Raw genomic sequence first — 144179 nt, 5'->3', positions numbered from 1 at the left:
GAGTTGGTATCCAGCAGGTTCTGACAAGTTCTAGAGAACTGGTAGCAGAAATTTTGAGTAGTTCGGAGAACCAGCAAACACCACCTCTCACTGGAGATTTTACAGTATCCTTCCCCTGCCACGCCCACCAAGCCACAACCACAGAACCAGTAGTAAAAAAAAAAAAATTGAATCCCACCACTGGGAGAACCTATACCATATCAGACAAGTCACTGTCTAGTCTCTTCTTCTTAATGGAGCACCCACGAATTCTGAAAGCAAGCTGTTCCACTGGTTAACTGTCCTTATTGTTAGGAAGTTTCTCTTTGATTCCAGGTTGTTTCTATCTTTGATTAGTTTCTTGTCTTGCCCTTTGGTGCTTTGGAGAATAAAATTCCTTGTCCAACCTTGAATTGACCCTCAATTCCATTTGTAGCAAAATGTATGTTTTTACTAAAGGCAAGTGGTTACAGTGTAGGAAAAGCCAGATTTGAAAATTCCTCTGTTAAGCCAATATTTTTCCCTCCTCAAGGCCCCTCCCCTTTGGTCAGTCATCTTGCTACTGTCCAATAAAGTTCAAATTAGTTGTTTTGGTAACAACTGGTGCCTCTTTGGTGGACATTCGCTTTCTCTTTCCATGCCTGTGTCCTTGGGTTGTTCAACCATTGCCTCTGGTTGGCACTTCTGGTTCTTGTCATCCTCCCCACCCTGTATCCTCCTTTGCCCCCTCCTCACATTTTATAGCAGGCTGCCATCAAAGCAAAGCAGAGCCGAAGCGGTGTGACGGCAGGTATAACAGATGGGAGTTTCCATTTGTTCATTGATAGGTATCAGATTGTTATGTTGTTATGAAAAATAAAATGTTGCATTACCCTGACCCTTGACTGGATATAACAGGACTATTCTAAAATATCAAGATCTCAATGAGGTTTTTTCTTCTTCTTCATTTTCCTTTCAATTTCTTTACCCTTCTGTGTAATAGCTTTACACTGTACAGTACATCTAGAAACTGGGACTGAGTTTTAAAATTGGTTATTTGTAAGTCACTTAAAAAACCATTGAAGAAAGGATGAAAAAACGGTATAGAAATGGGAGCGATCTAATGGCACCATTCCGTTGTTTTCAAAAGAAGCGGAAGATGAATGAAGAATCTTTAAGCTGCATTAACAAAAGAATGAGTCCCGAGTTTGCTATGGCAAGACACTTCCATTTTTACTGAGAAGACAGCTACGCCAGAGAATTTAAAAGAAGGTAAAGGGGAGTAGTCTCATAACAAATACATTATAAAGATAAAATCCACTGGAGTTCATTTTAACAACACCCCAAATCCCCCAGATTTCTATTATGGGCGAGAGCTTTTTAACTTCAGATTCCCGCGGTTTTGTCTGGCTTCACTTTTCAAGTTATTTCTCGGGTGTTATAACCAAATATTTTGCTTCCCAGGGAGGCAGTTGGATTTAAAAAAAGGAACCAGCAAGCTTGCTGTGTCTATTGTCCAGAACTAAACAGACAAATATATCAAAGTATCTCTTGATGACCCTATCAGTGAGAATACTTAATGCTATTATGCAAATGCTTTCTTTGGCTAAATGAGGAGAAGCAGGAAGCAGTTGTAAAAGTGTTCTCAGAGCAACAAGGTATTCAGATTAAATTTAAAAGGGAAAGCCAGCTGAGTCAATACGACATGGAATCTACTGTTGGAAGAAATGTCCATCTGGGTTCAGTTCCAAGGGGAAAGAAAGACACTGGAAACATGGAGGCTGCTTGAAAGATGGTTTAATGTTGAAGCAGAACCACCAACCAGGGGCAATTTCTGAATGGCTTTGCCCTGAAGGATCATCCCATCATCTTGGAGTTGAGGTTTTTGGCCTTGTAGATGAGCGAGCTAGCATGAAAATATCTGCTGGGGGGAAGGAAGCTGGGGCCGAGTTTCTGTCTTTAGAAACATGTTTCTCCTTTAGGGAAAATATAACACTCGCCTTCTTAATGCTCCCTAGAATATTTCACTCTTCTACTGTAGGAGAGGGGTGGGTGCTAACTTTCTACACTATTCTGTTTAAGAAGTCAGAATTTTAAAGAAGATTTATTACATACATCTATTTATGCGGCAGTATTTATGTACATACCATGAGAGACTAGTGGTGGGATTCAAAAATGTTTACGACCGGTTCTGTGGATGTGGCTTGGTGAGCATGGCTTGGTGGACATGGCTGGGGAAGGATACTGCAAAATCCCATTCCCACCCCACCCACTAACCTCGTTTCCAGTTCTGTTCTCCTGTGCAGGGCAACAAAAGGAGACCCAGCCCATCAGCTGGGACTCGGGAGGCAGAGAATAGATGGGGGTGGGGCCAGCCAGAGATGGTATTTGCCGGGTCTCTGAACTCAAAATTTCCCAGAACTGGTCAGAACCTGCTGAATATCCCCTCTGGGAGAAATCCTTTCAGTTTGGCAAGGTTCTGTTTAATTTTACAATAAGTATTATGCTTATATTCCGGGTAGTGCTTTTTTGTCTGGGCTATGTTGAAGGGTTAATATTTAGCACTATTTGCAGGTTTATGACCAATCCTTTCATTTATGATCTTTGCAGTCTGTAAAGCAAAGGAAAGCTGAAGTAGGATCATAAGCACGGTTGCAATTTCATTTAGTGACTGCTTCAATTAACAACTGAGATGTCTGTCCCAATTGTGGATGCTAAATGAGCAAATGTACATGTATGTTTACATGGGGGCAAAATACATCTGCTCAGCTAATCTGTGGTTCATTGGAGTAGACAGCTTTTTTAGATCTTAACATAGTTTTAATTGCATCAGTTTTTTTTTTTTTTTAAATGAGAGATTCATTCCTTATCCACATTTTTAGTAAAACACAGAGAGAAGGAGAGTGGGAAAAAAGAAAGAATATGTTTAGGAAGACTTAAATTCTGTGGATGCGTAGTTTATTTGGTGAGTGAAATCATTTCCAACAACAAAATGTGTTTAATTTATGCCTCAATCTTCCCCCTTTCAGAGAAGTCAAAGAGTCCTTTGGAATAGATAAGATGGCCATTAAAGGAGACACTTAATTCTGCAACGGTTTGCATTATCTTCCATTTGTAACCCTCTGGTGATTTTACACGGTGGCATTTTTTCTCCCTTCCATCTGGATGCAGCTAAGAAGAAGCCATATGGCTTCTAGTCTGGCATCACTCTTTTTCTAGTTCTCCCAGAAAGGCATTGGATGAGACTGAAGCACAAGATGGCCTCCTCCTGGGAGCATCAAAGGGAGAAGAAAAATGCCTTCCTGACCTCGATGTATCTTCTCATGTCCACCTGCCTACGCTCAGGATTTAGGATGAGGCAACAGGGACATGCATCTGCAGTACAAATAAAAATGAGCAGTGAAAAAAATATGTCATCCATTAAATACTATAACATGCAGGGGTGGGATTCAAACTTTTTAACAACTGGTTCTGTGGGCGTGACTAGGTGGGCGTGGCTAGGTGGGTGTGGCCGTGTGACTGGGTAAGTGTGACTTTTTTTTTTGTAGCAAATCCCCACCCCCCATTTTGGGGCCTCCTGGGCCTCAGGGAAGCCTTCCGGGACGTGTTTTTGCTCCCAGGAAGGCAAAAAACAGAGCGCGGGGGGGGGGCAGCTCCTCACCCCCCCACCCCCATATGCCCCTTTTTGCCTCCTGGGCCTCAGGGAAGCCTCCTGGGCAAAGCAGTAAGACATCAAGGGGGATCCCGGCACAGCTGATCATCGGAAAAGCTGATCGTTGGGAGGGGGAAAAAAAGAAAATACCTTAAGGAGTGACTGGGTGGGGGAGAACGCAGTCAGCGATGTTGGGCATGTGCATGATGTCGCGCATGCACTATAAAGACCGACTGAGAGGGAAGGGGCAGGTGGCGAGGGGCGGGGTCAGCTGGGGGCATGATTTGCTGGTTCTCCAAACTGTGCAAAATCACAACAACCGGTTCTATAGAACCAGTCCAAACTGGTAGAATCACACCCTTGCATCCATGTCCAGAAGAAAGATGGTTCTGTATTTAAGATGATCACTTCAGAGAAAGAATAGGTAGAGGAAAAAATGTTAATAAAAGCCAAATGTAATTCTTATCTGTGATAGCCATTGTATAGGAGTATGTGCCTGTGTATATGTGCATTTATTATATGCAACAGAAGTCACAGGAAAAAGGACTCAAACTGTAATAATCAGCTACAACTTTCACTGTTGCATTTTTTTTAAAAAATGTGATTGCATTGTGGTTTTATCATTGTGATTTTATTTTTTTTAACTATAAGTTGATCAATTGTTATGTACAACATGCAATGAATTGCCCAATTAAGTTAACCCATTCAGAAAATTAACCGATTTCCATCGGTGTGCACTAGCCATTCTGTCCCACACACACTTCATTTACTTGCAGGAAAACAGAAAAGTACATACATACATAGACTCACAAATATTCATTCGCACTTCTTCCACAAATAACATACAAAAGCAAAAAAAAAGCAAGCATGTAGTTTGGGCCTTTAGAATTCATTCCTTATTCTGGATTATGTGACAAAGAGGGAGGCAGTTTAGAAAGAAGTATATATAGTATAGTTAACAGCATTCTTTCTAACCTACGTCATGTTGGCTGGAGGATTCTGGAGTTGAAGTCCATACTTCCAAGTGAAAAACAGCTCTGAGAAAGTAGAAAGGATTTGTGAAGGTATATGGGGAAAACCTTGGGAGACGGGCAAAGAGAGGATGGGGGTGTCAAACTGGCATCCCATGGGCCAGATATCTCACGTGCAGGCCATGCCCACCCCAGCTCTGTGAAAGGAAAAAAGTTGTGATGCATCACATGACGGCAATGTTACGTGGCAAGTTTGACACCCATGTTCTAGGGAATGATCAAATAAGGGAAGATATAGCTCATAGCTATGTGAGCCTAAGGCTCAGAAGGAACCATCCCTAGTCTCTTGGGAGACAGAAGGAGATTTGTACTTTCAGACTTTCAAGATTCTGTTAATATAGTCTTACAATAAAGTAGAATTAGCATATTTGGTCATATTTCTTGTCTGGTCTACCTGGTAAGGCTGCCAATATGAAAAAGACAAACTTTCAGCCCCTTGTTGTCCTTAAAAAGGAGGGGAGACTAAAAAGCTGGAGATTGAGAGAGGCGGGGGGTAAAAAGGTTAGATTTGACAAGGAAGGAAGGGAAAAAGTGAAGGGAAGTTATAAAGGCTTAAAACAAGATGTTAATAAACAATTTTTTTTCAGAGATAAAGGGTAAAACATAATCTAAAAAGAGATTCTGCAAAAGTACACAAGACTGTATTTTAGTATTTGTATTTGAAATATGTGTTAATAGAATACTGTAGGGAATGTGTAATTAATGTGTAATTAGTTTAATTAACTAATTTGTTATGGAACATTATTTTTAATATACTATAAGATCATTATGTTTTATATTTTAAAATGTTATGTAGAATGTACTAAGCAGAATCAGAATAGAAACTATGTATTATTATAAGTGTTAAATTTAGGGGGAAAATAGAAAGATGTCATACTTCAACCAGTCACTACAGGAAAAAGTTTGTGTTAAAGAGAAAGATAAATGGATAATTGAAAAAGAACGGACAAAAGATACAAGTATAATGATTTAAATTGAGATTAAATAAATAAAATAGAATTAAGAGAGTGAAAAGAGGGGAGAAGATATATGGAAAATATAGAATTTTAAATAAGATATGAAATAGTATATAAGGTGAGCATGAATTTGATTTATGTCTGTACAAAAAGTTATAACCGGGTTAAGCCGCTTTCTAAAAAGAAGTTTTATGTTTTTATGTTATGTGTTTTGTTAGTTTATGTTTGTTTATTGAGGAGTAATGATGTTGGATAAGAACATATGAAATAGTAATAATATGAAATATAGTAATATGAAATACATGAAAGTATAAGTTTAATGAATAAAATTGAACAGAAATAAAGGAAGAAACAGTGAGAAGTTGGAAAACAGTAATAAGATATGAAGTTGAATATATAAGATGCATATTAAATTGTGTGTGGAAACGTGATAATTTAGAACTATGTCGTACTTAAATGAGATGTCTTATTTGTTTTGTTAAGCAGTTTTTAGAAAAGATGTTCTATGTTCTTATGTCTTATGTTTTGTTTGTCTGTGTATTCTCTTTGAAAATTAATAAAATTTGTTAAAAAAAAAAAAGTTTTGGACAAGCTTTCAAGATTTTGACAATAGGCCCTGCAACAATAAAGTAGCATTTTTGGTGTCTCTTTCTTGCTTCATTTTGAAAGCCTGAGAGCAACCATTCTTATGTTTGCATTCTTAGATTATTCTCTGCATTCCTCTGAAACCGGGCGGGGGGGCGGACTTGTATCCACCAAAGAAAACTTCACAGCAAAATGACAGGGTTATGCTACAACAGGAAATCCAAAACAAAAGAATGATAACCTTAGAACAGTGACGGCTAACCTTTTCCACGTTGCATGCTAAAAGCGTGTGTGTTCGTATGCCTATACCCATGATGAAATGCGCATGTGACTCCTCCCGCCCCCTGTGCATGCACACACGCCCCCCTGCATGCACACTGCATCCTGTGTGCATGCACATGCAAGCCCCCCACATCATACACCTCTGTGCATGCACACACAGCCCGCCACATGCCGCATGCTTCTGCACATGCACGCACATCTTCCAGGCACGCCTCACCTCCATGCATGCGTGGTAGATACCCAACAATCATCTGGCTGGTGGGGGGCACACGCATGTGCAGTGGGGCTCTTCCGGGTGACCTCTCTTCCCGCACACGTGCCATAGGTTCGCCATCACAGCCTTAGAATATTTAAAGTCTGCTATACGTTATGTTCTCCTTTTGTTTTCAACTTCTAGACTAATAGATCAAAACTCTTTTTTACAAACTCTGTTCTGGACTTGGTTGATGTGGAGGCATTTTTCCCAGACAAGTCTACCTGCAAGGAGAGCATTTATTTTAAATCACTCTACATTAGTTGCAAATGGAAAATATTCCTAGCTCACTGGCTAGGAAATATCCATACTCAATGGAAAGATACACATTTGTCAGTCGCTCCACTGTTATAATTTAGTCTCTGGAATTCCACCAATAAGTGATCTTGAACTTTTTAAAATTGCAACCAGGAAGAAAACTTACTTTTGCAAAGCTTCTCGAGAAACACAGGGAGATGCCATCTGTCTAAATGCTGCATCACTAACATGATTGTGAGTAAAATAGTTCCAAATCTCTGAGTTGTGGAATTCCAATGGCAGGAATGCAGGAAAAGGCAACATTAATACATTTTGGTAAGGAGAGATTTCAGCGAACAGGTTGAATCCTAATCATGTCCCATGATTCATTCCCCTGGCAGTTCCAATCCACACATTTAAGATCAACCGATCTAGAATGTGTCAAAGTCATTCCCAGCGGACTTTCTTACTACGAGAGGAGAGGCTGCTTCCTTGTGAGTAGCCTCGTCAACCTCCTCTGTGCTTCTCGTTATTCTGCTTTCACATCCACAGATCCGGCAGCGGTGACAATTGTTCCTTAATGGAGGCAGCCTGCTTTTCAGAGCTAATCTTCAGCAGTTGTGCCTCCTCTTCTTTTGCTTACATAGACAGGTGTCCATCCAATTGATCAATTCCCTTGATGTCCTGGGACTGCATCCTTATCAGCCACTGGGCTCTCTGGGTGCTCCGGGAGACACAGGGTACTCCTGTCTGATGGCCCTGATCCTGGCTTATATCCTCTTTGTTGGATCTGGTGACCATCCAGGGCATCACACCTTTATAGCTTATGATTGAGATATTCAAAAAGACATTCTTTCCCATCTGTATCTTTGCATAAAGTACTGTCTTCATAGACCCCTTTTACAGGACCCTGTCATTTGAAGTTATGTAGTTTTAGGTTTTTAAAATTGATTTTAACTTCTCATAGGAAGTCCAGAGAATTTCCTGATGAATTATCATTCAAATTATTAAAACAATCATCCAGTGACTTTAAAAAAAAATCAACAGGGCTGAAATATTTTGCTATGTGTGTAACTGGATAATGGATGCAAATCACCAGATGCTTTAAAATTAGGAAATTCCCTTTTTTCTTCCTTTTTTTTTTCAAGATAACCACAGGCTAGATAACGCTCTACTGTGTGATCTTTGGCTGATATGCAATAGATCAGTTAAAGGGCTTTTGATAGCTAAATCAACACAATATTTTTCTCCTGTCCTCAATTATACTTTTGAGATGAACAAACCTTGGCATAATTAGCTATTCATATGGAAGGAACAGACATTCAGTATTCCAGCTAGATAACCTGTGATTGATCAGGTAATTGTTTCCCTGATATATCTTTTCCTAAAAGAGAGGGTGGCAAATCTGCCTGCTCAAAGAAACTGACAGGAAGTTGGAAATTGCTCCCATGGGTGGCAAAAAAAAAATCAATGAGAGCAATTTCCAACTTCGTGTCAGTTTCCTTGTGGAAAACAATAGTAGGCATTGGAATTTTTCCTTTCCTTTCCTTTCCTTTCCTTTCCTTTCCTTTCCTTTCCTTTCCTTTCCTTTCCCTTCCTGTCCCCTCCCTCCCTCTCTTCCTCCCAAGACAGTATCTATCTGTGGCTAGTAAAGAAACAAATTAGCACAAACCTGAAATCTGCCTGCTCCTCTATTCATCTACTAAAGGTAAAGTTATAACCCGTGGTGGGATTCCAACATTTTTATTCCGGTTCTGTGGGCATGGTTGATGGGCGTGGTGTGGCTAGGTGGGCGTGGCTAGGTGGACATGGCAGGGGAAGGATACTGCAAAATCTCCATTCCCTCCCCACCCCACTAACCTGCTTTCCAGCTCTGTTCTCCTGTGCAGGGCAACAAAAGAAAACCCAGCCAATCCGGTGGGACTCGGGAGGCAGAGAATAGACAAGTCAGAGGTGGCATTTCCTGGTTCTCCAAACTACTCAAAATTTCCGCTACCGGTTCTCCAGAACTGGTCAGAACCTGCTGAATCCCACCTCTGGTTATAAGACACAATATATCCCTAGCTAGGATTTCCACAATAAATTCCTGTAAGGTTCTCTTGGCATCAATGACAGGAGGTTGGAGGATTTAGGATTGGTTCTTAGAACCTCACGGATTGGAAAGAATAAGCTTCAATAAAACAGTTGGGCTAGAAACTGTGAAAAATAATTATTTAAATTTCAGGGACTGAATTTTTTAAAATATTCTTCTGAAAAGATGATCAGATTAGGGGTTATTAGTCCCTCCACCAAGGATTTTAGCCCAGCTCTAAGAAAAATAGGCTGTGATGTAGATTTTCCTTCTTAAGATGGAGAAATGCAGAACTTAACAAATCGTGTCATGAGAGTTAGGTAACTATGCAACCATGCTTTAATGAGAAATTCTTTTATTAAACCAGGGAAGCTAAATTTCCAAATATAAAAAGAAGGGTCTTGGTTAAAAAAAAGAAAAGGTAATATATGATAGTCAAAAGAAAACATGCAGTGTTGCAAATAAAATCATTATAGCAAGTGTAAGTAAATGTATTTAAGAAAATTTGCTTGAAAACGATGTTGGATTTCAGGCTATAATCTGAATTCACTACAGAAAAGAGAGAGGAAGCTCTCATTTCCTTTCTTCTTATTTTTTTTCTCAAAATGATCGTCACAATTTTATAGTACACAGAAGATAGTGAAAACCAGCTGCTTGGGAAAACGGACTATTGTTTTGTCATCCAGCAAGTAAATCAGAAAATTACTAGTTCCATAAAAGTGTCATTAAAATTTTGAAACTGAATATTAATGGTATTAACTAGGTTTCTTTTATGACTCCCTCATCACCTAACTGATGAGAACTCTAAGGTGCCCCACTGCAAGCTTCCCTCCACATAGATGTAGTTGTATTACCAAGTTATGCTAAGTTAAATATCTTCGATAGTCTTGAGATTTTAAATTTTGCAATAATGGACAACATATGCAGCTTAAAATTGAATTGTTCGGTTCTTGGTGCTCTCTGGTAATAAGGCCACAGACTAAGTAACATCAACAGGGCAGAGTGGAGTGAACCATGGGTTTTCCTCAGGGGGGAGCTTCAAAAATTTTAGCAATGGGTTACCTGCCTGGTTGCTGGGTGGGCGTGGCCATGTTGGGTGTGGCCTAGTCGGCCTCCTGCACCACGAAGGGGGGAGCGTTTTTACCCTTCCCAGCTGGAAACGGGCCCATTACTAACCTTCCTGAACGTCCAGGAGGCCCGTTTTTCAACCTCCCCAAGCCTCCATGTGCACCTTGCACTTACCTGCATCTAAAACGTGCCCTGTGGGGTCTCCGGGGAGGGGAGGGGAGGGGTGGGATGGGCAGGGCAAGCCAGGAGTGGGATTTGGGGGTTCTCTGAACCTCACAGAATCTTAGCTAGGGGTTCTCCCAAACCCAAAGCAGCCCACCCCTGGTTTTTCTCCCAAATGTCACTTCTCGATGCACCTAGCATGATAATGAAACACCTGTGAGAAGAAAACAAACTCAGAGATCACCAGGAATCTTTTGAAATCATACCTGCAGGATAAATGCACCAAAATTCAAGGAAGCTTCTATGCCAAGAAATCTCCAATACATCCAGTAACTTTCTCTCTTATTCAAGAAATTGTATTGCGAAATGTGATGACCCAGAGTGGGATACAAAAGCAACAAAGTCCCCCAAAACAGGTGAAGTCCCTTTAATTCCTTCAGCTTGACTTCAAAGCTCCAATTATCATTGACTGGAGAAAAAACTCCCCCACAAACAGTTGCGAAATGGAAGACATGCTGTTCAAACTCAAAATACATATAAATTATAAATAGAAAAAACAACGCAAGCCACACTGAAGCAATTAATGAGATAAGGCAGGATAAGGGCTTGAAGAGGTCCCCAGATATCGAAATACACACACTGGGAAGGATGCCAGAACTCAGATAAGAACCGAAAGACTAGAATTATTTCACGCTTTGCTTCCAGCACTGGGCCACGCACAGTTTGTCCTTTTAAACAGTCCTCACAGCTACAGTCCATGAAGGGGATTAGGGCCCTTTCCTCCCCCATAGACCACACCGTTCACGTTTCTCCCTTATCCGCTCCTCCCTGCATGGCCTAGGATGAAGACGGGATGGGCCTGGGTTTTCCTCTGAATGCCCAGCCAACCTGTGCCCTTTCCCAGTTTCCTCCACAACCTCTGGAGCCACACTCCCACTCCCTGTCAGCTCTTCCTCCTCTCCCTCTGAGTCAGATTCTAAGAGGGGCATGACATGAATTGCTGATGACAGTGAGTCTGCATAGAGAGGAAAGTAGGTTCATGTCAGTGTTAGCAGGAATGTTATCAGGAACTATGTCCAGTTGGCCTTGGCAAGTTGGTTGTGTCAAGTTGGCCGCAGCAAATTGGCCATGGTTAGTTGTCCTAGACCTATACTCAAGTAAGCATATTAAAACATGGCTGCTATAGCATTTGCTATGTGCCTAAAACATTCTGCAAGCATGATCACCACAGACTCTCTTTAGTAGGTTTTCTTGAGAAGAAAGCAGAGGTAGGATTCTACCAGTCTGCACCTATTTGCTAGAATCAGTTGTTAACATTCTAAGCAGTATGGAGAACCGGTTGTTAGAAGAAATTCCTGGCCTAATCCTGTAAAGAAGGCAGGAAGGAAACATTCTGGTGTTGCTTACAGAAACTGTCTCTCTGTTAACCCTTATTACATTCTTGGCAGGACTAGACTTTCTGTCTCAGGGACATCTCTGGAGTTTTTTTCTCCTCCCTTGCTGGTACTTTGCTTGTATGGAGTGACCATTCAAAGTTATAATGGGACTGAAAAAAGTGACTTATGACCATTTTTCACACTTATGACTGTTGCAGCATCCCCACAGTCACGAGAGGCCAGGCGAGGAGATGCATGCCTCGATGTGAGTGAAATTGAGTTGGCCATGCCCAGCCAATAACATGACCACCAAGCCACGTCCACCCAGTCACATGATCACCAAGCCACACCTACCACTTAAGCCACTCCCAAAGAATCGGTTGTTAAAACGTTTGAATCCCACCCCTGGAAGAAAGGGATGGCAGTTATAAGAATTTTGGTGAATTAATTATTTTCTGTTACCTAACCCATATATCCACAGAGTAAATTAGCACGTATTCATTTATTTTTTAACTTCTTTTCTATGCATCAGAGTAATAGCAAGTATTCCATCTTTTGAAAATATTATCACATAAAAAGATCCACAGGATAAATGTCATCTTGTGAATTCTTCCCTGTTAAGAAACTTAGATATAACAATCCAAGAGCAGTTTTAGAAAGAAACTTAGATACAGTGCTGTGAGGGGATTCTTTTGAGAATTGGTACAAAGAAACTGTTCTTTTCTTCTCTGTAGTATATATATATATATATATATAAAACTACTCATTTCCTGACCTCTACTTAAATATTTATCACTAAGGCAGGGTTACACCACTGTACTTAAGGATTTCAATGGCTATACTGAATAGGACATACTGTTTGCAGTCTCCTTCTGACTGTGATTATGTTTTGTGTTGAACTGAGATTTTAATTGTGAATTTAAAATGGTTTTACAGGGTGTCCTTGCTTAATGACCACAATTGGATCTGAAATCTAATTTGTTCAGCAAGGCAGTCATTAAGCAAGATGCCCATAGGACTGCTTCCTTCAAAAACTGAAATCATGATATTCCTGATTGTGGTTGTTAAACAAACTCCCGGATAAAACAAAATGGCTGCCTGCTGAAGGATTTCAGCGCTACATGGAGCTGAAATCATTCCACCAGTCAACCTTTTGCTCTCAAAGAGCTTCCTACCAGTTTGATTTCAGTTCTGTGAAAAGCTGAAATCCTCCTGGCAGGCAGCCCTTTTTTCTCAAAAGCTCCTGCAGCTCACTGAAGGATCTAAACTCCTCACTGAAGGATTTAAATCTTTAGCAGGCTGCAGGAACAGAACTGAAATCTTCAGTTTTCATCTTCAATTTCCCCTTTCCCTCCTATTCATGATGTTTTGTGACAGTCAGAAGTGCTTTACATAGTTTGTGCATGCTACAATTGCATAAAGCACCATTTCCAAAACCATTTAACCAGTTATTAAATATTAGCTGTATTGTTGTTTTTAGATATATTTTTACTACTGTTCTTGTTTTTCATAGTTGTGAGCTGCCGAGAGTCATATATATAAGATGCGCTGCTACCATATAACAAATGATCGACTGACTGAATAAAGTTATATTGAATTATACTATACTTACACTTAAGTATTTATACTAATGTCTGTGTGTATGTCAGTGTGTTTGTATAATTCCCAGAACAGTCTAGTGAACATTCTGTTTTCCTTTGAACTGCCTTTGTACCTAAAGTAGAATTTATAGTTTCCTGGTTTCAAGCCTGATGCTTTAACTATGACACCAAACTGGCTCTCAGCCAAGTCTTTAGCCATTTTCAAGTTAGTTGACGTTAATTCTTGTTCTGAACTGCTGCCAAAGTGTTGGCTTTGCAGTTGCTCACTCTGTGCTGGGTTGGGAAAAGAAAGGTGCTTTTTTTCCCTAGCTGCTGGCTGGCTATATTCTCAGTGTTTCAGAGCTACTGGACTCTAATTCTCCTGCTGCTGGTTTCTTGACATTCAGTCCTACCCTTCATTCAGCATCAGTTGCCTGCAGAGTTTGGCTGAAAATTCTTCCTCGCTGCTCTGCCAGATAATACAAATCTTCCTTTCTAAGCATGAACATTTTGATGCTCTCAGCATTTTCCTTTTATAATTGGAAACCAAATGTGGTCCAGTGCCTTTGAGACTGTCTTAAATGCCTAAGGGAAAAAACACAAGGAAGAGCTCATAAATAAACAAACCAACAAACCAACACTGGCTACTGCTTAAATTACACAGTTTTTCAATGTGAAGGAAATAATACGACCAAAATGTGCTGTTGATAAAATATTTTTATTTAATGGAACTCTTCATCCTTCTTGTTTCTGGGGTGTATATCTGTTTTTCCTATTGATTCTTCATTGCTTAGTTTTGAAAGCGGGCGGGTGATTTTTCTCTTTGCCATAATATTAATTTGGCACTTCTACTAAGAGTTTGAAATAAAATATTTAATTTTGAAAGAGCTATCATTTTAAACAATCACATTTCAAACCAGAATATTTAAGTATTTTTCATTTCTTTTTTTTATTTTTTCCACATTGGGATTAAATTATTATAACAATACTTGGTTATCAATTATTTTTAATAGTATTGGTTCTTACATATTTGAAGGATTGCCTTTCAGTAGGTACATTTGAAACACTAGCGATAGTATTTCATAGTATGGAAGAACATGACTTGAAATTTTGAAAAATATCTGTTAACTTTGATACTTTTGCAATTCCTGCCAATTCTATTTTAACATATTGATTGAATCCAGAGATTGGCAACAAAAATGATGCAAGGTCTGAGGGACAAAACATATCAGGAGAGGTTGAAAAAACTGAATATGTACAGCCTGCAGGACAGAAAAGGGAGGCATGATTGAACTTTTAAATATATCATAGCATGGGTGTGAATCAGAGGTGGTATTCAGCGGGTTCTGACCAGTTCTGGAGAACCGGTAGCGGAAATTTTGAGTAGTTTGGAGAATCGGCAATACCGCCTCTGACTGGAGATTTTACAGTATCCTACCCCCTGCCATGCCCACCAAGCCACGCCCACAGAACCGGTAGTAAAAAAAAATTGAATTCCACTACTGGTATGAATAAGGAAGGTGGTATTTTGAATATTAAGCAAAAATCAAGAACACAGGGACATAACTTCAAGCTGACGGGAGGGAAGTTGAAAAATAATGTTAGAAAGTTTTACTTCAGAGAAAGAGTACTGGAAGCTTGGAACCAACTTCCAGCTGAGGTAACGGGTCATTCATCAGTAACTGAATTTAAACATGCTTGGGATAAACACATGTCCATCATCCAACTAAAATAAAATAATAAAAAATAATAATATATACATAAAAAGAAAAAAAAAACCCTCAAAAGGGCAGTTTTGATGGACCACCAGGTCTTTTCCTGCTGTCATTTTTCTGTGTTTCTATACATTCTCCTGCCTTGGGTAGGGTAGTCTAGAAGACCTTCAAGAACTCTTCCAATCTTACGATTCTATAAGTTACCAAATTTAAATATTTTATTCTTACTATTTCTACAAAACCGGGTTAGGAAAAGTGAAACCCCTCCCCCGCCCCACTATCTAATTCTCTATTGTTTGTTTGTTTGTTATCTTACCATAGGATAACTCTGGGTGGCTTACAGTTACATATACCGTTAAAACATAAAAAGACATTAAATTCAAGGACACATGGGGAAGGCGGGGCGGAGTGGGGGGGGGGGAAGGTGGGATCTGCTATTAATCAACCACCTCCATTGCGCTGGGCCCCCAAGTTGAGTGGCACAGCCACGTCTTTAGGCCTTATGAAAAGATAGGGTTGGGGACAACTTCACATGGAGTGTGTGTGTGTGGGGGGGAACACAAGATCTTTTTGGCCTATATTCCCATCCTTACACACACATGCACACACACACTATCCTCCAATTCCATTTACACCACATGTGAATTGAGATGCTCTATCTGGAGCAAGTTTGGTGGTGTTACATTCAGCTCTTTCCCAACTTGCACTTTCTATGATATTTTGCCATTCCCTGTGTTAAGTCAGCTCTCTTAAAGTCTAAGACCCTAGTTTGGTGTTGTTTAATTACTTGTGACTGCATTATGTTGAATTTCAATATGACGTGTCACGTGATGGTCATATGGTCTTTTGCTTTTCTGCCTGTGCGGTTTTCTTTTTGTTCATGTCTTTAGTATTTAGTTTTTTTCATTGTTTCCCATATGTCCTGAATTGGGGTTTTTTTTCTAGGATTTCCAGCCATGAAATCATTCCTAGACTCTTAGTTTGTTGAAGTGTAAATACGTTATAAATGTATATTTACACTGCTTCCAGCTAGAAAGGAGAATATTATTCTAGCCTAGGAGAACATTATGCATCAAGAATCAGACTAAGTTTTGTTGATGGAAATAATGAAAAGTGAGATCATAATGACTCATGATGTTTCTGTAAGTGTAAGGAAAATAATCATTGCAGAAATGTTGACAATCTGATACTTCCCATAAGTTTCCATCACTTATAAAGGATTCTAAGACCATCTGCAGAACTGCTAAAATCTTATAAGATCTTGCAAAACAACTGTAACGTTGCTACATGAGATGAAAATTGCAGAAAATCACTGAATTCTGTCATCCCCCTGATATTTTGGTTTTTTTGTTTGGGTGTAATTTTCCCAAAAGTGTAAGTTTTGGGGGATGAGAGGTGTCCTAAAACCTTGGAGTGCAAGGTTTCCTACAAAGCAGGGCCTTATTTTGTGACATGATTTATGACTGGGGATCAGATACCTAAATACATACAGTTTCTTTAAAAAAAGGAAATATAGAAAAGAAGCCTAAGGATCTTTAGGTGGGAAAAAAAGCGAAGAAATAGCATCCAAAGTTTATTTATTTATTCAGTCTGTATTGCCATCCATCTGAAACAAATGATTCTTAGCAGCAAACCATCATGAAATCATTTAAACAACTTAAAAACAGAATACAGGGGAAAAAATACATAGAGCAACCAGAAGATAATTTAATCCATCATTGTTAACATCAATGGGGCCTTCACAAACTCAGGACTGAAGACACAGAACCAGGTCCTCAAGGTCTTCTGAAAGACCAACAGGATCAGGATAATTCTAATCTCAGGAGGGAGGATGTTCCAGAGGGGAGGGGCTATGTGCCCCACCCTACAGCTTCCAGATACTCTGTCAGCCTTTCCAAAGTACACCAGACAGTGCATAACAACTGATCCCCCTGCAAAAGCTACTCCGTATGCCTGGCGTATTCAATAATCCAATCAGCCAACTGCCAGGTCCTGGAAAGACGATGGTCCAGCCAAGGTGACTTCCAGGCACCACCTGAAATTCCATCCGAAGCCTAACAAGAGAGACAAATTGTGTGGCAAAAAGCAGTAGCAACTAAGCTCAGTAGACCAAAACCCCACATTTGCAGAATCCTTAGTCCATAGACCACCTACCTGCTGCCACATACTAAAAGTGACTACCGTTGGAACCGGTTCCCCACGCATCTGGTCTTAGTCAGTGGTGGGATTAAAATTTGTTTACTACCAGTTCTGTAAAATCTCCATTCCCACCCCACTCCTGGGGGAAGTTTATTGCAAAATCCCCATTCCCACCCCACTAACCTGCTTTCCAGCTCCGTTCTCCTGTGCAGGGCAACCAAAGAAGACCCAGCCAATCAGCTGGGACTCAATGGGAGGCAGAGAATAGATGGGGGAAGAGCCAGTCAGAGGTGGTATTTGCCAGTTCTCTGAGCTATTCAAATTTTCCACTACTGGTTTTCCAGAACTGGTCAGAACCTGGTGAATACCACCTCTGGTCTCAGTGCCAGTTGAATAGCAGAGTGGTCCTGAGGATGGTGCAATGATCAAAAAGCACAAATGGCAGGGTTTATTACAAAGTCAGAAGTGTACAACAGAAGAGAACAGTCATTATTTGTAATAATTGAAAGTTGTAGATGGAACAAACTAAGGGCCTTTCCCTGTTACAGAGAGGAATTATTATTATTTAACCAGAGGTGGTATTCAGCAGGTTCTGACCAGGTCTGGAGAACCAGTAGCAGAAATCTTGAGTAGTTCAGAGAACCGGCCAATATCACCTCTGACCAGATGCAGCTGACCTGTTTTTCAAGAGGCACAGAACAAGCATTCTGTGGTGTTTTTTCCTACATTTTCTTATATCTGGTGGGAATTTAAAATTCTAAGTGCACACCCTGAGTCCTTCACAAGATGGATCCTATGGAGAGGAGCTTACCATTCTCTTAAATGTCCATCGTATTGGTCATGGCCAGTGAAAAACCAACAATCACCTTGAATGAATGGAAACTGATGATCCAGCTCTCTATTCTCCATATTGCTTTAGATTCCCCCAGCTTAACTTGTTCAATATTGGGTGGGTGGGTGGATGGGAAGATCATAGCTCCTCTATTTCTAGGCTCATCTGCGTAGAAAAGAAATGAGAAAAATTAAAAAAAAGAGGAAAGTTGGCAAGTGGTATGGAACCTTACACCGATTAACTCAGTGAGTGCAATTGAATGACACAGAGATTGTGAAGTTTAATCTACTGGATAAATATATACCCCCCAATTTGAGATACAAAGAGTGGGATCTTTCCTTTCACTCTCTACTCTTTCCCTTGATGCTCTAAATGAAATTACCTTCATTAATGAAACCATATGTTTTCCAGTATCCCAGACCTCCTCAGGAACTTCAGGAAATGTCTGATGGACTTTAATAAGCTGGAGGAGATAGAAAGGAGTCCATTACCAAGTTTCTCCAGGGATACCTTAGTCCACCATCAAGTGGAATCAAGTGGCATCTCCCTGCCCCTTTGTCCCAGGAGAGAGATTATATCTAGAACAAGGTGGGCACCCAAAGCTTGCAATCCATACTATTTTAGCTTTGCTACCTATATTGATCCTAGGCTGATGGTTTCCACAGTAGCGAAGCTGGTTCAAGACATGAGAAACATCTCCAGCCGTGTGACTCAAAGTTCTGTGGAATAGACCAAGAAAGAACACCTTTGCTTGTTTCTTTGAATCAAGAATCTCATTGCCAAAGCACATGCGTATGCCATTTATAGTAAATTCTTCTCTAGACTTCTGGAGCCATCTTCTCCCTCTTACATTCCCCACACATGCTAAATCTCAATTCCTTTGGAAGGAGGAAAATTTGGGATGGCATTTCTATCCAAGAATTCAAGGTCATTGTAAGCACTTCTTTCTTGTCTGCAATTGTGGCCTTGGAACTTTACAGTTACTGTAGGTTGGCATCTTCGTGAAGAGATCCCTGCGTGAGGAAAAACTGCATGAGGAAAAACTGTAACAAGCCAATATTCTCACAATACTTGATCCCAGTCCTCAGAAACACTCCCACACTTATTGTTCAGTTGGGACATTTAACAGGAGCTTTAACTCTTGATTCTCTGAATGTTTGCAATGGCCAAGTGTACCTTCAGGCTCTTCCCAGGACTTCTATGCCTTCAAAATAAAAAGGGGGTGCTTTGAGGTGGGAGGCTGCTGAAGAAGGCCTCTGAGCATGAGACCAAAGACCTGCTCCATCAGCTTCTCCACCTGCAAGGAAACACAGAGATGATGTGCACTTTTCTGGAATGCCTGGGAGTATTGCTGAAGATGGTATCTCTGGAACGTCCTCATTTTTTCCTCTCCATGAATGCCGTCCACGGGAAGCCATAGACGTCCAAGAGCTTAATTTCCACAGGTAGGTCCATGGCTGGTGGGACCTCACTGTAGGGGCAAAAGAAGGAAAAGGTATCAGTGGCCAGCTGGGTCAAGCACTCGATTCTAGTGACTAGAAGGCATGGAAAGTTCCTCTTTTCTGTTATAAGGAAAACCTTTCCTTTGATTTGGCTGCCCCAGCAGAAAGTGTCCAAAATGGCAATGAGCCTAACTGAAGCTTCTGGCTAGGGTTCAAGAGCAACCGGTTATATGTGGAGTCTGTGCAGTAGTCAAGCTGCAAGTTGACCAGGGCAGGATTGATTGTCTGAAAGGCCCCCAGACCTAGTAGAGGGCACAACTGGTATACCACATGAAGCTGTGCCTTTAACTTTTTTTCTTTTGTTTTCTATTGTCCCCCTTCTTACCCTCTAAGCATTACAAGCAGATTTTTCTCTACTCACGACAAAAGAAACAAGAGGTTGACCTGATCTCATATAATGTTAGCAGGGCAGCTAGGCCCACAGTGAAGCAGCTAAACTGGTTGTCCTCCAATAGATTCTGGCAGGAAGCAAGAGCGGAGAGAAGCAAAGAATTGAGGGTCAACCAGGCTGCTCCAGCCCTTTCTCTTTGTCCCAGCCCCTTTTGAATGGCTATTATGCTTGTCTCCCAAAGGAAAATTACTCCCAGGTTAAGAACCCTTTGCACGGCCCTGTTTTTGAAAGTTTCGTTCTGTTTCTCTAGCGGACTAAACTGTCTGAAAATAAAGGGGTAGCTTCTTCTCCCCCTCTAATGCTACTTTCTCTCCATCCTCCTTTGCTTGCTCCCAGTTACCACTTTTCTCCCACTTACTTACCACGACTCCAGGGCTACATAGAGGTTTGACTCCAGGGAACTGGGACTGAAAGAGATGGAATGCAGGCCCTGAATGATGCTTGGTCTTGCTGCAAAGCAAAATAGTGTTGGAAACTTATACATATATATCTATAACTTTGGCTGTATAGCCCTACAGATCAAATATAGCGTACAGTCACCATGGGCCTTGCTGCTTAAATGTTTAACTGTTAGAGAGAACTCTCCTCAGAACAAAAGGTCATAGAGTATAGCCATAGATGCAAACTTATGAACACTGCCTCCTACTGGTTGCTGTAGTTGTTGCAAAAAACCACCACCCCCCCAATAAAAAAAACCCCACAAAAAAAAAAAAAAAAAAAAAACCAAAAAAAAAAAAAAAAAAAAAAAAAAAAAAAAAAAAAAAAAAAAAAAAAAAAAAAAAAAAAAAAAAAAAAAAAAAAAAAAAAAAAAAAAAAAAAAATTTATATAAAAAAAAAAAAAAAAAAAAAAAAAAAAAAAAAAAAAAACAAAAAAAACAAAAACAAAAAAAAAAAAAAAAACAAAAAAAAAAAAAAAAACCACAAAAAAAAAAAAAAAAAAAAAAAACAAACCAAAAACAAAAAAACAAAAACCAAAAAAAAAAAAAAAAAAAAAAAAAAAAAAAAAAAAAAAAAAAAAAAAAAAAAAAAAAAACACCCCCAAAAAAAAAAAAAAAAAAAAAAAAACAAAAAAAAAAAGACAAAAAAAAATACAAGCAAACTACAAGTAGCCCTCGCTTTATGATCACAATTGAGCCCCAAATTTATGTCCTTAAGTGAGACATCTGTGATGTCAATTTTGCCCGATTTTGCACCCTTTCTTGCCACATTTGTTAAGGGAATCACTTCAGCTGTTAATTTAGTAACAGGGTTGTTGAGTGAAGTTGGTTTTCCCGTTGACATTGATTGATTGAATTTATATTGCTGCCTATTAGGCCATGGTGATTCAAGATGGCTTACAGAATGTAAAACCATATTCAAAATAAAAAAACAATAAAAACTAACAAAAAGAATCAAATAAATTAATAAAGTACAGTAAAACAAAATATGAAAAAAAATCTCCCCGAACTCCCTCCCTGCCCCAACAACAGCAGATCACATGAGCCATTTGATGGGCTGCATCCCGCTCTGGGCTCCCCAGGCCCGCTGGCAGAATCAGGTCTACAGTGCCTTCCGGAAGAGTATTAGAGAGGGGGCCATTCTAATCTCTGGGGGAATGATGTTCCGGAGAGAGGGAGCCATCACAGAGAAGGCCCTTCTTCTGGGTCCCACCAGGTATATCTCCCTCAGGGATGGGACCTGCAGCATTCCCTGTCTCCCTGCTCTAATGGGTCAGGTAGATGTGACCGGCAAGAGACGTTCCCTCAGATAACCTGGTCCCAAGCCATGAAGGGCTTTAAAGGTGACAACCAGCTCCTTGAATTGCACCCGGAAGCAAATCGGCAACCAATGCAGCTCCCGCAGGAGAGACATTGCTCGTCAGAAGGTCACAAAAGGTGACCACATGACTCCAGGACACTGCAACCGTCATAAATATAAGTCGGTTGTCAAGCCTCTGAATTTTGATCACGTGACCATGGGGATGCTGCAACGGTCATAAGTGTGAAAAATGGTCATAAGTCACTTTTTACGGTGCTGTTGTAACCTTAATGGTCACTAAATGAACTGTTGGAAGTCAAGGACTACTTGTATTCCAACCAAGAGTTAGATTGTAAGGCTGTGTAGAGTGTTTTGCCCTGAGTTGTCTCTAGTGGTCTCTTTTTCAGAGAGAAGTTTGAAAACTTTCTGAGACTCTCTCTGTCCTGAGGAATCTTTTGCACCATATATTGTGTTTGGGCAAAAGGGACTGTGATTCAGACATGAGGTCCAAACCCAGCTATAGCAAACTCTATGCTCATAGAAGGTCTATTTTTGAAGCTGCCTCTGTATTCCACTCATGGACTTCTTGCCAAAGCTTTTGGCCAGTGGTGGGATTAATTTTTTTTTACTACTGGTTCTGTGGGAGTGGCTTGATGGGTGTGGCATGGCTTGGCAGGCATGGCAGGGGAAGGATACTGCAAAATCCCATTCCCACCTTACCCCACTAACCTGCTTTCCAGCTCCGTTCTCCTGTGCAGGGCAACCAAAGAAGACCCAGCCGATCAGCTGGGACTCAATGGGAGGCTGAGAAGAGATGGGGGCAGGGCCAGTCAGAGGTGGTATTTGCTGGTTCTCCAAACTACTCAAAATTTCCACTACCAGTTCTCCAGAACTGGTCAGAACCTGCTGAATACCACTTCTGGTCACCACAATACAAAAACCATGTTGAGATCCTAGAATATGTGCAGAGAAGAGCAACAAAGATGATAAAGGTTCTGGAGGCTAAATTGTAGAATGAATTGTTGATGGAATCAGGTATGTCTGTCCTATTGAAGAGAAGGACTAGCAGCTGTCTTGTAGTGTATGTAGGTAAAAATAAATGTGGTCACATCAATAATAGTATATGTAGGTGGGTGGGTAGGTAAGTAGTTTGGTAGGTAGATAGACATTTACTTATTTTTCATATTTACTTGCAGCCCATCTTGTGGTTCAGGTGACTCTAAACGGAGGGGATTGAGCAAAGCACCAGAGGGAAGGACAAAATGTAATGGGTGGAAGCTTGTTAAAGAGTGATCCAACCTAGAAGTAAGGAAAAATTTCTGGACAATGAGAATAATTAATCAATGGAACGGTTTACTTCCTGTAGTTGTGGGTGCTTCAATGCTGAAGGTTTTCAAAAATAGACTGGAAAACCCCTGTAGTCCATTCTAGCATATGATTATATGATGCTGAGTTTAAGGACAGAATGAGAGAGGGGTGTGTTTGAGAAATTCAGACATCATTTCTCATAGAGCAGATCAAGGCTGAAAAAAACAAACCAATCTTGTATTCATAGAACAGATTTTGCCATGGCAAAATATTATATAGCTTAATGATGCTGAACTCCACTGGAGCAGTGTTAACCGAATTAGATGGGGACCTATTTGTAACTTAATCTCTCCCTTACTATTGAGCGGCTTATTATTGTGGAAGTTTTTCAAAAACTCTCGGATTTGTGGGTCTGTTTTGCTTATAGAATCCTAGGTACACCAGTCAAGATTTTGGAGAAGAGATTCCTTCTATCAAAGCTGCGTATCCTTTTTTTTTTTCTAAACCTGAAATGTAGCTTTTGGGTCAGCCTCGGCTCTGCCGCTCCCGCCTGGTCTTTCCGGGTCGGTCAAGTTGGCTTGGCTGTTCCTTCTGGGAGAGGCTTCTTGTTGGTGTTCCGCTGCCGGTCCCCTTCTGCCGAAGTTGTCTGCCGGTAAGTAGTGTTGGTTTATTTTCTGGCCTGCTGGTGTTGGGTGGGGGTGTTTGGTTTGTTGTTGTGTTGCTGGGGGGTTTTCCCTTCCCCTTTGTTTAATGTTTTGTGGTTCTCAGTATATTATCTATTTTTATAAAGACTTTTGGAAGGGGGAAAAAAAAGCATTTGGCTTTTCGATTTATTCACCCCCTGTTTATTATTTTGTGGACTATAGTGTCCCCAGACTACCAATTGGGAACCATGGTTTTATAGCTGAGAAGCAGATGTTGAAAGTACAAGATAACATTTAAACTTCTGTAAACTCAAATATTATCCTATTTCAGACACATTATGCAGTTTGCTCTTATGCATAATGTGTCTGAAGTAAGATAATATTTGAGTCTACAGAAGTTTAAATCGTTTATCTTAAACGGTCAACATCTGCTTCTCAGCTATAAAGCCATGATTCCCAACTGGTAGTCTGGGGACATTATAATCCACAAAATAATAAACTGGGTGAGTAAATAGAAATAAATCGACAAAATTATTGCAGATAGTCTCTGATCAAGGCTGTCCCTATCTTTAAAAAACTGCCAAAATTTTGAAGGTCATAACAATTTTGGTAGCAAACCCCAAATCCCATAAGATCTTGAACTGGTAGATATATTCATTTTGGATTTTGCAATCTGAGACCAGTTATACATGCCGTGGTGCCTGTATTTACTGCACTACCATCATATGACTTATGGGATGGTTTTTGAAACAATTTCCTCTTATTTCTAACATTCTTAATCTTGAGCCCATTTAAATTATGTTGCAGAACTTGATTTCTTTTCATTCTTTCTTTAGCCCCCTCACAAAATCCTTCAAAATTTTAACTTTTTTATAAAATGCAAAAAAGAAAAAAGAAAAGAAAAGCAGAAACAGAAACAGAGACAGAGAAAAAATTGTCTGGTGCTGAGGTCCAAAAAGAGCAAGAAGGGACATAGCATTATATCTAATAAAGAAATTGAGAATAATCACATGAGACAAACAAGAGATTTATTTTAAAAAAATTGCAGAAATGAAGGCAAACTTTAGACACCATAAGAAGAAAAAGATGACATCATAATAGGACAAGAAAAGAAAAGGATGACTGGAGAAAGAAGACAGACGACAACAGATATGTAAAAATACGTCTAGGTTCCACTGCTGCATTTATAAATAAAGCCATTTATTATAAAATATTAATCTCCAATGCTTCTTCACTGAGTAGCTTATCTGAGAAGTCCACTAAACAATAAGTATCGGAGCTTGCTATATTCCAGCACATGTAACATTTGTTTATTTTTATCTGAAGAAAAAAATTGGAAAGTTTAAAACAGCTGAATTATTGGTTGGAGTGCTTATTCATATCAGCCTCATTCCTCAACGGAGTTTTCTGCTGAGGAATTAAGGTTTTTCATCCCCCAAAGTAGAAGACTGGCATTTCAGTTCCAGATCTATGCAATTAATAACTAAGCATCAACTAAGAAAGTAACATTAATATTGTTGTGATGTTTATTTTGTACTTCTTGCTTCCAACAACTCCACTAGTGGATTAGGAAAGAGCGATGACTATTTTTCTGTATGATTATCTCTACAGAGACTAAGGTCCTATATTTGCTCTAATACAGTAGATGCTTTTCTTCCCACTGCTAAGATTCTTGCTCTTCTCTTTCTTCACTGTCCTTTTATCTTGTTGTCTTAGAGACAACAGAAAAGTAAGGTAAAAATTATAGTAGTTTTCCTGCTAATATTCCCAGTGAAAAACTGATACAACAAAAGCTAATGGAAAGTGCTGAAATGAAAATGAACATTTCATTGAACATTACATTGAAATTGAAAGAAAAAGAAGACTCTGAATATTTCTTAATTTGGAATAAATGAATAAATTGGATAACAAACAGAAATAAGAAATAACATAGAAAATTAATTTGTAAGAGACCTTAAGAAAATGAATGATAAATATGTAGAATATACAAGAATATAAGAATAAGAATTATGAATTAAAGTACTAATCAATGTTAAATAAATGTAAATGTAATGTGTTAAGTCATATAAGATAAGAACTTATATAGATGTCAAAAATGCTGTTGAAATCATGATGTTTTGAGTTGTAATAATGGAAACTTAACAAAAACATATTTTTTTCAAAAAAAATTATAGTAGTTTTCTGCATTCGGTGTAGCACAAATTTCTGAATACGGAAAAAAACATGCACACTTTTATATTCCCCAGGGAGTCTGTTTTTATTTGATTGCTGATTCCATGCCATTTTAATCTCTCTTTGCTTCAATTACAGGTGGTCTTACAACCATCGATTGAATGACCTTTGAAGTTACAACAGCACTGACAAAAGTAAATTATGACCATTTCTCACACTTAACAGATAACAGATAATCAGAGTTGGAAGGGACCTTGTAGGTCATCTAGTCCAACTCCCCACCCAAGCAGAGACCCTACACCATTTCTGACAAATGGCAGTCCAATCTCTTCTTGAAAGTCTCAAGTGATGGCGCTCCAACAACTTCCAAGGGCAAAGCTGTTCATTTGGTTGATTGTTCTCATTGTCAGAAAGTTTTTCCTTATTTCCAGGTTGAATCTCTCCTTGTTCAGTTTCCATCCATTATTCCTTGTCTGGCCTACAGGTGCTTTAGAAAATAATTGACCCCTTCCTCCTCTCTGTGGCAGCCCCTCAAATATTAGAAGACTGCTGTCATGTCTCCCCTGGTCCTTTTCTTCCCTAGACTAGCCAGGCCCAGTTCTTGCAACTGTTTTTCATATGTTTTAGCCTCCAGTCCCCTAATCATCCTGGTTGCTCTTATGGCTTATGACTGTTGCTGCATGCCCGTAGTCAAATGATCACAATTCAGATAGTTGGCAACTGGTTCATATTTATGACAGAGGCAGTGCTCCGACAGTGGGGAAAGCAAAGTCAACGAGGAAGCCAGATCCCCTAACAACCACGTTATTAGCTTAACAACTATGGCAAGAAAGGTCATAAAATGGGTCAAAACTCACTTAACAACTATCTTACTTAGCAATAGAAAGTTTGAACTCAGTTGGGGTCATATGTTGAGGACTATATGTAGGGGTTGTTTTTTTTGTAGTTCAATCTTTTTCCTCAACAATTCTGTTGATGTTAAAATTCATTTTAACTGTCAAATTAAGTTAATTGGGCAGACCTGATCCAGTTAGAACTGTATGGTGTAGAAGGAGTGGATGGTATGCTATACATTCAGATTTAGCAGGCTTTCATGAATAACGAAATCTTTTATAACTTATTCCCACTAAACTGAACTTACTTAAAGTTGGGGGGGAGGATTTGGTGATATACCCAACTCTCATCCATTAACAAAGTAGGTAGAAATGTGTTCATTTACACAGCCATTTTTGCTTCTTTTAGCAAACTTTCATGCCTTTCAACAAACCAATACTTCCCACGATCTTTTTAACAGCTGTCAACTCATAAAACATTTTGTGTACACATTTTATAGTTGACAACAGAAAGAAGTGGTGGGGGAGTTTCAAAGAGCAGGCAACAGGGTAAATCGAAACTACATTCCATTTATATTTTCTTCTAGGAGTGATTAGATGGCTCAAGCTTCTGCCTCACAAAAACCTAATTGGAGAGCATGATTGATGACTGTTGGCTGTGGACATGTTTCGTTGGATGATACACCCAGAGGGGTGGGGGCAGGGGTGGGATTCTACAGGTTCGCACCTATTCTCTAGAACTGGTTGTTAACTTTCTAAACAGTTCGGAGAACCAGTTGTTGGAAGAAATCTCCTTTTGTTTTTTTCTACCCTTCTTACATTCTTGGCAGTATGCCTAGACTTACTGTCTCCAAAGGAGGTTTTTCTTTTCTTTGCTGGTACTTTCTTAAAGGGGAAGGGTTGTTTTAAGCTTTTTACACTGCTGTTGAGAGGAAATACTCCCCTGTTGGAGTTAGCACTTTGAAGAAATAATTGAATAATGAAGCAGATCTGCCGGAAAGAAGCTTTTAATGACAAGGAACCAAGATGAGGGACATTCAGCAAGGCTTCTTGGCTAGCTAGAAAGATTGACATTCAAACGTGAGTTTACATTCCCTTTCTGAGTTTTGATCTAAAACTGGTGACCATTCAAAGTTACAATGGCGCTGAAAAAAGTGACTTATGACCATTTTTCACATTTGCGACCACTGCAGTGTCCCCACTGTCATGAGAGGCCAGGCGGGGAGAAGTGCCCCTTGATGTGAGTGTTGTTGAGTTGGCCATGTTCACCTAGTCACATGATCAGCAAGCCAAGCCCACCAACTAAGCCACACCCACAGAACGAGTTGTTAAAAAAATTGAATCCCACCCCTGGGTTGGGGGAAAGGCAGGATCAAGGGTGACAGTGAATTATGTATCTCACAGTTGGCTGCACCCAGATTAGTACCGGACGTAGAATGTTACCTTCAAATAAATCCCCTTTAGTTTTGGGACTGTGGCTCAAGGCTCATGATTTAATTGGAGTAACTGCCAGAACCCTGACAACAGCATTTGCATTCTGAAAAATCTCTATTCATTTTTGCTGCCCATTAAACAAAGTTACAAAAAATATTTTACTTGCTGTAGAGTTTGTTGCTGTTTATATGTATCTTCCCCCGCCCTGTCAAATATAACTCTCCTGATCTTGGAGATACTCATTTTCAGATCACACTTCTTGTGCAGGCCAATATTTGCCGCTTATCAGTTCAATTAGCAGCTAACAATATAACATCATTTTAGTCCAAAAGCACAGGAACTGTCACTTCCCCAGTCAATAGGCCTCAAACATCACCACAAGCATATCTTATACATTTATACACAAATATCATAACAATCAAAAGGATTTTGTGTCTCTTACTAGTACTTCTGTTCACCACTGAACCATTTGCTAAGCAATCCTTTTCTTCACACGCGTATCTTTCTTCCATTTTATCCTGCTTTTTATTGTAGTCAGTAACCAACCTTCAGGTCCATAATCATGCAAAAATATTTCATAATTGAAGCCTATTGCTACAATACATTTTCTCACATCCATTAAAAATACTGATGGAAAAGAATAAACAAATAAAAAGAGGCATTTTGTGTTTTGGCAAAAATAAATGTGGTCACATCAATAATAGTTCTATTCATACATCAGAAATGTGGGATGCCCATGATGGGAGCATTGTAACTGATCCTTATTTACTCCCAATGTGGCTGCAGAGATGCCAACTTTCCTGCACACATCCATGCTTTTGTGTCTATGATGATTCTCAGTCATCCAGGTTAATGTTGTGCCAAAGGTGCTTTTCAAAAGGCAATTGGATTTTCTTGGTTTTTTTCTCCCTTGAAGATGTTTCGCTTCTCATCCAAGAAGCTTGTAGGATGAGAAGCGAAACGTCTCCAAGGAAAAAAATAAGGAAGTCCTTGGGGACATTCATGCTTTTAACACAAACATTTGTACCAGAGAAACCATCTGGATATAACCAGCTTCCCTTTTGAGTTAAGATCCTGAATGTTAGGGAAACCAACTCAGGCACAAATTATGACCCAGATCTGGATTTCACCGATATCAACCTGAATACAGCTATAGTTGGGATAGCTTCTCTCTTACTGGGGGAAAAATCTCTCTCTCTAATATGATGTTAGGAAACCGACAAATTGTATTGAATAATTCATATCTGCAATGCTGGAAGAAAGTTTTTGGATTAATGTGGAACCAAACCGCAGATGGGCAAATGTGTTTTTCTTCAGGTACAGATTTAATGCTAGGCTGTGCTACGAATGCTGTGCTAGAATGAAGAAATAAACAAATGATGGCTTTCTCATTTTTGGAAATGGAAAACCCAGCTGTCTAATTAACTGTTATTGGAAATGAACGGAGCTTGATTTGAACCGTGATGTTCTTCATCATTGGTTATTATGCCTTTATTTTTTAAGACGCATTTGTGGAAGCTAATGACCCAGTAGCTAGCAAGTATTCCGTAGGGAGCAATTTCTTTAGCATGGAGTGTTTCTTCTTCTTCTGAGGAACAACAGTGTTGGAACAGAACTACTCTGGGCCAATAAGAATTGGATAGATTGTGTTTACAGTGCTTCTATAGGAAAGATTTCAGCATGGCTCAGATGTCATTTGCTGGAATTAAGTTCACTAGAGAAACTAAACCTGGTGCCATAGAGCAACAAATATGATTGTCATTTTTCGAAAAGGATGGTGGAAAGGAATTGAATGTTCCCCCGTGTGTTATTGCTCTCTCTCTCTCACACACACATATACACATTCAGCCACATCGATCTTTTTTTTCCAGCTATCACCTGCAAACTCCAATGCTCCATCACAATTAGATCAGTTCTGCTTTGTCAGCTTATTTTGAAAGATGGCATAAGGAAATTAATTAGTGATGTGAATCATAAAACTGTCAGATCACGGCTATGTTAGATAGTAGATGGGGGTGAAGAAACCCTCTCTTGGACAAATATATTATGTGTCAATATTCCAACTGATGAACCCAACCAAAACAGGCACGGCTGAGATGATCCAATCTCAGAATACAAAATTTTATTGAGTACTGCATTTTAGCACTGAGGAGGGCAAAATCAGATCTAGCTAATTCCTGAGCAAATCCACATAATTAAAGTAGAGGATTCCCACCCACCCACCCACCCACCCATTAGTGCAGGTCACATTATGCAATTGAATGTCACTGTATTGTTATGAGAAAAAGTCTTTGGTTTTGGCAGACACCTGCTAAAGTGTCCTTGGCTCTCAAGGTTTGTCTTCTTGATGTCTGGAGTCTACATTCCACTTTACCCTTCCCTCGCCACTGGTTCATTGGCAAGCTGAGAATCGATAGTAGTTAGAACAGCAAAAGTATGCTTCAAACTCGACACTATGATATATATACCAGCACGTTCTTCATGTATCTGTTTAAAGGTTTGTTCCTCTTTATTTCCATATTATGGCACTATGCTGGCATTGAAAAGCAATACTGGAAGAGTCACTGTAAAACTAAAAATAATAACATTTGCCTCATTCCCTATTCATATTGCATCCTTAAATGTGTTCTTCTGAATTATTTCAGGATCATCTGAAAACAAGTACTATTAACAAGAACAATTGGCTCATATGTAAATGATGGTCAGCTGGACACCTAGATCCAGTTACTCACAGTTACTACTATTGAGCCAGGTATTGCATATTCTGTATCAATGCATTTGGTATTTCCTGCCTAAATGCAGGATTTTACTTTTTTCACTACTGAACTTCATCTCGTTGGATAGGGACTAATGCTCAAGTCTGCCAAGATCCTTCTGAATCTTGAGTCTATCTTCCAAAATGTTAGTAAGCTTTATGTTATCTGCAAATTTGATTAGATGTTTTCACTAAAAGATTTGCCCCTCCCTTGTCCAGAATGGTATAAGGCCATGATAGCGAACCTATGGCACGCATGTTGGAAATGACATGCAGAGTCACTTCTGCTGGCACGTGAGAGGTTGCCTGGAAGAGCCCCACTGCTCATGTGTGTGCACTACCTGCCCAACAGCTTATTGTCGGGTATCTGGTGCGCATGCGCGGGGGGCATGGGAGACGCGTGCACATGCGCAGAAACACACAGGGTGTGCAGGGGGTCTCACTTGCATGTGCAGAGATGTGTGGGGTGCATGGGGGTATCACATGTGCATGCGCAGGGGGCGTGCCCCCCCCCCACACATTGCCTTCCAATTTTCAGCATGGGAGCTGAAAAAGTTTAGTCACCACTGGCATAAGGTCTTCTGCTCAAGGAGGGATTGGACTAGAAGACCTCCAAGATCCATTCGAACCCTATGATTCTATTGTGAAAGAACTCTTAAAAAGAAGGCCTTCAGGATTCAGCTGCAAGGTCAGGTCACAGGATTCTCAATGGCCATTGTCCACTGATTTCATCATGGATGAGGCAGCCAATCTGGCATGATTTGGGTAGGCATCAAGGGGGATCTTCACCCTTGCCCTGGCTTTCAAATTGGGCATCAGCTGCTGGCCTAGAGTAGGTGATGTAGGATGACTATTGCAGGATATTATTTGGTCACTGGGGTCAAAGGTTTATTCTTCCAAGCTTTTGGGCTTCTACTGGAGCCCATCATGAGGGAACTTCTCTTTCTCCAGAATATGTGGGCTGTTCTACATGTTGCTCTTATATAGTTCCTGGTTGTCTGTGGCTTTTAGTTGTTAATTAGGATGGTAATAGCTGGCTATGAAGTCATTAATTATTGTTTCCTTCTCTCTCGGTGCCCTAGACTCCTAGGTACCTGATAGGCTGGGGGAAATCAACACTTCTATTGACTTGCCAGGCGTCAATAATTTTTCTGGCTGTTTTTGTCCCTGCTCAGCCAACAACAACAGTAGCTGTAAAATTGAATGCATGTCCCTTTTCATTATAACGTGAGGCTACCAATGAGTTCAGATTTCCTTGTCTAACTGCTGGCTCATGTTCTCACAATCTTGTGGTTAGCTTCCTCTCCATCTGTCTCACGTATTTGCAGGGGAAATCCATGCAAGGAATCTGGCAAATTACATGTAAAGTTTCTCTCACCTCCAAATGATCATTGTAGTGCATGATTTGTCCTTGCTTGGCAGTCTTTCTGTGATGGGTGATGTCCACTTGAAGATCACGGAAGTTCTATCCTTCTGAAATGTTTTGTAATATATGGCAGGGTGTGCCATGTGGTTAGTTTTGTTCCTTCCTTCTTCCTTTCTCTCTCCAGCATATTATGCAGGAATCTTGTGATAAGCACTTGTGAATACCTATTCTGATTAAATTGTTCATGCAGGTACTTGCTCTCCAGTTGTTTTGCTTGCTGGGAACTAAGTGTGTTCTCATCCTGCTATATACTGTTCTGATGCAACCATTTTTATGTGACAGTGGATGGTTAGTGTTGAAATTCAGAATGTGTGAGTGTTGGTAACCTTGTGATATATCTGGTTTCTAGGCTTCCATCTTCCCATCTGTCGATAAGCACATCTAAAGACAGCAATTGTTTAGCTGTTTCTTCCTCCAATGTGAACACACACACACACACCCCAAGGTCAAACAAAACCCTGATGTAGCCCTCAATTAAATCGAGTTTGACACCCCTACGGTAGGGTATGAAAGTTTTCCAGAGCATTTCTTCTGATGACAACAAATGTGTCATCCACATAGTGGCACCGAAATTTAGGTGTGTAGCTTTGAAATGTGTCCTAATTCATGTAGGATTGTTTTTGCAATGACTCCTGATATTACTCCTGATGAGTATTGTCCTTCAAGCAAACTTATGCATGTTAAGGTTGTTGAACAAGCCACTGAACAATATCATTTTTGTGCCATTTTGTGGCAGGCCTCTTAAACTAGATCTGCCAAAACTGGATTGCGAAATGAATAAATAAATAAAAATCAAGATTATCATAAAATGGTAATGAAGAGTTATCGCTTTCTGCTTCTCTTTGCTGCCACTTATTGGTAATCTGGATTTTTCCTTGAGGAAACTGGTAATGTTAACCAAAGCAGTGTTGCTCTGATAAATTTTTTCCCTCACCTGGTATATCCTAAACCAGTTTTCTATAAAGCAAGAACAAAAGATCATTTCATAATTGCAGTACTATACACAGGATGGGATTTATGATGGTTTGTTTACATTAGCACTCAATCCAAATCTCTATAGAAGTTATTTGGCAAGCAGATCAGGCTTAACTATTAATGTCATTCTACAGTCAAGGATAGCATTTCCCCAATTCAGTTAGAATATTGAGTTTGAAAGCCACTCTCTTTTGTGCTTCCATTGCTGGAAAAAATATCAGAGGAAGAAATATATTTACCTGTTTAAAACAAACATCAGTGCAATATACTTTAATTTATGTTGCACTAATTGCATTATTCAATTGGCTCCTTGATAGACCAATTAGATTGAATATTCCTTCTTTATTTCTCTGTGCCTATGGTAAAAGCTCTTAAATAAAGTTCAGACTTCAGTGAATAAAAGGATTGGTCCAAATGTTGCTCACTTGATTTAAGGATTTTATTTTGCTTTTTAGAACCCATCCTTATGACATGTTATTCTTCCCAGATACATAGATATCCAAGTATAAAATACATCTAAATGAATGGCATATGTGCGTTTTAACCTCTTGAACAGTGCATCTGGACATAATCATGAAAGTGTCCTTTATTTTAAAGAAAAATAAAATTTCATTTTACATACAGTATATTAATTTTTTTTCTGTGTTTCATTCATTCATTTGATTCCTAAGTGGCATACAAGAAGCATAAGCTCTTTTGCTTAGATTAATATATGCATATGCTTTTTCGTTTAGGTCAACTAAATGACTATTATTAGTTGATTTGTTAAATATTGAATTTACATATTCGAGAATGATTAAAGTCTAACTGGGTCCAATGGAATTTACTCCTAATTAAGTAAATACACAGTATAGGATTACAGCCTACTGTAGTAGTAGTCTTGCCTACTTCCTTTCTCTTTTTCCTCTTTCCATATTCTCTAAATTTACTGGGAAGAGTTCAGAATCTTCAGCAGCAAATATAGTGAGTATAGGGACAAAATGAAATAGGAAAACTCTCTGGTAAGAGTCTATTAATGTAATGTCAGATTAAAATTATAACCCACAGATATGCAACTTGCAGTTCAGAACAAAATAATGGAATAATAGAGTTGGAAGGCAGCTTCAAGGTTTTCTAATCCAAACCTCTGTTCAAGTAAGAGACCTTATACCACTTCAGACCAATGTTTGATCTCCTTTTAAAAACGGCCAGTGTTTTTAATTTGTGGGATTCCTCCTCCTTCAAAACTTTAAAATTATGATCTAAAAATTTAACAAGATTTTTTGTGATGTCACTTTACAGTAAATTGACAGGAGGGTTGGGATTTTTATTTTTATTTTGCAGCAACATTGATCTGTTAAAACGATTTTAAAAAATCAATAGCAAGTCTGGGAGTCATTTCAGGATTACACAGTGTCAGTTACAACCTGGAAAGAATGCTTTGCCAGCAGCTAAACAACTGATAAAATTAAAAACTTCTTGGAAAGATGTTTTCTCCTTCCTGTGGATCTACCTTGCCAGAAGAATGCATTGTGCACATTACTATCCTTTGGTTCTTCAGTTGGTTCTGTTGACTGTTAACCAAACTCAGAAATGACCTGCTGTAGGTGAGGGTAATAAGTATGAGTCTAGATGCTGTGCAAAGATAAAAAGAGAATTCAATGGAGCCTGCCCTCATCTTTTCCTTCTAAAATACTCTATACCCATAATGGAGAACCTATGGCACGCGTGCGGGCACGCGAACCCCATTTGTGCAGGCATGCGAGCCCCAGCCAAATTTCCTGCACTGGGCATGCACGCGCCTTCCAGCTGATTTTCGGCCCGTTTGAGGCCATTTTCACCCTCCTGGAGGCTCGAAAGAAACCTCTGCAGCCACGGAAGCCCGAAAAATGGGCCTTCTGAAAATATCAGAAGTGACTAAATGGGCCCATTTTCAGCCTCCAGAGGCTCCAGAGGCTTCCCTCGAGCCTCCGTGAGGGCAAAAACGGCCTTAAACAGGCCGAAAATCAGCAGGGAGGCATGTGCGTGTGCAGTGCAGGTAAGGGGGTGGGGTAGGAGTGTTGTACATGCATGCACAGGGGGCGGGGCACATTGCCTTGTGGATGCCAGCACGCATGTGCGTGCACTATTGTAGCATGCATGCTTTCGGCACATCACAACAAAAAGGTTCACCATCACTGCTTTATACCAAAATATCTAGCTTTATATGGTCAAGTAGAGAAGTAACTAAGGAGTCAAGGAACAAAGGAAAGTTTCCTTGAGGTGCTAACTTCTGGGTGCAGGAGATTATATCTTGTGGGTGGCATAGGTTTAGTTTAAAAGATAATTAAAGTGCTGAGAGGGAAAATCTAAACCAGGGGGTCAAACTCGCGGCCCGTGGGTGTCATGTGCTGGCCATGCCCGGTTTAGCAAAGGGGGAAAAAGTCATGACACATCATGTGACACCTTGATAACCCAGGCTTGACACCCATGATCTAAGCTAAAGGAAGATAGGAGTACAGTAGTTGAAAAGAAAGATGGATAGTGAGCAAGAGAAATTAGATATATCTTTCATAATTGCCATGCAGACAGGGAAGCAATGGCACAGGCCAAAAAGGTTTGCAGAATATACGATCACAAGTGACTTCAGAGCAGTGGAGGAGAAGACTAACAAAACACCTCTGTCTTAACTCAAATAAATATTTCATATATTGTTATTTCCATATTACAATATTACATATTATCACTTGGGAAGTGGCCAAAGCATAAATTTATGTTTTGCCCATCCTTTTCTAAAAACGTTATCAATATTTTCACTGCTTCAGCAGGTGATTCCTTTTTTTATTTAAATTAATTTTTATTTTATTTTTAATACAATCATTCCATCTTCAGTTGAACAGGGTTTTGTCTGGGTAAAACATCTTTGTCAAATAATCAAAGTTACAACATCCTTCATTACATATTAATTCTGCAACATTTAACATAGTAATGTCCACCTATCGATTATTCAATATTAACATAGTAATAGTCAACATGTTAGTCATCATATTAACTTATCTCTTTTAACGTATCGTCTTTATTTTGTTTCCCTATTTCTAACTTCCATTTTTATTATTTAACCATTGATAGAATAAATCCCATACTATAAAACATTCAGTTTGCTCTTTCTCCTTAATTGCCAGTGCTAATCTATTCATTTCCACACATTCTAGTATTTCCTAATCACATTCTCATCTGTAGGTATCTCTTCTCTCTTCCAATTTTGTGCAGATACAATTCTGGCAGCAGTTAATATATGAATAAATAAATACGCATTTTCCTACTGTATCAAATCAGCAGGTGATTCCTATAATATTTTATACAGACAGTCCTCGACTTATAACAGTTCATTTAATGACTGTTCATAATTACAACAGCACTGAAAAAAGTGAGCTGTGACCATTTTTCACACTTACAACCATTGCAGCATCCCCATTTACATTCATATGCTTAACAGCTAAACAATTACTACCAACCTGCCTTCAGTCGAGGACCTGTATACTGCACGAGTCAAAAAGAGGGCTGTGAAAATATTTACGGACCCCTCACATCCCAGACATAAACAGTTTCAACTCCTTCCCTCAAAACGACACTATAGAACACTGCACACCAGAACAACTAGACACAAGGACAGTTTTTCCCCGAATGCCATCACTCTGCTAAACAAATAATTCCCTCAACACTGTCCAACTATTTACAAAGTCTGCACTACTATTACTGTTAATCTTCTCATCACTCCTTATCACCCATCGCCTCCCACTTGTGACTGTATGACTGAAACTTTGTTGCTTGTATCCGTACGATTTATATTGCCTGTTTCCTAGTATGATTTGATTGCTTATTGTACTCTATGACTATTATTAAGTGTTGTACCTTATGATTCTTGATGAATGTATCTTTTCTTTTATATACACTGAGAGCATTTGCACCAAGGCAAATTCCTTGTGTGTTCAACCACACTTAGCCAATAAAGAATTCTATTCTATTCTATTCTATTCTATTCTATTCTATTCTATTCTATTCTATTCTATTCTATTCTATATTTATGATAGTTGCAGTGTCCCAGGGTCATCTGATCCCCTTTTTGACTTTCTGACAAGCAAATTTAATTGAACAACTGCAGTGATTCACTTAACAAATGTGGCACAAAAAGTTGTAAAATGGGGTTGCAAAACTCACTTAACAAATTTCTCTCTTAGCAACTTAAATTTTGGGCTCAGTCATATATTGAGGACTACCTCTATTCAATTGATTGACTCCAGGCAGCCAAAAAGCTTTAATACTTTAAAAACTTTAATATCTGCATTATAATAAAAATGTAATAGTTCTCTTACAATGCAGTGTCATAAGTGTACCCAAAAGTATATCTTACAAAATTTAATGGAGCTGATTCAATGGTGCAGGATTGCATTCATAAGTTGGACAAATTCAAGCATTAGGCAAAAGGAAGCATCTCTGCTGATAGATTTTTGGTATATATTGATGTTGTTGTCCCCAGTTTGGGTCTGAGCCTGGTGCCAAAGATAATGATAGATGCCAGACACGAGGTGCAGGTTTTCTGATTGCTTTTTATTGGAGTACTCCAAGGAAAAGGGTTCCTGAACAAAATGCCAAGAGCTAAGAACAAAGGATTGAGCAAGTTTCATACATTTTCACTAAAGAAGAAGGTAGGACAAAGTGAGATAATAAGAAATACCATCTAATAAACATTTTAGTAATAATTCTACAATTTGTTCCCTATTTCTAAGCCTTGGCTAATGAATGCCCTAGGAGTTATCTAATACACATTTGATTTGCTACAGGCTATCTCTATCCCTAACTGTTAACTGAGGCCTGCAAGTTGGCTAACCCGTGTTACTTTTATCAGCTTTCCAATTAGCCAGGATTGTTACAAGATTTACACATGCCTATCTCCTGTGGATAAGCATTCTTTGTTCTTGCCAGACAAGGCTCCACAATTACAGGCTTCCTGGTTTACTTTGAAGTGTGCGCCATGACCTGGCTTTATTTTAGCAGATGGCCCATCAGTGGCATCTTATCAAATGTTTTTTTTTATTATATATTTTTCCATAATTGGTTGGTCACTTTAAGGATCAGACTGGTTTTATCAACTCTCTAGCTATTAAGAAATAAAATGTCTGCAAAACCTAAAAAATATTTCTACATTTAACGAGAGAGCCTATCAGAACAAACTTCGCCTGCTTAAACAATCTCGTATTTTTAAAAAATTAAACTGCCTTAATTTGTTTCACATGAATGGAAATAGGCCTGATTAAAAAAAAGCCTATCATCTTGAACCTCATAACAGAAATTGAAAATACGTTTCCTAAAACCGTACAAATGTGATATGTCAATTTGTGCTTAGGGTGTTTTTAATCAACACAGAAAAATGACTTAAGGCCTTTGAAATCCTTGTGCATATATTGCTCATTAAACATTAATTTGGTTCAGTACATTGTTGTTTTGGCATATATGAATGCAAAATGTGCTTTCATATCTATTGCCTCTTTCCACAGCTATTGTCTTGATTGTAAGGAAACAGGATTCTCAGAAGAAAATAGATGCTAAAAAGTTTTGAAATTATTCCTGTAGCTGTAAAGATGTAGGTGGGCCTTTCAGTGCAGATGACAATTTGATGCCATCAAGCATCAAATCTAGTTTCATACAAACTCAGTTAGGGACATCACCACTGAAAACTTCAGAATATTTTGCAATATTGCACACCTGATAAAAATGCTGATTGTATTTTTTACATTGTTCCAAGGTGAATTGGATAGGATAGGATAGGATAGGATAGGATAGGATGGGATGGGATGGGATGGAACAGAATGGAATAGAATAACAAAATACTTTATTTCTGTTAAGACAGAAAACAAGCATTTTTTTCTCTGAAGCTGTTCTATGACAAACGTTATCAGGACAGTTCACAAAAATGGATAATAACAACATGCAGTAAATGAACGCAAATGATAGGAAAATACGGGACAATTAAAACATGGATTTTAATTTGAGATAGATATTTTTCAGCTGGCACTGAAGAATTATAAAAATGATCCCAAACAAGCCTCTCTTGAAAGAGTGATTTACTTAATGTTTACCTTCCTCACTTTATTTCAAAGGCGCATAGAACAGGATAATCTGCTGAACAGCAGGCAATGCAAAAACAGCTTGAATGTGAAACTCAATAGATGCTATAAGAAGCTACCTTGCAAAGCTTGCTCTGCATAGCATATTAATAAATTTATGACTATTTTTGATGAAATGAAGTAGATTTATATATAGCTCTATATTGTGTAGAATATTATAGAATATAAGAAGAGTCCAATAGGCTACCTCTGCTTCTATGACATTCCTCCTCAATATCTTCCCATAAGGGATGCTCAGATTGGTCAGGTGGCCATGGACACAAATGGTGCTTCTGTGACTCTAATCTTGGAAATATGGGATTATCTCAAAGCAAGGAAGTTGGGCCTCTTAAGCTCTCCCGGGAGCTAATGTGTCTCACTAAAATACCAATTTCTCTTGTTTCTTGCCATTAAGACTCCTTGAATCCATGCGTTGGCTGGATTGTGCATTCTCCCAAGCCACACCTGAGGCTTTTCAAGATTGGGGAATGCAGACAAATAAGCCCCTGGCATCTCAAGCAAAATATGTGCCAACCTTAAATAATAAAGTTACCATATGTTTCTTTGCTTCTTGCTTGTAGAAATGGAAAACTCCAGCAACGCCTCTTAAATATGTAGAGATGACTGTCTCTCTTGAAACTAGGGAGTTGCAATCAACAAAGGTAGCATTTTGGACATGATGGGAAGGACCCTACCTGTCAACTAATCTGATGTAACAGAAGTTTTGTTGTTTTCTCTGAGCGGAAAAATAGGAAAACTAGACAAGCCCAAGCAGTTGAAATATTATAGCATGAGTCATGGTAATCTCCATGCCTATCACATAGTGTAGCATACACAATTCTTAGAACCTGCTGTTACAGATGTCATCTAGCAAAAATGATTCTAAGAATATCTGAAGGCAGCAGCTCTTCTTAAGAGAGCAAAATATTAGCAAACATAAATGGCCTTTGTTAATATGATATCACACTCTCACAAATCTACCCCCCATGTCTCAAGAAATATTAATAATTAGTTTTGTCAACTGTGATCCAAACTTCCAGACCCAGCTACAGTAATGAGAAGTCATACATTTTTTAACAAGTGATCCTAGTGCCATTCAATAATGTTTTCTATGAAGGTATTTTAACATGGTTGGAAAAATATACATTTGAGTCTGGAAGGTTCTCAAAGAAGTCTGCAGAAAGCAGGATATAGGCAAACATATAGATATTATGTTAGAAAAATGGCCTCCCTTTTAGTGATGGCAACCAAAATTAATACATTCAAGAAATATGGCAGTACTAAATCACCATTAGGCTTTGATTTCATTCATACAGCAATATTTGTTATTAGAATTAGAATTCTTTTTATTGGCCAAGTGTGATTGGACACACAAGGAATTTGTCTTGGTGCATATGCCCTCAATATACATTAAAGAAAAGATACATTCGTCAAGAATCATAAGGGACAACACTTAATAATAGTCATAGGGTACAATAAGCAATCAAATCATACTAGGAAACAGTCAATATAAATTGTAAGGATACAAGCGACAAAGTTACAGTCGTACATTATATATGTTATATATAGCAACCCACAAAGAAAGAACCTTCTTAAGTATTTGAGTTGAATGACATACACTGCATCCAACCTGACAGCCTTAATTAAATCTCACTCATTATTTATACTGTATATATTAGAATCTTTAAATTGTTATTAAAAAGATCAGAAGACTGGCATCACAAAAGAAATGAGCATTACAACCTGTTCTATGAAAGATCTATAACACTCTGATGAAAGTTCTTTAAAAAGTGTTCATTTTCACAATATCCTCTAACAACAGATCTGTGGGATACAGGGAATGCTTCTTCCTCAGCAAGAACGCAAATAATAATACTTACTTTTTTTTTTAGTTTAAAAGGCTCCAGTAAAGCCTACGAACATCAGTTCTTAAGAACTGCAATCAAAAGGATTGTTGAAGTGGGAGGAAGAGCGTTTCTGTTCTCCTGGGTGGCAGGCGTGCAAGGACAAAGGAGCCCCTGATAATCTTCTCTCAATAGAACCAGGCAAGTATTTCTCCCTCAGCTGCACCCATTTAGCATGACAGCTGCCAGAGGTCAGGGAATTGTTAGAAAGAACCTTACAGAAACCTCCTATCACTTAAGATCGAGGTGTTCTTGCTGACTTCTATTGCTCCTTCCAGTGCAGCCTGCAATAATGGTTAGTAAAATTAATAATAGCCAATGTAAGTCAATTTCTACTCTAGTGGTTTGGCAAATATTTTGTTGATGAGATTATTAGAAAAGAGTGCAGTACTGCAAATTCACTTTCTGCCACCCCAACTGGCAACGTACATCATTGCAATAATGTGGCAAAGTGCATCTTTTATCAGTTTCACATCACAATTCTAATTCTCCCATTTTTAGAAGCTTTTCAGACACCATATTGTAGGAAACCGTTACTTCCAATGTTTTGCCTCAGTCCTTTGGCTGCTGTGTTGATTGCTTGTTTATCTTCTTGTCAGAGCCAGCTGCCTGGCCCTGTCTGATAATAAACTGAAGGGTGGATTTTGTGCCGCTATCAAATTTTAGCTTCCTTGAAACACTATATATCAGCATCTGCCTGCTCTATTTTGCTTGAAAGCCACAAAGAAAATACATCTGTATGTAGATTACTCTGGTTTGGATAAATTATTGTTCGACTTGGAACCTGGCCATGTTTGGCTTTGAATATGTTGACTTTCAGACAAAAATTTGTCACCGAAAATATCCTTTGTATTAAATACACCAAAGGGAAGTTGTATTTTCTAAGTAGAACATAGAATTATCATATGGTTAGAGGGGACCTCAAAGATTTTCTAGTCCAGCCTCCTGCCTAAGGCAGGAAATCATACACCATCTTGGTCAAATGGTTAGTCTACTTTTGAAAACCTCCAGTGATGAAGCACTCACAACTTCTAGGTTGTATCTTTCTTTAACAAGCTTCCACCCATGGCTTCTTGCCCTGCCCTCTTTGTGCTTCGACAATAAGCAAATCTTCTCTTCTTTGTGATAGTCCCTCAAATACTGGAAGGCAGTTATCATGCCCCATAATCCTTCTCTTTGGTAGGCTAAATGTACTATTCTCTGTCAATTGTTCATCGTACAATTTAGCGTCTAGCCTCTTTATCATGTCTAAGTGCAGTGGCCAGCCAGTTGCAAATCCATCTGATGGTAGTTCTATCTATCCTACATTGTTCTATCTTACCAAGAAATAGGTTATGATCTACTTTGTCAAATGCCTTACTGGAGTCCAAGTATACAATGTCCATGGCATTTTACAGGTCCAGTAATTTACTCAATTTTTTCAAAGAAGGCAATAAGGTTTGTCTGGTATGATCTGTTTTTAACAAACCCATGCTGGCTTCTAGAAATTACCTTGTTTATTTCTAGGTACTCACAAATCCTCCATTTGATTATCTCTGATATTTCAATCTTTCTTGAAAGATTGCATTCAGTGGCTCTGATATTATGTCTGCCCGCTCCTTCAGAACCCTGGAATGTAAACCATCTGTTGCAAGTGATTTGTACTTGTCCAGAGTGGCTAGGCATTTGCTTACTAAATCCTTACCTAGTTTGACTTCTATTTCTGTTCTATCTCCCCCAGTGCTGCTTTTGATAACTTGGACTATTTCTTCCTTTTGTGTAAAAACAGATGCAAAGAAGAAATTCAGCAGTTCTGCTTTCTCCTTGCTTCTCATTACCTTCTTGCCATCTGCTCCCACTACTGGACCTATTGTTTCTTTAACTTTTTGTTTCTTACATGTTGAAAGAAACTTTTAAAATTAATTTTGTTATTAGTTACCAGTCTCAGTGGGTTCTGGCCCTTAGCTTTCCGGATTCCATCCTTGCAGATTTGGGCTATTTGCTGGTATTCTGTTTTAGTTCTTTCCATTTTTTTAATGTGACATTTTTGTCCCTCAATTGATCAGAGAGGTCTTGTCTGCTGTCTTTTGTTTTTCTTCCTCTGTTGTACTGTTTTTGTTTGGGCCTTCATTATCTCATTTTCAAGCGCCTTGTACTGCTTTTCGTTTTAGAACTAGTCTGACTTGGTTTTGTTACCTGGTTACATTATAATGAATTCAAGAATGACATGGTTACTCTCCCCCCAAATTCCTCTATCTTCTACTGCCTCAACCATTTTATCTGTATTGGTAAGAATGAAGTCCAGTATAGTTGAACCTTTATTTCCCTCCTCTATCTTTTGTATGATAAAGTTATAAGGTAGGCACATCAAGAACCTGTTTGATCTTCCACTTGTTACAGAGTTTGTTTCCTAGTTGATGTCAGAGTAGTTAGGGTAGTTAAAGTCCCCATTAATACAGTGGTCTTTGTTCTGCACACATCAGCTAAACCAGAGGTGTGAAACTCAATTTCATTGGGGGCCACATCAGAGTTGTGTTTGACCTCAAGTGGCACGGCCAGATCATTGTCACTTGTGTCAGGGGCACCCGTGGTAGCCCAGGCAGGGCTGGGGGGATCCATTGTCCACCCGGGCTCTGTTTTTGGCTGCTCTCTGCCAGTGAAAATGGAGCCCAAGAGGGCCACATGTGCTCCTCCTGAGCTCTGTTTTCTCTGGCAGAGGCACCATGGGCCAGTCCTTCACTGTTTCCAAGGCAGCCCTGTGGGCCAGATCTAAGCACCTCGTGGGATGGATGTGGGCCGCAGGCTTTGAGTTTGACACCCCTGAGCTAAATTATTAACAAAGAATTCATATATCTCCTCTCATTGGTTGGGTGGCCTATAATATACACCCATAGCAAAGTCATTTCTTTTTCTTCTAACATTTACCCAAGTATTTCCAAGAAGACTTCGACCCCTTGTATTGCGTATTCTACGTTTCCCAAGTACATTTTAAAATGTGGTGTTAAACGTGCCGTGTTCATTTAGAGAAAGATTGGCTAGAAATTTCTTTTGAACAAATCTCATAGAAGCAGATAAGGGCTGCCACAGAAAACCTGACAGTTATTTCTGGAGAATGTATTTCTTAAAATGTAAAACGTATTAACTTTCTAATTAGAAAAATACATGATTTTGCTTTCTGGGAGTCTCAGAAGTATATTGCATACTCTGCTCTGTATAAGTTGACTTAGTTGTTGATATTTTTCTCTTGCCACCTTGTCAAATTACATTTTTTTATAGTTGACTGTAAACATACATTCACATATTTATAAAATGCATGAAGTCTTTTCCCATTTGAAGCATAACTAACAGGTCACTGCACAACTGCCAAAATTGCTCTGTGATAGGGAGGCCATGTTATTGCTTCATTGAGATGCTGTGTTCCAGTGACAACTTTCCCTGAAGAGGCTGATGGACATCTATTGTTCAGCCTAAAAACACAGGAATCCAAAGAAACCTGGCCATTTTACTGTTGGGAAGCGTGAGCCACACTGTTTTGTGAATTGCCTTCAGAAGCCTTCACTCCAAAGATCACTGAAGCAAAGGCTCTTTTTCAGAATTTTGCACAGCTCCAATAATTCAGCTATGCTAAGTGACCTGAAAGCTACCATGTTTCTAAAAAAAAAAAAAAGTCAAAAATGAAGATAAAAGATTCAGAAGGATCATAATAGTGCAATGGACCCTATCTAATCAGATGCAGTTCAGCAGTGAGAAAAGTAAGATCCTGCACTTAGGCAGGAAAAACCAAATGCAGTTACAGAATAGGCCAGTGGTGACTAAGCTTTTGGTGCTCCTGTGCCGAAAACTGTGCAGCACCCATGTGCTCGCATGCCAGCACCTAGAAGGCAATGTGCATGCCACCCCACACCTCCTGCACATGTGTGCATGATTCCTCCCCTCGCTGCTCCCTTACCTGCACTGCGCGCCTCCCAGCTGATTTTTGACCACTTTGAGGCCTTTTTCGGCCTCCCAGAGGCTCAAGGGAAGCCACTGCAGCCTTTGGAGGCTGAAAAATGGGCCCATTGCATCACTTCCGGTATTTCCGGAAATACAGGAAATGATGAAACTGGCCTGTTTTTCAGCCTGCAAAGGCTGCAGAGGCTTCCCTCAAGCCTCTGGGAGGCTAAAAAAGGCCTCAAACGGGCCAAAAATTAGCTGTGAGGTGCACGCATGTGCAGTGCAGGTAAGTTTGTCTTGGGCTCGCCTGCCCGTACAAATGGCTCTGCGTGCCACCTGTGGCATGCGTGCCATAGGTTCGCCATCATGGGAATAGGCAGTACCTGGCTCAATAGTGGTAACTGTGAAAGGGATCTTGGTGTCTTAGTGTATCACCACTTAAATATGAGTCAGCAGTATGCTGCCAAAAAACAAATCCTAATGCAATCCTATGCTGCATCAATAGAGGGATAGCATCAAGTTCATGAGAAGTAATAGTAGTGCCTGTACTGCACTAGTGAGGCCAAAGCACTGAACTGCATCCAGTTGCCACAATACAAAAAAGATACTGAGTCCCTAGAAAGAGTGCAGAGAAGAGCAACAAAGATGATAAGGGATCTGAAGGCTAAACAGTTCAATGAATGATTAAGGGACCTAGGTATGTCTAGCCCAGGGGTCTGCAACTTTAAACATTCAAAGAGCCATTTGGACCCATTTCCCAAAGAAAACACCAGGAGCCTCAAAGCCTGGGTAGGTGTGGCCAACTCAACATCACTCCCACCTGGACACATGACCCACCCCTGCCACGCCTACCCAGGTTTTGTGGCTCCCAGTGTTTTCTGTGGGAAATGGGTCTCTCTTCCTCCCTCCCTCCCTCTCATTTCTGTTTAATGTGTTTTACCTTCTCAGGCCAGGCCAGGCATGACTGGGAAGGAAAGCAAGGGGCGGAGCCAGCCAGTGGTGGTGTAGCAGTGGGAAAATTACACATAAAGCACTTTTGTATTTGGCAGGGGTCCCCCAGTTCCCCAAGGACAATGTTGTGTAAAACCTCAAGGTTTCTGCACCAAGGAACTAACCATATTACAGTAAACGAGGGTGGATATGGAAAATAACAGATGGTGTAAGATAAAATGAGTAATTATATGTACTTCTCTTTTCTTGGTATATATGTTATTCTCCTTTGTTGGTATAGTTTAATACTTTTAATGCCCCGGGCTAAGCTGAGGTCATGACATGTATAAAAGTGACGCCTCAGGAAGAGCCAGGGGTTCAGAATTTGCCATTCTAATGCTCTGAACCTTGTGCACAAATAAAAACCTGTATTCTCCAACCTTTCGTGGTCTTGTGTCCTGATTTGGAAAGAGGATCTGCTGCAACAGTGGGATCACCCAACAGGGAGCCACAATAGAAGGCCCAAAGAGCCCCATGCAGTTCCAGAGTCATGGGTTGCTGACACCCGGTTTAGCCTAACAAAGAGAAGGATTAGGGCTGACATTATAGCTGTTTTCTAGCATATTTTAGGCAGTCACAGAGAAGCGGGGTTGATTATTCCCCAAAGTGCCTGAAGGCGGAACAAGAAGGAACAGTGGAAGCTCATCAACGAGAGACCCTACCAGCAACTAAGGATAAATTCAACTAACAGTGAGAGCAATTAACTAATGGAATAGCTTACCTCCCAGAGTTGTGGGAGCTTTTCAAGAAAAGATTGGATATCCATTTGTCCAGGATGATATAAGGATTCCTGCTTTGAGCAGGGAGTTAGACGAGAACACTTCCAAGGTCATTTTCCAACTCCTATAATTTTATGATTTATATGACTGTTAGTATTCTGGTATCCTATATAACAGGGATGGACTAAGACAGAAAAGCTTTTGCGGAACCAGAAGACCACATTTGAGCCAATAGCAATACAGTGAGACTGGAATTCCCTCCCCCCTTGAGTTTTTCCTCTTTGTTGTGCGGTTTTTGTATTCACACATCCTTCCTCAAAATAACCGATCGAAGGAAATTTCATGGTTGCAGGAAAAGGATTTCATGGACTTCATGTAAGAGCAGGGGGCTAAGGGTAACTGAGCCACTTGACAAAACTTTTGAAAAAGCTTGTTGCTGCGAGGCATATCACTGAGAAATGGATGATACTTCAGAGTTGAACTTCTGCCTGCCTCTGGTCTGTATGAAGCTCTTACATAGCAAGACATCTTAAAGCGGGTCAGAGTGTTTGCTTGTTTGTCTGTCTGAACACTGTGTGTCAGGCCTGTCAAACTCACAGCCCATGGGCCAGATGTGTCACGTGCTGGCCACACCCATGCCCAGTTTAGAAAAGGGGGTGGAAGTCCTGATACGTCACGTGACGTCTCTATGACGACGTGAGTTTGACACCCCTTCTGTATATCGTCGACTTGATTTACTTTATCTGAGACTCTAATCTTTACCATCAGACTGATTTTGGACTATGTCCCTGAAAAGACTTCAACTTCGTTGGGGTGTGGGGTTTTTTTTTTTTTTTTTTTGAGTCTCCAGCTATGACCCAGGACTTTGTAAGGAGTCTTTCCTCAACTGGTTGCCCTGGCCTATATGGGACAAGAATCTTAATACTAACATTTTCTGTTTTGGGTTAAGGGAAGATAATGTCAGAGTATATTCATGAATTGGAATAGAGCTTGGTCACAAGGTCAGCCAATGAATAGGCACAGCAACTAAGTCAGTCAATGAGGACTGATTGGAAACTGAAACTAGAAGTAGCCTAGGCGTGGCTCTATATTAAGCTCTGCAGCTCTGTGAAGCTCTGAGTCTGTCTATTGAAAATGAAACCGCTTCTCTCCTCTTGCTTGCCTGCTGAACTAAAGTAAAAGAGAAACTAACTTGCTTGCTGCTGAAGTTGAGGTACTTGCAACGTGTTTCTGTTTCAGTTTGCTCAATGTTGAAGAAATCTACAACTGGCATTGTAAAAAATTTTACTTGAAGAAGTAAAATTTACTCTTCTGGCACTGAATTTACACTGCAAAACTCTGAATAGATAATATATGACTTATAGCAGGGGTCGCCAACCTTTTGGAGCTCAGGGACCACCAAACTCATAATTTTAAATCCCAGGGACCACTAATATGAATTTTGACTAACGGTGGCTTGCTGACATTGGTGGGAGAGAGAGAGAGAGATCTGATCTAACCTCTCTCTCTCTCTCTCCCTCCCTCCCTCTCTCTCTCTCTCACACACACACACACACAGAGGCAGGTGTGGAATTCAAATTTTTTAATGACCAGTTCTGTGGGTGTGGCCTAATTTGTGGGCGTGGCTTGGCCATGTGACTGGCTGGGCAAGGCTCGTATGTAAATATTATAAATATTTATATAAATATTCAATTTTTTATAAAAAAGAGCAACTTTTACCCAAAATCAGGCAAAGCAGGCAGGCAGATTGAGTTGCTCACAGAATCACAGATTCATTCAGAGATCTGTGAGATCGACTACCTGAGCCTGTCACATAAAATTTGCTTGCAAGCAAACCCATAAAATTTGCTAGCAAGAAAACTCACAAAATTAACTCACAACACACCATGTATGTAAATATTGAATTTTTTTTATCAAAATCATATAAGCCAAGTTTGGCATGTCATCTAACGAGTAGTTGTTTTGTCATGAAGACTGTTATTGTGTTTGACATGTATTAGCAAACCTATCCTCATGCAAAAGATACATTCAGTGATAGTGGTTCATATGAAACTAAACGATGGTCTTAACTTTGGAGTGAATCCAACAGGGGTGTCCATAGGATATGGGGAAAAAGTCCAGATGGTTGCTGTGATAATAAGATCAAACATTTGCCAGGCTTCTTTATATATCTCAGTGTGCTCTGCGCATAAAAAAAAAAACAGATAGAAAAAAGACATAACCCCTGGATACCACACAAGATATGAGAGCCAATAACCCCAGAAGATATTTGCCTCACTGTAGTCGTATCTGAAGCACCTTGAATTTTGGGTTTCCACTCCTGAGAAAATTATAATGTAGTAGATTATAGACATGCATTTGTTATTTATTTTTCTTAATTATCACAATTATTATCAATAATAGTAACAATAAAAATAGCATTATCTTATTGATATAGTATTGAATATTTTCTATTATTCATGACCATCAATATTCAATTAATTTATTTGACAAAATAAATAGTACAGAACATTACCTTCTTCCATAGAGGGAGGGACGGGCTCTTTCGTTCTCCCCCACCCTCTGTGTGTATGTAGATTTAGCAAGCACATTTCCCACATCAAGCCAGAAGAGAGATTAAGCAATCAGGAGACAATTAAAGCCAATTTAGAACAATTTTGCAGCTGTGAAAGGGAGACCTTTTTGTTATAAGGATTTTGAACTTATGTCATATGTAATGAGAAGCTTGTGACTAAGAAAGGAATTAAGAAAAAAAACTACAGAGAAATACTAAAAATAGACATGTTTTCCCATTTTTAATTTATCACATGGTAAAATATTACTGTTTTAAAAAAAATGCAGCTAGGCATTTTAGTCATACATTTTCATTCCATCAGTCACCCAAACACAATAAAATACTCTGTTCACAGAAAGGCAATGCAGTTAAATATAATTGAACACTCTTTATCAATCAAATTCCAATAGAACATATTAAACACTTGAATTAGACACACTTAAACCCACCAAAACGAATGGACTTAATGCATCTGAATAGGATTGTGGCCACTTTGTCTAGTTAAAGAATAATGGGCTGCAAATATGTTGTGTACCCGCAAATCTTTCTGTGTCTTTTATTATATGGGTGCTTAAACATGCCGAACCAAACATATGATAGTGGTAACATTTAAATAAAAGATCTACTTAGCAGAGGAGTATTTCCATAGAAACATTCACTTAGCTAACAGCTTACTTCCATGTGGATTATAGACATATTTATGAACTCTTTTTCATTCTTGGCAATTTCATTTCAGTTGTAATTATCACATGCAAATTTCAGTGGTAATATGCAATACTGACAACTGAACCTTCACAGCTGAGTTTTTCAACCCACCGATTAAGGCAAACTATATTCTTTTTCTATTGTTGCCTATCATAGTGATCTCTATACCGTTTCCACTGTTACTAAGGTAAAGGGATGTCATGTCTAATATTTGGAAAATGAAATAAGATGCTTCCAAAATGGAACAATCTTTTCTGTAGAGCTAAGAGGCTCTCATAAGAAACATATAACCAACTAACTAACTGATATAGATAGTATCCCCACAATTGATGCAAAAGCTACGAGTGTTGCAAAGAGCCATGGAAAAATGCATGCTCGGGATTACAAGACAAGATGGAAAGACCTGCACATGGATAAGAGAACAAATTATACAATATCATTAAGAGAGTAAAAGAATGGAAAAGAAAATGTGCTGGTCACATAGCAAGAAGAACTGATGGCAGGTGGACCAAGGCAGTCACAGAATGGATCCCATTAGATAAAAACATGTCCACGAAAGAGACCTAAAACAAGATGGATTGATGACAGATCCAAAATAAGATGGAACAATGACATCAGCAAATGTTGTGGGCCCAATTGGCAAAAGGAAGCTCATGTGAAAGAGGCCTTCATCCTGCACAAATAGACAATGGCTAAAATTATACGCACATACATGCACACATATACATACACATATACTCTATATATGCTTATATTACACATACAATATATACACATGTATAATATGTATATATTTATCTCAGTTCATTTTAAATACTGGAAAAAAGAGTCTTGAGAGTTACAAGATTGGTACTATATGGTACAAAGCTATTGTAGTTTATTCCTTCATGATTTAGAGTACTGGGGTATAGGTGATAAAACATTTGTTGGTATCTGTTGGTGATCAAGCTACCACAGTAAATTATTTTTCTAATAGAGATGGAAACTTGAGATAAGCAGAGCAAATTTATAAAATAATGGAAAAGGCATTCTCCAAATACTGTGACAACGTCCTTTTTAATACTATGTCTCTTCTCATTAAATAAGTGTTTTGGGGATATTTATTTATTTAGCTATCGAGAGTGCAAAGATTGAGTCATGTACATTTTATTTTTCTTGAAATGTATTAATTATTGACCTAGAAGGGGAAAAAACCAGAGATGGTTAAAGAGAGAATGACCAATGTTTGTATCCTGTGGCAATCAGGTTCAATCTTCAATGTACCAATATTTAATTATAATTTATTTAATGCTATAAATTTCATTTTTCTACATTCTAATTTATATTGAATTAAGTTCCTTTTCTTAAACTTTGTGTGTACTACTGGATTAATAATGAGTAAGAATGCTTTAAGTTTCAACAGAAGGTTAAATATCTCTCTCTCATTTCTCATTTCATTTTTGGCTGGAAGCCCTTTCCTTATGTTGTGCCACTGCTATTGCTTCACGTTGCAGGCAGCTCTCCTTTGTAGGATGAGCTCATGGTATATTAGTTAGGAGGAGCTGCAGCATAGACTGCTTCTACAGTTTCTCTTTCGATAATATAAATTTGCGCTTTGCACAAGCTTTTGCAATCACAGCAGTGCAGCAAAACAAGAAGTTAGTATCATATTTTACTATTGTAGTCCAAAGTTATGAGGATGTGGATATTTATGTTTTTCAAATAATCAACTTCTGTATTTTATGATGGTCATGTTTTTAATGCTTTATTTATTTAATAAAGATTTATAATGCCTTTTATAGCATTACCCATAGGTCTTATTTAGTGCACACAACTGGGACCAGCAAGTCAGTTTTTAAGCAAAGTGGCCGCTAAGTGAAACTGCAACTGTGTTTATGATCTTCAGCTTTCCTCTGCTACCAAGGGTCTAGGACAACTTGGTGCAGCCGGCTTACCACCACCAGAAACCCAATGCCAAGTCACTTCTGCCAACTCACTGTTGCCAAGTCAATATGGAGACAACTTGCCCCAGGCAGCCAGAGGGGTGGCAGGGCAGATGGGCGGATGGGCAGTTGAGCAAGTGGATGGGCAGAGTTCAGAGTGGCTGCAGTGGTCGGGCACTTCCTGTTTTCACACACCTCACTGCAGCTACCATGCCAGGCTTCAGGTTGTTCAGAGTTTGGACCATTTGGCAGAGATGAAAAGGTAGCAGTGAGGCGCATCACATTTTCACCTCCTGCCACTGCTACTGAGCTCTAGGGGCTCTGGGAGCTCCAGTAGCTTGGTGTGGTGGCAGCAGCATGGGTGTGAAAATGGGATGCACCCAGGGGTGGGATTCTACCACTTTGGAGTGGTTCAGGTAAACCCCTTGTTCCAATGATCAGCTGTCTCAGAACCGGTTTGTCGCAATGAGCATCTGGGCCTGCCCGCTCCTTTATTTCCTTTGTTTAGAGCACAGCTGATTCACACCCCAGAGCGGTTTGCCGCTCCTCAGCTGTTTGAATCACAGAGGCTGCAGTTGAAGCTTTTTTGTTGGCTTTTTAAAAATGTGGAGCGCACGATCACCAAACCCGTTGTTATACCGGTGGAATCCAACCCTTGCATGCACCCGGGCACCTGCCCTGCCTGTTGTTGCCACCGAATGGCCCAAACTCCAAATGGCCTTGAGCTCAGTGTGGCGGTAGCAGTGGCAGCAATGGCAGCAGGGAATGTAAAAATGGGAATGTGCCTGGCCACTGCCATCTTATATATCTTCAGAGCATAATAGGGTAACAAATATGCTCTTAATTTTTAACAAATTTAAAAAAAGAAAGCTCAAACTGCCCAAGGAGCTGCTGATACAGTTCTGCAGAGGAATTATTGAGTCTGTCATTTTCACCTCTATAACTGTCTGGTTTGGTTCTGAAACCCAAAAGGGCAGACAGAGACTTCAGAGAGTAATTAGGATTGCAGAAAAAAACAATTGCTACCAACCTGCCTTCCATTGAGTACCTGTATACTGCACCAGTCAAAAAGAGGGCTGTGAAAATATTTACAGACCCCTCACACCCTGGACATAAACTGTTTCAACTCCTACCCTCAAAACGACGCTATAGAGCACTCCACACCAGAACAACTAGACACAAGAACAGTTTTTCCCTGAACGCCATCACTCTGCTAAACAAATAATTCCTTCAACACTGTCAAACTATTTACAAAGTCTGCACTACTATTACTATTAATCTTCTCATCACTCCTTATCACCCATTCCCTCCCACTTGTGACTGTAACTTTGTCACTTGTATCCTTATGATTTATATTGACTGTTTCCTAGTATAATTCGATTGTTTATTGTACCCTATGACTATTATTAAGTGTTGTACCTTATGATTCTTGACTCTTGGCAAATGTATCTTTTCTTTTATGTACACTGACAGCATTTGCACCAAGACAAATTCCTTGGGTGTCCAGTCACACTTGGCCAATAAAGAATTCTATTCTATCCTATAACAAATCATAAGGCTATACCTAGATTTTATTCAAATATTCATGAAATTGTATTCAAGTTTTTAATCAAGTTTATATCAAGTTTTTCCCCATTTGTATTTAAAATATGCATCATTAAATAGGGGTCATGTATTAATAAAGGTTCAAAAGGAAAAAGCATCTAAACAATAAAACAATTGCAGCATTTTCAATTTCCTTTTGTGTTTTCTATTGTTAAAACAAACTAAAACTAAAGAATTAAGCATTCTGGTGACTGTGAACACTTTTTATCACTTTTTAAAATATTGATATTTGAAATACGTAATGCTAAACATTTCCGGAAGCACTGATTTTTGGATTTAATACAGTTGAAACGAGACTATATTTCTGCATGTAATATTAACAAATGGTATGGATCACTCATTAGAACTGATCTAATTTCAGCGTTTTTAAATTAAATCTTTGCAGACAAATTCCCACTATTAATGATTAGAGAGAACAACTGTCTCCTGCAACTGAAATCCATCAATTATTGGGAGCAATTCCAGCCCCGTTAGGCTTGCCAAACCCAAGAAACATGCTGCAATTAAATGCAATGGTTGTAATTATGGGAAAGAGCTGGAGAATAGGTAGCTTTGAAATGAATTTGAAATGACAGCTGGAGATGCTATGATCTGAGTGGACTTTGGAGAATGTACTGATTTGGCCCACCAAATGTTCTATATTTTAACATTTGCTTCAGAACTATTTCAATTGTTGACTGCATTTGTGTGTGTAAAGAAAAAAAATCAATATTGCTATAACTAAGCCCTGAATTCTGGTAGCAGTTCTGACAACTAGTGCCGCTTCAGTTTGGGGCTTCTATGTATGTTAAGACCAGAGGTCCCCAAACTTGGCAAAGCCTACTGAGAAATTCTAAAAGTTGAAGTCCAAGTCTTAAAGTTGCCAAGTTTGGAGACCTCTGGTTAAGACCCTGAAAGTGACATTGGAATAAATGGGAGTCCTATAATTCCTAATTATGCCATTTAACATAATAGTTTCATGAGATATTTTTTATAGTCCAGCGCATGCAGGAATTTGTTTATTCTAATTAGCTACCCAAGAATTTTTTTTGACTTACAATCATGCAAGGTCTTCTTGTGAAATGAAATACTAGACAGAAAGCATTAGGTTTACAAGCATTGAAAAATAATGGTGTTTCATTTGGAATGTAATATTAATGAATGTTAACTCAAGTTTTAAAAGCACAAGAGTGCAGCTGATTGCATCTCATGGTGCTGATGGGCTGATCTAATGTGATGGCTTGGTTTTAAGTGCTGAAGGAATTAACAGTGTGCAGTTCCATTTCTGTCAGGTTGGAGATATTGTATTGAGTTGGCTTAGGACAGGAAAAAGGGTGGGACTTAAGGAAATTGAGAGAAAGGAAAGACAACAATGAAGGAGCAGACAATATCACTGGAAAAGGAAGCATACTGGGAAATGAGGTTGTCAGCTAGCATGTGGAGGTAAGTAACTGAAGCAAGGAACAGCTAGTAAATGAACTGAATAACCTCATGGTAAGAGAGACAAGAGTGACATGGAGGTGCCTCAGAAATAGTTCCTAAAGGAAGCCAATCAAATACAGTAAAGGAAAACATAGAAAAGAAAGAAGGAAAACATAGAAAAGAAAGATAAATGGACCAGGAGTTGCATACTACTAATGTTAGTGCTGGACAAGGAAAGGAGACATAGGTATCTCAGTAGAATGTAGCAACTATGGAATGTTGTTGTTGCAGATTTTTTGTAGCACTGGAAGCTAATGTGGACCCAAAATATGCACAGAAGTGCATTTACAATTTAGAATTTATCAAGTAATATGGCCTGGGCTTTAAGGACAATTGGTATGATCTGCAATAAAAACCTTGTAATGTGGCATATCTCCAAGGTTCCAGACAGTCCATAGACCTTATTTTCCTTCACGGTTCCTTATTTTTTTCCCTCCCCTCATCTATTATCTCCTTTCTCTCTCTTTTCCACAAAAATCTACATTTAATACTACATTAAATCCCTACTGAAATGTTGAAAGAGGAAGTATATTAACTCATGACAGTGCCAGTTTTAGTCCTGCCGTGGACATGAAAACTGGCTGGGTAACTCTGGGCCAGTCTCTATCAGCCCATCCCACCTCACAGGGAGAAAATAGGAGGGAGGAAAGTTAGGTATGATCAGTTTCTTGAGTTATAAAGAAAAATGATGAAGGTGGGACATTTCTGCAAATCCTCATGCTGCTTCTTTTGGTATATGGATAGCGTTATTTTGGCTGCATAAAAATCCACTCACATATGTACTCCAAAAAGAACGAGAACAGGTTTCACTCTAAAGCGATGAGAACTGAAACAGCAATCATATACTGTACATAGCTCCTGGGGAGTATACTATCAAGAGACTTATTTCTAAGAAATAATGCACAGAAATATTATATTTTTCCTGTACACAAGGAGCAGCAGTATTATCCTCTCCAATTCCTATTTCATCAATGTTATTAAAGGTTCAAATGTCAGTTGTATGATGAGATATTCATAAACTTGCTCATTTGCTAATGGGATGTGTGCTGCCATTTCAACCCAATGCACACAAACACAAAAAGGGGGGTAATAGACCGCTTTTTGCCATCAATATTCAAAAACCAGTAGGAAAGTACTGAATCATCTAGGAAACCCATCACTGATCTACAGATTGCTGAGGCTATAAAGGCTAATTTGTTTGAGAAAAGCTGAAATTTGTTAGGAAACTTAATATTTCTCAGAGAATAAAACATTTCCAAGGTTTCTTATTACATTATATGGAGTAAATTCAATAATGCAAAATGTCTTTGCGTATCTGTTTTGTAAATGCTAGGTATCTATCAGGGGTGGGATTCAACTGGTGTTACTACTGGTTCGGTGACTATGTTGTGCGTTTGCATGCATGTGTGTGTAAAAAACCTTAAGCTGTGCTGCCCAGACAGCTGAAAAGCGCTGCGTGCAGGTGCGCAGCATTTGAAAAGCCATTTTTTTCCTGCTTTTTCAACCTCAACTGTGTCGCACAGTAGCTGAGGTTGAAAAAGCAGGAAATAAAGGACAGGTAAGAGGCTGGGTGGGCCAAACAGCAGCAAACACAGAACTGGTTCAATGTCTGCTGCTCTTCAATTCTATAGAGCTGGGCAGAACCAGTAGCATCCCACCCCTGGTATCTATATCTTTCTCCATGGCTCCTTTTATATTTTCCACTACTCTCTCTCTTAGTTCACATTCAGTGTCTCCGATGAAATAAACTGTAGTCTGCAGAAGCTAAAGCTACACTCGAGACTTTAAACTTTAAAAGTCAATATGACTTTTTATGATCTCTGCAGGCTGCCCCTTTCCGAACTTCAATTTGAGAACCTCTGAAGTTTGACCCCTTTGGTGTTTGAGGACTGAAGTGGTTTAGTTTGTTTCAGAAAGAAAAAAAAGGCCACCCTGTGAACCCAGGAGGACTTAATAGCGTTCTTGGAAGGTTTTTCCAACTAGTGTAAAGGTGTATCAGCTATTTAAGTAGAGCATGTTGCTCTGTTTCAATGCATTTGAGAAATCCTGCAGCACTTTCCCTCTTTAGGAAGAAATAGAAGAATCTGTGGTTCATCAGTGAACAAATTGCAGCGTACTCTTGTCTGGCCATCTCAGGCAACACTTGGGAATTTTTGTGGGAGTTTGCATCAAAGGCATCCAAGCTGCCATCCAGAGCCAAGAATGTGAGGTTCTTCTCTTTAACAATTTGAACACGGTTTTCTCCCCTTCTTATTAAGAAAGTGAATCCAACGGCGATGCTAAAAAAGAAAACTGTAAGGATCATGATGACGGTTGCGTATTTATACTTCATAACATTTCACGGACTATTTATATACTTTACATTCGTCGAGTAAGCCTAAGCTGACTCATCCACGTTAGGCGTGGAAAGGTCGTTCCTCAGCAACGGTCGTCGTTCCTCCTTTTTCAGGATAGACCTCTTGTGTCGCCGGGGAATGCCGCCACCCTTTTTTTTTTTTTTTTGGAAAGAGAAAAGACCCCTTAGTAGCAAATTCCCCCAAGCGGAACTCTCCCCCCCCCAACTCCGCTGATCCGGAGAAAGAGGCTGGTTGCCCTTTCGCAGGAGAGCTTTGGAAAGGATCTATTATTGCCGGGGGCGACGACAGTTCAGACCCCGCGTTTCTTTAGCTCCCTTGTGGCTGCGTTGAAGAAAGGGATGTTTCCCGAGCAAATCGTGCAAGGGAGAGAGAGGGGTCGGAAGCGGGCAGCCGCCGCGGATTTTCGTCGGGGCTGCTTCGGATGGCAGCTTCCGATGCGCCAGTCCCGGGAAAGTACGTTGCAAACCCGATTCACTCGTGGTCGCTTTATCGTTAAATAAAAGGCTAATTTGTTTGAGAAAAGCTGAAATTCGTTGGGAAACTTAATATTTCTCAGAGAATAAAACACTTCCAAGGTTTCTTATTACATGATATGGAGTCAATTCCATAATGCAAAATGTCTTTGCGTATCTGTCTTGTAAATGCTAGGTATCTATCGGGGGGCGGGATTCAACTGGTGTTACTACTACTGGTTCGGTTTTATCACTTATACAAGCACCAGGCAACCTTTAAAGCCACGCGTTTCCTGCTGTGAACCGCCTGGGGTGCGCGTCATATACACCCCCACCCTCTTTCCCGGATTGTGAAACACGGGAATTTCACACCCCACGAACTTCTTGCCAGGTTGCGTGGGGAGAGGAGGGGCCGGTGCCAACCGGAGCGTCACGGCGGGTCAGGAAAACCACTGACACGCACGGAAGAAAAAGGCTGCGTCGAGGATTTCCCGCACCCAACCCACGGGGGGGGGGGGTGTCGTGGCGCGGGTGGCTCCCGTCTGGGCTGTCAGCACGTAGGGTTGAGGAAAGCCCAAACCCAGCAGGATCTTTAGGGGAAAGAAGAAAAAAAACCCAAAAACACGGCTTAATCGCCGCAACCGGGGTGGACTTCGCCTCAGAGCGCTAAACCACAACGGCTGGCTGATCCGGGTCGGGGACGTCTCAGGCGAACGAACGTTCATTATTTCGATTTGTAGCCTTAAGGAAAACCGCAACGCGGGGAATGGGTTGGCCGGTTTGTTAACCCGCCGCTGGTTTCTTGGGCAGTTTTTTTTTTTTTTAATTTTCAAACTTTCCCTAAGTGTCAAGACGGGCCCCGCTGAGTCTCGTCTGCCACGTAGTAAGAACAAGACTTGAACTTTGCGGGGAAACGCGCATCTTCACCTCATCGGGAGATTCCTCCTCAGGCCCCGCCCGTCCCGCTTCTCGCCGCCTCCTTAAAAAGCTGGGAGCAAATCTCGGGCTTCGCGCCAAATTCCAAACGCCAAGTGAGAGACACCCCCCGCCCCCATCCGCCCGCATACCCAGAGGGAGGGAGGGGGGGACGTTCACGCACGTCTCCTGAAGGCGGTGACGTCACAAACCCACTCCGACCCTCGCGCCCGCTGTCCCTTCCGAGCAGTCCGCGTTCGGCGGCGTTCGCAGACCCGCGCGCCTCGCCAGCCGCTCCGTCGTTCCTCCTCCTACCCCGCCCCTGCCCGCGGCGCTCGAGCTCCGTGCCTGCCCGCTAAATTCCGTTAGCGCCACCTCTTCCCTCCGCCTCGCCCCGCCTTTGGCCCCACATGTTCGGTCCGGAAAAGCTGTTGGGGCAGCTGCCCAAGCTGGAGACATACGGGAATATGGCGTCCGTGGGGGATTTTAACCCGGTGAGCGCCAACGTCCCGGCCACCCGGGTGGAGATCTCCGTGTCTTGCAGGTGAGGCGAAGGGAAGAGGAAAGGCGGGGCGGTTGCGGGCGCGTCTCTCTTGATTCGGGGCGAAAGGGAGCTTCCCGCTCCTGGACGGGACCAAAGGGGAGGAGTGGACCCACCCGCGCCTTTCTGTGAGGCGGTGGGCGAAGGGATGAAGGAACGTGTGAACGGAATATCCTTGCTTTGCCTGGCTGGCCGCTTGGAAGGGTCGCCTCCGTCGGAGTCGCGTCGTTTTTCTTTCCCCCCCTCCTCAGAGCCTTGCGGGGCGTGTGTGGGCTTCCCTCAACCCCGCGGGCTGACAGCCAAGACGGGAGCCGGCAACGGTCCCCCACCCCCCACCCCCCACCCCGGTGGGTTGGGTGCGGGAGATCCTCGACGCGGACTTTTCCTGACCCGCCGTGACGCTCCGATCGGCCCCGGCCCCTCCTTCCCTCGCCTCCCCCCGCCTCCTCCTCTGGCTTCCCCACACAACCTGGGGAAAGTTCGTAGGCTGTGAAATTCCTGCGCCGTGCAATCCGGGAAGAGGGAGGGTGTGTGTGTGTGTTTGTGTGTGTGTGTGTTGACGCGCACCCGTCAGGCGGTTCACAGCAGGAACTTGTGGCTTGAAGGTTGCTCTGGGCTTCCAAGTGACAAAACGAACCGCAAGGCCACTAAAAAATAAAGTACGGGAGAGTGGAGAAAAGGGGGTCGGGGGTGGGGAAATGACATGGAGCTTAGGAGTATAAATTCGGGTACTGAGAGTAGGAAATGTTTCTGGCGTCAGTCTTTGCTTAGGATTACTATTGCGACATCCAGCAAAGGGTTTGATTTCCTCCTGTTTGAAAAGTTGTTAAATTCCTGCAGTTCTTCAACTTCGGATACAAATGCCGATTTTCATCCCCCTTTCAGCTCAGTCTGTGTGAACCTTTTCCTGGTAAAACAATAAAGAAGATATTAAACCCCCCTTTATCCTAAGCCCCATGTTACTGTTTTTCTTACAGGATGCAAACAAGTGGAAAATACTGACTTTATTATCTCTGGGCAAACATGCCAATAGTAATGCATATTCCAATTTTCCTTTGGAGATCAATCAATCTATCTCCAAGAGAATTGTTTGAAATCCTGTTAACTAGGAAATGAGTAATTAAATCTGATTTTTTTCTTTCCAATTCTACTCACTCTGTTTCTTCCTGCAATCCAGTATTGGACTTTTGAAAATAGATTTTTTTTATCATGGTGATTAAGGAGACAAGAAAATTAAAATTGATATTGGGCATTATGAAACCAGTATCCATTGCCTTTAATGTTCGTTTCCTTCCTTATTTTATTAGGAATTTTTAGATATATGTGTTCTGGAGTTCTAATAAAGAATTGCAACTTATGTCTACTAAAGCTATCTGCTAAAGGAAGAAAATGGTTACTTCTTATTGTTTGAAATTTAGAGAAAAGACCTTCATATTTTTCTTTCCAGAATGTCTTGGCTTCTTTTGAAATGTTATGCCAGTATGATTACCTCGTTTTCAGAGGCCTTTATAATGAATAAAATTAAATAGGAATTGAATTGTCTTTTCTCATTTCTGAGTATTTGTAAAAAAAAATGTACTAGTTTTTGCACTAGACACATAGAATGGCATTTTTCTGCTGTTTGCAATATCAGTAATCAGGTTCGGTTCTTTTGTATAAGCAAGAGAATGCAGCAACCAGTTTGTGATGATGAGAAAATGTGATTCCAGATTTTGGAAAAGCTCTGAAGCCAGACCTTATTTGTTGTAGCAGTTAATTTCCGACCATTCTTTCATTATAAATAGATAACTTCCTCCAATTGTTTTGGGAAATGGTTTTTATTTGGAAGAATTTGTGATAGCTACAAATGGAAGAAGACTATTCAACAGAGTACACCAATACATACATTTTATATTCAAGCCTATGTGATTTTGAATAAGCTGTTCATTATGATAGTATTTCCACATTGGAAACAGTTTCCTTTAATACATAAAGACTGGTACAGAAGAATTTGAAGGGGTATTTCATTGTCAGTGGCTATAATAAATGTTGCTCCAATTACTTAAAACGTGATGGAACACATGTTAATAAAAGAGCATTAGGAATAGACTGATGTAGCAAACCAATACCAATTTGGAGGATGCAGAAAAATTATTATGTGATCCGTAATGTTTGATAGATTCAGCATATTGTCTGATGTTTTTCATGGCAGCCTTCTTCTCGGATCAAAATATGATGCCCTTTTAAAAACATTACTTGTTCATTTTTATTATTTGGTTTTTCTATTCCTTCCTCCAAGAAAAGATATACATATATAGATAGTCCTTGATCTTACGACCAAAATTTCTGTTGCTAAGCAAGACAGTTCAATTTTGCCCCTTTTTATGATCTTGTGTGGCACAGTTGTTAAGTGAATCACTATACTTGTTAAATTAGTAAAACAGTTGTAAAGTGAATCTGCTTACCCCATTTTTTTCCTAACAAAAAGTGAATGCATGATCCCCGGACACTGCAGTTGTCATAAATATGAACCAGTTGCCAATCTGTTTAGAAAGTTTTTGTCTAATTGCTGTATTATGGGGGAGGGGTGTTCCAAAGAATTACTAAATGAGGGATTGAATCAGTATTTTATATATGCTGTGATACCCCATTCCCTTCCTTCTCTGTATAGCAAAATGTGGCAACTTGATTGGAAAGAATATATAGGTTGTCCTTGAGAATAATTGAGCCCAACATTTCCATTGATAAGTAAGGCAGTTGTTAAGTGAATTATGCCCCATTTTAGCATGTTTGTGCCATGGTTGTTAAGTGAATCACTAGAGTGAATCATGTGATCGTTAAGAGAGTTTCCCCCATTGACTTTGCTTGTCAGATGCTCCCTAGGGCCCCACAATGCTACAGATATCATAAGTACATGCCGGTTGCCAAGCGCTTGAAGTTTGGTCACGTGACTGGGGATGTTGCCACAGTCATAAGTGGTCATAAGTCACTTTTTTCAATGCCATATAACTTTGAACAATCGTTAAACAAATGATTATAAGTCAAGGAATACCTGTAGCAGAATATTTTTGACCTTTTGCAGAGAGGAAATCTACATAGTGGAAATGAGCACAGGAAACTGAAAGACAAACTCCGGTCCATAACATCCCTAAATCTGAAAAAACAATCCATAGCTCCTTTTTGGTGGGGATTGCTTCAAACTTTGGATGGAGTTAATTAGGTGAAGGGATTAATCAGGTTTTATATGTAGTCTTTGCTCTCACTAACCACACACCCCTGGGATTAATTGAAAAATATCAGTTAAGTGCGGGAATAGGAGGCCATGGCTTCCTCCTGCTATTGCCATCTTAATTTTTAAATTCATGCTCACAAAGTGCACCACCAAAATGTACTTATTTATAAATCAATTAATTTATGGGTTGTTCAACTCAAAACAATTCACCATGGCACATAAGATAAGTAATGAGTTTGGGGATGAGTTTGGGGCTCATCTTTAGGTGCTGATGATCCATGGAATATAGGACACTAGAAGTTACCCTGAACGCCCTTTCTATCTATGCTGCGAGAGAGCCCAGGATGGGTTGACTCCTTCCGATGAGGTCATTTAGCTGAGTCTGTACTAAGATATAAAAGCCAGACCCCGGAAGTTACCCCAGCTTTGGCGAAGATACTTGACAGACTGAAAGGTATCTCTGAAAGCACAAATGAATACAGAAATATGTCTTACCCTCTCCGGATGAATCAAGGGAGGGGCTGGGCTCTCTCGCAGCATAGATAGAAAGGGCGTTCAGGGTAACTTCCACCAACGCCCATTCTCCATGTTGCATCGAGAGCCCAGGATGGGATATACCAAAGCTTGCATGTCCACGGGTGGGTCCTCCTCCGGCTTATCACACCGACTGTTGAACCACTCGTTGAAGCATCCGTCTGCTGAAGACTGAAGTTGCCGAGGCAAAGGCATCCAGATGGTAGTATGTGATGAAAGGAGGTGGAGATGTCCACATGGCCGTATGACAGATCTCCTCCAAGGGTGCTTGGGTTGCCCAGGTAGCCAAAGTGGCCGTGTTTTTGGTAGAGTGCGCTGTCAGACCTTGAGGAACCGGAAGGGCCGCAGCTTTGTAGGCCTGCTCAATGCAAGATCTGACCCACCTGCTAATAGTAGGAGAAGAGGCCTTGTGCCCCAAGTGAGAAGGGAAAAGGAAACAAACATGGCTTTTGACTTCCTGAAGGAGAAAGTGTGCTTAATGTATATTCTAAGAGCCCTTTCTACGTCTAGCGTGTGCCACTGCTGCTCTAAGTCATGGTGCGGGAGGGGGCAGAAGCCAGGCAACATAATGTCCTGGGACCTGTGGAACAGGTGTTAACCTTTGGAAGAAATGAGGGGTCCAGACTGAGGACAACCCTATCATCGTGAAAGGAACAAAGGTCCTGTCTGATGGAAAGAGCAGCAAGCTCGGATACCCGCCTGGCTGAAGTGATGGAAATGGGGAACACTATCTTCAGAGTCAGGAAATGGAGAGACAATGTTCTAAGGGGTTCAAAGGGGGCTTCATAAGGGCATTAAGGACCTCATGAAAATCCCAGGAAAGATATCTGTGAACTACCGGGGGTGCAGGTTGGAAGTCCTCTTTCAAAAAAACTTCCTGACTGAAGGGTGATGGGATAAGGAAGGAAGCGAATCCCGTGAAAGAACCGAGGAGAGAGCCTCAACCTGCCTGTGTAAGGAGTTGGGGCCAAACCTTTCTACAGATCATGCTGAAGGAATCTAAGAACCTCTGCCAACTGGGCTGAAGCAGGAGAGAGACCCTCCCTAAGGAACCCTCGGTAAGGGCCTTCCAGGTGGCATCATAGAAGCGCCTTGTAGAAGTTTTGTGAGATGCCAGGATAGGGATGATGACCCTTTCAGGAAAATCAGCCACCCCTAGCTGCTGCCGCCCAAGTGCCACATGGTCAGCTTGAGCCACAGGGGCTCCGGGTGGAGCAGAATCCCCTGATGAAGGGAGGCTAGATGGGCTGGGATCCTCCAAGGAGAAGCCCCTGATAGGTTGACCAGGTCTGCAAACCAGGGCGTCCTTGGCCAATAGGGTGTCAGGAGGAGGACCTCCGCTCGTTCCTCCAACATCTTCCAAATTACTGCCGGAATGATGGGAAGTGGGGGAAAGGCATAGAGGCGACTTTTGGGCCATCTGCACCAAAGAGCATTGATCCCCTTAGCTCCCTGGCAAGGAAACCTGGTGAAGAATCTGGTGACCTGGGCGATTTGAGGAGTGGAGAAGAGATCCACCTCTGGCATTCTGAATCTGAGGGAAAGGTCCTTGAATAGAGATGGAGGAATGGACCATTCTGCCTGGTCGACTAGGCTCCTGCTGAGCCAGTCGGCCTGGGAATTGTTGATCCCGGAGATGTGATCCGCCAAGATTGACAACAGGTGTTTCTCTGCCCATAACACCAACTGTAGCGCCTCTCCCATGAGGGCTCTGGACCTCGTCCCCCCTTGCCAGTTGACATGAACTATGGCGGCCATGTTGTCCATAAGGACTAGAACATGAGAGCCAGTCACTGAGTGCCTGAAATGCTTGAGAGCTAGAAAAACGGCTCTGAGCTTTAGCCAATTTATGGGAAGGGCCAGCTCTGACCTGGACCAAGGTCCTGAGCTATCTGGCCCTGCATATGGGACCCCCAACCCAGGAGGCTGGCATCGGTGGTTATCACTAGCCTGTCTGAGACCCTGAAAGGGAGTCCCTTCTAGATTAACGGGGAATACCACCAATTGAGAGATCTCCAGATTTGTGGTGGGAGCGGGACCTTGATGGATGAGAGGCCAGTTCCTGTTCGTTGGTAGGGAAGCAGGAACCATTGGAGTGGAAAAATCCGTGGCTCTGGAGATATGATAGGGTAATTTGCAGATCCCGATGGGCTCCATGGATGCAGGAGGACAATCAAAATGTTGTCCCAGTAGCATTGGATCCTCACTGGAACAGAACACAGAGATGCCATCAATGCTGCCAGAACCTTCGTGAAGACCCTTGAAGCCGATGAGAGGCCGAAGGGAAGTGCTCAATGCTGGCAATGGGTATTCTGATAACAGAAACGGAGAAATTGGCGATGATGAGGCCAAAAGAGGATGTGGAGGAAGGCTCCATGAGATCAATGGAAGAGAGGAGATCGCCCTCCCGAATGCTCTCTAAAATAGAATGCAGAGTCTGCATTTTAATTTGTCTGTATTTTACCAATTGGTTGACGATTTTTAGATCCAGCATGGTTTGCCACCCCCACCCCCCCCGAGGCTTTGGGAACAATGAAAAGGTGAGAGGAAAGCCCATGTCCCCGTTGAGAGGGGGGAACAGGTTGAATAGCTCGGATTTCAAGAAGGTGTTGAATGGCCTGTTTCATGAGGTCTTGCCTTGAAATGTCCTGAGAGACAGGCCAGCTCAAAAAAAAAAATATATTTTTTCTTTTTTCCCCTTTTGGGGGTGGCATTAAGAAGTTCAATTGTTAACCCTGACCTAATAGTGCAGAGCACGCAGGCCTCCGTCGTTGACTCCTCCCATTTGGATGCAAAGAAGGCTAGGCGACCTCCGATGGGTGGGGAGAACGAGGGATTACTTAGAGCGACAGAAGGAACGCCCCCCCCCCGAAAGGGCTGTTTACCAGTAGAAGGTTGTCGCCTGCCAGATGTTTCCGCACGTTGGTCTTGGCATTGGGAGTATGGACTCTGAGACTGGGGGAAACGGGAAAAGGTCTCCCCTTGAAAGGCAGGAGGGCGATAAGGAGCTGGGCGATAGTCGGCTCTCTTCCCAGAGGAAGAGAGAATCTTACGTTTATCTCTGGTTTCAATGCAATAAGGTTCCAGAGCATCGCCAAAAAGCTTATCGCCCGCGAATGGAACTGAAGCCAGCTTCCATTTATGGCGTGACTCCACCTGCCAATTTCTGAGCCATAACAGTCTTCTTGTTGCTACTGAAGATGCCATGGCCCTGGATGCAAATTTGGCGGAATTGAGAGTGGCATCTGCAGTGAATTCCACTGCTGCAATAATCTTATAAAGGTCTTGGTGAGACCGAAGGTCAGATATAGGCAATCTAATATGGAGCTGGTGCAGCCACCGTATAGATGCCCTCGTGGAAAAAGGATGCTGCTGTTGAAGGCCGAACAGCCCATGCAGCGCTGGAATGTCAACAGAAGGCACTGCCAGGGCATTGTCCAGGGCTGCACTGACGTTGAAAAAACGCTTATCCAGAGAAGATGGGCGAGGACCTGCCGAAGGGGAAGCGCACTGTTCCTTGATCATGACCAGGAGCAAAGTGGGAGAAGGAAAACCCCCTGCATGCACTACAGGCTTGGAGAAGAGTGCGTCTCCCTGGCTAGAGGGATTTCCTTGTGGCTCGGGAGCCACTTCCTCTGACGACAGCTTGGCAGTGACCAAGGCCTTGCTGAGTAATGGCCTGAAGAGAGAAGGATTGAAGACTAATGCAGAGGATGCCTGCTCTGGGCGAGAGTCCTCTTCCTCTGAAAGATTTTGGTCAAAGGTCTCGCCCTAAATCAGGGTGATGAGGCAGGGAACTTATAGATTGAGAAAGGAGAAGGGTCTGAGCCCTTTCCAGAGGTCGAAGAATTTGCTTGAAGCCTTCAGCCAATCCCTGCCTAATGGCCAATGAAACAACATCTTGGATATCCCCTGGTCTATGCTCAAAGGTAGAGGCAGAAAGCCGAAGGCCCGCTGTTGTGGGAGTGAAGGTGGCTTCAGGCCTAGATTGAGAAGAGGTTCGAGGCCTGGAGGGAGGGGGAGGAGCATAGGGCCCAGAAGCCTGTTGGAAATAAGGCCCAGATCTGCTTAGATCCTGAGGATCATATTGTACTGCCAAAGTCTCAGGAGACCAGGATGGAGGATGGAAAGGCTCAAGGTAACTTCTCCTCCCCTGGGAGGGTTTGGCTGGGGCCCACGGGTATCATCTGAAACCTGCTGTAATTGCACTCCCTTCTGTTGAATAGTTCTGTTGAACTGCCTCTCTAGGGCTGCATGTCTGCGCTTTTCTGCCCTCAACTCAGCCTGAGTTGCCTTCTTAGGGGCTAGAGCCTTAGCTCTGATTTTAGCAGCCACCTCCCTCTGGACTGACTGGGTGCGTTGCCTATGTCTTTTTCTCTTATTGGCTTAAGAGACTGCTCCACTGGGGCGGGGGGCGGGCTCTGCCTGACCCATATCTTGCTCCATTGTAGAATAAAAGGCTCTTGTGATGGAAAGAAACTGTAAATTTTTCTATTAAGCCCCTTAGGGTATAAATGGCCCCCAGGCTTAAAATACGCCACTCACCTCATGGTGGAAGGCTTCAATCCAAGATGGCCACTGACTAGAGGAAACAGGCTCCGAGATCGAAGAATCGCTCCTTAGGCTACAAAGAGCACCGAGTGAAGTCAGCAAAGGAAAGGGCAGCCTCTGGCCACACGATCAGCTGGCTGACGCTGTTATTGGTTTGCCGATCGCTTTTTAGACCGCTTAAACTGCAGGCATGGGGGAGGTCTACAGACGCTGTCCAACTTGCCTGAACAGCGCTCTGGCAACGCTGCTCCCAACGTTGCAGGAGAGAGAGAGAGAGCCCTGCTCTCCTGGAAGAGCAGCTGTCCAGATCCTGGAAGCTGCTGAAGCGAGGAAAAAAGGTACTGAAGATCGCTGGTGAGTGCTAACAGAACGCTTTCAGAGACACAGCTACTGACTGAAAGGAGCTGAGTCAAAAGCTGGGGTAACTTCCGGGCTCTGGCTTTTATATCTTAGTACAGACTCAGCTAAATGACGTCATAGGAAGGAGTCAACCCATCCTGGGCTCTCGATGCAGCATGGAGGAGAACATATGTTGCTCACTATACTATAGATCAGGAATGTCAAACTAGGCCGGATGCATGACACTCTGGCATGCCCACCCCCCGGTTTAGTGAAGAGGGAAAAAGGTGACAATGTGATGTCGCGTGTTGGACACCTGTGCTCTAGATCAGCAGTCACCAACTGGTGGTCCATGGACCACTGGTGGTCTGCGAGAAAATTTTGGTGGTCCACAGAAAAATTATTTGCATTTTTTATACTGCATTATATCAGGGGTCCTCAAACTATGGCCCCTGGGCTGGATACGTGCAATGAACATTTGTGGTGCTGCAGAGAGTCTCCCCCTTCGGGGTTTTTTGTGTGGGTCGGAGGGGGGGCAGAAATTGTGACTTGGGGTCTAATTCAGCCTCCTGGTGCAGGGCTTTGGGTGAAGGCTGGAGGGAAGTACCATTGGTGGCAAAGAACCGGAGGGCTTTGTTCCAGTAGGACTGCATCATGGCCTGGAACTAGCTGACCATCTCAGTCCACTGAGCCTCCAGGTGCCAGTACCTGGCCTTGCACTCCCGCAGGTCTTCCCTCTGCTTGGAAAGCCTATGTTCGTAGTCCTCAGTGAGGTACTTCTGCTGAGCCCCCTTCTCGGTCAGATCCAATTTGAACGGAGCCAGCTGTTTTGCCAACTCTTTCTCGTGGGGGCTGCTTAGCTCCAACAGCTGCTTCCTTTTGGGGCTGTAAGGAGTCAACGTGGGCAGGCAGGTGAGGCACAGTGGCTGGGAGGGGAGGGGTGAGTAGAGGCTGGTGAGGCAACCCTCAATGTCACATGACCACTTAGCCATGCCCACCCAGCTGGTCATTAGGCAGATCATATCAGTGGTCCGCAGGATTTAAAATTATGAATTTTGTGATCCCTGAGGTTGAAAAGGTTGGTGACCCCTGCTCTAGGTCATAAGGTCCTTAACAAAGGAAGCAACAGTGCCTCCTAGAGGAAAAATGTAGTCTTGTTTTTGCATTTGAGAGTTTTACTATGCAACTTACAGTATGTAATATTTGTTTATAAATTATGCCACTGATACTTTAAAGAAAAAAACCTTAACTATATACAAGTCCTCAGGTAACAAACAATTTTAAAATATTTTTTGAATGTTTGGAATATTTTTGGTGGTTAGCGATATGAAAATCATCTTCTTTGCCACATTATGCATTACAGTATTTAAAATAAAATTGTAGGAATTGTGTCATTTTTTCATTTTCATAAAAAATATTGTAGAAAAATTAGGTTTCTCAATATTTTCTTGTTTTTATCCACCCTCACATTTCTAATGATATATTCTATACACATCCAAAACCAACATCTGCATTTATTTATAGATTTATATCCATTTTTGTTCAGGAATCACGTTGACATGAAAAGTGCTCTTTCCTCCAATTCTACTATGCGACACCCCTGTGAGGTAGTTTGGGATGAGAGAATGCAACTGGTCCAGAACTGCTCAGTGAAGTTTTTCCACCGAATGTAGACCAGAACCTAGATCTTTCCAATGGCAGTCCATTCCTCCTACCCACCATACCAACCTGGTTCTTTCATTATAAAATAAGGTTTTCTTTGAAAATTTACTAAAAATATTCCAGATTTGTAAGATGTGTAATACATAAACATACATGGTGGAATATTAATTGCATGTTTGCTACATGTTACAAACATTCAGAGCATTTTATACACACACTGATATTTAGATTCTTTACATCCGTGATGGCGAACCTACGGCATGCATGCCAGAAGTGGCAAGCAGAGCCACTTCTGCCTGCATGCGAGAGGTCATCCAGAACTGCTCACTGCGCATGCGCGCATGCTGCCTGCCCACCAGCTGATTGTCAGGTATACGGCGCGCATGCACGTGGTACAAGGTGTGTGGGAGATGCACGTGCATGCGCAGACATGGGCACGGGGGATCGCATGCACAGAGGCGTGGGGAAGGCACACGTGCATTGCCTTTTGGGTGCTGGCACACGTGTGTGCGCATACGTGCACACAATTTTCAGCACAGGAGCCCCAAAAGGTTAGCCACCACTGCTCTACATGCTTCTAGATCATTTAGTTTTCAGTAATGCACCTATTAGCAAAGCGTCTACCAGGATTTTTAGCATGTCTCTTTCAAAATAGGAGATGTGAAATACGCTCTAGGTGTGTAAAATATTTTTGCATTAGATAGGAAGGCAAACATTGGTCTATACATGTTTAGAGGTATCTTGATTTCAAGGATATTTTACCTATGCTTATTTTACCTAGATTTTACCTATGTATGCAGGAAGTAGAATGATACCACAATGAAATAGTCAAAAGATCGTATGGAATTTTGGACAATGGCCGTTTCCTGGTTTTTCATGCAGGGTAGTTGAAACAAGACTAAAGTGTGAAAGTAGAGGAGGAAATTTCCAAGTAGTTTTCTGCATGGCTACAGAAATCAAATTATATTTATCAGTACACTAGCCTGTGCTGTAGCTCTCTACTTGTTTAACTTTATCCATTTTACTAATATTGTCTTTGTCATTTTACTAATATTGTCTTTGTAGGAGCAGCTATACTTTGTTTTCATCAGTTCTAAGTCCCCAGGACTCTAGATTAGACTGGAAAGTAAAAAAAGAAAAAAAGCAAATGGCAAACCTCTTATTTATCGTTATCAAGAATACTAGGTTAGAATGCTCATGTAATTATCAAAAGTATAGTTGCTTGTGCAATCCTAAAACGGATTAAGACTTTCACCTAAACATAGGTAAAGTTTTATAATGAATAAATCTTGCTCTGAGATGAGATGGCTAGATTGCTCAACCTTTGATAGCATGCTCCCTTTTGCAGTTAAATTGCTGCTTTTATACTATAATATGATTGATTTTTATATGTGTATAATTCTGTGTTATAAATTATTTCAATCCATTCACATTCATTCATTCACTGTTATAAGTTAACATGATTTTAATGTGTCTTTCTCACAATCATTTGGAAGCTTCCTTGTTGAATTATTTTTATTGCTCACTCAGTATGCAGGCTGGCCATTATAATGTCTTTATATACCCTATTGAATAATCAGTTACGCACTATAAAGCTGAAGTCAGCCTGAGGAAATAATAATATGCTTTTCCTGGTGTTAGGTTTAATAATCTGGCTTTCAGCACCAGCCCTTACCCTTTTAATCTACAGTATCTTGCATTTTTATGACTATGTATGACTTTATATAATATTTGTGATTTTCAATCTCATTTTTAGTTTGTTGCATCTCAGGTTTTGTGTAGATTATATTGAGCTTTCTGCTCTAGAATGTTTTATACACTTGAATAAAAGGAGTGTGAGAATTTATTTTTTCAGTAGAGAGAAAGCATCCTGACCAGTAGAGATCATGACAAAATCACTGAGTAACTTGTTTTCCGATTAAGGGTTCATGAATGAAATAGTTAATAGAAAAAATATTACCCTGTCTTATTGTTCCTGGTCATAGGTAACTTACAAATTTAGTGACCATTCAAAGTCATAATGGCACTGAATAGGTGACTTATGTCCATTTTTCACACTTAACAGCTGCTGCAGCATTCTTATGGTCATGTGATAAAAATCCAGACACTTGGCCACTGGCATGTATTGATAACAGTTGCAGTTTCCTGGGTTCATATAAAATCTATGGGGAAGCCATATTTTATTAACAACTATGTCTCTGACTTAACAACTGCAGAGATTCACGTAATAACTATGGCAAGAAGGATTGTAAAATGGGGCAAAGCTCATGTAACAGCAGCTTTGTTTAGCAATAGAAATTTGGGGCTCAATTGTGGTTGTACGTCTACTTCCCGATTGTGTGTATGTGTGTGTGTATACACACACACACACATATACACACACATACATACATGTTGTTCAGATTTAACTTTAAGAGATGAATTAGAGAAGCTGAAATTAGAGCTAGGAATATTCATATTTCTGAGAATTTTGAACAGAGTAACTCCATAGCGAGATGGGCGGCAAATAAATTTAACAAATAAATAAATAAACATAGCAAATTAGTATATAAATGCCATAATAAACAGTATACTAGGATTTTATTAAACCTTAAGTTGTATTTATTTATTAAGAATTCATACCTTTTGTTTTTTCTTCTAAATTGTTCCATAAGAACAACAGAGGCAATAAGGCTAATTATTACTTAGAACAGAGAACATAAATAAAAGTGTTGGAAGGGAGATTGGAGATCTTGAAGTTCAGCCCACTGCTCAAGCAAGAGACTCTATACCAGGGGTATCCAACCTTGGCAACTTTAAGACTTGTGGACTTCAACTCCCAGAATTCCTCAGCCAGCAAAGCTGGGAGTTGAAGTCCACAAGTCTTAAAGTTGCCAAGGCTGCTCTATACCATTTCAGTCAAACGGCTGTCCAATCTCTTCTTAGAAGCGAAGGGGCACCTACACCTTCTGAAGGCAGGCCATTCCACTGGTTAATTGCTCTCACCATTAGGAAGTTTTTCCTCTAGTTTTAGGTTGCTTTTCTCCTTGTTTAGTTTCCATCTATTGTTTCTTGTGTTGCCTTCTGCTGCTTTGAAAAGTGAGTTGATCCCCTCTTCTTTGTGGTAGCCCCTCAAATATTGAAACACTGTTACCATGTTTCCCCTGCACCTTCTTTTCACTAGACATACCTAAGTCATGCAACCATTCTTCATATGTTTCAGCGTCCAGTCCCTTAATCATTTTTGTCACCCTTCTTTTGCATACTTTCCAGAATCTCAACATCTTTTTTATATTGTGGTGACCAAAACTGGGTGCAATATTCCAAGTGTGATCTTATTCAGGCTTTATAAAGTGATACTAATAATTTATTTGTTCTTGATTCTACCTTTCTATAACATTACATTGGCCTCTGTGGCTTCTACTACATACTACTGGCTCATATTTTAGTGATTGTCCACTAGGACTCGAAGATCCCTCACAGTTATTGCAGTTGAGCAAAATTTCACCTAATCTGTATCCATACAATTGGTGTTTCTTGCCTAAGCGTAAAACCTTTTCTCTCAATTGAATTCATGTTGTTAGATAGGGCCCAGTGTTCAGGTCTGATGAAATCCATTTGGATCTTGATATCTTCTGGGGTATTAGCCAGCTTAGTGTCATCTGCAAATTTGATGAGTTCCCCTTTTATTCCATCACCTAGATCATTTATGAAGATATTAAAGAGTACTGGGCCTAAAATAGAACCTTGGGGTAGCCCACTGCTTACTTCCCTCCATTAAGGACTACACTTCGAATATAGTTTGTTAGCCAGTTACAAATCCATCTGGTGGTGCTGCTGTCTATCCCACATTTTTCTATCTCACCAAGGTTGTGGTCTGCTTTGTCAAATGCCTTACTAAAATCCAAATGTACTATGCCCAGAGCATTTCACTGGTTCACTAGTTTACTCACTTTTGTCAAAGAATGAAATAAGATTTGTTTGGCATAATCTGTTTTTGATGGCCAACCTCATGTTAGCTTTAGGTTATAATTTTGCTAGCTTCTAGGTGTTTGCAGATCTGTTGCTTGATTATCTTTTTCAGAAATTTCCCAGGTATTGATGTCAGACTGATTGGTCTGTAGTTTCCTGGGTCTGTTTTTTTCCTCTCTTTTTTTTGAAGATGGGAACCACGTCATCTCTTTTCCAGTCCTCAGATAAGTTCCCTCATGCTCTAAGAACTTTGAAAAATATGGTATGTAAATATGGTTCTGAAATCGCACATATCCCAGTTCCTTCAGAACTCTGGAGTGTAATTCATCAGGACCTGGTGATTTGAACCCATCTAGAGCAATCAGGTGTTCTCTCATCTTTTTCTTGCTCATTTTAATTTGCATTTGTAGTCTGTTTTACAGCTCTGTTTTTTTAAGTTGGGTTGTATTTTCTTTTTGCATGAAGACAGATGCAAATGAATTAAGCAGCTCTGGTTTCTCTTTACTGCTGGTTACTTCTTTGCCATCTTCTCCCATCAGTGAATGGATTGTTTCCTTGACTTTTTTTCTTGTTTTCTTATGTGTGGAAAGAAACTTTTATTATTATTTTTGACATTTGTTGCAAATCTTACTTCATTCTGAGCCTTAATTTTCCTGACTTCATCTTTGCAGGTTTGAGCTCTTTGTTGGTATTCTGTCCTAGGTATATATCCCTCTTTCCATTTACTGTTACTGTTACTATTATTTATTATTATTATTAATTATAGGAATTTTCTCATGTAAAATGAAATCATTAATTCATGACTGTGGTTCTTGCTGTGGCTTTGGTCTATATTTGTTGTTAATACCTCTCCCTCCCTCAGTATATTCCCACTGCAAACTGTTCCTCATCTTTTTTCTTATGTTCCTAAGATTTATCTAGTTTGGTAATAATTCTGACCTTATTTTTCCCCATATCATTGCTTTGGATTATTTCTGGTAGAAAAATGAACATTAGCAAAGGGCATAGGGCTTGGGTTTTCCAATTGTAACTCAAGGGCAACAATATGCTTATCACTCTATTTTCAATTTTTTAACTTAAAAATAAATATGCTTTCAAAATTTCAAATGCTCCCTATTCTAAACACTTGGGATACTTGTCACTAGAAAAGAACATTTCATTTATACTTAAGTTTTTGTTAACTTTAAATGTACTAGCCTTAATGTTCAAATACACAGAATAATTTACTATTCTTCATGTTATTATAAATTTCAGAATGGGGCAATCTGGAGTTCCAGGATGACAAACTAACTTCAAATGCCCTCTTTCAAGTCAAGGCTCTAGTAAGAGATTTAAGGCTCTTCTTTCCTGGCATCCCCTCCCCTCCCCACTAAGGGAGTAACTGTCAAATAGTTCCTGTAATAGTAACTGTCAAATAGTTCCTGTAATAGTAACTGTCAAATAGTTCCTAAGAATTCAAGCCAGTTTAAGGTTCTTGACAGTTGCCTGGAACAATAAAGTTGGCTGAAATTAATTTTGCCCAAGTGGAGCAAATGAGAAACAGACACGTTATTCAAACTACATCAGTAGAGGCCTCCAGATAGGTATAGTGTCTTCACTAAAGGTCTGTAAACATAGCACAGGAATTGTATATGGGTTCCAACATTTATAGGGGATGATATTACAGCAATAGTTTCCAAACCACATAGGATAATTTTTCTGGGCAGCAACTAAAAGGTACAGTATTAACTGGCAAAGAAACACTAAAAATATTCCAAGCTATTTTCAGTCATCCTCACATAGAATTTCGTAGTTGGATTCTAATCATCTCCAGTTATGATTAATTCTTCATGGATCCTCTGAACTTTAATAATGAAATCCTAATGAAAATAATCAGAAGTGATAATATCAAGGATCCATTTTACATTGTCATTTGATAAGAATAAGCCTCACTATAGTTGCTCAGCCTGTCCTTTTGAAAATTATCCCAAGGCATTTGGTAATCTTGTGAATTCTATGTTTCTTAGAGTATTTTAATTAACCCCTTACTTTAGCAGGTGGACAACTTGGCTGCTGGTCGAAGTGGTTTAGGATAACAATGGATTAATAATAGCATTTTTCCCATCCCAACTCCCATACATTTTATTGTATTCACTATCACTTTTCACATTGTGAAGTTAAATGTGAATAAATGTGACTCATGAATAACATACTTAGTTGGCATACAAACCATGAAGTCACAAACTGGCACTGAGAAATCCTTGGCATAGATTTTATCTTGTCTTTATTGTATCAAAACTGGTTTTATTTTTCTTATTTTTCTTTCTTGCAGATTATATGCATTAGACTGAATATCCATTGCATATTTGTCAGTTTTCCTATTTCACCGAAATTGCAGTTTTACTCAGGATAAATTTGATAGCTCTCTCTTGAAGTGGAATAGCTGTTGAATATATAGTCAACACAATTTTTAGGTTATCTATGAAAAAGTGTTCTTTAGTAAAGCCAGGTTCCCACTTGTAGAATGTATTTGTTAGCCCTTTAATCTAAATCCTTCCCATCTTTTGCAAGTTCTAATCACGTAGTCATTTAGCCTTCTTAATGACCATCATTTCAACTCAGTGGGTGAATTTTCAGTCCTTTGAATAAATTTTACCTTACTGAATAAATTTTACCTTACTGATTTTCATTCCCATGTAACTATTAAGCATTTGCATGATCGTGGACTATTATTTTTATATTACAAAATAAGGATTTCCATATATATGCCAATGTTTTATGGGATGTATTCATACAATACCCTCACGCAATAGCCTTTTCCTAGTGGTATTCTTTGTTTCTTAAGCTGTTGTGTAGCAGCCTCAGGGAACTGAGAGAAAAAGCAAAAGCTTGATTATGGAAATATGCAGATAGTAGAGGAAGGCTTCTCACAAATGTCATTCTCAGCCATAGTACATTTCTGAATAGGACTTGCATATTTAAGTGGAACTGGGTTTTTCTTTTGCACAATTTTCTTAAGTAGATACGAAAATTATTTTCTCAAATAGTTCTTAAATATTCATTGAACTGATGGGCACATTATCTGTCTCTGTTCTTGATAGAATATCCTGAGTAAATAGTAAAGGTGGTTAAAAATGAAAGCCTACATTATAAATCCCTGGCACTTTTTTTCTGAAGCTGCATGTTAATTTGCTATTGGTATATGCAGCACATAAGAAATTGTGTGAAACCTGGAAGTAGGCATTGTCTGCTGTAGTGCCTGGCCTATTGGCTTTTGTAAGACACTAAAGACCTATCTGTTGCCATGAGCAGTGTGTATATAGTATGCTGGCTGGTGTCCTCAGCTATCAATCTGTTATTTGCTTTTGATTAGTATTGTTTTTATGATTGACTTTAAATTTGTAATTTTTAAGTTTACGTATTTTGAATTTGTGAGCTGCCTAGGGTGGTTTGCAAGTTGGGTAGCTGTAGAGGTTGAATAAATAGCCAAACATCTTTATTGCTTAAAATGTTTGACACATGAGATAGTCCTGAGAGGATAATACCAAAAAATTACAATACAATTACTTAGAAGAAAATTGTATTGTATTGTGTTAAAAGACTTTTGGTTCAAAATGTAAGTTGAAAAAAGCGTTAGACAGGTTTACTCCCAGTAGTCTCTCCTTTTCATTAATATAAGTATTATACTTAATTTATTTACTTGCTGTAGGAGATAAATGACACAAAACACCTAAAGCAATACTAGTAAAAGATGTGAATATAATTATGGATAAGCATAGATATAAATCAATATTTACTTTTATTTTTTTAAATGGCTGCCCATCTTATGGGCCACAGCCCTGGGCAGCTCACAAAAAACTATAATAAAAAACAAAGAAAAATAATAAAACCAATGTCCAAGATAAAATAAATAAAATCCCATCTTCTTAAACAACATCCAGTACATCAACATTTGCAGCCACTCACCCCATTCAATTCTTAGGGCGAAGAACCAGATTTTTAAGGCTTTCTGGAAAGCTGGAAAAGTTACAGAAAAGTTAGAAAACTCAGGTTTGACTATATACTATGACAGTAAGAGTGACAAGCATCCATATTTATGTTCTTTTCATGATTGCAAAATACCATTCAGTAATACTGTTTAAAGAGAAATAGCCCTATTGATGAATGGTGACAAAATGAATTATTGGCCAGCTTCTGTGACCTTTTTGCTAGATATTTCAGGAAGGAAAATCATTCATAATTTTATCAATTAGATGATGGTTAGTCAAAATTCAATTAAGGGGGACATCTTCCAATGTGAGATTTATTTGAAATTGTGGATTCTGATGAAGTGGGCAGTATTTTACATGAATTGGATTCTTGTCTCTTAACCTAATCAAATTGCCAAGAAGGAGATATAGATTTGATTGGGAAAGTGGTGAATTCTTTGAGAAAGGGGAATCATCATCCTTAAAGGAAATGTTAGAATGCCCTGTCCACAAGAGGGAAGCTTGAATCTTGAAGTGGCCATCAGTGGACATTTTCTGCCCCATCAACAGCTACATCTACTGGGAGATAAACTCTGCGCCAATTGGGAGATCAAACAAGATCCTGACATGTCTAGTTGACAATTTTGTCAACCAAAAGGTAGAGAAGGGAATAGAGGGTCAGCTATCCTGGACTTCATTTTTACTATTAGGGATGTAATGATTGAAGGGGTAGAAGTTGTAGGAACTTGGGGGGAAGAGTCACTATGTCATATTAGAATTCAACATAATGTAGGCACAGGTAATTGAACAAAATCAATCCATTGTTTTAGATTTCAAGAAAGCTGACTTCAACAAACTAAGAGATTAGGATGGAAATTGTAAAGGGTAAACAATTCAGGATGTTTGGGAGACACTGAAAATGAGATTGTAAAAAAAAAACCAGTCAAACACGATACCACAGAGGGGAAAAAAGAGACACAAGATGAAACCAGCATGGTTGCACAAAGAACTGTCTAAGAAACTGAGGGACAAAAAGAACAAGCATAAAAAAAATAAAATGAGGGGCACATAACTAGAACAGAATACCAACAAATAGCTCAAATCTACAAGGATGATGTCAGGAAAACTAAGGCACAGAATTAACCTAGACTTGCAACAAATGCCAAAAACAACAAAAAAAGTTTCTTTTAGTATGTAAATAAGAAGAAGAAACTCAAGGAAATGATCATCAGTTCACTAATGTGAGAAAATCATAAGATGGCAGCAGACAGCAAGGGGAAAGTGGAACTACTTAATTTCTTGTTTGCATTTGTCACAAAGGTGGGGAAAAGTCCAGTGATCAAAAGCAGCAGACATAGAACAGGACTGCAGTTCAAAAGAGGCAAACTAATTAGTAAGAGGACATCTATCCACTCTAGACAAAGTCCCATCTCCAGGACCAGATGGTTAACATCTCAGGGTTCTAAAGGAGCTGGCAGATGTGATCTCTGAATCACTGAACAAAACCTTTCTGTGGTCCTGGACCATGGGAGAACTAACAGAGGACTCAAAATGAGCAGATGTGATTCCCCAATTTTAAAAAAAGGAGAACATGTGGAACCAGGAAACCACAGATCAATCAGTTCGACATTAAAACCTGGGAAAATCCAGGAAAAGATAATCAAGCATAGGATTTGAACAAGGCAATTACTAGAAGTTAGCAATGGATTTGTTAAAAACAGATCATGCTAAACAAATCTTATTACCTTCTTTGACAAATGACTAAATTACTGAATCAAGGAAATGCGGTGAATATAGAATGCATGGACTCTTCAATAAGGCATTTGTCAAAGTAGACCACAGCCTATATCAGCACCATCACCAGATGGATTCACAGTGTGAATCGAACTACATCTACAAGGAGGGAAGCATGCAGTGGGGTACCTCAAGGTTCTTTCTTGGCCCCCCCATTCAACTTCTTTATACAAAAAATCTCGATGAGGGGATAAACCTGAGGGGAATTGCTAAAGCTTTGAAAGAGTCATGATTCAGAAGGATTTTAACAGACTTGAGCATTGCACCTATCAAACAACATGCAGTTGAGTTATGAGAAAAGTAAGCTCCTACTCTTGCCAGCAGGAGGAACTTGTTCTCCTGATTAATTGTTTTCACTGTCAGGAAATTTCTTCTTAGTTCTAAGTTGGATCTCTTTGATAAATTTTCATCCAATTGGAGAGAAAAAAAAGATGCTGAGATACTAGAAGGAGTGTGCCCTAACCCAAAGTTGATAAATGTTCTGGAGGCTAAAGCATATGATAAACAGTTAAGGGAACTAGTTATATCTAGCCTAAAGAAGAAAAGGTTTAGGGATGACATGATACTGGAAGAATACTGTCTTCCAGTACTTGTAGAGCGGTCTCAGAGAAGAGGGAACAACTTGTTTTTCAAAGCACCTGAGGGTAGAACAAAAAGTAATGGGTGGAATTTGGAAAGAGGGATCCAATTGGGAATTAAGGAGAAATTTCCTGACAGTAGGAACAACTGACTAATAGGACAGCTCATCTCCCGGAACTGTGGGTTCTCCGTTGCTGGAGGGCTTCAAGAAAAAAAATTGTACATCCATTTGTCCAGGATGGTCTAAAGTCTTGTCCCTTGAACATGGGGCTGGATTAGAGGACTTCAAAGTCACTTCCAGCCCTATGATTCTGTTTCTATGTTTCTGTTAATGTCAAATATTATAGTTTATTATTAGGTTATATCCTGGATGTTCACTTCCATGACTTAGAACTACAGTTGAGCCCCAAATCTCTGTTGCCAAGTGAGACAGTTGTTAAGTGAGCTTTTCTCCATCTTATGACCTTTCTTGCCACAGTTGTTAAGTGAATCAGTGCAGTTGTTAAATTAGCAACATGACTGTTAAATGAATCTGGCTTTCCCATCGACTTTACTTGTCAGATGACATGACTCCGGGACACAGCAACCATCTTAAATATCGATCAATTGCCAAGCATCTAAATTGTGGCCATGGGGATGCTACAACGGTCATAAGAGTGAAATACAATCATAATTTTTTTTCCCAGTGTCTTTGTGACTTCAAACAGTCACTAAACAAACTGCTGTAAGTCGAGGACTACCTGTACTTTTTATTGTATCATTGTTAGGGTTTTAAGATTATACAGAACAGTAACACAACAGTAACATTGTTTCCCAACCCCACTCCAAAAATTGTTTTACTGTACAAAATTAAACTTGTATCTTATTTTACTGTCTTCCTATTACTGTACATTTACAACTGTTTCTATTTTTATTCAATCTAGAGATAGAAAGGTATAGATTGAATAAAAATAGAAATAGTTGTAAATTTCTGTCTCTATGTTCTATTTCTCTATTCCTATTTCTATGTTTGTAGCACTATGTTTTCTTATATTAACTATTTCTTAGCTTTTTAAATCTTCCCTTTTCCTCAGATCTTCTTTTCCAGTAGCCAATCTCAGTGCATTTGCATGCAAAAATCCTTTTCAGTATAGGCTTGTGAATGAGGTTTTTCTTCCCTCCCCAGTAGGAAGAAATTACAGCCTGGAGCTGATTCTTACAGCTACTGCACATGGTGGAACTTAGCTATGGACTCTGATTTCGGCTCCTTTCCTCCCTTGTGTCTCAGCTCCGCCCCGCAACAGCCTTGAAATTCTCTTCCTACCTGAAAACTACTCTGAGTTGCTTGTCTTTGGGTTGGAGGTTTCTCATTCCCAAGTCTCTGCTCTCTTGGTGGCTTGACTCCTTTATTGATATACTCAGCCACATGCTTTCTTTCAGTTACCTTTTTATAAAACAAGCTCACCAGTTAAGGAGAGCTTGGGGCTGTTTTAACCCTCCTACTTCCAGGTAATACCAAAACTCTGGATCCCCAAAAGGGGGGAAATACTCCAGATGGTGAGTTCATTCTTCCACAGTCATAACCACCTAAAGCCTAGGTTTGAGGTTGATGTAAAAAAAAAAATAGAATGGTAATATCCACAAAGCCAACCATAAATTTATTGGAGAAATTATGGGATAAAAATAGAAAAAAAAATCACATTCTTCAAGCCTGGAAAAGGTACTCTGAAAATTTGAAAAGATGGGAGACTAAAAATAATTTTACAGAATCATGAAAAGTATGGTGCAAGTGCTCATCTGCACCCAATATATAAATATATGCTGAGCCCAGCCCTTTAAATTGAAACACAACAGCACTAATTTCTAATCCTTGCCATAATATATTTAAGGATTTTAAGACTCATTGCATTGCTGACTAGACAGTTAAGGTTATGTTTTCTTCCGTTGCCCCGAGCCATTATGCCTTGCTTCACTGCACTGAATTTAAGCTGGAAGCTATGGCCAGAATTGAAGACCTTCTCTTCAGAAAGGACAGATGAATAATACTGGTAACACCTAGTATGGGGGTTCTGAACTTCATGCTAGCCTGTATACAGGCAATAACTGTTTCATTTCACAACTTCATTTTCTTTAACTGCAATCTATAATCCCATTAATCTTGATAAAAGTCCACCAACTTTAAAGACTACACTGTTCTATAGCTGTGAGGGTTGCCAGACATCAAGTCCATCTACATGGCTGGCACAAAGCCACTCGTACCTTGTTTGGGTTAAGTTGGAGCCCATTGCAACATTGAGACCCTTACAACATTGAGACCCTCCAGACACTAAGATGGGATATCCATGACATTGTTCAGGCAGACCGGGGTGGAGTATAAAGCTGGGTAGTATTGGCATATTGATGATACTTCTCCCCGTACTATCAGTCACCTCACTAGCAGCATCGTGTAAGTGTTAAATAGAGGAAGGAAAATTGAGCCCTGAAGCGCCTCATGAAATAGGGGTTGTTGGCTAGATCCCTCCCTCCCCCCGTTCCATACTGAGTGGAACTGTCCCTGAGGAAGGAGAGCCAGCAGAACATAGTGCCACCCATCCCCAACTCCTGAAACCAGTCTAGTAGGATAGCATCATCAACAATATCGAAAGTAGTTGAGAGTTCAAGAATAGTAAGGATGGTCACACTACTCCCATCCCACTTTCGCCAGAAGTCGTCATCTAAGAGCACAGTCAGTGCCGTCTCACTCCCATAACCCAGTCTGAAACCTGACCTAAAATACTATAATTATCCGGGGAGAGTTTGACTGCATTGTACCTGTGCACATATTATCTGTGTGATAAGATAATCTGCTTAGGGTCCAGAGTCCGCTGCAGCGCCATGTGTGACCACCTTCTTCACAACTTTCCACAAAATGGAGAGGTTGGAGATTGGGTGAAAGCTATCCAGACTCATTGGGTCAAGTAATGGTCCTTTCAGGAGAGGGCATACTACTGCCTCCTTAAGAGGAACCACTCCTTCCCTCAAGGAGTATTAATCATTCCCCAGACCCAATTATGTGTGTCCCCTTCCCCACCCCTGGCAGCTTTAACCAGCTAGAAGGGACATAGGTCTAACAGAGGTGACTGAGCTAGCAGCTACAAGAAACCCTGGCCGCACCTGGCCTCAGGTGCGATGCAATCAAACTCTCCCCAGATAATCTTGCAAATCTTCACCCCGTTAATCTCTATGGGCATTTCCATAAAGCTGCACTAGAGTGAATATGAGAGACTTAATCTGCATGTTCCTAACACCAACTCTGCATGTAGAACCCAATTTTACTCTCCCCGAGATGGGACTGAGTCACCCAAATAGGCTTGCTGGACAAATCCTTGTGGATTTATTAATGACACAGAAATAATCACATTTTGCTGCCCTTACCATCATAAGATAGACTCTAATAGTGGCTCTAGTTCATGTTCAGTTGTCTTATTCCTCATCCTTTGCCAGTGGCACTGTAGGCATCTCTTAGCCCTCTTTAGTTCCTTCAGCTCTTCTGTATATCATGGGGATTATTGGGAACCATGTGCACAGAGAGACCACTCAAGTACAATCTGATCCAAGGCTGTAGCCCCTCTCCCATTTCAATGAGCACCAAAGCTTTGATGAGATTTCCCAGGACAATCCCAAGCTGGATCCAGTAGTCATCTGGGATGTGCCGGGGGTGTGTGCCAGAGAATTGGAGGCTCACTGGTCTGAGCATGATGGGAGAAACCAGTATTCCCCCCCCCCCAATTAAAGAGCATTCTGCCACTGGTCTGACAGAAAAGTGTGATGAGGTATATGACCACTATTTTACTATGGTCTGTCTGTTGATTTAATGTTTCTTGCTGTTTTTGCAACACCCAGAATCCACTGGAGTTAAGCAACCAATATATATATTCCTCCCATCAAAATCTGACAGAACACCTCCCCCCCTTTTTATTGGTCGTAAAAGGTCCGTTGACTCTCTCTAGGCACATCTGGCACATCTAGGCATATTCCTCTGGGCAGCACATTAAATTTGATTTAAAGATCCAGCTGCTGAAGACTACAGCATCCATCTACTGAAATATAAAGTGTGTGTGCGTGTGTGTTCTTTTACAGAAAGTATTGCCACTTTTCAGTAAATGGATGCTGTGCTGTTCAGCAGCTGGACTTTAAATCAAATTTAATATACCCAGAGGAAGTCACCTGACCTTTGACAGCCAATAAAAAAGGGGAGATGTACTGTCCAATTTTGACCAGAGGAATTTTGGCTGTCTTTTGTGAGAGTTGCCTAGAGTCTTGGATGATGGGATTAGGTAAGACAGAAAGGCATTTAAGTACACTTAGAATTGCATTTGAATTTTTTTGTATTTAAAAAGGTGTAAGCTTATTTTTTTTTCCACATCTTTAATACTCTTGATTTTTGTCTCAATCCTGGGATTGATCTGTTGCCTTGTATCTATCAGCCATTTCAGCTTGCTTGAACTAACTCCCAAAGTTTTTGTTTCAGTTTTGTTTTGTTTTGTTTTTGGATTGAGCCAGACCCCCATTGGGAGATGTTTCCCCCTCTGTCCTCTCCTGCTTCCCCACATAACTGGTGTGGAAAGAAGAAAGGTTTATAGCAAAACAGAAGGGGAGGGCAGCAAGGAGACTTAACTTGCTAATAGCTGTTCACCCACAGCCGCAAGTTACCACAGAACAGGAGAACCTCACTGAAGGGACTGGTTCTATCCCAAGGATGCCTCTTCCCTCATTTCAGATACATTTACCACTTTAGTGCCTAACTGTGTGTCTTTTCAAAGTTGTTTAAAATAAATGTATGGCATCTATTGCTCTGTTTTTCCACCTCCAGCTACTTATTTGGCATCTCTTCTAAATTATTGGTTCATAGCATTTATACATGCGCTGAGTGATCTCACCACATTTCAAATATTTCAATTCCTACAGTGCATCAGTTTCCATGATTCCGTTGTGCATTATTCAATTCATAGGAGCAACAATAGAAGAGTATTCACTTTCCTATATGCCTCAAGCATAAACTTTCTCAACAAGAGGCCACATCATTATCCAACTGCCATACGGTAGCTGCAGTTTAAGTGTGTTATGCCTTTATTTTAACCCTTACAGGCATGATACTTCCATTCTACTTCTCTGGATATGGATGTAAAACAGCTCTTCTTTGTAATAGTAACAGAGTTGGAAGGTCCCTTGAAGGTCATCTAGTCCAAGCATTTCCAACCTCCGGGTCATGGTCTGTTCAGAACCAGGCTATGCAAGTGTTGGTTGAGCACGCGCTTGCAGCTCCACTTTTGCAAGTGCCACAGACACAACTGCCACTCACATGGAACCATCCCTTCTCCCTGACTGCTGGTCCACCAAACCAGAAAGGTGGGGGACCACTGATCTAGGCCAACCCCCTGCTCTCTCAGAAGACTTATACTATTTCTGATAAGTGGTTATCCAGTCTCTCCTTAAAAGCCTCCAGTCTTATGCAGTTTGAGTAAAATGTTTTTAATAAAAATATAATTTTATTTCGTTTTATTAATAGGAACCTTTTGGATAGAGATACCTTTTCAAAATCTGATCCAAGTAAGTATTATTTTGATATTTCCCTTTTGGAATAAAACAATGAAGAAATGAAATTGTAAATTTACCGTTGTTTCCTTATCATATCTCGCTATATTGCTAACATCATTTTAGCTACTAGTTTAGCTTTTCTTTGTTTAGTTTGAGTATTCAAGGAACTGGCTAAAAAGTTAAAGATCCTTTCTTATGTATACTGTAGTACTCCAGAATAGTGAAAATGAGATATACTATTTCTTTTGCAAGTTTCTCCTTTCCCTAATATTGTAAAAAAAAAAAATATCTACAAAACTTTATTCTATACAACAAATATTCTTGTCCTTATTTCTAAGCTCACAAGAATTGGCAGAGAGCAAAATAATGAAACCCCAATTCAAATTTTGTTTTGTATCTCATGACCCAAGTAAAATATAGATTTTAAAAAATTAAACTTTTGCATAAAACATGAGTTTCCTCTGCAGCTAATTCAAATTGTCCTTCCAGGTAAGAAGAGAAATGATGATAATAATAATAATAATGATAATAATAATGATAATAATAATAATAATAATAATAATAATAATAATAATATAAAAAAATAGCATCTTGCAAAGCTTCTTCATGATAGGCTTTAGAAAGAGAATATAAAAACCTAACATCTTCATAAAGCAGGTAAAACTCTATTTAGGAGACATCACATGTAACGGGCAGAACTGTATCTCAGGCTTTACCCCACATAGTGAGCAAAGTGTTATTTTCAAAGCAGTTCAGACAATTGACATAATTTATGTAATTTGTTTCAATGTATGTTTGCATAATCATGCAGTTGTGCAAATAACACATTGATAAAAATTACATTAAAATTAATTGCATAATTATGCAAATAATGTACATAATATACATTTGCATAAATAATGTACATTACAATGATATAATTTTAGATACCCCTTCCACCAAATGTACTGTTGAATTGAGATTTTAGTGTAGGAATTTAAAAGCCAAATGTTGATTAATTGAACACCTATTTGAATGCAGTTTTGAAGTAGGCTGTGTTTAGAGATCTGAAAGCTTGAAAAAAAATGTAGATTATTTTGTGCCTGCTTTTCCAGGGCCTATTTTGTCTTTTGTTTCCAAAAACTGATAAAGTGGCTATTAAATATTTTTTTTATTTTTAATATATGACATTCAAGACGTTAAAAAAAGACAAGCTTGTCAAGGGACAAATCTCAGTAGAAGCATGAATTCTATTACACTCAGCCTTAAAATTAATATACCCACTGTTTTCCAATTAAGTCTCTTTCCTTTACTGTTGTACAATAAAATATATTACATTTTTATAGTTAAAATGACACTTTAAAAATGTGATGTAAGGTGGGATTGGCAATAGTTTTTATGGCTGACTGTAGTTGGTCATATGAGGTGTGGAAGGGATAAAATTAAAAAAAGATTATTCCTCTCCACCTTTATCTCCTAGTACAATGGACAAATGTTGAACTTTGAATTTTCTAAAATAAATCTTTTTTCTGTGAAATCTGAGGAGGGGGTCTTTGTTCTCTCTGTGGGCTCTTCCTTGGGGAGGCATACAGCCTGTGAGTTGTATAGTCAGGTGTAAATTAACAGGAATGGATATTTCTGGTAAATTTGAGTGTTTTTAGTGTACATTTAACTCTGACTCAAATGCCTATTTTAAAAAAATACAATTATCTGTTATATATTTTTAAAAATAAACACCACATACAAATATATATTCAAATTCCAGATATTAATTTCAGTTCATTAACTCTTAAATATAATTTGTGTTATATAGTTTTAAAATCTGCCTAATATTACAGATTAAATATTAGTCTAATGGAATGTTAATTTACATACATTTTTTATATTGATTGCCTGTTTTTTTTTCTCTTCTACAGTTTGTGTTTTGTACACCCAAGGGATGGGAAATAAAGAATGGAGAGAGGTAAGTTATGTATAGCGGTTGAGTACTGTCATATAAAAGTAATATGTACTGGTATGATAATTTCTTGCTTTCCAAGAACTGGCAAGGACCAGCATAGCAAATCTAGACAAATGCAACTTCCCCAATAATTGCTTTGGGTTAAACTCTATCCTTCTAGGTTTTGAAAGTTGATGTTGCCATGTAAATGTCTTGAATCCTTCATACTCAGTCTCTAACACTCAGTTCAAACAAAAGACTCAAAAAATCTATCAAGTACCATACAACCTTTGCCTTGTTCCAGATGTTCTTGCATTAGTTGCAATGTGGTGTGGTCCTTTTCTAGCTGCTACCGAGTCCAGGCAAAACTTTAAGCGGGATTCCCACCAGGATATGATGCTCTCTGCAGTTTGTGGTCCTGGCAATTGGTTTGCTGTTTGAAATAGCTGCCCATAGAACATAGAATCATAGAATTGGAAGTGACCTTGGAGGTCCTCTAGTCGAACTTGAGCAGGAAGGCAGGAGAAGCAATGCCAGTCAAATAGTTGTCCAGTCTATTATTAAAAACCTGCACAACTCCAGGTGGCAGGCTGTTTAGTTGGTTAATTGCTCTCACTGTCAGGAAATTTCTCCTTAGTTCTAAGCTGTATCGCTCTTTAAGTTTCCACCAATTACTTTCTTGTCCTGCACTCTGGTGCTTTGGAGAATAAGTTGAACTTTTCTTTGTGACAAACCTAAAGTACCAGAAAACTATCATGTCACACCTAGTATAATATGATGTGTAAGATAAGTATTCCTTTAAAAATACATAGCAATGCCTACTCCATATTTACCCTTCAGATGAACTAAGTTGGAGTTATATAAAAGTTTCTATTTTCATGAAAACTTTCTATTTTCAATTTTGCAAGAACATATTTTGGCAGGGGATATAAGACTTTCTGGCAGGTCATATGGGCTTTTTGGAGGGTCACCATGATTAGTTTTAAGTTAGAAATAAATAATGTCAAAGGATGTAGATAATGTCAAGTATTATATATATTCCTGGAATTAGAAGGGGAATAACAAGTATGATGGACATTATTAAAAACAGACCCTTACCCATCCTTCATCTTGACTAATGAAAATATAGGATGGGGGGAACAGGGGTAGGCTTTAGAAAAGGTATAAAAATATCTATTGTATCACTGGAAGCTCGTATCCCTCCTCCCCAAAGGAGAGCAAGATTCCACATTTGTACACACGTATACACACACACAAATATGTGTGTGTGTGTGTGTGTGTATGTATGTGTATATATGTGTGTGTGTGTGTGTGTGTGTGTGTGTGTGTGTGTGACAGAATTATCAGAAGCCATAGAGATTGAACAAAACCTGAAAGCATGAATAGAAGAGAGGATTCCACCAGACTGTCAATTATTTGGAAGCCTGTACTCACAAACAAAAAATCTCTGCAACACTAGCCAGGCAAACACCTGGCCACAAACAGATCCCCCCTGATACCTCCAGCTCAAACATACCCCAACCAGGCACCCAGATGAAACCTAGCTTCCTAATAAATGATAGCTGTCCATTTACTCAGAGCCAAGCTGCACTAAAGCCTCCAATACGGGAACACAATGTTGCCAGCAAATCAAGACACACAAAAAAAGCCACAAAACAGACAGAAGATATTAGAAAGACCAATCAAGCAGAACACAGCAAACTCCAAGACCAATAAACACAGACCAAGACTCCCAACCAATCAGGATGAAGAAAAAACCATTCTGGCACAGCAATAGGCTGCCCCAAATTTAAATCTGAAACAACTGTAAAAGTCTGACTCACAGACGAACACAATACAGAAGCCTGATGATGGCAGATGAGATTCTGCCGAAACGTTGCTACAACTTTAAAAGCACAACTATAATGACATGGGAAAATACCCGAACAAAGCTCAATATATAAATATTATATATATATATATATAAATATAAAACTTCAGATGGTCACTAAATGAATGGTTGTTAATTAAGGACTACCTGTAACCAAATCCTGAACTGCAGATATATCAGTTTCTTTGGCCTACTGAGAAAACTGTTATAAGATAACCTTTACTGTCATTTTTTACTGTGAGCACTCAGGCACACATTAAAAATGAAATTGTGTTGCCTGTTCTCAAAGAAAAGTATATATCAACCCGTACACATACATAACACACATAAACATATGCTATATACACACATGCCTACACATACACACATATATATATAAACTGATATATCTGCAGTTCATTTATTTGGTTATAGGTAGTTCCTCACACTTTCAATTCTTGTAACATTCTCAAGGTCATGTGATCAATATTCAGGCACTTAGCAACTGGCTTATATTCACAGGGGTTGCAAGACCCTGGGATACTGTGATTGACATTCGTGACTTTCCCAGCTGGCTTCCAATAAGCAAACTAAGTGGAACAAGCCAGATTTGCTTAATGGCAAAAATATTGTAAAATCAGGAGCAACTCACTTAACAACCACCAAGATCAAGTGAGGTACTAATACCACTCTATAAAGCTCAGTAAGACCACACCTAGAGTATTGCATCCAGTTTTGTTTACCACATTATAAAAAAGATGTTGAGATTCTAGAAAAAGTACAGAGAAGAGTAACCAGGATGATGAGGGAACTGGAAGCTAAAACATACAATGAATGGTTGCAGGAACTGGACCTGGCTAGTCTAGGGAAGAGAAGGACCAGGGGAGACAGGAGAGCAGTCTTCCAATATCTGAGGGGCTGCCACAGGGAGGAAGGGGTCAAGCTATTTTCTAAAGCTCCTGTAGGCCAGACAAGGAATAATGGTTGGAAACTGAACAAGGAGAGATTTAACCTGGAAATAAGGAGAAACTTTTTGACAGTGAGAACAATCAACCAATGGAACAGAAGTTGCCCTTGAAAGTTGTGGGGGCGCCATCACTTCAGACTTTTCAAGAAGAGATTGGCCTGCCATTTGTCAGAAATGGTGTAGGGTCTCCCGCTTGGGCGGAGGGTTGGACTAGATGACCTACAAGATCCCTTCCAACTCTGGTTAGCAACAGAAATTCTGATCCCAATTATTCTTCAAGGATTACCTGTACTGTCAATTCCTTTTTTGTGTGTTCTTCTGAAATCAAGTAATGCAGAAACTTAGTCTTGTCCCATACACATTGAATATGTATATGAACATATATATGAACATATATATTTGAACATATACATATATATGAACATATATATTTCATGTAAAACTACTTGCTAGGATACAAGTGGTTGTATATGAAAAATAAGAAACTTGTTATGATACTTCATTGTTTGTTACCTCTTTTTAATTGCGCGGAATTAAATAAAAATATAATCAAATAATGATTTTGGTTCTGATATTTATAAAAAGCCTTTGAAAACTTTAAATTGGAAACAAGCATGCATGTGTTGTATTTCAGGCATACTTAAGATACAGTTATTGGTGCATTGCATTGCCTTTTTATATACTAGGATCAGTTCTTTTTTGAGATTACAACAGAAGAAAAAATGATCATGACGTATGTTATAAGTGAACACCCAAAGGGTGGTATATAACAGTTTCACATAGTCGAAGGCTCCCTTCAGTCAGGTGAACAGGCCAAGAAGTACTATTTTTTCCACCGGAAAGAAATGGGAACTTAATGGAGCATAAATTAATGCTTTGTTGTCATTAGTAATAAAGATGCACTAACTCGCTGGGAGAATTACAGAATAACAGAATTGGAAGGGACCTTGGAGGTCATCTAGTCAAACCTCTTGCTCAAGTAGGAGATTCTATATTATTCTGGAAAAATGATGGTCCAATCTCTTCTTGAAAACCTGTAGAGATGAACCACCCACAAGCCGTAGAGGCAAGCCATTCCAATGATTAATTGTTCTTACTGATAGAAAATTTCTTTTTAATTCTAGGTATTATAATTTTTTCTTGGATAAGCTTCCATTCCATTACTTCTTGTCTCTCCCTCAGGTTCTATGGAGAATCGTTTGACCTCCTATTCTCTGTGACCACCCTACAAATATTGAAAGATTTCTATCACGTCATCTTTAGTCCTTCTCTTTGTTAGACTAGACTTTCCTAGAAAGAAAAAAGGGAAACTTTTCGCTTTCCTGTTTCATTCTGGATAAGGGCTGAAAATCCTTCCAATTTTGCTGACAAAAGAAAGGACTTTTTTTTTGTCTCCCAGAAGAAGAGTAGGATATTTATGGAAATGATGTTATACATATGAGTGTAGGAAGTGATTTTGTTTGTGTACATGCTCTATATCAAAACATCTGAAGTGACTGCAGAGCCAAACATCTTACCTATTCATGGCTTATATAATAAAAAAGTGACAGACTGGGATAAATGGCTCCTGAATGAAATCTGAGTATTTAACAAAAGCATAATTTGAAGCTGTGGGACTATTGGACTATGACTTATTATTATATCCTTTGTAGTCAATTTTGGATGTATTAAGTAGAAGAATAATATTAACATAGTACATAGATCAGTTCTGTAAGGACTGAAAGTTTCTGTACCAGTATTTCATTTTAATTAAAGTGTCTCATTTCCTCCTTTATCTCCTTTAAACTGGTCCACAATTTGTTCACATATGTTCATATTTTTTTATTTGATATTTTTGTTTGAGGTGTACATATACAGAAAGATATTTATATACTGATGTATTTTCTTTAAAATATTCTTTTATAGTTTGGAAGAACAGAAGTAATTGACAATACTTTGAACCCAGATTTTGTAAGAAAATTTATAATGGATTACTTTTTTGAGGAGAGACAGAATCTGCGATTTGATTTGTAAGTTTATTAATAAACTTGGATTTTGATAATATAAGTGAATTGATCTATCGTAATAGTATGGATAGCTATTTTGTCAGTAAACTACTTGCATTAGATAAGTCATATTTTATTATAGCAGTTTAAATTGTAATGAAGTGCTGCGTTTTAAAAACAAACTGCAATAAAAATCTTATGTGAAAATTTTTTTTTAAGTGAAAAAACTGTCCTGTGCTGCAGGCAGGTGAGGATATATCAATTTATCAGGAATTAACTTAAGTAACAGCAGAAATTATTTCTTATATCTCACAACAATGTAGCAGATAAATACATGAAATCATATTACTACAATCTGTTGTTTCTTTTGCCAACCACATATGTATTTTTGTCCAGTATTTTTTTGCCTTTGTTCAAGTCCACCACATATGATAATATGACCCAGGAGAAACTTAGTTTTAAATGTTCAAATGCACATTCTGTCTGCAGACAATTTACTAGATTTTTTTTTAACTTAAAAAGGCAGTTTAGGCATATTGATTTTGCTTGGACCTGAAAGCTCTTTTCATCCCAGTAGCTTTTGTTGACATTAAAGTAGTTTCAGGTCTGCTGCTAATCTAAAATAACAAACAAAACGTGAATTAGTTATTGTCATAAGATATTCTCAATCATATTGGTTCATATTGGTAATTCAAACTACTATGTTACTTATAGTAGAGACTTTTCTCAATGTTTGCATTCTCATGCAAGGATCTTACAGTTCCTGATTTATTCTGATTATCAGTGGTCAATGCTGTTAGTTCATGCTGCCTGCAGCACATTCCTTTTTACATCATTTAAATAAGAATAACTAACAACAAATTTTAATGTGAAACCATAAACCAGGTTTTGCTGTCATGTATCTTTGTTTATATAGTAAATCAAGAATGTAAGTTTGATGCCACATCATAATTTGTTTTGCTTGATTATTTAAGAAAAACAAACAGAAATAAATGGATAACGATACCCAAGTACTGTTTACCAACATTTAAAAGTATTATTTGAGGGAATCGTGTAGTTGCTGTCTTTTTAATAGTGCCCACCATCTGGAACAGTATTCCCCCAGAGTTTCAAATTGCTCCAAGCATCCTGTTCTTTAATCCAGCCTTGAAAACCTGGCTATTTCCAATAGTAGGTGCCCAGTGAGGGAGAAGAATTTTATCTATGCATTAGTGTTTTAGTCCCTGGATTTTTAATATCTTTGGGGTTTTTAACTTGTACACTATCTAGAGTCGCGAAAAGATGTGTGGCTTATAAATAAACAATGATTTGTAATTGACATATGTAACAAACCCTTCAGAGTGATATGTATTTTTGCTGTAAGTATTTTTCAATACAGGTGTGCAATAAATACCACCTGTGGGCGGTATATGGCCAGTGATTACTCCTCTTACACACAGACAGACCAGCCCTTTCTCCCAATTCAATACAATTTTTATTTTTTGTTTTGGCATTTTTGAGGGGTAGCTGAGCAAAATGGGTGGCATAAAATTTGTAGAGACAAATTTATAAGGCAACATTTTATCCCTTGTAAAATGCTAAAACATCTGAAAACTTGAGATACTAATCCCACCCAAGTTTTTTTTAGCTTATATCTTTTTTAATGAATTTCCAGTGGGCTTTGTAATAAAGTTGTGAAGCAGTGCCTACATAGATACTATGATCTTAGTGGAGTACAAATCAGAAAACAAAAAAACCCTTCATAATTACACTATTTATGTTCTGTCAAATACAATGGAATGCCAGTTAGAATCAGGGATTTCCTCTTATTTCCTATGTGTGCTATACATTTTGTTCATCACTTTTTGTTTGTTGGCTGGTTTTCCATTTTGGAGATGTGTAATTGATTTAGCCCCAGAGTGCAAGATTAAGCTAAACCTGGAAAGCGGGTTTCTCACGTAGTAGGTTTTATCTTGCTCATTGTCTCTCTATGCTAGCTTTAGTAAACAACTCCAGTATGTCCTTGAATATTTTTGATAGAAAATATGAAATAAATCTATCATTTCTTTATAGGTATGATGTTGATTCTAAGAGTCCAAACCTTTCAAAGCATGTAAGTGCTTTAATTTAATGTTACAAATTTATCCATATAATATTTTATATTAATTGGGAATCTGAGAGCCAGTTGGGTATAGAGATCACGGCACCAGGGTAGAAATTAGTCTCAACTTAAGCACAAAGGTATCTGGGTGACTTTAGGTCAGTCATCCTTTCTCAGCTGTAGGAAGAAGGCAATGGAGAACCACTTCCCAAAATGTTGTCAAGAAAACTTGCCCAGGCAGTCTCCAGGAGTCAGTACTGAATGAAAACTGGAATGAAATTCACAAGAAAGATTATAAGGTGGGGATGAATTGAGATATTAGAGCAGGTATTTGTTTAAAGCTTATCACTGTATAGGTCTTTTTAAAAAAATAGCTGTACCAATTTTGGTTTTAGATAAAGTGTAATAATATGTTCCATTCAGATTAGTAATATCTGTAGCAAATTTCATATACATCTTTGAAAAGGATTGAGAGCAATGAGCATGTACAATGAGCTCTTGACTTACCTAAGGTCATTCTGTTCTCATAAACTGTAATTCTTGCATCCAGACACAATTTGCTTTATTTATTTATTTATTTATTAAATTTATACATCGCCCATCTCACTTTTGAAGTGATCCAGAGTGACTTAATTTAATTATTCCTAATTATGATTTTATAACTAAATTGTTCATAAGTAATGTATTTCCTGTGCTGATAAATGTAGCGAATATGGATGGAGTACTGCAGATGGAATAATGTCTAATAATGTCTTTTGTGATTTTCAGGATTTCTTGGGACAAGTGTTCTGTACATTAGGAGAGATCGTTGGGTCACAAGGAAGCAGACTAGAAAAACCAGTTATGTAAGCACATTTTTAATGATACAAATTTAGTAGCGCTGTGTTGTTGCAAGCCCAATGTTGTTTTCATAATTTTTATTTGTTCTCACAATGCTGATCTGAAACTGATAGAAGAGAATATTTGTAGCTCAGGGTTGAACTGTGGAGTCCTTGGTGCTCTCTGAACTTTGATGGTTTTCTTGCAGATGTTTTATTACCAAACTAGGCAACATCATCAGCACTGAAAATAACCAAAATCAGGTAGCACCAAGAACTCCACTGATCTGAAATTACAGGTAATCATTATAGCCCAACAAGGTCATTATTTGAGATAATTGTTTTCTCACTCAAACAGAGGGGACTTCTTCATTTCTAAGCCTGTAGGAATAGAATTTTCTTCCAACATATTGTTTCTTCTCCAATTAAATTAAATTGTTGAGTTGATTTTGAATATATGATACCTTTGTATTGATTTTTAAAATTGTATTGTAAAATAGAGCTGCCTGAAATACACTGACATGAAGAATTTAAATATCTTAAATAAAATCAAGCATTTAATATTTTCTTTTTGTCATATATTACATGCATATAGCATGATATGAATGTATCTCCCTAGATAAAAATACATTCCTATTGCTATGAAATAAGTGTTTTATATAAGTCCATGAATTGTAAAAGTAAGATATCTGTTTGGCAGATCGAAACTTCCCTGGTGGAACCTGGTTGTCAAAGCAAAAGTGGCTGATCGAAGTAGCCTGCAGAAGTGTGTATTTGTTGTTGGAGGGAGAGTAGCTGCTGCTTTCATTTGGAATGACTGTATTGTTGCATACATATGCTTTGGTGTGGCATTAAACATTGCTGTGGGACTGTGTGGGATACCTTTCTTTCTTTATTACATTTCTATATGCTGCCCATCTCATTCTTCAAAGTGACTCTCGTACATATTGCTGCTTACAATGTATGCTTATAATTTATAGTCATTTCTAGCGGCTGGGTATCTTTTCAAGTGCTGTACAGGTAGTCCTCATTTAGAGCCCAATGGAATGGTAATCAAAAAGTAACTTCGCAGCCAGACTTCGTATTTATAACCTTTGCAGATCTGTAGAGCAAAGGAGAGCTGAAGTACAGGTAGTCCTGGACTTATGACCATTAGTACTTTTGGGTGTAGATTGTAACTCCCTTCGTTCACTGAATGAAGGGAGTTACAACCTATGTCCAAAGGTACAGCCTTTGCAACAGCCCCATTGTAAAGTAATTAAAATTTGGGCACTTAACATTTGTGCCCCACTCAATCATGCTCCAACTCACCCCCACCTGCTTATCTCTTCCCATCTCAGCCACCCACCAGCATGCATAAAGTTACTATGTACCTGGAGGCCTCAGCCTGCTCACTGGCTACTTCTTCCTACCTCATCATGCCTGGGAAGCCCAGCCCCACTCCCCACTCCACCATGCCCTGGAGGCCTGGGCCCTTTCCCGACCCAATCACACCTGGCTCCACTTACTTTGGACTTTTTTCTGCAGCTGTGGATAGGCAGGCTCAGCTAATGCAAGGCTAGAAGGCTAGCAGTTGGGATCTTTGTGAAGGTTAGAAAAACACTTTCTACTTTTTCACTAGGTTTCTAGCTACACCTCCCATGGGCTGGGTGTACCTGTTAGAAGCTGCAGAAAAAGACAAATGTAAGTGGACCTGGATATGGTGAGATGGGTAGAAGACACAGTTCTCTTGGCCTGAAGCAGGTTTCTGCATGCTGGTGAGTCCTGTAGTCAGCCAAGGCCTCCCAACCCATGCCCAGTTTCCACACACCAGTAAGTGCTGGACTTCCCAGGTCTCCCTTACCTCCTGAGGCGCCCCTGCATGATCCTTTAATGACTGCAACTGGGAGAGCTAGGATTGAGTTTATTGAGTGAAGTCATGGTGTTTCATTTAACAACCACCTCACTCAACAACTGAGATTCCAGTCCCAATTGTAGTAATAAATTCAGGATTATCTATAAGATTATAAGCACAGTCACTTAATAACTGACTTGCCACTCCCAATTGTGGTTGCTAAATGAAGATTATTATGCCAAGTTTAATGCTTATATGTACTGAGCTCTTGCATGTTGTCAGCATGTAGGAAGTCTTTGCTGCCTACCTGTATTTGCGTTTACTGCATTCCTACACAGCCTTATTTCCTATGCTACAGTGCTGTTCTTATGCAGTATGTTTTCATATGTTGCAGTGTTTTTATATACAACATATACACAGTGTACATAATAATGCATATCCCAATGCTGTTTTCCCTTGATTACTGCTGCATCGTAATCTTAATTTGCCTGGGGCATACTGCTAAATTTTGCTTTGTATATTTTCATAGGATGTTCTTCTCTGTTTTATTGTTATTCTTACTTGCTTTGCTTGTTGCATGCTTTTGGATATGTCTGAAATAAGGGTTGGACTTTGTGTTAATTTTCCATTTTTGGCTTGCATCACTTTGTGCTGCTTATATCTCTTCTGCTTATATTCAGTTGCCTTGTAGCCTTTATGATAATAGATTATATGGCAGAGTTAGTGAAAATATTCTCAGCTTTAACTTCCCATCATTGAAACAAACAAAAAAATGGTCTTGAATTATGTTTTAAGCACTTGGACAAATTATGAATATAAAGAAGTAGTCAAGGATTTAGATATAGTGAGTCAGGCAGTTTGGCCATCATAGTAGAAGAAAAGTGACTATGTACTGTTTTCCCTACCCTGTAGTCCTAAGATCTTATTGATTCACTGGCTTTTCCTAAAAGTTGCGTTATAGGGTGTTCTGGGGAATGTGAAGTTAGTAACATTAGCACATCAAACATTGATTCTAAATATAAATTTGCTGTCACTGGCACAAAACTGTCCAACAGAAGTATAGCAAGTTGTGATTTATTGTAGATAATGTATCTTATGGAGGTAAGGTGGGCAGTGGCTCAGCAGGTAAGATGTTGAGCTTGTTGGCTGGAAAGCGGGGAGCTCACATTCAAGACTGAGTGCCATACAAACAGGGCGAGCTCCCATTCTTGCCCCAACACCTATCAACCTAGCAGTTCAAAAGCATACAAATGCAAGTAGATAAATAGATACCACATTGGTGGAAGCGCCCTGTGACATCATGCTGGCCACATGATCACAGAAATGTCTTTGGACAGCACTGGCTCAATGGCCTTGAAACGGAGATGAGCACCACCTCTACATGACTAGTGGAGTAAACTCCGCAGGGACTCATTTATCTTTACTTTTAATGTATCACACATCTGCTATGTATAAGGATGTGTTATAGTCATTAAGGTTCTCACATCTACTCTGAATTAAGTGCATCACTACAAATTATTTATATTTATATATTTGCACTCTTCCTTAATTGAAGAACATTTTCTCTGACTCTTTTGTGAACAGGAAAGGCTGTTTTTGTAAATCACATTATCATTACTATAGTTTTTTAAAAAAAAATAATTAAAAAAAATCCTTTCATAGTAATTTGAATGTAAATAAACAAAGCACTTCTGATATGTTAAGCACAGTATAAGTGCTATGCATTGTGAATAGTATTCAACCTACAATACATCCTCCCACTTTTTAAAAATTAGTTGTGTTGTGTTGAAAAAAAATCAAAAAAATCTTCACTTTAAAAAAAAAGACATTTTGTGCCCCAGAAAGCAGGGGGAAAAAAGGTAAATTAACATCTATTATTGCTGTGCCATATAAGATGTGGACCTATCCTATTAAGTTTGCTTGCAACTTCTCTGTGAGCCTATCTTAGTTGATTAGCTCCAAATAATCTTTTTTGGAACCTGGGGAAAAAAAAATTTAATTCAAGGAACTGTAGGTCACTAGTGTATTGCTTTTCTGTTTTCTTTCCTATCCTTTCAGCTAGGGAAAAAGTGCATGTGCTAGTACTATTGAAACGTATATGAAAGAGCAAACAAATCTGATAGAAATTATCTAGTGTTCTATTTGTTTGGAAACTTTCTTTACATTTATATTTCAGTTACCCATATAATTTTTTTTTAACAGAGGAATTCCTGGGAGGAAATGTGGCACAATAATACTGACAGCAGAGGAACTGAACTGTTGCCGGGTAAATTAAAAAAAATTGTTCACTGTGTAGCATGACCAGTCATTCTCTTATCAGCTCAGCTTTACATACAGGATTGTTGTGGGGAAAAGTAGAAAGAAGGTGCATGGTGCACAGTGCCTTGAGCTAATGGATGAAAGGGAGGGAGGGAAGGAAAAAAGGAAAGTGTTCTCTAATAGTTAACTGGAATCAATAAAAACACTTTCCCCTTTGACTATAATTCATTACAGTAGCAACCAATTCCCTAAAAAGATGATGGTTCTCTAAAGTTGAAAAGATTCTAGAGAGGAGACTCACTAGAACCCAAAAAGCAAAAAAAAGGTCAAATCTTAGCCCCATCTTGCTGTGATTGCATGGATCCTAGGAGCTCTTGTATGGTGCTTTTCACTCTTAATCTTTATCTTGAAAAGTATCCACAAAACAAAAGAAGCTTCTTCTGAATATCAGCATTATTTTCTAGATGACTACTGAATTACAATCCTATGTCATTGCATTACGAGCTACTACAAATCCACAATATTGCTATTAAGAAGGCATCGTGATTGGAAAAGCAGAAGTCACTTGCTATCTGAAATTTCCCAGCCAATGGTTCCAAAAAAAGAGAAATATATTTATCTAGCCCACAAGAGAGAGGGAGAGAGCACTCACTGCCTCTCTGGGGGAATGTTTTCGGTGATGCCTTAACCAGACACCTCAGTGTGGGTGGAACAATAGATCCTCTAGCAATGGCAGTGGTAATGGTAGCATGGCCACTGGCTACTTCAGTGAAGCAGGTTGCTGACCTCAGATGTTTTTCTCAAATTGGAATTTTCTTAGGGAATGTAGCAACATTTTCACTCCATTCCCAGTATTAAAACACTCAGATGCTTTCCTTCAATGATCTTTATTTCTGAGAATGAACAAAGAATATTCTGATTCAGTTTGTTATCTGCCCAGCTACTCAAAAGAGAGTTCTGAAATTCACTCTTGCCCCCCTGAGCTACCCATAAATCCAGAATCACTGACTGATATACTTTTCAAACTTCCCCTTGCCGCTACCTTGATTTTTTCTGCTACAATTTTTTTATTATATTTAGTATATGCTCTTAAAATCTATTTCCATTCTTAGATAATACCACAGGAGGGTGTGTGTGTGTGTGTGTGTGTGTGTGTGTGTGTGTGTGTATGTATGTATGTATATGTATATTTGACAGGTAGAGACCCTGGGCCTAAAATGAGACCCTGGGCTTAAAATATCATTCCATCTTAGTATTAAAAATCCAGGCAACTACTAAATGTTTTAAAGACTTTCATTACCTTTATTCTTTATTCTAACTTTATTCTAATCTATTAGAATATTAAAAAATTAAATTGTGCATATTTTATGTAAATTGTTCTCTGTGATTTAAGAATTAATATTTCTGTTATCCCTTTATTCTTTTAGGAAGCTGTTTTGATGCAATTTTGTGCAAACAAATTAGACAAGAAAGACTTTTTTGGGAAATCTGATCCCTTCCTGGTATTTTTTCGTAGCAATGAAGATGGCAGGTAGATATTCACATTTGTTCTGCTAAATATTCAGTCTTATAAGCTTTAATAGTGATTACTGGATTCTCTTCATAACCTATGAAAAGTTTTCTCCTTACTTTCATAGCGTTATCAGCATTTTTTAATGGATCAATATCCATCTAAAATATCCCTGTAAAAACAGTAGTATCTGTAAGAGAGATCTAGTTGTCCCAGCGGACCACCACTTGAGTATGAGCAAACAGTGTGCTGCAGTTGCCCAAAAAGCCAATGCAGTCCCGGGCTGCATCAACAGGGGTAGAGCATCAAGATCATGAGAAGTTACAATACCACTTTATATTAAATATTAAAGCCAGTTCTGATTATCATGATACAAAAAAAGATGCTAAGACTCTAGAAAGTATGCAGAGTACAGCAACAAAAATAATAAATTGTCTAGAAGCTAAATCAAATGATAGTGGTTGAGGTAGTTAATATGTCTAGCCTATCAAAGAGAAGGATTAGGGGGACATTATAACTGTCTTCTAGTACGTTGGGGGCTTTCATAATGAAGAGGGCATTGGCTTATTTACCAAAGCAATAGAGTGCAGAACAAGAAGTAATGGGTAGATTCTTGTTAAAGAGAGATCCAAACTATAGAAGTAAGGTTAAATTGTTTTGACAGTGAGAACAATTAATCAGTGAAATAGCTTGCTTCCTGGAGTTGTGGGTGCTCTATCACTGGAGATTTTCAAAACTAGAATGGACAACCATTTGCCCAGAATTGTATAGGATCTCTTGCGATGTGCAAGGGGTTGGATTAGAAGATCACTGAGGTCATTTACAATTTATAATTCTATGTTCTATGTAATTTAAACTTGTTGATTATGAAAGAACATGTAATTCCCCAGTGATTTATGATGTTAGGTAGAGGGAACAGTTACAATTAGATACCATCTCCAAAGCTATAAAAACAAAATTATCACAATCCTCTGCTCTGCTTGCTTTGACTTCTATTATCTTTCTCTTCTGCACTGATCATGTTTTTTTAATTTACAAATGTTCATTCAAACTATGAGGCATCAGATCTTTCACAGTTTTTCCTGATGGCAGATAATAAATACAAAGTAAAAAAAATAAATTTTGTTTTAGTTTCACAATCTGCCACAAGACAGAAGTTGTAAAGAACACTTTAAATCCAGTATGGCAGGCATTCAAGTTATCCATCAGAGCACTTTGTAATGGAGATTATGACCGGTAAGTGAAGCAATTTTTTGTTTAAATGTGTCAAAATGCTTATAAGATTGTGTATTTTAGTTGAATCCTTTTAAAAACCTTTTAAAATCCTTTTTTAAAATTTTGAATTCATAATAAATATTAATATTTTATTGCTTATTTTATTACTGTTATGAATGTCCGCCAACCCAGTCTGATGTACATGTTTACTTAGAGGTAAAATCCAATAATCCCATATAATGTTAAGTTACTGTTCATAAGAGTACAGCCTAAATGAAATAGAGAACATTTTTAGTACAATAGGTGCTTTTCTTTCTACAGATGATTGACAAGCAGATAAAAAGCAAAATGTCAGGAAACAAGAAATTACTGCTGCTAGTACACTAAGATATTAATTACTGCTCTGTATTATTAAAAAGTAAACATTGATGATGATTCTTTCCTCAAGCCAAACTATTAAATTTCATGGAAATGTCTTCTTGCTTAAAATAGATTGGATAAAAATAAGACTAAGAAGCTTCAACAGAATACATGGTACTCTCATTCATTTCATAACATCTATCATATCAAGAGATATGAATCTTGAGTACTACATTCAATGCTTCTGATAAATAAATTCAGTTTAGGTGATTGCCAACATTACTGATACAATCGCTACTTCAACTGATCTATCTTCTCTTCCCCCTTTGCCACCTTCAGTGTGAAACTTCAGGCTACATTATAAGCCACAGAATGGAGGAGGAAAGTTTCAGAGCAGTCTGTCAAGGTATTCTGAACTAAACCAAGTGAAGAAAAAGTAGCATTTGCAGTTGACAAAATGAGTTACGTGTTTGTATAGAAAATCTGCTGCCTTTCCTTTTCTTCATTTCATTGTCAGAATAAAGTCCCCCCCCGATCATAGAGATAAATTAATTATAATATATTTTCAATGCAGAAATGCTGAATTATGTACATTAACCTTAATCTTTTTTTAAAAAAAACAAACAAATATTTAGGAGACTTGTTCAGTCTCACATATTTGTCTCTGGACACTTGGCATCTTCAATTAATATGCCAGACTTCTGCTTTCTTAAAAAGACATCGTGTTTTCACTAGCCAGTTTTCTTTGCTTTTTATGAGTGCCATCCATTGATGGAATGCAAAATATTAATCTAGTGCACACATAAAAATCCTATGAGTTGTTTGTGTGCAGTTTATGAGGTAATACCTATATCAATATTTATCTAGACAAGTACAAATGATTATAAATGATATTATTTAAATAGTCTGGTTTTTGTATGGAAATTAGTTGTGAGTCCCAACCAATTTTCAGCTGAAACAGAATTGAAAAAAGTTACGGGCATGTCTGTAATATAAAGTCATTGATTTTGGAGATCTGATAGCAATGATTGTTCTTAATAGACTTAATATATTACTTTTAAAAAACCTGAGAAATACAATTTAACTTGCCATGAAATAAGCACTAAAATATTTCGTTTTGAAAGCAGGCAGTTCAATTAAAATTATGGCTACAGTTCAAATTGACATGGACTAGAAAGAGTATTCTTACAGAAAATGCTAATATATTCTGTGGTTTGAAATATGTAGCTTTCTGCATCGTTAATTTGTACTACTTTGAACTTTAAATTTATGAATAAATATGATTAACCATATATATAGACAACATTTAACATTAGTGATTCAAAGTATCTAGACATAATTCCTCAGAAGCAGCTTCATTAATTTATTGTATATCTGAACTGCCTTCCTCCATAAATTCTGAGGAAGGCGAAGTGACTCAAAATGATCTATTGATGTTTAAGAATCCAATCTGGACAAGCTGATAGGCTTCATCTGACTTGGAAATGAGAAAGAGGTAAAAGCAGTTTTAAAAATCATTGATTTCTTTATTCATGACACAAATTCAGTGAAACATTCCTTCATCTTATCAAAGCAGCAGTAGTAGTATAGGCTCTTATGAGGAGATCTGCAAAGCTGAAATCTTTATTAGTATTTCAAGATGAATATAATTTATAAAACTGTGGCTTCCCATTAAGCAAGATGGTTAATGTTGTATGATATCCATTCTTGTGAATGAAGAATTTGTTCCCCCTGAAATATTTCTCTGAGAGTAGATCCAACAATCCACATAATTCCAACTGAGTGTTCTTTTAGCATATTCTAAAATACCATACAGATAGTTTTATACTCTAGCAGCAGTATCTGCCTCATTGTTACATCTGCCTGTCAGTCATCTATGGAATGAGAAGTTGGGATAATTGGACCTACCCTCAGAGAAATGTGTTTTTCAGGTAGGGAAAAATCTTAATTATTTTTTTCATTTATACAATTCGATTAAAAATATTTTGTTCATTACATTTATGTAGTTTTGATCATCTGCCATTTCTTTACATTATATACTTGTAGATCCTTTTACATTCTACCCATGCTTGTTTCTTCCTAAGTCATAAAAATAATAGAATGACTGCTAAAAGTTACCAAATAAATGATATTGAATGCTTTGTGACAATGACTGAAGATTTGGTTGTTCCTTAACCATGTATTAATGTATTTGTTTAATTAAAAAGTTTAGTATTTCAGTTTATTTAAAAAATAAAATACGAAATATTTACATTAGCTCATTCCTTCATTGCAATAAAATTAAGTTACATAGATCAGTTTGGGTGAAATAATTATGCTAAAGCCAAGTGTTTGTTAAACTTGTATTTATATCAGTCCAGTCAACTGATATAATTTATGTTATTTGCATCAATTTACTTCATTTATTTCTTAACATTTGTATTATATATATAATTTTATGGAAATTATGTGAATTACATAATTATATAAATGATATCAATAGATGTAAATGTCATATATATTACAGCAGTTGCCTAGATTGTTTTGAGAACAATGGATTTTATTTTTTGGAAATTAAATCTCATCTGAAATTCTGTCTGTTATATCTGAAATCTGCTGAAGAGGAGACTACAAAATTGAGGTTTTACTCTATCTTCTCCCCTGTGGAACCTTATATTTGGATACCCACTTTTGGAATAGGTTGCATAAGGAATAGGTTGCAGACAGGTTGCATAAGACATATATTTTTCTCAGTCAAAGAAAGAAAAATCAGCTCCATTTTTGAGTAACTAGTTGAATTTTAAAGATTTTTTATAACGATCTTAGATTCAGTAGTACATTATCTTAATACTTACCTCTTGAAAGGATATCTTGAGACTTCTATAAATGAATTATATTGCCCTGTAAATTTGAACAAAATGATTGGCAGTGATAGTGCAGTTCAAATAATGTATTTTTTATTCTAGAATGTTTTCTTTATTTTTTACAGAACAATTAAGATAGAAGTGTATGACTGGGATAGAGATGGAAGGTAATTATTATATGCACCACTAATGTACAGAAGATATAGTGTTACTTATATTTTTAATGCTAGCTATTTGGGGTGTTATGAAGGTGCATTTATCAATTAATTTTACTGAAATATTTAAGATTGGAATATGCTTATTAAGAGAAAAGACATGAATCTTAGCAACTCTTACTGCTTGCCATTTCCTTACTTCTGCTCTCATTTATACACACATACACAAATACAAACATATATGTACATACACCGTACTTTTACACTGAGCATACTGGTGTGTGGAAAAAATTCTGATAAAATGCATTTGCCTCTTCACTTTTGAGAGACATGCTTTGAATTTTTATTTCTTTTATCACATAGAACCCCAACCATTTAGGCACCAGGGACCAGTTTCATGGAAGACAATTTTTCCACAGATCAGGGGGAGGGGGAGGATAATTTTGGTTTTGCTCACTCACTCATTGCTTACCTCCAGCTGTGTGGCCCAGTTTCTAGTAGGCTATGGACCTGGGGGTTGGAGACCCCTGTTTTAGTAAACAAAGAAAAGTTAATTTTTGAAAAGTGGCTGATGTGATATTTTTATCAAGAATCAAACTCTTATTTTTTGATGCTTTTGACCCTTCTTTAAAGAAAAAATAGTGACTTAACAACCAAACATTTGGCTCCTTCTTTTAAGTATATATGCACTCCGCAGCACCATTAACTACTTTGCCTCCCTATCCAATGAGTTGGCTATCCCCCCCAAGCTAAGTATTTTATGGATCACTGCCCTAATTGTTTCTTGGCCAGCAGATCTCTAAAATTTGCTACTTTAGACATTAGCACTGCCTTTCTGAATCTTTAATTTCTGTTAATAACAGTATGGTGTTATAGAAGATCAACTAGTGGCCAAATGCATACTATTGAGAATATGAACATTGCAGAGAGCTTGCTGTTATTATTAGTTTATAGAGATTTGAAATATTGAAATCAATAGTCTCCAAAATTGTGAACAATTAATTAAAAAAAAACCTTGGGCAAATATATGTGTCATTGTATTGTAATGCTTGATTCTATTAATGTGAATATTTCTTTGTTTTTTCTAGTCATGATTTTATTGGAGAATTCACCACAAGCTATAGGGAATTGTCTAGAGGACAGTCACAGTTTAATGTATATGAGGTAATGAGTTAAATTGATTCCCCCCCTCCCCCATCTTTCCTTATTTTAAGAAATTAATACTCATCACCTCAAATCTTTACTTAAAGCTTATTAGAGAAATTGAGAAAAGGTAAAAACAGTCTTTGGAACCTGTCTACTCTTTTCTTCTCCCATTACTCAGGCATATTAGTTTAACTACAAAGATAACTACAGGATTTTATAGAATTGAAATTAATTTCTTTTTAAACCCTTTACACCACACCAAATAAGACTTATTATTTAAAGTATGATGTATTAGATACTTAACTTAAAACATAAGAATCTCTTAAATACAGTATTATATATAGCTGTAATGTTAAACATAACAAGCACTTTTAAAAGTCTAAACCAGAGTTCCCCGAAGTGGTCATTATCAGCCCCAAGGACAATGGGGCTATACATTCTTGGTTTGTTATTATTCTTTGTAGTGTTATTAGTTAAACACTATTTATTAAATTATTTTTACATAATAAACATTTGGAGTTGGTGAATGATCTAAAACTTCTTGAAGAGGTCAATGTGTTGAAGGAGTTGAGGACCCCTGGTCTATATGTTTGAGAGAAATAATTGGGAAAGCATCCCTTTTTGTCTTGGAATTGCTCTTAGCATCTGTCTTAATAATCATCAAGGGATGAAAATCTATAGATGCACTCCACAAAAATGCCCCAAAAGTGCTTTTTTCCAAAAAGCAACTGGATTTTCTTGATTTTTTTTCCTTTGAAAACATTTTTCTTCTTATCCAAGAAGTTTAGATGAATCTTGCTGTTGTGCCACTATGAGTTACTAGTCAACCTATTTGCATAGTACTAGGATTAAAATAGGAGATAGCACAGAGTCAAAAACAGATCATGCAACAAATCTTATTAGTTGCATTCTTTGACAAAGTGACTGAATTAGTGGGCAAGGAAAATGCTGCAGAGATAATATATTTGGATTTCAGTAAGACATTTGACAAAATAAAACACACTCTACTTCCTGGTAAGCTAGAAAAATGTGGGATAGACAGTATCAGCACCAGGTGGATATTTAACAGGCTAACAAAACACACTCAACATGTAGTCCTGAATGGAACTACATCTACATGGAGGGAAGTAAGCAGTAGAGTACCCCAAGTTCTGTCTTAGGCCCAATGCTCTTCAATATCTTTGTAAGCTGTTTAGATGAGGGAATAAAAGGGGAATTGATTAAATTTGTAGATGATGACAAGCTGACAAAAATAGCCAAAACCCCAGAAGATAGGCTCAATATCCAGATGGATGGAGGCTAAAACATAAGAAAAGTTGCAGGAACCGGGTGTGTTTACTAGAAAAGTTCCTGCAACTGGGTGAAGAGAAAGATTAGAGGTGACTTGATAGTAGTGTTCCAATATTTGAGAGGATGCCACAAAAAAGGAGGGGAACAGCTTATTTACCAGAAGCACCAGAAGAAGCTATGGTTGGAAAGTAAAAGGAGTAAAAGGAGAGGAGCAGCCTAGAACTAAGGAGAAATTTCCTAACAATGAGAACAATCAGTGGAACATCTTGCCTTCAGAGATTTTGTGTGTCCCATCACTGGAGGTTTTTAAGAAGACACTAGATAGCCATTTGTCTAAAATGGTACAGGGTCTCCTTGAGCAGGGAGTTGGACTAGAAGGTCCCCGAGGTCCTTTGCAGCTCTGATGATGTTCTACATTCTAGAGTTATTTAGAGGGTCATTATTCCCTATAACGGTCAGGGTTTTCCATGACAACACGCTCAGAATATTTTGATAGTACTTTTCAATGTGACACAATCACTGAAACATTGGAAGTTACGTATTCTCCTAGGATAACATGTTATAGCTCTGCTCTGTGCAGTGCATTGGTGGCCAGTTTTCTTCTGTCGACTGTCCTCTCACTTCACATCCAGACCTTTTGCACTACATCAGGGGTATCAAACTCGAATTTCATTGAGGGCTGCATTGGGGGTGGCAGAGGTCATGGCCAGGGGGTGCATGACCAGTTCAACATCACTCGTATCGGGGGTGCCTGTGGCGGCCTGAGCATTCTGCCAGCGAAAACACACTCCCGAGCTCCATTTTGGGCTGTGACGGCCTCCTGCAACCAACCCTCTGCTAGTGAAAAACGAGCTCCTTTCACTGGCTGTGGCACCGCAGGCCAAGTCCTTCACCTTTCCAGGGCAGCCTTGAGTTTTTGACACCCCTGCACTATATCATCCAGATGAATGACAGGAATTAATCATTTCTTTTTCATCATTACTGTTTAGTTAATTTTATTCCCATTACCTCACAATCAGGATGAGTCCAAAGTTAGTTAAAGCCAACCTTATTGCAAGCCTCATTGTTTTATTGACAATCCACTTGACAGACAAAGGGATTCTCCCTTACTACTTTAGAAACTTAGGAAAACCTACAATTCTTACTTTTCCATCCTTCCACAATTAACTCCAAAGAAAAAGATACAGTAGCAGCCAAGGGAGCCCATGCAAATTCATATTTGCTTTGGAAAAGTTAGTTGTTTGTGTGTAGTGGATGCTAAAGGGATACAGTTGAATTCTAAAGGTGTATGAAACAAGAAAAAACTTGCATTAATATTGAATATACTTTATTTACTTATCTTCCTAGGTAATAAATCCAAAGAAAAAAGCAAAAAAGAAAAAGTATGTTAATTCAGGAACAGTTAAGTGTCTGTTTTTATTACTTCATTTCCATGCTTTGTATTATGCTGAAGTAAGTTATGGTTCATTGCACAGTCAGCCAGATGTTCAAATTGAATTTCGCATTTTTGTCTATCTAACAAGTTCTTCCCAGGGACCTGAGATAGGCAGATGTGAATGTTTTGCGGTGTTATTGTTGCAGGATGTAAGGTGTTCTGAGCAATTGGCTGGTGGTGAATTTGTCAATATTATTATTTATTAAATTGATTTGCCACCCACTCCTGCCATAAGGTGACTCAGGACAGTTACAACATTATAATGAAAGCATAAATATATAAAATCACATTAAAATTACTGCAGTTAAATTCTGGAAGAATTTGCATAAGGAGCCTCCAAAATTTATCATCACTGAGTTTAAGATTGCTGGAAATATTAAAAATAGTGAGTAAGACTTGGTCTGGTACAATTTTGAGATTTTCACTTAAGACTTAACATAGTCTGGTTAAAAGGCATAGAGATCAATATAAAGCCTGAATAATTTTCTGTCCTAGGAAATAGTGATTAAATTGTCAGTAATAAAATTCATATGTTGGTAGTGAAGATCTTTTAATAAATGTGTCATTTAGCAAAAGCCAATAAGTTCTTCCAAAACATTTCAGAAATTAAATACAAATGGCTCAGTTATTCTGGGGAAACAAAAGCAGATAACTGTACTACTGTTCTTATTCACACATATAAAGTGAAACTAGGAATAATAACCTTGAACTTTGAACATTTTGTCTCTCCATGTTTTGTTTTGCTGTTTACACAGTTGGCAATCATTAATGCTAGATCAAGCAGTACTTTTAAAACATTAATTTAAGAGGTAATGCCGGTGATCTCTGAAAACAAAAGTGCATGCACGCAGTTGGACGGACAGAAGCTTTATTTCAGTCATTGACCAATAAAATTACATTCATTAAAATGAACAATATAAAAAGTATACCCTAACAAGAACTATTAGTAACCTTTTGTGGGCAAAGCTTACACATAAATATAGTAAATTGTTGCTACTTTTAGAGAAACAATTTTTTTAAATTGTTTAATAGTGCAAACAAAAGATTGTGTACCCTGAAATTTTAAATAATAGAAGGATAACCTGTGATTGTCTCTGTAGAACTTGGCAATAACATGGGCTGTGGTTTCTTTGGTATCCATATTATAGAGGCAATACTGTGTTTCAAATGGGATTTTCCTATATTTCCCTTTCAAGACAGCTGTGTGGAGAGCATTAAATCAAGTTAAAATAAGGCTCATCTCAATTTGGGAACAGTTATTGATGTAAATATGAGGTTGGTTTAGGCACACATTGGGTTATTTGCAATTATATTATTAAAGAAAGTAGCAATTTCTGTTGACCTTCTGTATCTAGGTAACATCCTTTGCCATCCTATTGATCTAGTTTGATCTGACTCTAAGGTTAATATGGCATCATTGGAGAAACCATAGAGACTCCGTTTCTTTTGGATCACTATTTCCCAGGAAGTTTGAGGTAGTTTGCTGAGATTACATGGATCAGAGGCATATAGTCTGAGTCCACTTGCTTGCATTACAGGAATTGATAGGAGAAATCCTCCAAACAGAGCTGTCAATAGGAAAATGACAGGACTTTTCTCAATAGTTGTGGATTTTGTAAAGTGGAGAAAAAAGTTGTTACTGATACATAACAGGATCAAAAATTTTCACTTTATTGTATAATGAAAAGTTTTAAATAAATATAAACTTTTCTAATTTAAAACAATATTTCAGTATTCTAAAAATAGATGTTCTTTATATGGCTGTTTTGAAAATTAATGTTCATTACTTCTTACATATTATTTTTTCTCAGGTAACATTACTTTCCTTCCTAGTGGAAACAGAAGTTTCATTTCTCGACTATATTAAAGGAGGGTAAGTAAATACTCCAGAAAACTGATTAAAAACAAGATTTTACTTCCATTAAGAATAAAATAGGAGCATAAATAGCTCTTCTTTGTACTAATTTCTTATAGACACATTCTTTTAGGTATGGTTGTCAGGCCTCTATCAAATGCAAAGACATAATACTACTAAAATATGTTTATTAGGACACGAAAAATCATAAATAATAGATTTATTATAGCAAAACTATAAAGCCATTATAAAAAAATCCAGTGCCTTCTGTATCAAATGCAAATTCTATTTATACTACAATGAGTATTCAAATTTCTTGTGCCTCTTTCTCCTGCTGCTCTTTATATAAAGGCTAAAAGCAAGTACTTGTGGTACCAGCCTGATGTAGGTACCAGTCTTCCAATCATGTGAGACCTAACTTTCAAACAGTATAAAAGAATATCACAACTTAGGAGTTTGGATTGTTATTATAAATATTTTATTATATTGTATTTATTTTACTATAAATATTATTAAGAATAGTAAATAAATAATATATGCTGTGTGATGCTGTGGTTGTTTTCCTGTAGATGTTCCATTACCAAACAAGGTAACGTCATCAGTGCTAGAAGGGAGTGGGTTTTTTTAAATTATATTAGTACGGGAGAACACAGTTCAGAAATGCAACTAAATCAATAAATTATCAACCACCGGATAGATTTAAATGTTAAAACATCCACCCAAATAAAAATATGTAGCAAAAAAACTTTAAAAAGGCCAAGGTCTCAAAATTAATTTATAATAAGTAATATTAAGTAATAAGTTAGTAATACCATAGTAAAGCATAGCTTATCATTTTGCGGACATGCTATTATGTCCTAATTGAACTCTTCACATGTGGATCTGGTTGTTCATGTCATTTTAAACCTTTCAGAAATTACAAACTACTAGGATTGTTACATTAAGTTGTTTTGTTTTGGTTTCTTTTGCATGATTGTTTAGCATTTGACTTAAAGACAGTTTTTGAAACATGAAAGCCTGTTTTTGCTTTCTGACATTTAAATTAAAGGTATTTGTTATTTAGTATATGGTTTGTCTTAATACATGTACTATCCAGGTGAGGATTTATCTGTCATAGGCCTCTACATTTTTTAGTGAAATGATGTACTTTTCACTTATAAATTATTTTTAGTAGCTGTATTAAAGTTACAATATATTTGTCTCGTCACATGGATTAATCCTTTGTGAGGGGATTACACTTTTAATTGTGATCCTGCCTAAATTTATACACATACTTAAAAATAAGGAATGCTCCAAATATATGACTGTCTTGTATAAGTTCATACTCTGAATGCCATTTTCATAATGAAAGTTTGGTTCTACTTTCTAAAAGATAATATATTCAGTATAACTTTAATTTTTGAATAATGCAGCTTGTAATTTATATATAGGAACATTTATAATTAAGTATATTTTATTGATTTTTTCTTATTATATTTCTTATATATTAAACCTCAATCTTAAACAATTTGCATCATTTATGCTTTCTTTGAATAGGACTCAAATCAATTTCACCGTGGCTATTGATTTTACAGCTTCAAATGGTAAGAATTGTGTAGTTTATTCACTTAAGTTGGACATACTATTCAGCTTTCTAAACATTTCAATTGTGGGAAATATTTTGAGGTTATATGCTTTCATTTTGGCATACCATATTCCAAAAGCTTAATGCAAATAAATTACAGCGGTTTGGAAGCAAAAGTACCTTACCTAAATAGAAAAGTGCTAACAACTTCATTCTGCATATTCTCACATTATGCTAAGGATTTCCCAATCTTAATAAGTGTTGCTTCAGGAGGCACTGAATGATGAAGCAAGAAGGGAGGAAATAAAGTCCTTTTATCAGAGACATTTCTGTCTATAGAAATGTGGATCTAAGCCAGTACATTCAAACTGAGAATGCATTATTAAGCACTCGAGAGAGAGTTCTTTGTTTTGTTTGCTGTGAAAAATGCTGTGCTGTATTTCAGTAATCTAGCATTGACTGCCTAAATTCCTTTCTGATATATTATTAGAAAAAGATGAGAAGCCTTGCGTTTCTGAAAGCTTTTAATTACCTTACTCATGAGGGCTATTAAAATGCTATTTGTTTTTGGCATTGTATGCTTATAATCATTGTTATTTACAGTAAAAAAAATCAAGTCTAAATCCAAGTTTGCATATATCTGTAGAATATGGTTATATTTGTATGCAATTTATGGTAATAATTTATATATACAAACACAGAGATGGCTGTTTAGGCTTGTTTTATAAAACCAGAAACGTATGGTTTTATATGATTAAAAAAGATATGAATCGCATGATGATGCCTCCTTCCCTTCTTTCTATCAATATTGCTGGAAGGAATAGTTTTATTAATTACACTTGCCATATATTATGAAATACTAACTCTGCTCAATTTTAATTATTTTTAATTAACCTGGAGGCAGCTTTTGTTGCTTGTTTTTGTTTTCAAAGTCAAATGAGCTCATGAAGCCTAGCAGAAAATTAAAGAAACCAAGTGATTGGGCTATAGAAGACCTCCAAGGTCCCTTCCAGCCCTGTGATTGTACAATTCTTCACATAATCTTAGGAGGTTCAAAATCATCCCACAGGCTCTAATGCTTACAGTGAAATATGGGCATCTGTTTTGGATGTGATTATGTAAAATTTTAGATACTTTTCATAGAGACATTTTTAAAAGGTTTTTTTATTTATTTTTAGAACCTGAAGCAGGTTTATCTGAAGCCTTTGATTTAGAGATAAGTTAGTCTCTCAATCTCCATTTCTCCATTTTAGTGACAATACTAGACTATCTAACCTCTGGATCGAACTGTTGTTGCACAATTTTCAAATTTAGCAAAATTAAAATTGCCATGATTGAGCATAATTTTAAAAATGAGCAAAGCAATATACCTCTGTACCAGGGGTGGGATTCTACTGGTTCTGTCCACTTCTGTAGAACCGGTTGCTCTGAAGAGCAGCAATAACAGAGATCATACATAGAACCGGTTCTAAGTCTGCTGCTGTTTTGGCCCACCCGCCCACCTGGGCTCTTACCTGACCATTATTTCCTGCATTTTCAACCACAGCTGCTTTGCGCGACACAGCTGTGGTTGAAAAAGCAGGAAAAAAGGGCTTTTCCAACCACTGCGCACTTGCATGCAGCGCTGCTCAGCCATCTGGGCAGCTCAGCAGGCTGTAAATTGCACTTGGGCAACTTGCGCGTGCACATGCACGCATGACGCAGAGCAACAGAACTGGTAGTTATATCGGTCAGATCCCATCCCTGCTCTGTGCCCATTTGGCCCAATAAATTCTTAAAATGAATATAGTAAAAATATACCTGAAGAAATACTTAACTTTGCTGTCCACATTTTGGAAAAGTTGGGTAGCTTTTTTACCACTAACACATTTATTGTTTAAGTCTGTTTTATTCACATGGAAAAGAAGGCAGCCTTTGATGAAATAATAGGGATTTCAGTTCCCTGTGGGAGGAAGGTAATATAGTTGAGGGCAGAGATAATCACAAATATATATTAACAGTACAAATTATATCTGTTAAGAAAGTAGCAGTTAGAGAGATTTTTGCTCCTACACTCATATCCTAGTCCTTGACTGCTTTGAAACTCATCGAATTTGGTACTCTAACATATTTTGTCTCGGTAGTCTTGTTTGTTTGGTACTCAACATGCAAACTAGAACTTGTCAGTGATGGTTGCTTCATGACTCGCTACCCTTTCCAGAGGGTCATGCATTAGTCACACGATAGCTCTTGCCCTGTGCACATCCCCTTGTGGTCTGGTCTTAGCTTGTGGTCATTTTGTGTATCTTTGCACTTTTTTGTCACTAGTACAAGTAAAGTGAAATTTTATTTTATTTAATCTAAATATTTATGTTTAGGTTTATTTTTTATATAAATTAATGATATACAGCTCTATACCACTTTTTACATATTGCCTTAAAAGTGTGCGTTGTCCTTAGTTTGGGAACACATTCAATTTACTTACATTATGAGCTGTGGTGGCGCAGTGGTTAGAGTGCAGTACTGCAGGCTACTTCTGCTGATCACCAGCTGCCAGCCGTTTGGCAGATCGAATCTCACCAGGCTCAAGGTTGACTCAGCCTTCCATCCTTCTGAGGTGGGTAAAATGAGGACACAGATTGTTGGGAGCAATAGGCTGACTGTAAACTGCCTAGAGAGGGCTGGAAAACACTGAAGCGGTATAGAAGTCTAAGTGCTATTGCTAATATTCCTTATGGGAAAAAAAATTGTTTGGTATTTATCATTTTTGTCATTCGTCCTGCCTCCTGGAAGCAGTTAATAATGAGTACCAAGGTAGCACTGTATAGAGAACCATATAACCATATATGTACTTTACATGTAAAGTCACATCTACTAAACATCCTCTACATATATTTTTTTAAAAACAGGTAACCCTGCACATCCAACATCACTTCACTACATGAATCCATACCAACTGAATGCATATGGAATGGCATTAAGGGCAGTAGGTGAAATCATTCAAGATTATGATACTGACAAAATGTTTCCAGCTCTAGGTTTTGGTGCAAAACTGCCCCCAGATGGAAGAATATCTCATGAGTTTGCCTTGGTAAGAAATTTGTTTGTTTGTGGCTACGTTGCTCTCCTCCTCCCAAGCCTCTGGTAAAAGTGTAGCTTTTAAGTTTTGGAATTGAACATCTACTTCGGTTGCTAAAGGCACATCCCTGATTCATCAATGTCGTTCTCATTATCATGACTCAAAAGCAAACATCCCTCCTAACTTAAAACAGCAATTCCTTCCAGAGACAAAATTACATGGCCACTCTAATAGAAGATGCTGAATTATATTTACTTTATTTACTTTACTTTCCTATATGAAATGCCTCACAAGTTACTAAAATAAGCACTCTGGTGAAGTAGGGAAAAGTTAGGATTTACAGTCTTGTAATTGCAGGTTGTCTTTGGGAATAGTCTTGGGATAACTAAGTGAACTTAAAAAGAAAAAGGCCAGAGTGAAGGATGTATGATCGGGATTCTTATCATCGTTTCCAGAATCTTGTGGCCTCACCTCCCTTACCCAGATTTGGAGATTTTGAGTGGATAATGGGCAAAATGGACGACTTAAGCTTTGCAGTTACTTACTTCATCCCTTAAAACCCCGGAAATCTACCTTAAAATACAGTTTTCCTACTTTTTTAAAAGTCTTAGTCAGCTCATACAATGCTTGGTGACCTTTATCAGTCATAATACTATTTTATAAATCACATTCTCAGTAATTAATATATTTTCCTGGTTTTAATTTACAGAATGGAAATCCACAAAATCCTTACTGCAATGGAATTGATGGTGTAATGGAAGCATACTATATGAGTTTAAAATCTGTGCAACTTTATGGACCAACCAACTTTGCTCCTGTTATTAATCATGTAGCAAGGTAATGAATAGGTCTAATATCCAGAACTGAAACTTTATATAATAATATTTAAGATTTTTAATGTAGTTTTCATTAAAATGAAAAGAACTGCATTATGCATTATTTGCATTAGAATATTATGCCATTATTACATAGTGTACTTATTTTAGACTTCATTTATCCCTCTTGTCTCTTTTAATGTGAAAGTTCATTTGTGTTTTTAATTCATGAATATTTAGGCAAGGGAATCGTTTGGGGTGCATAGGAAACAAACTGTTTTTGGGAGGCATTGTTTTTTTTAACACCTCATAGAACATAGAGGCATTCTGCCTTTCAGACCAGCTGTGGTTAAACAAAAATAAAATTTCAAATATTTTGTTATTCTGGATTTGGCTTAAAATAACCTTCAAGGATTATACAGGTGAAACTCAAAAAATTAGAATATCGTGGAAAAGTTCATTTATTTCAGTAATGCAACTTAAAAGGTGAAACTAATATGTGAGATAGACTCATTACATGCAAAGCAAGATAGTTCATGCTGTGATTTGCCATAATTGAGATGATTATGGCTTACAGCTCATGAAAACCCCAAATCCACAATCTCAGAAAATTAGAATATTGTGAAAAGGTTCAATATTCTAGGCTCAAAGTATCCCACTCTAATCAGCTAATTAAGCCATAACATCTGCAAAGGGTTCCTGAGCCTTTAAATGGTCTCACGGTCTGGTTCAGGAGGAATCACAATCATGGGAAAGACTGCTGACCTGACAGTTGTGCAGAAAACCATCATTGACACCCTCCATAAGGAGGGAAAGCCTCAAAAGGTAATTGCAAAAGAAGTTGGATGTTCCCAAAGTGCTGTATCAAAGCACATTAATAGAAGGTTATGTGGAAGGGAAAAGTGTAGAAGAAAAAGTGCACAAGCAGCAGGGATGACCGCAGCCTGAAGAGGATTGTCAGGAAAAGGCCATTCAAAAGTGTTGGGAACTTTCAAAAGGAGTGGACCGAGGCTGGAGCCAGTGCATCAAGAGCCATCACACACAGATGGATCCTGGACATGGCCTTCAAATGTCGTATTCCTCTTGTCAAGCCGCTCCTGAACAACAAACAATGTCAGAAGCGTCTTACCTGGGCTAAAGAAAAACAGAACTGGTCTGTTGCTCAGTGGTCCAAAGTCCTCTTTTCTGATGAGAGCAACTTGTGCATCTCATTTGGAAACCAAGGACCCAGAGTCTGGTGGAAGAATGGAGAGGCACACACTGCAAGATGCTTGGAGTCCAGTGTGAAGTTTCCACGGTCTGTGTTGATTTGGGGAGCCATATCATCTGCTGGTGTTGGTCCACTGTGCTTCATTAAGTCCAGGGTCAACACAGCCGTCTACCAGGAGATTTTGAAGCACTTCATGCTTCCTTCCACAGACGAGCTTTATGGGGATGCCGACTTCATTTTCCAGCAGGACTTGGCACCTGCCCACACTGCCAAAAGCACCAAAACCTGGTTCAATGACCGTGGGGTTACTGTGCTTGATTGGCCAGCAAATTCACCTGACCCGAATCCCATAGAGAATCTATGGGGCATTGCCAAGAGAAAGATGAGAGACATGAGACCGAACAATGCAGAAGAGCTGAAGGCCGCTATTGAAGCATCCTGATCTTCCATAACACCTCAGCAGTGCCACAGGCTGATAGCTTCCATGCCACGCTGCACTGAGGCAGTAATTTCTGCAAAAGGGGCCCAAACCAAGTACTGAGTACATATGCATGCTTATACTTTTCAGAGGTCCGATATTTTCTATGTACAATCCTTGTTTTATTGATTGCATGTAATATTCTAATTTTCTGAGATTGTGGATTTAGGGTTTTCATGAGCTGTAAGCCATCATCATTACAATTATGACAAATCACGGCTTGAACTATCTTGCTTTGCATGTAATGAGTCTATCTCATATATTAGTTTCACCTTTTAAGTTGCATTAGTGAAATAAATGAACTTTTGCACATATTCTAATTTTTCAAGTTTCACCTGTGGAGTGATTTTATGGATAAGTGGTATAGGAGTATGCTGTCTCTTCTCTCACATTCTATCAGTTGTCTGTCCCTTCAGTTATCAAGACTTTTCCCATTCTGCCTGTCTCTCCACATCTGCAAATGCCAGTGTTCTTGGGTTGTTGGTTTTTTTGCTATTTTTACACCACCCCAAAACAATACACTTTTGCTCAAAACATCTAGAGCGCTACTGTGTACAGAATAAACTTTTTGTGCATCCATAGACTCATTTGCAATTATAACTTCATTTCAACAACTATTAGCTTATTTTCACAGTATAAACAGAATGAAGCAAGACTTCACAGTGTTTTGCTCTATATCCATCATACTATATGTCAGTGGTGGCTAACCTTTTTGGGCTCCTGTGCAAAAAATTGTGCGCATGCTCACATGCCAGCACCCAGAAGGCAATGCATATGCCCCCCATTCCCCCTGCGCATGCGTGTGCAATCCCCCCGTGGCCGCCCCCTTATCTACACTACACCTTCTAGCTGATTTTTGGCCTGTTTGAGGCCTTTTTCAGCCTCCCAGAGGCTTGAGGAAAACTTCTGCAGCCTTTGCATGCCAAAAAATGGGCCCGTTTTATCACTTCTGGTATTTCTGGAAATACAGGAAGTGACAAAATGGGCCTATTGTTTGGCCTGCAAAGGCTTTTCTCAAGTTTCTGGGCGGCCGAAAAAGGCCTCAAACAGCCCAAAAATCAGCTGTAAGGCATGTACTTGCACAGTGAGGTAAGCTTGCCTGTGGCTCATGTGCCGGCACAAATGGTTCTGCGTGCCACCTCTGACACGCGTGCCATAGGTTCGCCATCACAGCTATATATTATTACCAACGTAAATCACAAATATCCTATCTTTAGACAATTAAGCTTTTCCAAGACCGGAATACTAGTAGACTCAGTTCAGTTCAATTAGAAAACAGGAATAAATCTAATGCAGCAATTCATTGCCCACTGCCACTGTGAGATACAAGGGCCTCCTCATAAAGCGAGAGTGGTTCAGACCCATAGCTTTTTCTTCATATAAATTAGCCATCTCTCCCCAGCACTGGATGGCCTTGAAGCTGAGTCATTTGTTGAGTGTTCTACATGACTGCCAAATCTGCCTTGAGAATTGCTAATTTTCTATTTTATAAATATAAAGGATCAGTATAAAAATGGAAAGAGGGACATATAACTAAGGCAGAATACCAGCATATTGGAAAAATCTGCAGAGATGAAGTCTGGAAGGTTAAGGCTCCAAATAAACCAAGACTTGCAAAAATTGTCAAAAATAATGTTAAAAGTTCTTTTCAACACGTGAAAAATAAGAAAAAAGTCAAGGAAACTCCGAAAAATATGGATAATGACCCAGTCCAGATCAATACCACTGAAAAAGAGAAACAAGAAATCCAGGAAAAAACCAGCTTGGTTACACAAAGAACTCTGATAAACTGAAAGACAAAAAGAAGAAGTACAAAAAATGGAAAAAGAGATGCATAGCTAAGGTAGAATACCAACAAATAGCCCAAACTTGCAAAAATGATCAGGAAGACAAAGACTCAGAATAAAGTAAGACTTGCAACAGATGTCAAAAATAAGTTTAAAAGTTTCTTTCACCACATAAAAAACAAGAAAAAAGTCAAGGAAACAATTGGTCCACCAATGAAAAAAGATGACAAGGAAGTAATGGGCAGTACAGAGAAAGCAGAGGTACTTAATTCATTATTTGCGCCTGTCTTCACGCAAAAAGATAATGCAGTCCAACCCACCAAAAACATAACCATAGACTAGGAATACAATTTGAATACTCAAAGGTTTTTGGTTTTTGTTTTTAAAATAATTGGGTGTTTATCACTTGTTTTAGTGTTAATTAGATTCAGATTTAAAAGCATTCCAAATAGTGTTTAGTATTAAAATGTGAAGACTTCTTTTTTGTTTTTTAGATATGCTGCCTCAATAAAAGATGGCTCCCAGTATTTTGTTCTTCTCATTGTTACAGATGGAGTCATTTCTGATATGGCTCAGACAAAGGAGTCCATAGTGAATGTAAGTTATGTTTTGTGACAAACTCTTTTTGGGAAAATGGTACAGACCACAAACAAGAAGCAAATTTTCTCTTCCTTTGTGAAAGGGGAAGATTTATCGTACTAAAGTAATCAATTTTTTTCCCAAACAAAATGGAGTAGATCCTTCTGTTTTCTAAATCTTATGTCTCTGTATGTCAGTTCCTAAATCTTAATTACTTGTATCTAATTCTATGGGTGTCTTTCTCTATATTTATTATTTTGATAAGTTTCTATTTAAAAAAATTCCCCCACTCCCTCTTTTACAGGCTTGCTTAAATTGCCCATGCCTGTATTAATTATTAGGGCTTAGTTAGCCCTGTCCTTAGCCTCTCTCCCAAGTGTGGATTGTGGAGTAACTTTATTCCCTATTCAGCCTTAGATCTCACCCCACTTTAGTCATCGCAGGCTTAGCTGACCGGCTGACATTTTGTAGGGTTTTTGGACAATTATACTTTGCCTCTATCCGGAGCTGTTCCTATGACTTTAGCATCTTTTCAGTTCCTGACTGGGTGTGGAACTGTGCTACAGCTCTAGCCGCCTGCTGTATATGTTAGTTAGTCAATAGTTTCTACCCCTCTTGACGGCATGCCCTCTGAAAAAACTCCCATCTCATCATGCCTCCAGTTTCACCCTCTGGATATTGGCTCTGGTCCTGCATGCTTACCAAGTTGGCTTTGTTCTGGAAATCGTTTGATGTGCTCAGCTGTGTTCCCCATCTCCTATGCATTGAGCTGGAGCACAGGCAGGATCTGGCCAATTTGGCTGTCTCCTTTTCCAAGAGAGGAAAAGAAAATGGGAAGGAAGTACCCTCACAGATTACAATGAGGCTGTCTTCCACATATTGAAAATTTAAGTTAAATAACATGTAAGATACCGTTTTTAAATGATGTAGGTTGAATCTTTAAAATATCAGAGATCAACAGAAAAATTATAAATGTCATAGAAGCAACCACATTTTGCTGTTTCAAGAACTAACTGGCCTTTGAAATATACTGTACGAGTTTTTATATTTTTATCTTTGAAAACATGGATGATAAGAAGCAACAAGAGAAGATTGAGGTTCTAATTTTCCTCCATACTTTTAAGTAATTTAGTTTTCATGTATGCTTGAAACTATTGTTTCATTTCCTGATGAAAACTTGAAAATACATTCCAGGTTGGTTATTGGATTCAAAAGTAAATAAAGTTTGATGAAAATAAAACAAATATTTTATTTAGCTATTTCACGAATGTTTTTTTTTAATATTAAGGGATAAAAATGTATATTTAAAATATTTTCCTGCAATACCTGAAAATGATGTAACTTTTCATTTGTTTTTCTTTTGAAGGCTGCAAAACTCCCAATGTCAATAATAATAGTGGGTGTTGGACCTGCAGAATTTGATGGTGAGGACCTCACTTAATACAGTTCCTGTTATCTAAAGAGAAGTTTTACACAAATCAGTGGGACAAATTCTGTGCTTTTTTGTTTAATAGTTTGTTATATCTTTCATATAATAAATTATTTGACAAAGTGATTAGTTAGTGGACCAGAAAAAATGCTGTGAACATAATACTTTTGTACTTCACTGAGGCATTTTACAAAGTAGACCACAACCTTTTACTTGATAAGATACAAAAATGTAGGTTAGATATCACCACCAGACGGCTTCACAAATGACTTAGCAACTACATCCAATCTGTACTGCTTAATGGAACTATATCTACCTGGAAGCAAGTATGCAGTGGGATATCCCAAGTTTCTGTCTTAGGCCCAGTACTCTTTAGCATCTTCATAAATGATTTAGATGCCAGCATGGTTGTTGGTTCAGTGGAGGCATCAGGGGCAGGTCCTTGCCCTGTTATCTGGGAACGGTTTGGCCTGCTGCTCCTGAGGAAGTTAACAGGAACTTTAGAGAATACTAGCAGACACACCCCTGTGTTTTAGATCCATGCCCTTCCTGGTTTTGGAAAGCTTCCCAGTACGTGACATGCTGGTGGGTCCTGGTGTGATTAATGCTCCCCTGCAACAGCTCCAGAGGTTCCTGGATGAAATGGATTATTTAGACCAGGGCTGTCAAAGTCCCCGCCCACAGGTAGAATGTGTCATGCGCTGGCCACGCCCATGCCCAGTTTAGCAATTGCACTATATAGATTATTTATATAGGAAAGCCACACATTTCATATCAGGTTGGCTGCATTGATTAATTTCAGACAGCGAAATAATGGGAATATTTTTTTTCTTTTAAGCCATGGAAGAATTGGATGGTGATGAAATAAGAGTTTCATCAAGAGGAGTTTATGCAGAAAGAGATATAGTACAGGTAAGACAAAAATATTAATGTATTGATTCATTTAAAAGATTTCTATAGCCACTGCTTTAAGCAAAATCGCCATAGGTGGCTCACAAATGAAAGTTAAAAAAAATGGGAAACTTCCAACTTCACCAACCACAGTACATCTTCACACATCCACAAAGTACTTTATTGGGCTCATAATCAGATAAGTGAACATGATAAGTAGAGAAACAAGCCTGGGTTATTTTATGGCATCATGTGAAATCTGTGATCCATATTGTTTTGCTGGTGGTGGTATTTGTGTGTTTGTATTTGATCAGATCTTTGGTGAGAAGTAACTTTTTCTAAATGGTCTTTTAAAGTACATTATTACTGTGGTTTTGATGACAATGATTTTGTTTCATGTTGCTTTTCCCTGCATTCGTCTCAAAGTATCTTATTTCCTGCTTTAGACTTCATTCTGTATGACACCACAAAAGCAACACTTAAGCTTCCCCACCCCCTGTTTCATTTCAGTTTGTACCATTTCGGGATTATATTGACAGAACTGGAAACCACATATTAAGTATGGCCCGACTTGCAAGAGATGTCTTAGCTGAGATCCCGGACCAGTTTCTTTCCTACATGAGGGTCAGAGGAATCAAGCCATCTCCGGCACCACCTCCGTACACACCACCTATTCACGTGGTACAGACTCAGATATGAGCACTTTGAATATTGAATACTTTTCAAAATTAGACAGTGCTGCCAAGAAAGAGTTTTCCAGTACAGTGATGCACTTTAAGAGCCAGCAAGCTCTTTGTATACAGTAAGTAGAATTTCCTCGTGGGCTTGGGAGAAGGAAAAAAAAAAAAAGTTAACTTTGTATACCAAAATGTTCAAACTTGTTGCACGTGCAACTGAACAGCTTTTATTTACAAGAAGCAAAATGGTGAAGTTGTTTCTAAGTAAGTGTTACTGTTTCTAACAGAAAATGCCTATTAATATGGGGCGGGGAGGCACGATTGGAGAAAGCACAAGACCACGGGTTCCATTCAAAAGTCTTTGTCTTTCTGACCTAATACGTATATGTATATAATGTGAATGCAAATCCTCTGTATCACTGTTTACATGTTACTGTTTACTTTTGAAATTTAACAACTTTTTATACGTAGTTATTCTTAAACATTTGTCTTCTATCTTGCAATAGTAAAAATCCACAAGAGAAGCAATATCTCTTTGAATGATTGTCCAGACGAATTAGGTGCAAAGCTAAAAATAGAAAGTGGGGACAAATGCATTCATAGGTCTCAATAATGGAAACACCTCATTGAATAGCTCAGCAAAGTATCAACCTGATATATCTGAGAATAAGCTTCCAAGATGTGAATAGTGTAAGAAAATGTATTTTTGCAAGATACTCTAATCCTAAAATAACTTGTGTTTACATTTTTTAAGATTGATTATGCTGGCATAATAAATGATAACAACCGTATCATGCACTTCTAAGAACTTTTGAGCCCTGTGTTTCCTCATGTAAGGTGTGAAATCTGTAAAGTATCTTGCATTGAATAACAATAGACCTTTGGCGTTATATTGCTTTCTGAAGGTGAATATTTTACTATGATTGACAGTTGCTATGAGGTTTGTCTAGCTTGGCTATTCAAAAGTGGGGCTGGCTCATTTTGAGTTGGCTAAGACACCGTCATATTGCTATGGAGGGCACAATAAGTCGTGAATCTTATTTAACTTGATTAAAACTGCACAATTGTATTGTTTTGTGCACAACTTTGTGTATAGAACTACTCAAGTGTTTTATGATATGCCTGTTCTTATCTCAATTATCCAGTGTTTTTGCATGTACAGTTTTTACAAGAAATTCACATTTTTCTGGGTATTTGTGTCAAAATTTTACAGTAGAACAAATGGCCTTAAATCTCACAGATATCTTGGAAATGATTGTGAATTGCCTTTTACTTTTCTGTCAAAAATGTGTAATTGCCTTGTAATGTGTAGCGCTCTTTTTTGACACATAACCTGTTTGGTACTTTCTTTAATATTATATATGTTACACTGAATAACATGAAATTAAGGTGCGTTTTTAAAGCATGAAAGGGATTTCTTCTGGAAAAGCAAATACATATAGCATCAATAGCATATAATCCTATGTAATACAAAATCTTACACTTTTAAATATATTAAAGGTCCTTAAAACGCTATCTTATTGGAAAATGCTTCTCTGAATAGCGTGAGGAATAATCAACTTATTCAGAGTACCTAAATAATACTATAAATAGTAACTTCTACTTCAAATGTTGAAATTGCCAACCTAGGTACAATTTGATACTATTAGGATAGGTATATTCAGAATTTTGAAACACCTCATAACTTCTTTGATTAAACCAGACAGTGAAAAAGTGTTTTTTTTAAAAAAGAAAGTTGCCAAACACTTAAGTACTAAATATTTCTCTTATTTATATTTGCCAAATAACAACCAATGCAGTAATGTTTCCTTATTGCTTATTCTTAAGAAATTTCCCAAAACAGTTTCTTTACATTCCATTTTTTTCTGTTTTACAGTTGTGTTACTATTGAAATAAAAAAGGCAATTTCTGAATGTGTCCATTAGAATTTTTTTCTCTGGTGAGCTGAATGTTAATGTAAACTAAAAGCTGCAAACATTCCCATTTATTCCTTACACTTTGAATAATTAATTGTTTCATAATTGATTTCATAAAAGCTTTCTTGCTCCAAATTGCGTCTAATTTCATGTGAAATCTTGTATCCAGTTAATCTAAAACAGTGTTTTTCAAACTTGGCAACTTTAAGACATTGCCAATTTCCAGATTGCAGTTTGAAAAGCACTAATCTAAAATGTTGCTCATTTTTATCACTTCTTGACCAAATTTAGAATTATCATAAAAGCCTTCTCTGGTCAATAGATCATAAGAGATACAGAAAGTAAAATGAAATGCTTTTTAATTCCCTTTTTAAAAAGATTCTTAGTGGTAAGTATATATGACCCAAATAGAAAATATACTCTAGAATTTGAAATGAAAGATGTGACAAGCCAAGCCACAGGGAAGGGGAACAAAACGGCAGATCTTTGGTTAGTTCCATAAGCAGTTATAACAGGTAGCAATGATTAAAGAAGACTTAACCATATATTGTACAGTTAAGTTTAAGAGATCAAAATGATTGTACTAAGCTTGAGTAAGGTTTTTCAACATAGCTTCTCAACACAGCTTCTCAAAACTGCTGGGGGTAGTGATCTGAAGATGATCTGTGATTTGAAGATAGATGCAAACCATCCCAGGCTAAAACAACTTTTTTTTTCCAATATGTAAAAAAGAAGAAAGTTAAGGAATCGATCGGTCCACTAATGGGAGGAGATAGCCAGGAAGTGACAGGCCGCAGGGAGAAAGCAGAGCTGCTTAATTCATTCTTTGCATCTGTCTTCACACAAAAGGAGAAAAAATAGCCCAACTTACCACAAACAGAATTGTAAACAAACAGGAATACAAATTAAAATAGACAACAAAATGGTAAGAGAACATCTGTGTAGTCTAGATGAGTTCAACATACCAGGACCAGATGGATTACATATATTACTAATTCTATTGCTGTGGACCTCAAGTAATGACTGTAAGGGATGCCGCCCATTAGGATTGGAGGTTAGGACAAATAAATGAACTACCTCAATTAACAAATGGCCATCTCTGCTGTCTCCAGTGCATTTATTAAACAAATATACAGGTTGTTAAGTAGAGCATGTGGTGCCTCAGGGTGGAGTGGGGAATGGGACAATTGGTTGTGCCCACTTCACCCCAGCCCCCACCCCACCTAGGTTGACCCACCATGAGTGTTCATCCCTGACTGGCCCTCTCCTGGTGCTTCTCTGCCACTATTATTCCCCCACTGCCCCCCCCCCCCACTGCCTAGTGGTGCTGTGGGACAAATCTCCACGGCCGATTTCCTGTGCAAGCAAATTAGCTGTGCCTGTGATGCACCCGTGTGCCCAGCTATCTCGCCTTATTGGGGCGTCAGAGCAGGAGTTGAAGCAAACCGGGAGAGAAGGCAGTGCAGGAGAGAGGGCGGGAAGGGCCTGGGACACTTGTGGGGAAGTGGTGGGATCAGGACCTTCGTGGATGTGCGGGGGGGAGGCAGCAGCAGATGGCTGCCAGAAAGGAAGTTCTTGTCTGCGTTCCCAGAGTTGCTTATGCACAGTTCCCACAGGGATGACGGCGGGGAGAGGAACGCCACACGATGGCAGGAGGGAGAAGGCATGCACCCCTTTCCCTGTCTTGCATTCTTCCTCCTCCCCACCTCTACTGCCACACTGGGACGTCTTTCAATGTTTCGGGGTACCTGTGTTGTTTAGGTTACCGCTGTGGTGCCCATAGAGCCTCCTGCTTTCATCGATCCCCTTGCCAACCTTCTCTCTCCAATAGTCATCCAGGGAGGTGCGTGCTCAGTCACCCCCGGCCCTCCTCTTTCTTGCTCATGTGAAGAAAAATGGAATTCAAAGGAAACTGGCTTAGATTTCCAAAGAGACTCTACACCTGGTAACAACGACAAGCCGCACTCCGATCTTTGCTAACTGTCTAGCGATTTGCTGTGCTTAATGCCGTGACAGCTGACAACTATCTGATGAGAAATTCCCCAGCTAGACAAAATTTTCAGAAGTTCAGAGAGCTGAGTCACTTTTCTAGCCTGTGAGAGAAAAATAATAGTGCACTTCTTTTTTTTTAAAAAAAAAAAGGTTTATTTTAAGAACAAGATAAGAAACATCTTCAGAATCCTAAAAACAGAAAGTCTCTCACTGACAATGGCAATTAAATTATTTGAGAGAAGACTTGATGACTTACAAGGATGTAGATTAATATTCAACATTGGCATATTCCTCCAAAAGAAAGGATCAGCTATCTCCCTTCCCAAATTCCATGAATGCTTGAGCAAAATTGATTTTTATTGCAGCCCTGAGTGTTTTTGTGAGATAAAACTTCCCAAAGATATAAAATAATTCCGTTGCAGCAGTTATGCCACAATAAATCAGAAGGGTAAATTGTGAGTTATGCACATGGCTTTGGGCCATCTAAATGGATATTACAGGATTCACATACCTTGGATCAGGATGACTCCTCTAAGAGTCTACGGGTAATGCCAATCTGCCATGTAGAAAACTGCTGTCAGCACATAAGGATTCTTGATTCTAAGGATAAAGGCCAACAGTTGAAGTCAAGGAGATGTAGTTTTATGGAAACCAGATGTTCCACTTAACGTTTAAGAAGGGGGAAAGGTAAGTCGGCAGTGATGCAAAGTGAGCATGTCTATTCCTCACACATAGAAGGGCTCAGTTTTCTTATGCTTTGAGGAAGAGAAATTATGTTACAGGATTTAAGCTACAAGGTTCATGTACTTTCCCATCATCTCTAGCAGCAAACACTCCCACTTTGGTGCAAAGTGCTTATAAGGAACTTAGGCTCTTCCAACAACCCGAGACTCAAATTGTCCGCTCTGATTGCGTTGCGAAATTGGCAGTTCCCTAGACCTTTCTCTTGATATGTCTTGCATGGCATTACACTGCCTTCATTACCTAGGGTAAGCGTCACATATGAGAATTGCTACCACAAAGGTTTGATTTTTTTTTTTAAAAAACAAGTATCTTCATGGCTCAGAAGTCAGTTGATGGTGATTAGCCATAATGACCATTGTATGCTTTAAGTGTCTTGGAGCTTTCTGGATGATCCCAGTGAAAAGCAAAATGTTGTAAATTTATGCTGTAAATTGAATCCAGCAATGTTCTGAGATTAATCTTTTTCTGCTTCCCTAGGTTTTGGTATGTCGATACTAAGTTTTCTTTGGTTGAGGATTCTGGGAAATGTAATCTAATACATCCAAAGTGTATCAGATGAAAATAAAAGGTTATTCTGCTGTGGTTAAGAAGTTGAACTTTGAGGAGGCTCAAGTTTAAGTCTCCACTTGACCAGCGAGTTTAGGAACAATTAAGAGCCATTCCTTTTCAGCCCATCTTACTGTTCTGACCTGGCCTTCGCAGAAGCAAGAAACAGATTCCCCACAAAGAAAAACCCCTCTTTATTTACACATTGGGAATTAACTGCATTCACCAACAGATAGTCCTGCAAGAAGTTCACTGAAACAATAGTCCTTATTAGCTCATTATGATAAATGGAAGGTTGTGAGCTCCCAGCTGGGAGGCTGCAAATTAAGTCAGTTCAAACAGAGAAATAGACAACCCTCATTTCTGGCAAAGCAGGCTTTTGTCACCGGAGCAAACTTTCCAGAAATGTGGTTGTTGTCTGTGACAACCAAACCACTCCCTTTTCCTCCTATTTATTCCCCAGCCAAGGAAGGGCCAGTCCAGCATCCATATTGTTTTGCTTCCCAAGCTGGTTCACTGTCCTCCGTTGTTCATCTCTCCTATCTGCTCTGCGCATGTGCAGATCTGGAATAGGCCCCAGCTGTTCCTCCTCCTCACTCATCTCTGACTCCAAAGGCAGCTGCCTCTCCAGTTGGGAAATGCCAGACGGCCCTGGCTCTATCTCTGTGTCTGACGCTGGGCATCCATCAGAGCCTTCCCCGGGCTCCAGAACTGGCCCAAGTCCTTCCCCAACCTCCTCATCGTCTGAATCTGCTGGCAGCTCTGCTGGCAGCTGGCGGGCCACAACACTTACCTCCAAGAGAATGAAATAAGGGAAGACACCTCCACCCTCCCTGGTGAATTGCCTTCAGTGTTGAGAGTATAAATGCTAAAACTAAATAAATAAATAGTGCTGACATTTGAGAAGGCTCCTTTTTCTGTTTTCTTTTGGCATTTGAAGGCACCAGGTAAAAAGTACATTTTTCCCTCGTGGCCTTTAGAAGACCACTGAAGAGAGTTTAATTTCACCAAGCCTTCAACCCAAGTTTGTTATTTGCATTCAACATGGGGATGAGCTGATATGTTAACCATTGTTTGAAATGTGTTTATATGTGTAACCTCCCAGGGTCTTTTCCTTCTGGGAACTATGAAAACTGAAATAAATCAACAAATAAATAGACTGTGTATTTATTCAAGAGGAAACATACAAATGTGACTATATTAAGATTTGCTCGGGGTTGAATTCTGATACCTGCCAAGCTCAGGCAGAGAAGGAGACAATGCCATGGAATAGCAGAAGCCCCAAATAGCTGGTGCTAAAGAATCAAGACTATAGAAGAATTGACCCAGTGTTTGAAAAAGCTGGCCTTTGTGGGCTTCTTTGCTAGCACTGAAGCTGGTTATAAGGAGAAGGAAGAAGAATAGGTGCTCTTCCAGGGGGGAAAAAAAACCTTTTTCCCTTGAATGCCAATTTAATTCTAATGCCTGTATAGAAAGCAAATTAAAAAGATGGAACCCGATCTCCATTAGATAATGTCTTCAAGCAATGATCTCTGGAATATGGAAAATGAATCAATGTACTGCTGAGAGGAGATTCCATGTGTGGGAGAGAGAACCACAGAGTTAGAAGAAGCAGAGGGTTACTAAATTTTGTGTTTCTCAAGCTTTACAACTTTTAAATTGTGTCGAATTCTCTGAACTCCCCAGCCAACATGCTGCATTTAGCAAAATGGAACTCTTCATGTCACCAAATAAGTGGTTCCACTTTCCTTTAGAAAAGATTTTCTTCCCTGCATAAGTCAAAATTTGCCTTCCTATAACTTAAATTCTGTTCCCTGAATGCTTTCTTGAGGTTTGGTGTGCTGTTTTGTTACACTTTGTATAACTTCTATAAGAAAAAATGGGTTTCACTATTAAATTCCAATAAGTGAGAAAGTTAAGCTGAACTTTACATATGACCTTTCTACTTCCCTCTCTTCCACATTTGAAGTTCCATGACATGGTAGATACAAAGTCGCTGCAATAACACAATAGTTTGAAATAACTGGGAAGCATTTGACATGTTCTGCATGGGATTTTTAACAGCAGAATTGGTGAAATTCTAATGCCATTCCTAAAACCTATTCTTTTGATGATTCTTTTTGCACCATTCTTCAGCTGTCTATAATGGTTTCTAAATTCAAAGACAGTTCAGTTTTCAAGTTTATACAGGTGTTTTATAGGAAAAGATTGCTTTTAGAAAGTACACACATCAACAGATTGATGGGTTTCGTTTCAAAGCTTGATGTGTGAGTTTTGACATTGGCCACTAATTATCAGATCAGAATAGGAAATGAACTGTGTTAAGTCTATGGAGCCAAAACCACCAGCAATCTGATGCTACTTTTTTTTTGCAGCTCACAATATACTAGTGGTTTCAACATAAGTGACGGGGATGTGTCTGTTGGAAAGAAAGAAGAGAGTTACAATATTTAGCTAATGAGCTCTTATTTTTAGCCGTTTTCGCTAATGTGGGAAGTAGCATTTTTCTTCTCCAGATTTCTAAGCAACCACTGCTCCATGTCACCATTTAGTGAAGTATTACAAATGTTCAGCTACTTTCTAGGTGCTTATGTTCCCACCACACTAGAGTACGTTAGCGTTTGATAAATATGTACTTAGAGAACCTCAAGATTGTGCATGCCTTCCATTCCTTTCCCAGAACAACTTATAGCAATTTTCCAAACCTCAAAGATCAATAAACAGATTTCACTGTGTCAGGCAGTGATTTTTAAATAACAGTCCTCAAGATGTTGCCCAAGGAGGGGTGAGGAGCTTTTGCCCTCAGAGGTTTCTGAACGGCGTCTCCCCACAATCCTAATCAGCACGAACAGTAATGAGGGATGCTTGCAGTAGTCCTTCAAGTCTTAGAGGAAGATGGGTGGTTTAGAAATATGATATATAAATAAGTAAATGAACATCTGAAGAATCCGAGCTTCCCATCCCAAGTGTAGACTCTGTACTTTCTTACAAGATAAAATAAATAGGGATAATACATTAAATAGGGATAATAAAGAGACAGTCAAGCTATTCTCCAAAGCACCTGAGGGCAGGACAAGAAGCAATGGGTGGAAACTAATCAAGGAGAGAAGCAACTTAGAACTAAGGAGAAATTTCTTGACAGAACAATTAATCAATGGAACAACTTGCCTCCAGAAGTTGTGGATGCTCCAACACTGGAAGTTGTTAAAAAGAGATTGAATAACCATTTGTCTGAAGTGGTGTAGGGTTTTCTGCCTAGGCAGGGGGTTGGACTAGAAGACCTCCAAGGTCCCTTCCAACTCTGTTATTCTATTCTACTCTACTCTACTCTACTCTACTCTACTCTACTCTACTCTACTCTACTCTATTCTAAATACATTGGAGCCAATGCTTTTTCACTTTCTTCATTTCATACCCGACCACAGATTTTCAGTTACCTTTTCTTCTATTAAAGGCTCCTGCCATTGCTGCACCAAAATTTATTCAAAAGAAGATGATGGCCTTAAATGATTGTATAGAGTATTTACTGGGTGTGTGGAAAATATTTCAACCTCTGAACCGTCTGGTTCATAATGATAGTTTTGCCTTCTAAATCAAAACACACACAAGAGTCAAGCATTTTCCATCAAGTTCATATGATTTCCCTCATTGCTGCTTTCTCTGAATAAGAAGAAGCCATTTTGAATGTGGAGGAAAAGGATCAAGCAAGGTGAGTCATACTACATATGAACCTCCTCCTCCACAATCTCTCATTGAAGACTGAAAAAGGAAATGTTCCTTCTTGCCATTTCTTTTGCTGGGCTGCATTCTTATTATAGTGACATAGTTGCTGCCTTCCATCACTATGATCTGGGCACCCCCTGCTGCTCTGGAGGTTGGGTCAGCCTCAAAGGCCTTTAGTCATCCTTCTGAAAAAGAAATCTAGCAGATCTGTATGTCATGGACTCTGTGTGGGCTGTGAATGCCAAACAAAGGCACTGGTATTGTGTTTTCTGTCGGTCTTGGCATTCTCCTTCTCCCCCCGCCGTGCTCAAATCATTATATAAAGAACCTATTCATCCTGTGGATAATATCTTCTAAGAAATACACACACACACACAAATTGACTCCCTTCCTCTATTCTACCTGCACACATGAATGCATAAACACTTCTCATCCTTGGAAAAAAAATATTTAGCACAACCGACAGTATAATGGATATGCTGCCGTTGAAATCTATAGTATAGAATGCATACCATGGTATCGTCCCCATTGTTTCCACCTGGTGCAGAAAAGAACAACTATGTGAAATGGAGGCCTATAGGTTTAGTCTAGATTTACCTCTACCGCTCTTCAGAAAACCCCACCAGCCAATCAGGATGACTTGGTTTCTTGCTGTTTTACTCATAACTCAACTGAGCCTGAAGAACCAACATGCCAAGAACATGAAAAATAGTCCAGCTGCAAGCAGAATGCCCTGTATTGTTTGTTCCCCAACTAAGTGTTTTTTTTTTCAGCTGTGGCTCTTGCTCAAAACTTACCCAGAACATTTGCAAAGTGCATGATTTGACCAAAGGTCCATTTCATTAAAAAGTCTATTTCCAACAATGGCTAGGAAGACAAATTGGGAATTCACAGCAAGAAGACAAGCGATGCCACTGGCTAATTCTGACATTAGGAAAGAACAACGGTTGTTTGATTACATATTCCTTTTATTATTATAAATATATGTCACTGGTTGTTGTTGTTGTTTTACTGCCTCAGGTAGCCAAACATTTAGGTTGTTCCTATTCCCATAATCTGCTTCTTTGGAAATTTGGCCACACATTGAATATTTTGCTGAAGTAATGAAAAACTAGTTCATGTGTGCTTAATATACATGTGACACCATTCGGGTTAATCAGGAACTTAACTTGTTATAGAAGCCCTTTTCGTGCCATTGGTGATTATGACAATTCTGATCAGTGAGTGAGATGTGGCATAGTGTCAAATTTCAAACACCTTGGTATAAAAGAATGCACAACTTCCACCAATCCACAGGAAAACAATGAGATAGTGACCAAACTATTGGACTGACACTAGGAATTTAGGCTTACTGTCTGTTACAGAAGCTCACTAGGGCCAGGCATACTCTCAGCCCCACTGAGCTGTTGAGAAAGACATGTAATGTCTTATCAAGGTAAGCTCAGTTTAAGAGATGCTTGAGATCCATATAATGCCTCTGGAAATGTTCCATGTCCGGAGCATAGCCATGCCAAGTAGTTGTCCTGCTGATTTATAGCTTTTCTCCAGGGCATTTGTAATTATTAATGGAGAATCAGAACTTATGGTCTTTCAGGCACGCCCTATTATTCCTAATGTTGGGAAGTATTATGAGGAAGAAAAAGGGCATAACCTGGAAGGTCATAGACCTTCCACACTCCACTGCACACATATCAATAGGAAATTCTCTTCCAGGTTTTGGATTTCCTCAATGGAAAGTATGTGAGCCTTCAAGTTAATGTTAACTCCTAGTCCCTGCAGGGGTTTTTTTTTTTTTTGGTAGTTTCAGAAGTGGTTTGCCATTGCCTTCTTCTAGGACTGAGAGAGAAGAACTGGCCAATGGCTTTGTAGTCTAGTTAGAACTAGAATTAATGGTCTCCTAATTTCTAGTCTAATGCCTTAACTGTTGACTGAACTAGCTCTCTCTTCATTGATCAATAAGGGGGCCTTCAAACTTGACAGCTTTAAGACTTGTGGACTTCAGCTCCCAGAATTCCTCCTCCAATCATGTTAGCTCAGGAATTCTGGGAGTTGAAGTCCACAAGTCTTAAATTTGCCAAGTTTGAAGACCCTTGGATTAATAGATGGATAGGCATGTTAATTTAATTTAGGGTTAATTTAAGACAACAGAATCGGTTCCTTACGGTTTCTCTCTTTTTGACAAAAGAGGAAAACAGTAAGGATTTGATTCTGTTGTTTTGAATTAACCTAAATTAATGAACAAAATGATTTGATGAACAAAAGTGATAAAGAAAAAAAATCCCATTGCCCCTCCCTTAATTAAATGCAATTTCAAAATGACACAAATCAAATACAACTGCCTTCTTCCGTTTGAACCTCTGATTTTAAATTTTAAAACAGATTGGCCAAATAATCATGATTAACAATTAAGTGGTAATTAAGTATTATCCTTTAGTGAAAATTCTGTATGAAGGAGGTATTAATTTCTCCAAAATTCTCCAGGGAATCACAGGTCACAGTGGCAATCCACCTTTATATTCACTCCAGAAAAAAAAAAAAAAAAATCCACAGGCCTTCCTATCAAATTCCCAGAAACTGAGCTCAACTCAGAGAAGATGTTAGTTTTTGAAAATTGCTCCTTTGGGGTGGGGTTTTTTTTTTTTTTTTTGGCTACCTTTCCTTGTATTTATTTACTACGTCTACCTTGTTTCTATCATAATCATCATAAGTGATACAGACGTTAACATGAAGAAAATGAAGCTGTTTCCATAAGGAAAAAGGTCAATTGCCTAGACAAGAGGGGGAAAATCTAAGGTACTCTAAACATATAAATATCATGGCTCAATTATATTTCCAACTAGGTTCAAAGAATGAAAATGGGTAAAGAAGTGGCTAATTCAAATGGAAGGCCAAAGTTTAGGTCAGAAAGTGACAGAAGGAATCTTCTGCTTGATTTTACAGGCTTAACCTTTTCAAAGCTTTTGTAGATTAAAAAACTAGCAGACTGGTGGCTAGGCAGTTGGATCTGGCCTAGTGTTCCTTTCGGCCATCTTTTAAGTCATGGTTTTGTTTTTTCGATTTTTAAAAATTTATTATAATTTCATTATTGATTTTCAACATCATTTCCTTGTGATTTATAACCCAGAAATGACAAGGGTGTCATATATTTTGTTTATTAGTTAACATGGGGTTTATTAGCAGTACTATGGCAAAATGGACTCAGGGTCAAAAGATTTGATATGCAGAGAGAGAAGAACAAAGGAGAACTTTTCAAATGCTGGCTCCCACCTCCTCTCCCCACCCCTATCTTAAAAAAAAAATAAAAATCCAGGTGGTGAAAAAAAAATTGTGAGGATGGTCATGCTTGGGAGATTTCAATCTGTCTCACAGGATCTCAACCAGCAAATCTAAAATTCATGATCTTCGTGAAGGAAAGCTCCTAAATCAGAGGTGTCATACTCAAGGCCTGCGGGCCAAATCTGGCCCACGAGGTGCTTAGATCTGGCCCATGGTGCCATCCTAGAAACAGCAAAGGATTGGCCCACAGTGCCTCTGCCAGCAAAAATGGAGATCTGGTTCACGTGGCCTCCCTGGGCTCCGTTTTCAACGAAAATGGGGCTTAGAGGAGGATGCAGACCCCAAGTTCAGTTTTTGCTGGCAGAGGGCAGCAGGAGGCCATTGTGGCCAAAAATGGAATCTGGGGTCGCATGCATCCCCCCAAGCTCCATTTTCACTTGCCAAGGGCAGCGAGAGGTTGTTGTAGCTACAAATGGAGTGTGAGCCCGCTTTCGCCAGCAGATCGCTCGGGCCACCACAGATGCCCCAGCATGGGTGATGTCAAGCTGGTCACTTCCCCCCCAGCCACACACACACCCAGGTCAAATACCACCCTGATGCAGCCCTCAATGAAATCAAGTTTGACACCCTTGCCCTAAATTATTAAATGTGGGGCCCACAGATGTCATCCAGCCTTTTCTTTTCTAAGCCCCTTTGAAACTACATATAACTGGTACTGGGGAGTATCATCCGAACTGTTTCAAAGAGCTCAAAATCAACTATCAGTGAACATAAAAATATAATTGTCTTTATAAGATTGGCTTCTATACTATAAGATGGGTAAATGGCTGAAAAAATAAAACTTGTGTTTTCAGCATGTTAAGATGGCATGTTGCTTTATTCTGTAAAGCAGTGAGAAGGCAGAAGCTGAAGCTACACTGGCATCAGAGGTGGTACTCAGCAGGTTCTGACCAGTTCTGGAGAACCAATATTTGCTGGCTCTTTGAACTACTTAAAATTTCCACTACTGGTTCTCCAGAACTGGTCAGAACCTGCTGAATGCCACCTCTGCTTCTCATTATATCAATATTGATGTTGGCAGCCCTGGTTGTGGAGCCTCTAGAAGGGAGAAGACAGATTCCCCAAACTAACCAGCATAAAAACCATTTAGTACAATTTAAGAAGAAGGAAAAAAAGATTAATTCTTCCTGCAATCTAAATGATCCAGTTTGACCAAATGCCAAGGTTGCTTCTAAAATGCATCACTCATTGCAAACAATAGATTTATGTTCCTTCGCAGAGAGTGAGGAAATTCTCAAGACAAATAAATGGTCTCTGTGTCTGTCAAATAGAGAAATGTTGGCAGTTAAGCATTTCTTCAATAACAACATCAACATTGGTCCTAGAGGAAAGTAATTTAGTCTCCTAGAGGTCATGAGTTTTCATGATGTCTAGAAAGTTAAGACAACCAGAAAGACATAGAAATGATTACTATTATACAGATATTAATATCTGATTCCTGTACCTTTTAACTGGATGAAACAGTGCATCATAGGGTGAAATGTTTTGGAAAAAAAGTACCTCAAATGGACCAACTTACAGAATATGTCCAAAATCCAGAACCCATGCTTCATGTGGAATTGAAATTTGGCAAATTTTGTAGAACACTTTATGACATAAATATAAAACAGTTTATGACAAATGTCATAAAAGCTTTTCTGTGCTGACTTTTGTGCTGTACAATTCAATGTAGACGAAACAGTTTGTGACATATTGCAAAATGTTGGAAAATTAGCATTTCCTGTGCTAATTCTGCTAACCAGTTCAAGGCAGATATTCTATATCTCTGAATGTATCCCAACTTTTTCAGTGAAGGCAGCACATTAGAATTTCTGTCATTGCTACATGGTGGTGCAATGGTTAGAATGAAGTATTGCAGGTTAACTCTGCCCACTGCCTTGAGTTCGATCCTGACTACTCAATGTTGACTCAGCTGACTCTGTTAACTGCTCATAGAGTGCTGTGAAGCATTATGGAGTGGTATATAATGCTAAGTGCTATTGCTATTGCTATTGCGAAATCTGATAAGGAAATATCTCTGAAACAATGACTCAGTGGCTCATGGGTTCTCTAGTTCCTTTATGTCACAGTGTAAACTCGATTTCATCACATGATGTATCATAATATATCACAATCTTTTTTTGCCTTTGCGGAACCAGATTGGGCGTGGCCTGCACATCTGGCCCGTGGGCCGCCATTTTGACAGGCCTGCTTTATGTCTTTCTTAAAGCAGAGTAGAGAATTGCTTGTATTTTATAAGGCCTTAACAACCTCATTTTCCTCCTGACCATTGAATCTGAAACATTTATAATCCCATCTCATAAGATTGTCTTATTTTTGGTTTTCCTTCGGTGGACGTACTTTCAGTGTGTTCTGTTACTTTAACTTTGCCATCCTGAGACATTTTTGAAAGAGTAGTTTTGCAAACTGATCAAATAAAATCAATGGCTGAGTAGATGGAAATGGATTTCAGTATGCAGCTGCATTACAACATTGACAACTTGATAAAAAGGACAACCCCCGTGGAATTATCTCTAAACAATGTACATATATATGACTAATCTACATTAAAAAAAAGTATATCCATACTAGAGAGGTATGACATGACCATTGAAAAACAACAAGGATGTAAAATCTTAAATATAGAACCAATGACTAAAGTGCTTAATTACTGTGGGTGTGATGAGTTGGGTAAGAACTAGCAGCATTAGAATTTATTATGGATTTATAATCATGCTTTAAAAAATGTGTGCATTTATGAACTGGTATACTACCAAATAATAAAAAGGCTGATGAATATTATTTTCTATGGCCAAAGGGTAATTATTTATTAAAAATAAGGGGGAATTAAATAGTTTGAATGTGATGGTTAGGGGGTATGTACTTTTCTTTTTTCTTTCTTCCTTGCATAAACATCATATTAAAAATGATTGCCGTAAATATATTACGGGGAACTGTGACTTTTGAACATCCAACTACAGCAGCAAGATATGAATTTCTTTTAATAAAATGAATTCAATCAAGACTTTTTAAAAAGCAAATAAAAACCACACCAACACTCAATTGCTTGTTCACTTTCAATAATCGGGTCAAAAGAGGCAAGATTTTATTTCTATGACACTGAAAATATTTTTATTTATACACCTCCAAGGTCGGTCATTAAAATGCAATTGAAGTTTCACCTTTTTCAGTATGCAACTTGGAGGTCTTCTATTCCGGGGTGTCAAATTTGCGTCATCATGGCAGCGTCACATGACATATCAGGACTTTTTTCTCCTTCGCTAAACTGGGTGGGGGCGGGGCCAACACATGACATATCTGGCCTGTGGGGCGTGAGTTTGACACCCCTGTTTTAGTCCAAACCCCTGATCTAGCAGGAGATCCTACAACATTCCAGACAAGTGGCTGTCCAGTCTCTTAAGAGCTTCCAGTGATGCAGCACCCACAACTTCTGAAGGCAAGCTATTCCAATGGTTAATTGTTCTCACTGTTAGAAAATTTCTCCTTAGTTCTAGGTTGCCTCTCTCATTGATTAGTTTCCATATATTGTTTCTTGTCTTGCCTTATGGTGCTTTGGAAAATAAGTTGATCCCGTCTTCTTTGTGGTGGCCCCTCAAATACTGGGATACTGCTATCATGTCCTCCTTTTCACTAGACTACACAAACCCAATTCCTACAACTGCTCTTCATATGTTTTAGCTTCCAGCCCTCTCATCATCTTTGCTGCTTTTGTTTCTGCGCTCTTTCCAGAGTCTCAACCTCTTTTTTATAATATAGTGACCAAAACTGGGTGCAGTATTCTAAGTGTGCTCTTACTAAGGCTTTATAAAGCAGCACTAATACTTCATGTGTCCCTCTGTTAATGCAGCTTAAGATTGTATTGGCTTTCTTGGCTGCTGCCACAGACTGTTGTGATTATCCAGTAGGACTCCAAGACCCCTCTGACAATCAATACTGTGGAGCCAAGATTTACCTAATCTGAACCTGTACATTTGGTTTTTCTTACCTAAGTGTAGAACCTTATTTTTTTTTTGTCTGTTGAATTTCATTTTGTTGGATAGGCCCAGTGTTTGAGTCTGTTGAGCGCCTTCTGGATCTTGAGCCTATCTTCTGGGGTATTAGTTATTCCTGACAGCTTAGTGTCTCCTGCAAATTTGATGAGTTCCCCTTCAGAAGTGGTATTCAGCAGATACTGACCAATTCTGGAGAATCAGTAGCTGAAATTTTGAGTATTTTGGAGAACCAGAAAATACCACCTCTGACAGGAGATTTTACAGTATCCTTTCCCTCCCTCCCACACCCACCAAACCACAACCACAGAACCAGTAGCAAATTCTTTTGAATCCCACCACTGTTCCCCTTATATTCCCTCATCTAGATTGTTTATGAAGATACTGAAGAATACTAGGCCTAAAACAGAACCTTGGGGTATCCCTCTGCTTACTTCCCTCCATGTAGATAAAGTACCATTAAGGACTGCATGTTGAGTACAGTTTGTCAACCAATTACAAAACCATCTGGGTGGTGTTGCTGTCTATCCCACAATTTTTAGCTTACCAAGAAGTAGTTGTGGTCTTCTTTGTCAAATGCCTTACTGATATCCAAGTATACCATGTCCACAGCATTTGGCTGGTTCACTAATTTAGTCACTATGTCAAAGAATAAAATAAGATTTGTTTGGCATGATCTGTTTTGGACAAGCCCGTGTTGGCTTTTGGTTATAACTTTCCTGGCTTCTAGCTGTTCTGTTTTTTTATGATCTTTTCCAGGATCTTCCCAGATATTGATATCAGGCTAATCGGACTGTAGTTTCCTGGATCTATCCCCCCTCTTTTTTTTTTTTTTAAAGATGGGAACTACATCAGCCCTTTTCCAGTCCTCTTGTAGTTTCGTGGTTCTCCAGGGTCTTTGAAAGATATGGTTTAATCAGTGGTGGGATTCAAATTTTTGTACTATTGGTTCTGTGGGCGTGGCTTGGTGGGCATGGTTTGTGGGCATGGCAGGAGAAGGATACTGCAAAATCTCCATTCCCTCCCCTACCCCACTAACCTGCTTTCCAGCTCCGTTCTCCTGTGCAGGGCAACAAAAGAAGGCCCAGCCGATCAGCTGGGACCCAGGAGGCAGAGAATAGATGGGGGCAGGGCCAGTCAGAGGGGGTATTTGCCGGTTCTCCAAACTACTCAAAATTACTGCCACCGGTTCTCCAGAACTGGTCAGAACCTGCTGAATCCCACCTCTGGGTTCAATGTTTCCAAGATCACATCTGCCAGCTCCTTCAGAACTCTGGGATGTAATCCTTAAGGTCCCAGTTATTTGAATTCATCTAGCTGTTCTCTTACCATTCTCTGGCTTATTTTAATGAGATTGTCATCATGAACAGGACAGAACAACAAACTATGATTATGCAAATACGGATCGATGCCAATGTGCAAACCCTATCAGAGAGTCAGCCCCAAATGGCCTTTTCAGACCTCTCTTCAAAACCTTGACTTTAGATCAGTTCAGAGCGAGGATACCGATTTCTTTTCAATACACTTGACATTGCATAAAACAAAGGTGTTTCTTTCAGGAACGCTCCTCAGTGGAATATTAAAACAAGCTTCATTTGGATTAAATATTGTGAAGAATACCATGGAGGAACAGAAACACACACAGAGATGCCTGCGAAAGGGGAAAATGGTTACAATTCCGTGGCGAAGAACGTTTCCCTCTCTACATGTCCACTTCAAAGTAGCTTTAGGGTTCTCCCCCTGCCCCATCAGTTCTTCAAGAAGATACTAACGCAGCTATAAGCCCCTCTCTTATACCAGTGGGATCACACAGGTCAATTGCAGATCTGCTGCTTGAGATTGACATGAAAGTGCCGCCCCCAGGCAGGATACCACTGAAATGCAGTCGCCCTGCGGGATTAAAAATAATATGGCAACTAATGGGGGACTTTTAAAAAATCTTTTCCCCTTCTCCAGACTCCTCCAGCCTGGTGCCCTCTGTTCCATACTAGCAGGCTTGAAGACCTGCATTCCTATTGGTCTGGAAGAGTCGGGCCGTGATTGGATGAGATAAAGCACTCGTGATTGATTCGTAAGGGGCTTGCCGCGATTGGGTAAAACCAAGTGCAGCAAGCTCAAAAGTCTGTCATTGGCTGCCTAGCCGCGGCCAGCTCTATAAAAAGAGCTGTCGCGGCTGGGGTTGTTGTCTCAGAATCTGTTCGCTAAATAAAGAGCTGTTGTTCACTACTCGTGCCTCGCCTCTCTATCGGACCCACCGACCAGACTTAACACCCTCCACTTCCTCACCAGTTGAGCTTGTTGTGAATTACAGGAAGAGTCCCAAAGGTACTTTTTCAAGAGGCAACTGGACTTTCTTGGTTTTTTTTGACTCTACAGACTTTAGCTATTGGGATGAACACCCTTTGAATGGTGTGGAAATAGGAATGGATTTCCAGAGACAGAGAAGAAATAAACCTCCAAGCGCTTCAACAACCCTCTAAAAGGATACAAATAACCAGCTGTCTGCAAGGAATATAAATCCTTCCGTTCCCCACCATCCTGTCAGAGCTGAAGAACCTTTTTGGATGAGAAGCGAAACATCTTCAAAAGAAAAAAACAAAACAAGGAAGTCCAGTTACCTCCTGAAAAAGCACCTTTGAGACAGTCATGATCTGGATGACTGAGAATCTCTGCAGACAATCAGACCACTTGAAAAGCCAGGCATAAATGTAGCCATACCAGTCATTGATAAATTATTACTCATTGATTTCTCTGGCACTTTATAGGATGGAGTGAAGGCATCAGTTTGAGCAGCCTTTCTCTCTCTCTCCTTCTCTCCCTCTCTCTGAGAGAGAGTGTGTGTGTGTGTCCGTGCTTCCACGCTTCTCATTCCCTCCATAAAAAAGTAAAGGAAATTAGAATCTAGCACACTCACACATACACAAAAACAGAGTTCTTAGTTTAGATCAGGGGTTCCCAACCTGGGGTGCTTGCACCCGCTGGGGGTGCGAAACGATATTCCAAGGGGTGCGAGAAAAGTCCAGGTAAATAATAGGATATTGGCTACATGTTGGCATTTTTATTTATTATGCAATGGATTAACTTTGTTTTCATTTTAGGGTGAAGTATCGTTATTTAGTGGCCGTCACATACGTAGCTGAAAAGATTCAATCCTACCATATACTTAACGCATTCAGTCGTTCCTAAAGTCTAAATTTCAGGGGGTGCGAGGTTCGAGTGAAATTTCTTCAGGGGTGCGGGGCGAAAAAAAGGTTGGGAACCACTGGTTTAGATTGTATGTATGTGTCTGGTTATACAAAAACTAATCAATTCAATGATTATGCAGAGAACTACCCCTGCTCTGTGGACTGGCACTGGGCCACGACATGTCAGAAACTGGGCCGAAGCTCCATCCATGTGGGATACAGGCAGCAGGCGAAACCACAACTCCTCCAGTCCATGAAAAAAACCTCTCTCCACAGAACCGGTCCCTGGCGCTGTTGTGTTAAGCCGCTTTTCTCCTTAAAAGGCCTGTGAAATAATACCATGTAGCTGAAAGGGAATTGTCAAAAGATGAGATAAATAAAACCTCCGATGTAACAAGACAAATCATCCAAAGGTTCTAAAGAGGTGCAACATTACCAGAGAAAGGATGAGCCACGGGGCACAGTGGTTAGAGCGCAATACTGCAGGCTACTTTTGCTGACTGCTGCAGGGGTGGTATTCAGCAGGTTCTGATCAGTTCTGGAGAACCGGTAGCGGAAATTTTGAGTAGTTCAGAGAACCAGCAAATACCACCTTTGACTGGCCCCACCCCCATATATTCTCTGCCTCCCATTGAGTCCCAGCTGATCAGCTAGGTCTTCTTTGGTTGCCCTGCACAGGAGTACAGAGCTGGAGAGCAGGTTAGTGGGATGGGGAGGAAATGGGGATTTTGCAGTAACCTTCCCCTGTCACGCCCACCAAACCACACCATACCCACCAAGCCACGCCCACAGAACCAGTAGTAAAAAAATTTGAATCCTACCACTGTCATGGTTGTCCAACTGGACTTTTTGGCTTTTCTTTGAAGAAGTTTTGCTTCTCATCCAAGTAGCTTCTTCGGCTTTCTCGCAGCTTGTATGAAATACATCCATCTGAGTTTACACTGTTAAAACTGTCTAAGGAAGGACTGCTTCGGAGCAGTTTATTTATTTATTTTTAAAGATACAGATGGTCATTCAACATCCATTCAAAATTGGAACAGTGCTGAACAAGGAAATTTATTGCTGGCTCTCACTGTTACAATTGTTTGCAATGCCTCCACTAATCATATGATTGCAATTTGGATACTTGTCAACTGACTTACAGTTACAATGTTGGAGCTTCCGGTGATCACATGATCACCATTTGTGACTTTCGCCGTTGACCTCCAAAAAGCAAAGTCACTGGGGAAGCCAGTAGGGAATCACAAATGGTCTCCGCGGGGTGTCATGCTTAACGACCATGTGGGATTCGCTTAATGACAGCAGCCAGAATTTCTGTTTTAAGTCAGCACAGTCATGTGGCGTTGATGACCACGTCACTTACTAATCTCTTACTACCACTAAA

General features: G+C 38.9%; 1 protein-coding gene and 2 long non-coding RNA genes across 6 annotated transcripts; 1 reads left to right on the top strand and 2 right to left on the bottom strand.

Annotated features, from left to right (window-relative positions):
- Positions 1–17265: 17265 nt before the first annotated feature.
- Positions 17266–20429, bottom strand: LOC148125548 (uncharacterized). Of its 3 annotated transcripts, XR_015743769.1 has the most exons (4): positions 19761–20121; positions 18531–19641; positions 18280–18360; positions 17266–18062 (listed from the first exon to the last, which is right to left on the bottom strand). It is a non-coding gene; the product is annotated as an uncharacterized LOC148125548 (long non-coding RNA). The 3 variants fall into 3 exon arrangements; XR_015743768.1 differs by lacking the exon at positions 19761–20121 and adding an exon at positions 20153–20429 and having other exon boundaries at positions 18280–19368; XR_015743767.1 differs by having other exon boundaries at positions 18280–19641.
- A 29070-nt stretch (positions 20430–49499) lies between these two features.
- LOC148125547 (uncharacterized) lies at positions 49500–57452 on the bottom strand. The gene is made up of 2 exons (XR_015743766.1): positions 57331–57452; positions 49500–50653 (listed from the first exon to the last, which is right to left on the bottom strand). It is a non-coding gene; the product is annotated as an uncharacterized LOC148125547 (long non-coding RNA).
- Positions 57453–58883: 1431 nt separating this feature from the next.
- On the top strand, positions 58884–125277 carry LOC113437733 (copine-8). 2 transcript variants are annotated; one of them, XM_026702861.2, is made up of 21 exons: positions 58893–59236; positions 85329–85369; positions 87253–87299; positions 91997–92100; positions 94129–94168; positions 94925–95001; positions 95675–95740; positions 99011–99074; positions 100495–100598; positions 101709–101813; positions 105121–105162; positions 106239–106314; positions 108934–108987; positions 110833–110894; positions 112413–112459; positions 115329–115510; positions 116208–116335; positions 120283–120385; positions 121734–121791; positions 122635–122708; positions 123198–125277. In XM_026702861.2, exons 1-21 carry the CDS (start codon positions 59103–59105, stop codon positions 123384–123386), a joined length of 1797 nt encoding a protein of 598 aa, XP_026558646.1. In that variant the 5' UTR covers positions 58893–59102; the 3' UTR covers positions 123387–125277. The 2 variants fall into 2 exon arrangements, with proteins under 2 accessions (XP_026558647.1, XP_026558646.1); XM_026702862.2 differs by lacking the exon at positions 95675–95740 and having other exon boundaries at positions 58884–59236.
- The last annotated feature ends 18902 nt before the right edge of the window (positions 125278–144179 follow it).

Source organism: Pseudonaja textilis, chromosome 5, assembly GCF_049901715.1.
Source record: "Pseudonaja textilis isolate UNSWEBS1 chromosome 5, rPseTex1.2, whole genome shotgun sequence".
In the NCBI taxonomy this organism is placed as follows: domain Eukaryota; kingdom Metazoa; phylum Chordata; class Lepidosauria; order Squamata; family Elapidae; genus Pseudonaja; species Pseudonaja textilis.
Note: the sequence above shows the minus strand (reverse complement) of the source record. Positions and strands in the feature narration are given on the sequence as shown.

What these genes read in the sequence shown, in the direction of transcription:
- LOC113437733 (XM_026702861.2), top strand. Translation starts at nt 59,103, where the DNA reads ATGTTCGGTCCGGAAAAGCTGTTGGGGCAGCTGCCCAAGCTGGAGACA. An exon ending in TGTAATGGAGATTATGACCG is followed by an intron (nt 101,814 to 105,120) that starts GTAAGTGAAGCA and finishes TATTTTTTACAG; the next exon opens with AACAATTAAGATAGAAGTGT. An exon ending in AGTATGTTAATTCAGGAACA is followed by an intron (nt 108,988 to 110,832) that starts GTTAAGTGTCTG and finishes ATTTTTTCTCAG; the next exon opens with GTAACATTACTTTCCTTCCT.